Source organism: Bactrocera neohumeralis, chromosome 3, assembly GCF_024586455.1.
Source record: "Bactrocera neohumeralis isolate Rockhampton chromosome 3, APGP_CSIRO_Bneo_wtdbg2-racon-allhic-juicebox.fasta_v2, whole genome shotgun sequence".
NCBI classification, from domain to species: Eukaryota; Metazoa; Arthropoda; class Insecta; order Diptera; family Tephritidae; genus Bactrocera; species Bactrocera neohumeralis.
The window spans coordinates 63846636-63990814 of NC_065920.1; the positions used below are offsets into that span (position 1 = coordinate 63846636).

Genomic DNA, 144179 nt, shown 5'->3' on the forward strand with positions numbered 1-144179 from the left:
TACTGCCCAGCAATCTCAATCACAACCTTCAAAGAAATGTACTATATCTCTATAAAATAAGCTCTGTCAGTCAGAGTTGAAATAACCTCTAAGAAAACTACGGCTACGACACTGTTTGAGCTGAAATATTCAAGTCAACATATATTAGAGATTGGTTAAATGATGTATATTATCACAGAGTATCCGATTGAATGAGTGATCCAAACTTAATGAAAAATAACTAGTTTAAAAGTAGTTGATAGTGTACTATTTACATAACTAGTTTTCATATTGTTTAATTTTTCAATGACATAGTGTCGAGTATGTATTTTGGTAATATAACCTACAAACTAGTGCACAATATATCTAAAATTAACTAGTTTAAAAGTAGTTCATAGTGTACTAGTTACGTAACTAGTTTTTACACTGTTTTATTTTTAAGTGACAAAGTGTGGAGAATGCATTTTCATACTACACTTTAGAAACTAGTCCAAAACTAATCTAAATCGCACTAGTTGTGTTACTAGTTACATTAATTGTAAACCGTTTAAAAGATATTAACAGTTAAAGTTTGATTATTTTTGGGAAAATTTTTTATTTCTTATGAATTTTATAACTCAATGAAAAAAATTATTATTAGGCTGTGTGAATCCAATCTTGTCTGTTTTCACAGCATAACTTTTGGTAATTTACATCAAGCTTTGTTTGTGTTAAGATGACGGCGAAATGGTCTGCATAACGAACAAGGCAACAGTCGTTTACTTTTCCTGCTATACCTAGCATACATAGAGGTCTGTATGCTGAAGGTGTTCCAGGTTCTACTTCCTTTTGCTTATCAGGGTTAGTTGCTGTCTCTTTTATACTTTATATTATATGTATACTAATAAGTGGGGACATTGCTTTACGATTATCTTTATTATTACTACCGGTATCCCATAATTATTGGTAAGCAGCATAAACTCTGAAATTTAAATATTTTTATGAATTTTAAAGTATTGTTTGAAAAGAAAATAATGTCTTATAAAAGTTTTCAGAAACTCGAAGCAAAAAAGGTGACCAAAAGGCCAGAATAGATTTTGTTTAATCTAAAATCAACAGCCAATACTAAAAAAAGAAACAAAAAGAAAATAAATTAAAAGTGTCCTAAAAATGCTCGATGCATAAAAAAATGATGCAGAAGTTTGCGAAAGGCCTAAACAAAGAAGGTGACCTAAAAAAATCAATGTTTTTCTTACTAAAAAATTAAAATACTAAGGCCAACAAAAAATTATTAAAATGCAGCCAAAGCTCAAGTATGCAAAACAAAAGTAAAGCAATCTTAAAATTTTAAAAATTAGAAAGCAAAATATGTGACTAAAAAATAAAAACGATAGTGAGTGTTTTCTTGGAGAAAATTCTGAAATTCGAAAATAATAAACAAAAAGAAAATAAATATAATAAAAGCATTAATAATATAACAAGTTCATACAAAGTATACCGGAAGTCGAAAAAAATGTTTAGAAACGTTGCGCTTATGCCGCAACTAATGAAAAACTAGCACTAGCAAAGCGTAAAGTGGAAAAGTAAGCGGAATTGCGCCAGCAACATAAAGTGAAAGTTAAAAGGAAAAGCTTTGAAAAGTGGTGAAGTGCAATAAAAAGTAGCAAAAAAATTATGTCACAAAGAAAGTGTTAACGGTAAATTACATACTTCAAAAAATATATAAAAAGTAGAAAAATCTCAAAAAGGCTTTTTAAACTTACATTTACACTAAAACCAACGGACCACCTTGGCGTATACGTAATAAAAAAGGCGAGTGCAATTTCGAGGAATGCATAAGTTAGCTGCGGCTGCTTAAGCGGCGGGGGAGCGCAAGCGAATGCTGCTGCTGCCAGATTACGCTTTACAACATGGATGGCGAAAATCGGATTATACTCAATGTGGGTGGCATAAGGTGAGTGGCGTCGCGGAAATACTTACTATTTGCCAGCTTTTGTTGTCGCTTTTATTTTCAGCTACTTTCTTTATGATACTCCCCGTTTGTAAAATAGTGCGCTGACGTTGTTGGCATCATATTTGTGTGTGTGTGTGCGTTATAGCAGCTTTTAGCTGCGTAAGTGTGGGCATTTAAGTGCCGCAAAAGGCGCTGCAAGGGTGATGCCTTCGTTCTGCGTGACTTTGTATACCGCATTATTAGATTTTTTAATGAGCTGTGTAATCACCCTTTTCAATTAGACTTAATGAGAGTTAAGCCATTTTAGTTTCTTTCAACTTACCTGGAAGTCATCTAGCGCCACTTTTGCAGCACTGTTTCGTATGTAGGCGAAATTATGAATGATTTGGTACTGGTTCTGTCATTCTCCGAAAAGAAATTGAGTTGATTCCAGCAATGTCATTCATGTTGTGGTAGTTTGGGCCAACCAAAGGTCTCTTTTTACAAAGAGACTAACGATCATTTGTGGTCTAAATTTTCTAGGGCATATCCAAACATGACTCTATATTGTATCGATGAAAAGTGATGTTGTGATATTTTAAATTTTAATTATGCTCAAATGGACATAAATTCATGGAAGCTGTGATTGTATATTAACTATTCAGAATACTCGGACTGACCAAGAACTACATTTTAACGTACGATTCTAGCATTGACATGATTCATACCCAAAACTTTAATCAAAATATAATGAATTGATAAGTCCATAAGTGATGATGAGATCTTCTGCTATCTATCTGATGCTAACACGACGTTTTTCAATCACTATTTTCTTGGTTTTGTCGATGTTATCGGCATTAACAGCGGTTAATGTGGCCGACTCGCATGAGGCAACTTTTCGATGACTTCAGAGCCTTTAATGAATGTTCAAAAGAATGCTCAAATACTTGTGTTTGTGATAAAATAGTTTCATCAGCTCGAATGCTTTCCGTACCTAAAGACAGTACTGCTGCAGACAAAAGTACTGTCCAAAGTTCATCTGCAAAGTTCATAGTTTTCTGTCTCCAAATTTTGCTGTCGACTTCTAAAAGCATAAAAGATTTTTAAAATCTTCTACCAGAAGAAATATCGTCTTCCCTAAAATTCGGAAATGTTAAAGGTTTGCTGTTCTTGGGTCTGAAATGTTGGAGTTTTGATGTTCTTGGCTCTCCAATGAAGCTGTACATCTTAAAATCCTTTTAAAAGTGGTGATGATGGAACACAAAATCAGTTTATATCAGCTTATTTCCAATTCTCGAGTTCTTTGGGAAGCTAAAAAGGTTTTAAGTCCAATATAGCCTACCTAACATAGGATTAAAGATTTTTCAATATCTAAATTGGTTGAAAAGCTCAGTCAGTTTTGTTATATTCATGACTATAATCCCTAGGACTTAAATAAGTATACCCCACACAAGAAGTTAATTGGAAGTATAGATTACCCACCGTAAAAAGAGTATTTGGACGTTCTTAGTTTGAAGAGTTGTACTTCTCACTTGGCCAGTTCTGAACGTTGCCTCTTATGTTATCCAAAAAGTCCTAAAAATGGATCATCGAATCCTCATAGATTGACGAAGCGTTCTGAGCTCACCACAAAGGCAGGGAATGTCAATCCCAGATAACTCGCTAGGTTCGGTGGAAGTGTATCTACTGAGATACTACTTCACTCTTGGTTTAGAAAAAGCTAGGTAACAGAGATGGAAGTGAATAGATGATTCTGCCTCGCTTTCATCTATACATCTTTGGCAATTGCTAGTCGGGTTATGCAGTCTTTGATTGGCTATTGATCACAGAGTCGGCCAGCTGAAAGCCAATATTGCCGCTATTGGAATGAATGCACACCTTTCTGAAGGAAGTTCCACTTCGAAGCACTACATCGTCTGATATCTTTACACCAGCCACCTTCACTTGAAAGACACTACATTGGCTCACAGTTGATGGAGGAGCTATTAAAATCAAAGGACAACCCAAGAGATGGCTAAAGGGTGGCCGCTTGCGATCGAGAGTCTTTTCGAGCTCTCCTTTCTTAATTATTTCTACTGGCTTAACAAAGAAGTATTTAGACCTGCAATTGGATATACATATTTGTCCAAAGTATGAGTGTTTGGTCTGCTTTGATATACTTCAGGCTTCTAAAAGGGTTATCTTAGAACCAGAAGTATTTTTCTAAATTATATAGTGGTTTTCAAGCAACATACGAACTTTTTTTTACCCAGGAACTCATATATCTTCAACGGTTTAAAAAAAATAAACTTAATATATATTATACAAAATAGACACAATAACATCTGATAAGAGATTTATGCCTGACAAACCCACGCCAAGCTCCTGATACTTGTAGTAAGTGCTATATCTTTCTCTCCCTCTCGCTCTATCTCTACCTCTACCTCTAACTATATCTCTATCTCTATTTTGACCTATATTTATGAACTCTTAAAAATCTATTTACCATAAAAAGTAATAATTTTCCACTTTATAAAGCACAGCGTCCTTATTCAATCTGCTGTGAAACTAGTCTACAATTATTTCATGAGTATATGCCTTACTCTCACGTTATTACTGCCCACATAATTTTTCTGCACATTCATTTGTGAGCCTCTATATGTAGCGATAAACTACAAGTATTTATGTACATTTGTATGATTGAACAACAACAATTGTTCTTCGTTGGTTGCAAAGCAATTGACTGTATTGATGTGGCATCAGCAAAGTGACGCAAAATGCTTTTAAACACACAATTGCTGGCGCTTAATTCACCACCAACCAGCATTGATGGTGATGATTTTTTGTGGCAGGCATTCATAGAGCTATCAATCAATACGAAACGTAACGGTTTGTAGGTAACGGCCTAGTAGGAAATTAAAGAGACTGATAAATTTAAAAATATTCAAGTTGTAGTTATCGGGAAAGGTTAGGCTAGCTTAGATTATAAGAAGGCTCCTAAACGGAATCTCACTGGGACAGCTTATAGCCGATCTTTCATAGTAACTAGAACTTCTATAAAGCTGATCATAAAAACTGTCATAAATCGCGCTTTGAACCGATCAAAAATTTTTTGAGGGGGGTAAAGCCAGTTTCGGTTAAGTTCTGTTTCGTCGAAGGAAAGCCTGTCCAGACGTTTCAGCTTCAAACAGCAAAAGCTGGACAATGAAGAAGAAAATGCATGAATGTTTCCAACTCACCTTCTTGCATACCATTTTGACAGTTTCCGTCGTACTGGCTTTTAAGCCTTACATAAGGCATGTTTATTGGACAATGTGCAGTAAGAACTCCTAAGGTTGCTGTAAGATAAACTTTGCTAAGGAAAAGTAGTTGAGCAGATCTCCAACGTTCTACTCTATCAATGTGGTTTCTGGCTATTCCGCTAGGTTCAGGTCCCTAAATGATTCTGATAATGAAATAGCTTGATGATAATGAGCTGAGACACTCCTTGACTAACTTTGAGTGCACAGTTTGTGGGATCAATGTTAGTATTGCCGCTTTGTTGTCGTAGTGAATGCACACCTACCTAAAAGAAGCTGCACTTCGGAGCAAGAAGGCTTCCTTAATAGCATTCACTTCTGCCTGAAAGACACTACAGTAATCTGGTAGCTTAAAACTAAGATTGTCGGAGATCTTCTTAAAGATGATTCGACCCATCCGTAAAGAAGCTCAATACGTTTCTTCTCCACCTACTTCTCCCCTTTCATTCATAAAAAATCTCACTGTGTCTCTTCTTCAGCGACTTCACCAATTCCAAAATACCATCTTTTTTCCCTTTTAATTCTCTTCGGTAGTTTTAGCCAATCGATGATTTCTTTACTCCCTTTAAGTAGGTCGATAACCAAGACCAAAGCACTGAAAAATATACCCTGCTCTGCGGTGTGTCCTATCCCACTCTGCTGCGACCGTTCTGTCGCAACGAAGACTACAAATGAGATGCTTGAGTCTCAATTCCACCTCAAACTTTTCGAGCGGTTTAACCACCGCATCCGTCCGCACATTGGTCGATGTCGAGAAAGGTGCCTACAGCAAATTCTTTGTGTATAAGAACTCATTGCAGCCATGGCACTACATCGTGCAAAGCAATGTCGACAAACCCTTAACAGCTTACACTTCGAAATTCCGTTCTAAATGTACATACAGATCCGAGTCTCACCAACTCTCTAACATTTTCAACAGAAACGAAGATATGCTAATGAGCCTGAAAGTCTTGGCGCCGACGTGTAAGCGTTTTTCGGACCTCCGTATAAACGCTACCTTAATCAGTCTCCAAGCCTTTGGAACATGGCTTTATCTAAGGTAGTTCACGTAGATGAGGACTAGCCTAGAAGCCGCTTTAAATATTTGTTGAGAACATATTTCGGGGAAGCCATTTTGAGTTCGAGATCCAGTTATTGTAATCTTTATACGACTCGTTAATCGACTCTTTTTGGTACAATATTTTTAAAACTGGTTGAAGATACACTGATAATTGTGTTAGGATGAACTCTTTTAAAAATTTAATCAAACGTTTTTTTTCACTAATCTTCAACTTTTTGGCTTATGATAGTGCTTTCCCTAAGGCGCGTGGTAATGAAGTACTCGCGTGATTTTTTGATAAAGTTTTGAATTTTTTTCTGAAAGACGGATTTGGCTTCAAGGCATTACTGGCCGGAAAACGTTTGAAAAAAATTACATTTACTATGAATTAGCTTTAAACATATTTCAAACAGAAGTGGCTAGAAAGGTCTTGCAAAATTTCTCGCAAGGATTGGAGTAGCATTATATTTGCAATATATTTTGAAAGCTCGAAAGATCATATGAAAGCTTGATATTTGTAATATATTTTGAAAAATTGAAAGCTCGTATGAAAGCTTAATAATTAATGTCCTTATACTAGTAATTTATTTTGAAAGCTCGAAAGCTCATATGAAAGCTTTTTATTTGTAATATATTTTGAAAGCTTCAAAATTAGTGTCTTCAATATTTGTAAAATATTAATGAAAATTTGAAAGCTCATATGGTAATTGATAGTTAATTTTCATTTGCTTTCTTTTGTTGCAACTATTACATTACATTAAAATTGTATATTTTCTTATTTTTTCTCATCACATCTTTTCCACTCTATAATTTTCCTATTGGGCACACAAACCACACGTTTACATCCGGTCGCTATGTAAAAACAGCAAATGTACAAGCGATCATATGGGTACATAACGCTAGCTCAGTGCACAGAACCGCAAAACCGCAGAGCTTTTTACACTGTTTTCATGTTTTCCTTTCAAATATTACAATATATTTGTGTGCTTTTGTTTTACCATTTTGTGTTTCATTACACATTCATGTTTTTTAAACATTTACGCCGGCATTTTTTCCCATTTAGTGGGAATTTTTACCGAGAACACACAACTCACTCCACCTACACCACACACAGGTGCACACACCTGCTATGTAGACACATACGCCACACATAGTTTTACCGTTGCTCACCTTTTAACGGTACCTATGCATTTTATTTTATTTTTTTCACCGTTATCAGCTTACACGTTTCACTGACTTCGAGTGTGTTCTGCAGCATCCCGCACTGCCCTGCCCGTCCGCTTGTGCTCGGTTCCTTTGAGCGCGCTTCCCTACGGTGTGTCGGCTTTACTCACTGCCTGAGCTCACACCTGCTCAAAATAGTATGCATACAACCGGCTTCAACGCTACTATTATCGTTTGTGTTCGCAACATTTTATAACTATTTTATTCATTTTGATTTTATTGTTGTTTTTGGTTTTTAAATTTACAGTTGTATTTTATTTCACTTTGTTTACACACGACAAGCGAAATGACCAACAGTTGCTTTTACTTTTGCTTTGCTTTTAATAATGGTTTTTTCTTGCTGTTATTTTATTTGCTCTTGCTTTCCTCTTCTTTTGTTTAACGGTAAATGTGTGTAATTTCCTTCGGGTGGGAATGTTTATTTTCTGAATTGATTAAAAAATAGCATCACTTGGTTTAATTAAAGTTTCTGGGTGTTGGTCATTTGGCTGAGGCTTGTTTGTGTATAGGGGTTCAGAATTATTAAGTTATCAGGTCGTCTATTTCAAATAATTCGTTATTCATACATAGTATTATGGAAAAATAAGCAAATATTATCAAATTTATTGTTTAGATCTGTGTCCATTTGATTTAAGTCGAGTTCATACTAAAGCTCCAGGTTTTTCATTCAGTTTCATTTTGGTTCTAAATAAAATGATACTAACTTCATTGAGTTTCCTGAAAGCCGTATAGGTGTCTCCACTATATTGTCTTAGCCATAAGAATATTTCATATCGAAAGTTTAAATTCCAAGTATTTTGATTCCATTCGTAAGATACGTTCCAGACATAAGCCTAGACTCAGTTATGTATTAGATGACACCTGAAATCACACATTGTGGTGTTTTCGGCTGTAAAAAAAAAAATCATCGCCCAAATCTGAGTGTTCCGAATAAGTAATTTTACATAAGAAAACTCTTAAATTCCTCTGATCTTTTGAACGACTTCCAGCTTCAGCCTCAAAATAATAAATTTGTTGGTTCCTCTCCTCATATACAACACTTTTTAGTAATTCGTGACTATTTCCAAAAAATTTTTCTGTTGATAGTCACTTCTTCGCTTGAGGCCAGCAAATTTATTTGCCATAGACAGGAACAGCTGGTAATCACTTAGTGGCAGTTTCGGAATTTAAGGTGGACGCATTAGAACCTCTTGAACAAACTTCCAGAATTTCTGCTGAGTCACTATCAAGCCAAAGCTGGACGTATCTGGGCAATTGCTATTTTCAGATGAGCCAATTGTTGGCAGTATAGATCCTAGTTAAGAGTTTGACCGTAGGAGAGTAACACACTGTAGGTAATTTTCAGCCAATTCCACCAAAAATATATTTTTTCTTTCCTGACTTGGCTTGACTACCGCCTGCGTCGACTCACAGAGATTCGACCACGGTCGTCTTCGGATAAAATTGTCGTAACTTACCCACTTTTCAGCAGTAACAACTGCGGAAACGAACCGATTTTTTTGCTATTCAGCAGCGATTCTCAGATGGAAATTGGGTACATGAGGTTGATTTCACCCATATATCAAGTTGCCTTTTATATCCAATCTTAGATAAAGGGTTCCAAAGTTGTTTTGCACAATTTTTAGCTCCAGGGAATTTAAAACAGTGCTTACAGGATGGTTGGACCCGACATCATCTATTACTTCATCGACAATCGGAATGGACTTTGGACATGAAGGACTTTGACATCAATATTACTGGCACGAAACCAAAGAAGCTAACTTACTTTTACGGTATCAGAACTTTATTCACATTATTCCGGTTAGCTGGCACTATATTCTTTAGTGAAAAAACGATATAAATCGATCGATGCCTATTCTTTTCACTAAACAGAAGCAGTATGGACTTCGACATGCATTAAGTTCCGACCTTAAGTACACATTTTGAAATTAATTTCGATGCTGGTGTGACCTGGCGGAAGAATGCCACTTTAGCAGTAGGGTTTAAAAAATGTTGCTACAATAGTTTTGATGGCGTTCAATAAGCCCTTCATGATTATTTCGCTTTGTAGACTTCAAATCCGGTTTATGTATGTAAAGGCGTAAAGTAGGAGTTTTACAGGAGTAATGATGTTGCATTGCCAGAGAAACGTCAGATGACTGTTTCTATAGCATATTTCTAAAGCAAACTCTAGATTTCCAGTAAACTAGTTATAGAGGGGAGTACGGAAAGCTCCAGAGTTTACAAAGCTTATATGGTAGTAGGATTTCAAAGCGAAAATAGCGATCTCGACTTTTATCATGACTTGCGAATAACTTCTTGAGTGAGCACACTATAGGACTATGGGCGAAACGAACTGAAAAGCTCAGTGATAATTTGGGTTCTAAGTGAAGTTTTGTTTAAATTTTTAAGTATTCAACCCAATATAGTAATCTTCAAAGGATAGGTGAACACAGTTGTCTATGAGTATTCCATATGATCCCAATATAAGTATTTTATATCCTGATTTTCCGGAGTTTGGTTTGCAGTTGAAGAGATTATTATGCATTAATGATCTGGGTTTTCAAACAGTTCGTAGAAATAACGCTAGCTGGAAATTGTTATTTAAATTATATTCCAAATAAAATGTAAATAATATTCCAAAAAAAATTATTTTTCTATGCTGGTAGCACTGTCCTTAATTACTATGCCAAAAATTAGCGCGATCTGTCAACCAGTTTGATTTCAACAGCTGCTTAAGTCAGTACAACTCAGTAGTACGTTGCGATTTTTTCAATGGTTAAAATTGAACAAAGTATTTGTCTCCCATTTTGTATTTCTAAATAAATTTCGTATGCGGAATCGTTGCGAATGTTGGAAAAGGCTTAAGGTCATTCGTTTTTATCAAAAACACAAGCCTACGAGTGGTAGAAAGCCCTCAATGACGGTCGAGAGATCGTTGAAAACATGCCTCGTTCTGGACGAACTTCGACCTCTTCAACTGATAAACATATTAAAAAAGTTAAGGATATGGTGTTGGAAAATCGTCAGTCAGGCGTTAGAGTGATGACAAGACATCCACGTCTCTTGCGAGTCCGTTCGAATGATTTTGGTTTATATTTTGGATGTGAAACGCGTTCTTGCTCAACTTGTCGCGACAAAGCTGATTTGTTTTCAAAAAGAGTACCTTAAACAGATCTATTTGAAGATGCTTCATCGTGTGAATTCCGATCTCACATTCATGGAGAGCATTATAATTGCCGAGTATGAGTTTGATATTCAAATAAGTCAACAGCCATTGCAATGGAGGGAAAAACGAGCCGAAACCAAAAAACCACCAAATCAAATCAAGGTGATGCTCATTGTTTTTTCTATATTCGTAGTTTGGTGCATCATGAATTTGTTCCGGAGGAACAAACCATCAATACTGAGTTCTATTTGGCCATATTGAGGTCTTGCGTAAGAACATTCGTACGTCAAAAACGGGGGGAATATATGGAAGAACAGTTCATGCAATGTTTTACACGATGATAAATTACCAAATCCTTTCCTTCAAGCCTTGACTTTTCAAAGTAGGAAACAAAGTCTTGTTGTTGTTGCTTTAGAAATGAAATATATATATATATATATTTAATTTAGCTCCTTTATAGCACTTTTGTTGGCCGTTTCTAATCGATATACTATATTTCTATCACTCAATGTGTTCAGTACCGAAAATTTGATAGTATTTTGATCGCGCTGTTTTATTATGCAAATAAGAGAGCGTCTTATTACACTCAGCTGCCTATTAAGTCCACACATATTATAGAAAATGGATTTAATACACGATTAAAGATATCCTTAAAATAAAATTGAACGACTATAATTAAATATTTATGCAGCTGTCAGTGCAAGCAACTCCACATCCTCCTCCCTCGCATTAGCAATACTTTTTGATTTCTGCGCTCCGTTGCTTTGTGCAATTGCTAGAGAAATCGCAGCAACAATTTAATTGAATGTCCTTGCAACAATAAAATACGATTTTTTTACAACCACTTGGTTATTCTTTCATGATACTTCCATGGCCATAAAGTCACCAACTGCTCGTTTGCCTCATTTCATGCAACATTACAATTTTTTTATGATGGCGACAATACCCCCGATTATATCGGAGGATATGAGGGTGTGCGTGTGTTTTATATGCCATATTGTGGCTCGTATCATTACATATTCGCTGATTCAACGTAATTTAGTCTGTGATTATTATCATTAAAATGTTTGTATGTATGCGTGTGTGTGTGTGTGTGTGCATATTCTTTGTTTGTCTAGTACTTAAGCGGCACGTCTTCTCAAACCAGCGCTAGACAGACGTATCACGCCCGCCTTTGGTGCCATAAGCATATATTGTATTATATGGTAGCATGTATGACTGTGTGTGTGATTGCTTTCCGCGCTCGATAGCGCAATTTAGACAAGTTGATCCGCTCGCAGAGAGAGGAAGTGCGCGAAATGCTATAAGTGATTTTTTTGTTTCATTGAAAGGCGTACAAAGGCAGCTTTGGATTTGATTTTTATGCCAACTGCAATGGCAGCTGCTGTGTAACCCAGCTAGTAAATGATATATGACACGGTGGAGAAGTAGAGAGTTCGCATATGTAATATAATTTTAGAGAAAAGCATAGTCCATTTTTATATTATTGACTTTTAAGGTCCTTAGAGGGTTAAAATATAACCATAAAATACTTTAAAATTCGATTCCAAAGCCTTTATCGACTTCTTTTTCATTTGGTCCTTTCGATATAGACCGCATCTCTCTCTTTCTACCAAGCTTCCAAACACTTTATGGACCTAAGTTCTTATCCACTTGGTCTGTTCGTTGTAGACCACACTTTCATTTTCCTCAACACCCATTTCAACTCCTTTGTTTCAAATGAAACTACTCAGAGCTGGATTCCATTTTAAGTCTTCAGACAGCCTCGAACCTCGAATACTAAAAATATCCGTTTATGTAAGACCCTGCTAGAATATACAGAAATTTTAGGGACTGGTTTCCTTGCCAGCAATTCTGAAGGTTTTTTCTCTAAAATTAAAGAATTCTAATCTCTTATTTATTCTTTATAATCATACCCTTCAATCAAGGTCTAATGATGGGTAAATTTCCATCGAATTAGATCCCAACCGACATAGCTCCAACTCTATAATTTTCGACTTCAAAAGCATTTTCATAATCTGAAATTTCAAAACTCAAGAGTTCAGAATTTCTCTTATTTTAACTTGCTTGTTGTAAAAAATCGATTCGGGTCTTCAAGAGATCACTCGGAAATACTTAATCCTAACGGAACTGCAGTAAATTAGAATCTAAACGTAAGTTTCGATTCGGTTCTTCAGCCTCACCGCGTGGATGCCAATGGAACAGTGCGCCGTAAAGATACCTTTCACTGTGAACCCTGTAAAGAGCTATCAGTTCAATGGATCTTTAACGTTCCACACTGGATTAGAAATCTTTCTTAACCCCACAAGTGCTAGTTGCTGTTCAACGCTTGCTGAGCTCGCATGAAGCCCATAGATCCAGCGCCCGAACGAACGAAGACTGGGGAACCCCTGTACATTCTAATGGAATTTGGTTAAGAGTGCCTTTTCTTAAAAGCTCATCGGCTTTATAATTTCCAACGATTCCGTTGTGGTCAGGCATTCGCTTGATGCTACTGCTAGTGAAGTTGTACACTCTTTGACTAGATTTGAGCGCACTGTCAGTGGGCTCAAGGCCTGTATAGTATTCCCTTTTTTATCAAAAAACTAAAAATCAATTTAATTTCTTTTGCTTTCTGGGTAACTGCCTCGTTCCACTGCTATTTTGTATTGGTTTCGATTTTTTGCATGCACGCTCAGATTTCCTTTCAATTTTTGTCCGTCGTCTGTTAGTGGCATTCGTGGTACTTTGCGTTTCGTTTGTCTGATTTTTACTGCTGTGTCACCCCGGCATTATTTGGCTTTTGTCTACCGCCACTAAATTTGCGCGCATTGTGATTCTTGGAAATATCGCCGGCTTTATGGCTGAGCTAAAGTGGCTAATGAATAGCTTGTTGGCACGAAAAAAGAAAAATTAAAATAGAAATCTGTGTAAATGTGGCATCACTGCCAATGACATGGCTGTTTAAAGGAGCTTTAGGAAGAGAAAAATTGTTGCTTAAATATGTCTATTTTTATTTATGTAAATTGAGTGAGATATTCTTGAAGTTATATTATCTTTAAAGAAGCTAAAAAAATTATCCACGTTTTTGTACTCTCAAAGCCACTAACATAATGTAAGTGATCCAGTCGATGCGTATGGAAGGTCATTCGAAATTCTATGCAGTTTAAAAAGTTCTATTGGCTGACAGAATATATGTTCATCGGTTCAAAAAATTATCTAATTATAAGCGTTGTCCAACAAAGTCTTTGCTGATATTTCATTTCACCCATTTTGCACAAATTGATCACAAATATTCCTTAATGAGCTAAGCCAGTCCACAACCACGCTTTTTTTTTCTAGCTCAAGGAAACATACTGTTTCGACGGGTCAGACCATGGGAGACGGGTGTCAGATTTGTATCGTAAGCTGGGCATGCAAAGGTGGTTAGTATCATGCGGGGACTCGCTACTGCTGGACATATACTACATATATTTGGTATGCCGTGGTCGATTCTAGATAAGTAGAAGTTTAATCCGCTGCAGCATCCAGAACGAAGCTGCGCAAGGGTCACTCTCGATTCTCGTGGCAACTCGAGTTCTTCGCCTGCAATGGGTGGTGGTTTTACTCCTAGTACGCTATTCACTGAGAAGGAGTCGGTGAAGGTGTTTATGGCTCCTCGATTCCATTGCCCGACGTCATTATCGTGCAATCATCAGCGTACGAGGTGATAGAAACTATCTCTGGTGGTTTATGGAGTTTTGAGATATTGACGAACGGAACTACCTGTTTAATTCTTCTCAGTTTAGAGTTTTTACCTTGAAACAGTACGGACGAGTATGAACCCCTTTGATAATTCACAGTCCACCTCTTGAGTCCTGGTGGGAGCGTAGATTTTTCGATGTTCTCAAGTAGCGTTGTGTGGTTGACAAAGGCTTTTAACAAGTCCAAAGCTACGAGGATCATCCTCTCGCAGGGTGGTTTTTGGTTGAGAACATGAACTGTCTGAACGTTTATGACACTAAGTGCTGTGTTGGTGCTTTGCATGGCTTTCAGAAGCCATGCCAGAGACGGCGCTTTTGCTAGATTCAGGTGGTACGTGAAGGTCGGGAGTAGCAAGGCCTCAAGTGTCTTCATACTGGGGAGAGGAGAGTTATCGGACGATAGCACTCCACCTTGTTGGCAGCTTTTTCAATATGGAGTCGACATAATCGCCTAGTAGAATAAGTAATTAGAGTAACCATGGCTCGATTTTGATTCATGTTTACTCTGGATACAGGGTTTATCTGGAAAGTAATAGGACTGATTTTCTTCCGCCGCGACTGTAATTCGGAGCGTGCGCGCACCGACTGGATTCGGTAGAGGGCGTTCCTAGGTAACGAACGAGCGGCTGGTCAGTTGTCTCAGAGCACCTGGCGAGTCAGGACAAACATTTTCGCGTGACGTGTTTCTGTGCAGACGTGACATTGTGACAGAGCACTTGAGCAAGCGCAAGGTGTGCGATTGGTTCAAAATTTTTTCTTAAATCAACTCAGTCCTATTACTCTCCGGACAAACCCTGTATAGTATACGGTGCTCACCGAGGCTGCTATTGGTGCTTTTGAGCAGAGTATAATCCACAACCCATTGTTGAGGTGCCGTTACATCCTGAAAAGTCACTTTTTGATGTGCTCTATGGGCCGAGGGATACATTGGTTCATAGTTCTTTAAAAATAAAGCAGGTCGTAATGTTACAGTCAATGCGGAACGCTGTAGAGCCATTAACAAGATCTTCATCGTGTCTATTTTTGGAATTCTAATAATAAATTTGAAAACAGCACGAAATTGTCAAGTTATTTAACAATAAACCGCATTTCTCTCCCTCACTGTTTAATTATTATTTTTCCCAGTTTAGCAGCCACACCCACCTGTCAAATGCCGGTCCTTGCCACCATTTTATTCGTGCACCCAGCCAAAGACCTGCTTAATCGCTGATAGCGCTGACTTCAGCCTTACATTGTCCGCGCTTTTGTTGACTGCTGGGCTGGCTGGTTGGGTTCGCTGGGCTCGGTGTCACCAACGGCTTTACGCTTCATTAAATTTTTGGCCTTTTAATAAACTGCGCTGCTACTGAGTGCGCGCCTTCAATTTCCGTGTATTCATTACGTTCATTCATTTCCGTTCGCTTTTCATGCGAAATTGTTTGGAAAGCGTGGATGTGACGGCGGGTTCGCGCGACCGGAGGCGGCACCAGTGTTTCGAAAAATGGATGCATGAAAGTGTGTTGCGTTGAGGTAGGTGAGGGGTTGAAAATTTGAAATGATAAACAAAAAGCGAGGCAATATAATGAAATAGCTGGCTGTCAGACTGCTGTGTCCTTTCTAGCAAATTGCAAGCGTTCACCGACATCTTCAGTAGAGCTGATATAAGATGCGTATGGCTGTGTGACACAGTAATACTGCAAATATAACCAGTGAACCATGATGGTATATAGTTTTTGTATAGTATATATTTCGTTAGAAGCTATAAAGGGTCTTTTATGTATGCTCGCTCGGATTGAAATCAGAAAATTCCTAACTGAAAACTTTTAGTATAAATTGTCTATCGTGGATTCAATTTTCCTAAACAAATCTCTCACTTACTCATAAATCACTCCAGCTTTAAAGGTTTTCGATTCAGTCCCCCCAGGTGGAAGCAGAAGAAGAGGAAGACCGCCACTCTGTTAGAGAGATCAGGTGGAGAAGGACCTGACTGCACTTAGTATCTCGAATTGTTGCTAAATAGCGAAAAAAGGAACGACTGGTGCGCTGTTGTTAACTCGGCTATAACCACGTAAGCAGTGTCTACGCCAGGAAGTAGGATGAAGTTTAAGAGAGACCTGTTATCTAATTTGGATACTTTACCTAGCCTTTGAACTTTTAAGATCTGTATAAGGCATCGGAAAATTGCTCATACGAAGATGTGTGTTAAGTTAGATCTCTGACTAGGTCAACAACGCGGATTGGCAATCTCAACAGGAACATAGTATATATTCAGACGATTTCAGGCAGCAACCATATTTACTGCCGCCCTGTTTCTCTTGCTACATGTGTCATCGTTAAAATTGCTCATACGAATCGCTTGTGATGCCAGTAAGTTATGACCTCTGACTAGGTCAACAACGCGGATTGTTTGTCCCAACTCTCCAGGTGCTCGGAGACAACTGACCAGCCGCTCTTTGGTTAGCTTGGAATGCCCTCTACCAAATCCAGTCCAAAGTCGCGGCAGAAGAAAATCAGCCCTATTAATTTCCGCACAAACCCTGTAGCTCCTCTATAGCAAAAAAAGGCAACCGTTGCCTTCCCAGCTCTCTTCTTAATATTTGACATCCATGAAAGCTTTCTATCAAAGTTAAGCACTAGGTATTTCACCTTGTCCAGAGGTTGGAGACTTGAACCACCGAGAAAAGAAAAAGATACGTTAGGGATCTTATACCTCCAAACAAACTAAGTTTAACAGTTGTTAACTTATGTATGGTAAGCACTGCCAAGTCTTCGAGTTTGTCTCTAACATTTTCGCTTACTGGGTAGACAAGTATCATTTTACTGAATGTAGGCCATCTTCGCTTTAAGCACTTGTGGATGCGTACACTTTCAACTTCCGTTTGACGCCGCAGCTGCAGGCATTTCCGTGTCGCGAGGCAAAGTGCCTTAAGCGCTACATTGGGTCCAAACAAATGCCTCCAAACAAACAACATGTCTTTGTGTATGTCTATATGTGTATAAAATCCACCTAGCGCACATGCATGTGGCACACAACACTGCCTGCCAAAGCCAAAACACAGGTTGTATCTGCCTAAGTGGCGCATACACAAATATGTACATATGTATGTATATATGCGTGCATACATACACACATAAATGAGATAAATACATAAATATGTACATATATGCCAGTATATATACACGTATGTAGTTGTAAATAACGTAGGCTCAGCTGCAAAAATGTTACGACCCTAATTTTGAGCCGAAAGCTGTCACGTACAAAAGTGGTCGGCTCCATTAAGTTACAAGTTTGTTGGTTCGGTTAGCCGACACACCCCAAAACCAATTTATGTACTCATATGTTTTTGATTATTCATAGCGAGTAGCGCAATTTATTTCCTTTTTATACATTCACAAGCAGATATTTGTGAGTAGTAAGGTACTTGCGCACATGTTGCTCACCCTGCGGCTAGAGGGAAATGTAAAAATTTATTGGATTATTGAGGTCTTTAACAAAGATTATTAAGCTTTTTATGCCAGAGAAAATAAACACGAAATAGACTCTGACTGACACTGCTTTCCAAATTCTTTTAAATACTAAAAAAGCTCTCTCAAACTCAGAAAACTGAGAGGTTGTTTTAAATTCTGAAGATTGTAGTAGTCGTTCGTATAATTATGCTTTATCATAACTCTCATACATTTGTAGGCTCTTCGGTAGACCGCGGGCTTGGTCTTCCTTGTTGTTTCTTGGTCTTGTTGTTTCTTGTAAATCTTCCGCTGAACCTTTTACTTCGCTTATTTGTCCAACCTGGAGAAAGCAGACCTAACGGCGCGGTTGTTATGGCCAATGATGTCGATGTCAACGGCGTACGCCAGCAGTTGCACACTCTTATAGAAGATTGTACCTCCTCTATTCAGCTCGAGTTATTTTCTCCAGCGGAAGATTGAAGAAGTCGCTTTGTCAGAAACCTCGTTTGGTATTGAATGACTCGGAGAGGTCCTGAGCTTTTGATATTTCTCAACGTCAGCTTACACAGCCGTATTAGTTTTGCGGGAATACCAAATTCAGACATAGCGACATAAAGGCAGCACCTTTTCATGCTGTCAAAAGCAGCCTTCAAAGCGGCGAAGAGTTCGAGGTGGAGTGTGTCTATACTCTTTTCACGGGTCTTTTCTAAGATTTGGCGCATAGTGAATATCTGGTCTGTTGTTGATTTTTGAGGCATAAAGACACACTGACAAGGTCTAATCAGTTTGTTGACGGTGGGCTTTAATCTTTCACACAATACACTCGATAGAACCTTATATGCGATTTTGAGGAGGCTAAACCAACGGTGAAGATTGTGGGACGCAGATTGTAGAACGTATATTGTGGAACGCAGATTGTGAGGGTCTCCATTTTGTGGATTGGACGGAGCATACTTAAATTCCACCTGTCGGACATGCCTTCGTCCAATCAAATTCAACAAAGAAGCCTTTACCTGCTCCTTATCAGTTCTTCCCATTTGAATAGTTCGGCCAGCAAAAAAAGAACAGTCGATTTTCACAAACTATTCCTGCCATGAATTTTTCGACAGTAGAATAATTTATCATTGACAGAAAGAGATAAGAACCACTTGGTTCCAGGTTCGGACTATGAGGTGCATGCATGAGAACCTCCCAATCAAGCTGTTGTAGCTTTTGGCGAGCCGCTATCGATGCGTGTGGCCTGGCGTAGTTCATTGAAACACAATTTCTTTCTTATAAGCTAAGGCTGGCCACTTTTGAGCCATTACTGCCTTCAGACGGTGCAATTATTTACAGTACAGTTTCGTATTAAGAGTTTGGTTATAGAGGAGCACCTCATAGTAGATGACCGCTTGCCAATTTGAGTGATTCTTTTGCTTCAAGGCTTGAATTGAAGCGGGATTGTTCGCATAAACTTCAAGCCTTTACATATCCACACAGAAAAAAATTTAAGGCTGTGATATCACATGATCTTGGTGGCCAATCAAACGGCCCAAACTTCTTATCGAAGTATACTCTCAATAATTCTATTAATTGATGCAATGTTGGGGAAGTGGCGCCGTCCTGTTGAAACCAAATGTCGCCGAGATCACAAGCTTCAACTTCAAGCATCAAATAGTTGGTTATCATTGCGCAATAACGGTCGCCATTGATGGTTATGCTCTCGCACACCACAAAAAACCGTTGGTTTTTTCGGATGAAATGGCAGCTCTTAGATCTCTTCAGCTTGGTCTTCGTCCCAAATGCGGAAATTTTGCATATTTACATACCCATGAAAAATAGGTCTTATTGCTGGCTTGGAACTTTTCTAGAGCCCATAGAGCGAAGTGATGTCGCTTGGGAAGATCCAGCGACACAAGCTGTATTTTGTACGCTTTCATTTTAAAATCTCGACGTAAAATGCGCCAATTCTTTCCTTACGTCAGTCCGAGTTGCTGCGAACTGCGCCGAATCGCCTTGGTTTTCATGTACGCCGTCAGCTACGGCTGCTATATTTTCTTCACTGTGTGCTTGACGTGGTCTATTCGGTCGATTATTATCCGATAATGACTGCCGTATCTCAAGATGATAGACGGTGGTGCTTTATAGTACGATTAGTAGTCCAATTATATTGACCAAAAGTTGATCGAATGCGCGAAACACACTCTTTACAGAATGTGAATTTTCGTAATAAAGTAACAACTTGTTAACATTGTTCAGTTGTAAGTCTTTCCATGATGAAATGTTAAACCATACTGAACAAAAATAACTTGACAGATTGACACGACTTTACTTGGATCACCTGTTATATCTAATATAGTCATGGGACGTAACCCGATTGTACTCAAACAAAGCGAGAGTAATCTGTATTACTACAGCCGTCTAGTGTAAAAATAATTTATTTTTACTTGACCTTTTATTATTGAAATAGCTGCCTTCGTATCATAAATATCACACTCATTACTGGTACATGTCCATACTAAAATATCAAGTTTAGCTTAGACACACACCTATAGCCTCTATACCAATGTTATGCTGTTTTACGGCGAACGGAATGCGTTAGACGAACAATATGTATGGCATATGATCTTAAATTCGAAGTAATTTCTTTTCATTCAATTTCCACCCACATTCTCCATGGTGTCACACGTATTATTTGAAAATAGATTGCACTTAAATTTAACGAGCGTGATACAAAGGAATTTGTATGACGTCAAACAACAATCTGCTCATTACACTTGACATAAAGATGCGCACATGCAATGAGACGAGCAGCTGTAACAGCAACTAAAATGCCAACCAGCGCTCATCGTCCGCCAGCTCCATTTAAGTAGGTGTGTGTTTCGGCGAGTTTATTGACAGCTAAGTCCGAAGGATTCCTTGCGCGTGACCTGCCAGTAGTTGTGGCAAGTTGCAGACATTAAATTGTCAACAGGAATGTAACAAAAAGCAACAACAGTAACGTTATGCTGCTTGAAACGTAACGTGGTGTGAGCAAAAAAATCAATATTCAGTTGTAAAACAAACGAGTTGGGGTTCGTCTTACCCCGTTTATCTCCACCAAACAGAGTCTCGCTTAGACAACCTTTTTAGCGTCACTTGAATGAGCTGGCAAATTAAGTAAAACGGCTAAATGCTCACTACCGAAAATGGGGCGCTACTTAGCGCAACAGTTACGCCGTCGAGTTACCGTCTACCCTACGCTCTGACTCCCTCCAGGGGTGTGCCTGCTGGCAACTGTTTCGCAAAATTAACTGGTAGCTGGTGTTAGAATGACTTTGCTTCGCTGCCGCCGCGCTCTTTGTGCGGCAATATGCCGGGGATCCGACAACACACCGTAATTACAATTAATGACGGTGTTGCTTTGGGGTGTGAAACGCGAACGTGGCGGATTAAATGAGTTGTGGAAAGTTCAATGCGCGCAAAAACAATGAGGAAACAGCTGAGGAAGATGCAGAGGAAGAAGTAGCAGAAGAGGTAGAAAAAAGTTCACAACAAAAACAATACAAAGCGCTAACAACAATAACGTCTATTCCCATAATACATTTTCCGTCAGCCAGTGTTGCCAACTTGTGTGTGTGAACTCAAGAAATGAGCGCGCTTGCATGAAGATTAGCGACTGCCGGTAATTAGTGCGAATTGTAGCAAAACTTTTGCTGGAAGTGTGTGAAGTAAAAGCAGAAAAAGGAAACAATAATTACACGTAAAAAGGGTTAAACAACGCGCGAGTGAAAAAGTAACTTTGCGAAGTGCAAAGAGCACATAAAAGAGTGCGGTTTCGAGAAAAGTGCAAAATATCGCAAAATTTGCTGCACAATAACTTGAATTCAATTCTAATTGGTATGGTTTCTGGTGAAAAGCGCTTCATTAGTGCGCTCATTATTTAAGTTTTGCTTTGTGCGGTGATGTGATTTTTATTTAATTCGACATTTTCGTGCTTTTTATGCGCCATTTTGCGTTGGATACTGGAATGCTAAATGGGCTGGTGTTTGCGGGGCGAGATTTTGCTCAAAGAAAAATGAGAAACTGCCCTTTCGATGACGACCATGGAAGCGCATTAAGGATTACGATTTAAGGCCATGCAACTGGAATGTGCGGTCCCTTAATTGGGAAGCTGCCGCTGTCCAGCTAGTTGATGTCCTCGTTAAAGTGAAGGCTGACATCACCCAGTACAAGAAGTGCGATGGACGGGACAAAGGCTGAGATCAGTAGTCTTTTGGCATTTTACTACAGTGGCCATATAAAGGCGCGCAAATTCGGTGTGGAATTCGTGATGGGAGAGAGCCTCCGTCCTCGGGTCCTAGCGGATGAACATATCGCGGATTTGCGCCCACGCCCCGACGGAAGAGAAGGACGATGTGACTAAAAAGATGTCTGCTATTATCATTTCGCACCAGGTCGGTAAATTCAGCCTCCATGATGAAATAAGCCCATATGAGTTAGGCTGTTCGACTTCGCCGTGCCTGGAATATGGTTATCTGTAGTACTAGATTTCAGCCTAGGAAAATTCATCAAGATACCTGGTTGTCTCCGGATCGAAAAGCTATCAACCAGATCTATGATGTTGTGAAAGATGGAAGACACGTCTCCAGTGTTTTAGATGTGTGTACGCTCCGTGGTCCTAACATTGATTCGGACAACTATTTTCTTGGTACGCATCCTTATCTGTAGAGTAAAAAAACGTCAACAAACCCAAGGAATGTTGGTTCGACGTCGAGAATCTGCAATCATAATAGACAACCGAATGTTTTTCTGCTTGACTTGCACACCTGCTCTTTGAGAGCACTCACCAGCAACTCGGTATAGGGTAACTGTGGGACTGAAATACCAACTACGCCTTCTACGTACAGCTGCAAACGAAATCATTGGTTTTCGGACAAAGCAAAAGAACAGCTGGTGCGATGAGAAGTGTCGTGTCGCAGTAGAAAGAAAACAGACTGCCTACCTTGCGACGTTACAATCGACCACAATACGTGCGGGATGGCTCCCACGTCACTCTTGACAGTCATAACTTCGAAACCGTAGGTAATTTCATCTATCATGGAAGCAGCAACAACACCATCAACAATGTCAGTCTTGAAATCCATCGCAGAATAACTCTTGCCAACAGGTGCTGCTTTGGACTGAGCAGGCAATTGAAAAGTAAAGTCTTCTTACCGTGAAAAAAGACCAAACTCTACAAGTTACTGAACATCTCCGTTCTGCTACATGGTACAGATGCATACGTTAATAAGGAAGAAGAAGAAGACTTCGAACTGTGTTCCAAATTTATGAACTAGAATTTTTATTCATCGAAAAAAAATTGAATTTTAGGAATAATGATAACTTCAGTCCAGCTGATTGAAATGGAGACCAAAGTCTACTAGTCTAAAGTCTACTAGTCTCTATTTCAATCAACTAACGTATGGACTAAATTATGAACCTTTCGGCCAAAAAAAATGCTTTGCGAATTGCTAGTGACTCGCAACAAAATCTGAAGCGGATATTTACTGGTGATGAAAAATTAGTTATTAAAGGCAGCGCCAAGCGATAACGGTCTTTATTGAATCGCATTGTCAACGGTGGTTAAGTCAGGACTGAAGATGAGGAAGGCTTTACTATGTGTTAGAGTGGGATCGGAAATCATATACTACGAGATACTCTAGCAATTGGACCTGTAGTTAGCAATAGGCCAGCATGAAGTTAGTAGCTTTGGCCAATAAGAGAGGGATTGTATTTCATCGTGACAACGCAAGACTACGTATAAAAATACAGCTGCTTGTTCCAATACATCCAATTTATAGTTCGAACCTGATACCGAGTGATTCCTGTATATGGAAAATGCAAACTGTTTTGATTTGTTTGGATATTAATTTCTCTTTTCACTAGGCCTTACATATTCGAGTTTTTCTGACACGATCTTTATACTACAAATATATTTACAGTAGTCGCTTTACGCTGAGTTCAAAGGAAATATCAAAAAGTTCAAATATAAGAAACGTGACCTCTACGATTGTTCCACAAACGCACGAAATTCCACAGCAAACGTCACGTACGTTATTTCAAAACAAAACAAAAAAAAAAATTGGAAAAGCGAGGAAGAGCAATGCGTCAAAATACTTTGTGTTATGTGCTCATGCACACACATAGCTAAAAATACATTCATATTTGCTCACATCCTCAATTCTGAGTAATTTTGTATTCAAACACATGTCGGGTCATTTGAAAGCAAAAAAAGTTGAAAAATTAAAAAAAAAATGTTTACAACAAAAAAATCTTAGCAAACAACAAAGCGCCGTGAGCTGTCGGCTGCAGTAGCCTCAGCAAATATGTGCACTTTTAGTTGCGAAGCACTTCTGCGCTGATTTCAAGAGCGCACTTGTAACTTTTTGTTGTTAATGCATTATGTTTAGTTGCATGTGTGTGTGTGTGTTTGTTTTTGTTGTATGAGTGTAAGTGCAATATGCTTTGCTGAATGCGAGTTGTTCAATGAATAGAAAATAACAACAATAAATACTTTTACAACCGGTAAATGCGTCTGGAACATAAAACTTTGAATATCCCGTTAACCATTTTGGTTCGAGTTGATGGATTCTTACCCTGAGCTCCTCGTTATGGGGGTTTCACAAAAATTTTAAATAAGTTTTTGCTGCCTTGATATGTGTTATGGAGTCATATCCATATAATTTTTCAAAGAATGGCTTTGGATTTACGGGACTTAACATAATTGATTAGATTTGCTATTAATTAAAATTATTTTTTATTTATGCTAAATTTTCGGGATCCCGAAATACATTTTCCAGGACAATAATTTCTTTATTTGCGAAAGAATTAGATAAATTCAGTTGTTCGTTATGTAAATTATTTCTTGTGTACTCAAAGCTTTCGGGATCCCGAAACACAGTTTTACAGTCCCGAAATTTTGTTACTTGTGATTCTTTCTAAGATTTCTAAACAAATTCAGGTGCTTATTAGTAGTTACATTACTTTTATCTCGGGATCGTGAAAATTTACGGTACATTTTCACGATTCCGAAATACAGTTTTCCAGTCACATAATTAAGATATTTACAAAAGAATCAGCGACTTTTTAATAAAACCAATTTTTTTTTTACAAAAGAAATTATTTCTTATGCACCCCAATTTTTCGGGATCCCGAAATACATTTTCCAGTCCCGAAATTTTTGTATTTGTAGCAAAATCGGAGAATTCTAAATAAATTCATATGTTGATTAGTAAATAAATTATTTTCATTTTCTACAGAATTTCGGGATCCCGCACTATAAAATATCGATTCCCGAAAAAACGATATTTGCAAACAACTAGAAGATTAATATTCGGGTTTAAGCTGAGTATATCTCAAATCTGTTCTTCACCTGAATTTATGAATATTTATTAGGCATAGTTGTCTCGGCTATAAGCGGTGCCTACGTCAGTAAAGTAGAAGAGGGTTATCTCGGGATTGCCATAATTTCTTTTACATTTATAAAGCTTGAATTTTGTTCATTGATTAAAATTTAAATGTGACGAAGTACATTCCTTAGCTCTTAAGAAACGGAGAGAGATAAATACATTTTTTTTTTGGTAACTAAAAATTCCGGGATTCCGTTATCGTATTTCCTTCTATCGAAAATAAAATATTTTAACGCTCAAATTTTGTACGATTTTTAACAAAATTTCTTTATTAGTAACTGCATTGTTTTTATGCCCTGAACAATTTCGGGATCCCGCTCAATCAATTTTCAACTCCCGAAATTTCGATATTTGCAAACAACTAGACGTTTACTATTCTGATTCAAGCAAGGATTATTTGAAATTAATTATTTACATAAATTTATTGAAATCTAGAGAATAAGAAATTTATTAGTCATACTTTGGACCTTCGGGATTATCATCATACTTTGCTAAATTTTAAAGAAAAATCGAAGAAGCGAATATGAATTAAAATAAATTATATTGAATTATAGTAAACACCTTAACTGTGCAAATGTTGAAAAAAAAATGTTTGTCAATATAATTTTCGGGATCCCGAACTTAAATCACGAGGTTTCAGTTTTTGCGCTTGAAATAAGAATCCAATGCGAACAAACTTTTTATTTTCAATTTATACCACGCCTAATTGATTTTTCTTAATATTTTATAGAATCCCGAAATTAACTTTCTCAATTCCGAAAATTAAGATAATAATAATAATTAGATAATTTAAAAATAAACTTTTCCACTCCTTAAAACGACTAAAAATATTGATAAACTTTGTTATCGATTCGAAATTTATTTTTGTGAAATCCGGAAAATATAAGAATCCCGAAATTAATTTTACCTATCCCGAAATTTGCATATTATTTTATAAAACACTAAATATTATTATAGGACAACATACTAAATAAATTTTAGTGAATTTATTGATTTTTATTAATATTTTTTTTTAATCCCGAAATTAACTGTTGCAATCCCGTAATTTCTACAGTTTTTTCTAAAACAATTTCCAAATTTTTGCATTACTATAAATAGTTTTCCATCAATTTTAAATAAATTTGAGTAAAATACCGAAAATATTCGGTATCCCGAATTTAACTTTTCCAATCCCGAAATTACAAATTACTTTATAAAACGCTAGAATTGTTATTAAAGTAAGTTATCGACTTGAAATTAATTTGAGTGAAATTCCGAAAATATTGGGTAACCCGAAATAAACTTTTCCAATCCCGAAATTTCTTTCTTTTTTTTAAAACAATTTTCAAATTTTTACATTACAATAAATTGATTTCCATCAATTTCAAATGCATTTTTGTGAAATCCCGAAAATACGCGGAATCCTGAAATTAACTTTCCCAATCCCGAAATTTCTGTAGTATTTTTTAAAATAATTTTGTACTTTTTACACTACAATAAATTGTTTCCCATCAATTTCAAATTAATTTTAGTGGAATACCGAAAATTTTCGAGATCCCGAATTAAACTTTTCCAATCCCGAGATTGTATTTAAAAAAAAAATTACTGAATAATTTTAAAATTTCAGTAAATTTTGGTAATATATTGATTGCATGAAAATAACTATTTAGAATTCTTTAAATCGCGCTGAGTAAAGTTTTACAAAATATGGAAAACTTATTTCACCAGTTCTACCAAACAGCTACTCTGCTTTTATTTACTGGGTGAACAAATACTTATCGACATTTTGCTTGTGCACTGGCATTGCGCTACGCGTTGAGCAGCGTGCGAATGAGCTTAAAGAAAACTGCATTGGCGTGCGCTGCAGCTGCATGTTCTGAGATGTGCGCCTATTTATTTACATGCACCTGTTTATTATACATACATACATACATACATATACGGCTTACTGAAATCACGTGCCATCGCCGCAACGGAACAACCACACCTCCAAAGTTGTTTCAACAGCTGACTGCTGAATGATGTATGAAATGGCGCACAGCTTAGCGCAGCTCAGCTGCTTATTGTTTTTGTTGTTGTTGACGCGGCTCAGCACAAAGTGTGCATACAGCTCAATGCACACGAGTGCACCGGTAGCGATGGGTCGCGCATCGAGATTATATGCAGTGTATTAATGGCGCTATTGGAATGCCTGAGCTAAATAAATAGGTGTACACATATGTTAATGTGTATGTGTTTGTATAAGTGTGTGTAGCAGTAAACATCTTGGTTACTTGTTAAGAATTATTTTTAGCGTTGTAAATTTATGCAAAAGGCATTAAAAATACACCGCTGGCTTTAAATATGTTTTACTAATTTTTATAAATGTGTACATATACATATGTAGTGTGTTCATACTATATATGAGTGAATATACAATACATAAATTAGTGAATAAACTCAAATAATTATACCATAAGCAGGGCTTCCACTGTGTGTCTCTACGCGTTTTTGTGCATAAATTTTCAAGATATTGCTCTGAAATTTAGCACACGTCTGTTTCCCTTCAAGAATTCACTTACTTGTCGGAATCAGCGATATCGGATCACTATAGCATATAGATGCCATACAAACTGACCGATCAAAATGAAGCTCTTGTATGGAAAACTTGTTTATTTGACAAGATATTTACCCAAATTTTGGCAAACATTATTTTCAATTGGAAAGACATAAGTTTCTTATAAATAAATTCAGATCGGACTACTATAGCATATAGCCGCCATACAAACTGACTGCTTAAAATAAAGTTCTTCTATGAGAAACTCTTTCATTTGAGTAGATATTTTCACAATATTTTGCACAGATTAGTCACCAAGTCAACGCTATAATATTCGAATAAATTGTTTCAAATCAGATCACTATAGCATATAGCTGCCATACAAACTGATCGATCAAGATAAAGTTCTTGTATGAAAAACTTGTTTATTTGACAAGCTATTTGACAAAATTTTGGCACATACTATTTTCTGTGGCAACGCTGAAATCTTCGCATAATTTTTTTTCAGATCGGACCACTATAACATATAGCTGTCATACAAACTTACCGTTAAAAGTTAAGTTCTTGTATGAGAAACGTTTTTATTTCATAAGATATCTTTACTTATTTTGGCACAGATTATTTTCTACAGGTAGGCTATAATCTCTGCAAAATTTGTTGAGATCGGTTTCTTATAGCATATAGCCACCATACAAAATGACCGAACAAAATGAAGTTCTTGTAAAGAAAACTTTTTTATTTGACAAAATATCTTCATGAAATTTGGCATGCCTTTTTGTCTAAAGCAATGGTTGAATATCCTATCAAACTTTTAAGATCGGACCACTATAACACATAGCTGCCATACAAACTGTCCGCTAAAAATTAATTTAAAGTTATTTTTACACCCTTTTATGCTATAAGAAACGCAACTGTGCAGGGTATTAGCTGCGCTGCTGTCGAAATTAACATTTTTTCTTGTTTTTGTTGCAATGTTGTTGCTTTTTCGTTGCACAGCTGTCGTTCTGGATTAATTAAATCCATGCATTATGCATTACAACATACTGATACGTATAAACGACACATATGTATATATGTGTATAAATATATATAAACACACACACACAGTGACATACTCATTTACTAAAATGCCAGGTGTTCCATTTATTTATCGCTTTCAATTATTACTTATCAATAATTAAGTGTGCGCATACTTTATTGTGCTGTAATTTACTTGGTTACGTATACGCCATGACCCACCCAACGTGCGCCGCGCCTCTGTGTGCATATCAAAGTGACTCCGGTTGCTGCATAAATCATGGAAAAATCGAAATTTCATGTAGTCTAACCACAAATTCCATCATATTGTGTTGAAAATGTGACAAGCGTAGTTCAAAATTAAATTACTTGTTTGCATATGTGCATATGTATGTATGTGTGCGTCTGTCTGTTTGACCTCATGTGTTTTCGCTGCTCATCTGTGGTTAGCTGATACTGATGCAACGCTTGACTGCATATTGCTATTTTGAACACGATTTGCGTTTAGATTCACAAATATTTCACCGTTATTGTTTGTGTTGTTTTTCTAAAAATTTGCATTTTATGCAGTTTTAGCTGGTTTAAGTTGGGGAAATGCTTTGACATGTTAGTTCTATTGAAGTTCATGTCAGCTGACATTTACCGCTAAGTTGTGTTTGTCGGATATTTGGTTAGCTGAGCTCGTACAAAATGTTTATATACATATGTATGCGATTATTTATAGTATATATGTACGAGTTTTTTAGTTTTAGTAGACAAACTTGAAAATCAATGCTTTAGTTTACTTAAGAGGATATTTGAGAGATTGAAGATGAGGAAATAGAGCCAATGCTCGATAAAGAGTGTACCATGCACAAAAAGATCTCGCAGAATTTTTTGAAGTTCTTTAAGCAGTCTCTTGGTTAGGGCTAACTAAAAATCATGGTTTTAACTCCAGTAGGGCCAGCTATGGTTCAGGCCGAGGACTTTCAATTGACCTGAGATTGACTCAACACATCTTCTTTACTGACGTAGATACCGCTCACGCGGTTCTAGTTAAGTTGAACACAGCGCGACAGTCGTTCTATCTTTTCACTTTTGGTGTCAATTCGAGATATCAAGTGCAGCCAGGTCCTCTCCACCTGATCTTTCTAATGAAGTGGAGGTCTTCCTCTTACTCTGCTTCCACCGACGACTACTGAATCGAAAACGTTCAGAGCTTGAATCTTTTGATCCATTTGGACAACTCACCTAGTCAGCGCATTAGCTGTCTCTCGCCATTGCCAATGCGCAATGGATCATATATCTTCCGCAAATCCTTTTTCTCGAACATTATTAAGGCCGACTCATCAGATGCATGTCATTGTCCATGCATCCGCACTATAAAACAGAACGGGAATGATTAAGTGACTCGTAAAAATTCGTCTTTATTCTTCGAGAAAGGATTTTACTTTTCATATTGCAGTCCAAAGTAGGACCTGTTGGCAAGAGAGCTGGTACGATGAGGACTGTCGTGTTGGAGTGCAAAGGAAGCAGGCCGCCTACCTAGCAATGTTGCGATCGACTGCAACACGATCGGCGTGGGATAGATACCGAGACTTGTGGAGGGAAGTAAGACGCATATGCATGCAAAAGAAAAAGAAGCCGGAACGGGTGAGTATGTAGAGCTTGAGAAGCTGGCCGTCGAGGTAATGCTCGAAAATTCTACGAAAAGATGAGGCGACTAATGGAAGGTTTCAATACTGAAGCATACTGATGTTCACAGCATACGAAAGTTATGGAGGGAACACTGCTTCAGCCTGCTGATCGGCAGCGAAACTGTAACATCTGAAGATGACGAGCTCTTTTCCCCAACCGATGACGATGGAAAAGATGTTCCATTGCCCGACTATGATGAGGTTCGAATAACAATAACCCGCCTGAAGAGCATGACAAAGTACATACATCAGCTTCTTTGCAAGATATGGTCTGATGAAAGCATACACGACGATTGGAATTTAAAAGGGGACTCCTTAATCTACCCCAATTGCTGTGGGATAAACTTCCTTAATATCGCATATAAGCATAGTGTGTGAAACACTGGAGCTCACGGTCAACAAACGGATTGGACCTTATTAGTGTGGCTCTACACCTGAAGAGTCTACAGTAACTCAATACATATAGTATGTCTTATTTATCCCGTTTTTTATATGGTTTCAAATATGTCGATCGTTGAAAATCGCCATCCTTCGTCAAAACCCAGTTCAAAAATATGATTCAGAAGATTTACGCAGTATCCGCCATTTTGTATCTAAAAGTGAATGTAAACATATTATACTATACTCTCAAATACTTGTTTAACAAAACTTGAAGGAATGAAAATGGATTCTTTACACTCAGAAAAATTTTGAAACTCAGACCAGTTTATGAGCATCAGACTAGCTTAACCCCAAAACAAAAGAGTTCATAGAAGAAAATCAAAAAATCTCAGTGAAGCTCTTATTTTCAAGAGCAATCAAAGTAAGGTCTTGATAGAAGCTTGTTTTTGGAAAAGGGGTTGTTTTTTTGTTGTATTTGCCTAAAATATCCCAAAAGTGGATTAGCAGCATGTTAGTACAAGAAACTTACTTATCTGTTAACCCTTGTTATGCACCGAAAAAGTCGCTCAATGTCGAAAAACGTTACTTAGGCTAATTCAAGTATCAAAGCTTCTTTGTTTAAGTCCAATTTTTGGCTACGTTAAGTATCAAAGCTTCCGTGGTTCAAGTTCAGCTGCGATTATTAAATGTAAAATTCTTAAAATCTTCTTATAACGCTGATCATTCAGTAGCTAAAATTAAACTTCCGACTCTATATGTACATATTTCTGACACGAAAAACTCTTCTAATGGTTCGGAAAAAGTAAATAGTAATAATAGTACCTGATATTTGCATGATAGATAGAGAAAGATTTCGACAAAATATCTGTGGTAAATTGAATTTTTGGCCATATTTAGGATATACATATAAAAGGAAAAACTAAAGAGATGCCTGGAAAGCGAACTATATTAACTTGTATGAGTATGTTTCAATATAGCAGCACCTCTTAGTATTTGTTATTTTCAGGGTGGTTTTTAGAGAGTTTTTCGAAAAAGGTCACAGTGACCCAATAGTGCAAGTGTTCGCGATGAGAGTTAAAGATTTGGAAAGACCTGATTTTTAGTACATATAGATCTTATCGGTAATGATTATCAATGCTTTAGAGTTTAAAATTAAGTTGTAGGCTTTGTCAAGTCTTCGACGACGTTTAGTTTAATAGTTGGTTGTTGATTTGTCCTCTTAAAAATCTGTGTTTGTAAGGCCAAACGATGACGAACTATAAAATTTTATCTTACTAATCTTAATCTTACTAAAAACACGTCATCCAGTGAGAAATATTTCATTCTGATTTTATTTTTTTGGTTCAAGCCTTTATATACAATTATTGACTGGAAAAGTTGTTTTGGTAACTCGAATAATCTGTCTATCTATCTCTTATCCCGAGTTCATTTTCCTGCTATCATAAATTAGAGGCACGTCCGTTCTATTGCCGCTAAAAATGCTTCACATCTTAAGTACTTAACCTCACTTTATGGTAGTGCTGTTTTATTTTTATCGGTCACTTAAACTATCTTCACACATACATGTGTACACACACATATACACACATGTTCTAATATATACGGAAACTCTCTAAAATATATATATATATACCTTATAAATCTTCCATGTGTATACCCTATGTGTCATTGCATTGGTGATGCACTTGACAGTATCAGCAGCAGCAGCAGCTTTGGGTCAGTGTAAGCTGCAATGTGGAAAAAAATGCGTTGCAATTTAAGCGGGTTAAGTGGGCGGCAGCGTAGCGGTCAGAGCATTGAAAGATTTATTTGTGTTTGGTGGGAAGCGTTTATCTCTCTTGTCGGAAAAAAGTAAATTTAAGCAGTCAGTGATTTTGGGGAAAAAATTCTGCAATATTTTGGCTTTTGTGTCTGACAGAAAAAAATTAAAGTGAAGTAGTATTGTAATCCTAAGTTATCTTTAAATAAATTTTTATGGAGATTTTTTATGTTTTATGCTTTAGGCTTTCATATACTATTGTGCTTTTAGAGATCAAAGATTTTGAAAAAGTGAGATAATCGCGCTCTAGTGCACACCGCTTACTAATCTGCATGCTGATAATATTTGAATCACTACATCGAATGCTACCCAGGCCATCTTCTCCGTAAAGAAATATTTTGTAATATTTAGTGATAAGTTCCAAGTAATACAAGTACATCAAGAAATATTTTATTCTCAATTTTTCTTTGAAAATTACTTTTAGGCAGTTCTAAAAGAAAAGTGAAAACGAGACCACTACAAGTGTACTCCAAAGTGCTAAAGTTTTAATGAAAATTTAGAGTATGCAATACTGTTCAATTGTAAAATAAACGGAATGATCTTCAATTCCATTCAAAATGATTTTTAGTATCTTTTCTAACAAAAGGCCAAAGTGTCCCGTTCAAGTGTACTCCAGAGGGTTAACATGTAAAAATTAGGTATGGTATCCTTACGTAAATATCCGTATCTATAATCTGTTCAGTTTAATATTTTATTTAATAATATTTTTGACTGAAAAACTTCAAACTACCACACGTTATGTAAAATGTAATAATCAGAGAAAAATATTGTTCGGACTTTGTGGATATTCAATCAGTATACAAGGTGTGTTCCAAAGTAAAAATGACTTTTTGAATCTAGCGCCTCGTGATGGCGTCATCTATATGTCTACTGGTGTTAGAATCTGCTATCTTTACTGATTGTTCAGTGAGAATTTCATGACATTTTATTGATTGTGATGTTATTGCGCTTTAAGTGTCAGTATGTTTGTGTTATCGGTGCGAAAATGAGCTTCGACCAAAGAGCCAACATTAAATTTTGTTTTAAAATTGGTAAAACTTTTACCGAAACGTTTCAATTGATGAAACAAGTTTATGACGATGATTGTCTATCCCGTAGCAGAGTGCACGAGTGGTTTCAACGTTTTCAAAGTGGTCGTGAGAACATACATAAATGACGATCAACATGTGGGTCAATCAAAATCCGTGTTCACCGGAAATTCCATCGAAACTGTGTGTGAATTCATCAAAAATCAATCGAAATCATCATTGAAATTCATGGAAATGGAATTGAACATCTCCAAAACATCGATTTATTGCATTTTGACCGAACATTTGGGCTTACGAAAGGTGTGTGCACGGTTTGTTCAGCACAAATTGACTGACGACCAAAAATTGCTAAGAAACCAACATTCGAAGGACGATTATTTGACCAAAAATCACATTTTAACCATTAACCACTACCCGTATTTACCTGATATGGCACCGTGTGACTTCTTCCTTTTCGGAAAAATGCATTTGCCCATGAAAGGAAAGCGTTATGCAGACGTAGAGGCCATTCAAAAGGCTTGCAACGAGCTAAAACACTCGTTCAACATGCTTTTGGACAATGCACAAAGCTGTATTGAAGCAGAAGGAGACCATTTTGAGTAAAATAAATTGATTTAGCCGAAAAAACCATTTGTTCTGTTTTTTTTTTTAAGTCCTGTTTACTTTGGAACACACCTTGTAGTTTATATAGCATTTTCGGAATTTTGTCAGTTGAAGTTCTTTTCCTCTACTAACTTAAGCATAAAATCAGTTTGAAATATCCACTCTATTTTTTCACAGTTTTGGAAAATATTTGTATACGTATTACAAAACTCCACCTCAAAATCTTTTCTTTTTTGCCAAACAGTTAAGAAAAGTGAAGGCTTAAATTCCATAGCTTATTAAGCACTCTACTCGTACACCGGATCGCTAAGAGAGCAGTGTGTACTGAGAAAGCGAGCTAGATAGAGATAAATTTAAAAGCAACCAATATGTTGTTAAGAAGTAAGAGAGACAGAAATATATAACTAGACTGAAACTAAAAGAAAGAGAGAGAAAGATAAACAGACAGAGTAAGAGAGCGATATAGGAGCAGTTTTCAAAACCAATTTTCACTAATCTTAGGCGATTTAGGTGTATACCAAATGAATTTTCATCAATAGAAAGTGGAGGTATGAGTTTGATCGGATTTATAGTTTAAGCAGGATCGTCGGCAGTCTTAACTAAGATCGAACTTGCATGTCAATATCACCCATTATTGCTAATTAACCACCTCAAAATTGATGCCGCTAAACTAGCTTTGATAAAGAACTGCTCCTACGCGCTCAGTTTATAAAGGTTTCAGGCTTAAAGTAATAATTTAAAGATTCAAGATATCTCGAATAAGAAATCGAAAGAAAAATAAGAAAATTTCGATCAGTAATTTGTTTTGACAGCATATAGTGATTCGGTACCGTCGGTCTCGACAAATGAGCAGATTTTTGGTGAGAAAAGCACGTGTGTAGATCAAAACCTCAAGAACTGAATAACGTATTTGCATATGGACAGACGGACGGAAAGACGGTTAAATACCGCTAAATCGCCGTACTTTATCACACTAATCATTTATAAATAATTTATAGAGACTCATACATTTCCTCCTGTCTCCTACAAACTTTGTGGTACACCATTATAAACTTTGTTCAGGATATAAAAATACCGAAGGGTTATCTCCTAAGCTGCTGAACTGATTTTAATTAAATTTAGCACACTGTGCGCAGTTTGATTCAACTTAAAAGGTCGGATAGTTAGACTTAAGGTCTATTGCGTCCTCCTTTTTGAAACAGCGACTTTCGAAACATGGATTCAAGAGCTTTAATCTTGCGTTTGCAGAATGTCTCTGGTGTGCGGGAGTTATCGGCCCCATGTAAGGCCCATGCTAAATAAGTACTTTGAGCTTGTAACGGCTAGTATAGAATGCAACAAGTAGCCGGAATTTGTTTGTAAGGAGGTTAACTACGTTTTTAAACCTGCTGAGGTTGAAACCACCTAATAGCAACTTGGTCTTGTGCATGCCTTGGAGTTGTTGCTAATACTTCTCCTTGCCTGCTTCTTTCTTTCTGCAGAGCAGCGCCCTGGTGGTATGAGGATCGACAACTACATAGGGTTCCGTCCCACCGTTCTTGTAGAAACTGCAGAGTGGGCAAGCTCGTCAGCGAGCTCGTTCCCGGCTATGCCCTTGTGATAGGTCAGCGTGAATCATTGCAAGTTTGCAGACAAGTATTCGCAGCTTCCATAGTTGAAGTTCTACCAAAGTCTGCGAAGTCTAAGCCGCCGTTCCATATGTAACAATAGGCTTCACGATCAGAGTATACAGCCACCTGATAATCCTTGGCTTGCATCCTAAGAACTTCCCGGCAAGTCCATTGCACACAATGAGTGCTTTTTGGCTTTGGCTATGGTCTGGTCTACATGATGCGTCCACTGAAGAGTGCCTCCATCGTAAGGCTCAGATATTTGACCACAACAATCATCTCCAACTCTCTGGCGCCAAAGGATACATTTCTGAGGCTGGGCAGAGACCTTCATTTTACGAACGAATTGATTTAATTCGATTTCGAGGCGTTGAGGTTCAATCCAACCCCACTGCATCATCCCATTACCAGGCCGAATCCCTTTTATACGATGTCACCGAAAGTATTGTCTAATTTACCCCTAGCTAATGTAACAATGTCATCTGCATATACTTGATATCCTTTGATTTCTAGTAAATCATCCATGACTAGGCTTCATAACAGGGGTGATAGCACTCCACCCAGTAGAGTGCCTATTGTTGTGTTGAGACGAATCCTCTTATCCCCTACTGTGGTTTCAGCTATACTGCTGTTACGCGAGCAACTGTTCTTGATTGGTACAAATTATTCAAAGAAGGTCAAGAACGCGTTGACAACACATCACATCCAGCACGGTCATCAACATCAACTGATGATCAACACGTCAAGAAAATAAAGAAATTGGTGTTTGGTCAGAGATCTCACGGGCATCGTTGGAATATCGGAAGGATCAGTAAAAACCATTTTGAAAGCTCATATGTGAAAAGCATGATAGGTTCCAAAATCACTAAATTTTTTTGAAAAACAGCGTCGCATTAACGTCTGTGAAACAATGCTTTTCGACCAACAGGATATCATGAAATATAATAATACTGGCGATGAGTCTTCGGATCTATGCTTACGACCCGGACACAGACGATCAGTCGACCGAATATCGTGGAAGAGGTGGGCTGAAGCCGAAAAACCCACATCAATTCAGGTCAAAATTCAAGGTCATGTTGACAGTTTTCTTTGATTATCGAGGTTTGATGCGGTTCGAATTATTTCCGACCGACCAAACTGTCAAGTAGGAAGACCCTTTGAGTGTCATGCGTCATTTGCGCGAAGCTATTCGTAAAAAGAGAATGGAATTATGGGCTGCGAACTTTTGGTTTTTGCACCACGATAATGCACCGTCGCATACTGCATCGTTTCTTCCTGAGCTTTTTGCCAAATTTGCAATCAATATCAGGCTGTAACCACCGTATTTGACTGATTTAGTTCCGTGTAACTTCTGGCTGTTTAGCAAACTCAAGCGAACGCTCCGGGGAAACCGCTTTGAGGCAATTGAAGACATTAAATGTGTATCGCTGCGCGCATTGAAGGCTATTCCGGAATTTGACTTTAACAACTATTTCGCGGATTGGAAAAAACGTTGGCATAGGTGTATTGGGATCAAGGCGTATTACTTTGAGTTGGACGACATAGATTTTGAAGAATAAATTAAGAATTTTTAAATTATAAATATAGTCTTACTAAGTTTTGCTCATAGTAGTACATTGATTTACTTATGATTTTGAATATTTCTCAGAATTCAAAATCTTAACTTTTCCGAACTCACTGACTATATCTTGACGCATCATTGTTTGTCACTTCTGGCATACACAACTAATAGCTACTGACCTTTAAGCCTAAAAAGATACTATAAGCTGAAATCCAATATAAGTATACATATTTACATACACTATCAAAAATCAGTTGAGCTGCTGTTTTCGGGAAATAAATTGCTTAAATCAAGTTGATGACTGGTGTGTGTGTGGACATGCATTGATTTCGTAGAAAATGAAACTTTCATCAGCTTTCGAAGATATACAAATGTCCATACATATATAGGGTACATATGTATAGGTACATATAGATATATTTGCATATATATATGCATACTTACATACCTCATTGCCTATCACTGTTCATGCTCTAAATGCATTAGCGCCATATGCCACAAGGACACAGCTGCTAAGTGTCACGACATATCGCTTACTGAAGTCTGCACATGTATGTGAGTATATCTGGAAGTTTATTTATGTGTATGTATGTACGTGTGTATTGCGATAGTCAAACACTTGGCTTTTAATGAAATTATGTGTCAAGGCTTTTTCAAAAGGCAAAAACAAAATAAAATGTCCTTACTGCCAGCCACTGCTGACTGTGACGTTGCAGACCACAAATGTGCTTCTTATATTTATAGTAGTATGGATGTATGAGTGTGTGTGTTGAATTTATATATTTTTTGCCTTATAATGTCATTTCTTGTGCCACTTGAAATTAATTATTCAAAAGCATGCACTACAAGCATTTCTTATGGATATTACTACTGTACTCACAGACTCATTTATATGGTACTGACATATGTATATATATAAATACCTGCACACTTACCTATATACATCCATGCTCATATGTATATAAAATATCCCACTTCACTTTCTCTGTTTGCTTTTCACCTCCGACTTTTTATTTTATATTTTATTTATTTCATTTCTTTTCTTGCTTACAGATATGAAACATATAAGGCGACATTGAAGAAAATACCCGCCACACGCCTCTCTCGTCTCACTGAGGCGCTGGCCAATTATGATCCGGTGCTGAATGAATATTTCTTTGATCGCCATCCGGGTGTATTCACGCAAATACTCAACTACTACAGGTGAGTGGTGTGCTGAAAGTGTATATTTTTTCTTCTTACATACATACATATATAGTATATTAGGGTGAGTCAAAATTTAACTGATATCGTTTTATGGATTAAAATAACAATGAATGAAATACAGAAAATGAATGAAAAAAACTAAACTTCGTTTGATCCAATGCTATAACACCCTATACAAATAGCATACAAGTTTTCATAGATGAACCTTATTTTGATCGGTCAGTTTGTATGACAGCTTTATGCTATAGCAGTTCGATCTGAATAATTTTTTGCGGAGGTTGTACAGTTACCTTACATAATAAGCCATGCCAAATTTGGTGCAAATATGGCATTAAATGAAGAAGTTTTCGCTACACTGGCTTCAGGCCGATAGTTAAGTTTATATGGCAGCTCTATGCTATAGTATTCCGATCTGGATGATTTCAACGGAGCTTGCATCGTTCTATAGGACGTTAATCTGTACCTAATATCGTGCAGAAAACCCGTCAAATAAAAGAGTTTCTATACTAGGGCTAGTTTTCAGTTTGTATGACAGCTGTGCGCTATAGTGGTCCGATATCGAAGATTCGGAGGAATGAACAGTTTCTAAGTAAGAAAAGACATGTGCAAAACTCAGAGAGATATATTCAAAACTGAGGGACTATTTCGTATACATATAAAGAACGAAAATGACTTAATGAAATCAGCCTCGTCACATTAATCCTTTACCTATGCACCCGGTTTTCAAATAGGGATGATATGATTTCTAAGTGTCGTTTTGGCCATTTTTAATATGTCATGACATGTCATTTTTTTCATTGTATTCAGTAATTTTTACAATTTCATCATTGAAAGGTATACGCAAGAACAACGTACACAACCTGGCGAATTTTGAGAAAGGATTTGGGCTTCTATACGTATAACATTTTGTCTTGAAACAACTTTAAAACGATTAGCATTGTTTTAAGAAAATCAGTTTCTTCGCTCACTTTCATGTGAGTGGTGCGTTAAATAAAGAACACTCTCGATTCTGGAACGATAGTTAGGTTAAGTTAGTCTGATAGGCCAATGAGCCACGCATAGACCAGTTTTGGTTCTTTGCGATACCAGAGTTCAGTTACTAGGTCCAAGATAAGTAGTCATCCCTTAGGATGCCTGCGCGAGATGCGAGTTTTAATAGACCCTCTGTGTCGCCATCAGACAGTGACCATTTAGTACTCCGATCATATTCCTGCAGTCGCTTCTATCGAGTGCCAGTAGGAATTTTGTGTACTTCCGATCTACCGCTTTTCACATGACTTTTGCAGTTTTGGTAGCTCCGTCCATCGGGTTTTGATTTTCTTTACCATGCCTCTGTCGAGATCATCGTTTAGAGAATGAGTCGGGTTTTCCAATGTTGATCACGTTTTCGGATATTATCCGTACACCATTCTTGGCAATTTCGTCCACTATTTCATTGTCCTCGATGCCTTTGTGGCCCAGCACTCAGTAGAAGTGGAGTTGCTTGCTTCTGGAAACACTTTGCACTACTGCTCTGCTTCGAAAGACACTTCTGGCCGATATGCGATACGAGGTTATTGCCTTTATTGCTGCTTGGCTTCTACGTAGATGTTGACTTTGGAATTGTCTGCAGGTGAATTAAAGGCCAGCTTCGCGGCTTTTGCTATAGCAAAGCCCATAACTTGAAATATACTCCAGCGGTCCGGCAACTTAAAAGACTGTCTTAAGCCTAATTCTGGACAGTATATTCCCGCACCAACCTTATCGTTCATCTTCGAGGCTTCTGTATTGATGATCTTTACGCCAGCTTTATTTTTCTGTTTATTTGAAACCTTCTTTCTTTGTTGAAAAGTGGGATCATGTAGTCGATGTTTCCCAAATCGCCATTACCAACTGAGCTATGCCCGAAGGTTCTTTATGTAAATGCACCTACAGCCGTGGTCGACCTACCGATTTTGCTGCGTAATTTTTCGCGCCTACCCTTTATTAAGATGGAAATGTCGTCCGCATATGCCAATATTTTAGGGGCTTTGCCGTCAAGTTCCTTAGCAGTTTATTTACTACTAATGTCCACAGAAGCGAAGATAGCAGTCTCTACTGATCCGCCCTTCATTTATGCGTGCTGCGCCTTGGACAAGCTGCTAGAAGGCGCTGCGATCCTTATGTGCGCGTCCAAGATTTTCTCTAGCATTTTAAGAAGGAAGTTAGGCTTTTAGGCCTAAACCCTTTTGAGTAGGTTGGTTTATTTCTACATGCCTTCGGTATGAAACAACCCAGCCTCTCTCCGGTGGCACATATGTAGCTGAAATTCATGCATTCCCTTCAGCCAAGGCACGGATAGACAGAGCAAATTCTGTTGCATTGTTGGAATGATTTCGTCCGTTACTGAAAATAGATATTCCGAGAGTTATTTATATGGAGAACTTTGAGTGCTCACCGAAAATTTTTTAAAATAAGCAAAAACTCCGGAAGCGATATTTTTTCTTTGTATCGAGGTCCATTTTAACCTATGAATTTGAAGGTTGATTTTTTTTCGGCCTATTGTATATAAATACACTTATATATTTCTATATGCTATATATTATTATATGTTAATGTATGTATGTATATATATTTATTTTTAGAGGCATATTCAATCTCATTAGTGCTCCCAAATCATTCTTTGAATTCTTTTAAAATCCCGGATTGTGGCTGAAATGCGGCTTTGAACGCATATCAAACTCTATTGACTTGTCAACCTTTTGGTTTTTGTTGCTTTTGAGCATATATTTCAAGTAATTTTGCAAATTACTCTTCAAAGTATAATTTATTTGCGGTTAATTTTAGGTTTTTGCTCAAGTCTATTCAATTTATGACCGTAACATTTTGTTCATTAGTTGATTGACAGCTGAAGTCTCTGACGTCTGCTACTTCTAGTCTGTTTATATTATATATACATATGCATATGCACATTAATATCAGTATGTATGTATGTGTGCATTTTCTGTCTGGTGATTGTTCTGCTGTCAGCAATAAGTGAAGCTGTGATTAATCTATTAGTTGGACAGGCGGCACTTTAATGGCACGAATAACTTATACACCATACAACGAGTGTGGTTCAATAAATATCTATTTTGAAAAAAAAAAAAAAAATAGCAAGCAACTTATCTTAAAGATTCACATTTAAATCTTATTAATTTTAAATAATTGTTGGTTCCGAGAAAATGAACACTACCTGCTACATGGTAGGGTTATGCTCGAGGATTATGCCTTTTTTGAAACCATCTGTTAATCGTATTTTTACTTTGGTATATTAAAAACACCGTGACAAATCATATATCCCTTGTATCAAAATTTCTATTTCGGCTATGGGGATTCACTTATTTAAAATGTATGCGTCACGCCAATTAATTTTTTTCGCAATATACACAGCCTTTGAATAGATATACATTTTTAGTAACCTCAGGCATTTTTGTGAAATCCCAAGACTTATAATTAACATTTCTATTTTTGGACATTGAGCGGATGTATAAATATATTACATCTATTAATATGCAGAGATGGTCAAAAATATTTGCAAATTTATTTGTACATTCTACAGAAATATTGTTTTCTTGCTGTCGTTGTTGTTGCTGTGCAAAAAATGACAATGTTGCTGTAGACTTTAATCTATGCGCTAGCGAGTGAAGACAATTTGGTAAAGATAGCGGTAAATCGAACTGAAATCAGAGCAAGTGAGCTGAAGATTAACGGTAGTAAAAAATATTTACACATTGCGAATTAGCATTTATTCTTGATTTTGGTTTAAGGAGTTAGTGGGGTAATCTGGCCTGTTTTTATGACATTTTTTTCATAGAAATTTTTATTCTACAATAGAACTTTTTTCACATATCATGAGGTATATCGTGGAGTGTATAAACAAATTTTTCGGAAAATTTTTTGATGACATCTGTCGGAGAAATGGCTGGGTGAATGAGATGCGTTTTTTCACTGGCGGACACGATTTCTCATGTTTGGATCATCTGAAACACAAAAACCCAATTTATTCTCAAAACGTACGTGAATGGTTATCGTCTCTACTAGAATCATGAAAAAATGTTGATAAATGAAAAAGTAATTAACGTTTTTGTTTTTTTAATTTTCCCAATGTTTTTTCACATAAAGTTTGTCATAACATTTTATAATAATATAAATAAATTATAAAAATTACCAATCTAAGGACGATAGTCGGGTGTTTTGTAAACATTTAAAAAAATAAGCAAATCGGTTGAGTAGTTGGGCGGAAACCGGTCGATAATTAATAAGGATAAAAAGATTACCCTACTGACCCCGTCAAGGCAGTAATTCATATCTATTGCATTCGCAATAAACTAAGGTGCTACAAAATTTAGGAATATATAATAAAAAATAAATTAAATGCTAAAGATAAAGGAATTGTCGATAAAACAACTTATTGGGAAAAAGTCAAAAGTGGTGTGTACACTTCGCCGGAGAAATTGTTACAAAAGAAGTTAATATAAACACTTACGAAAAAGTTGTCGACAGTTCTGAAATTAATAAAGCCAGACGCCTCTCATTTGCTTTAGAGTACATACAAAAGCCTACACAGTTTTGGTACAATATATTGTGGACAGATGAAGTTGCATTTCAGGACTCGTTTAGTAAACACTTTATGCATTTACCACTTGAGAAGAAGAAAGATGCAGTTCAGCCGCTAAAACGATTCGGAGGCGGCACGGTGATGTTTCGGGGATATTTGTCTTACGGCTTTGGAGATTTGCTGCTAATTGAGGGCACTTTAAATCAGCCCGGGTATACCATAATTTCAAACGACCATGTCTCTGTATCGAGCAATCGGCTTTTTCCAACCGTCGACTAGATTTGATAACACGACAATGCTCAATGTCATAAAGCATAATTACCTACGAAACTTTTACATGAAACAAAGCAAGTTGTACTTCTATGGCCTCCGCAAAGCCCCGACCTAAACATTGTAGAAAATGTAAGAGGACAATTGATAAAGACCGTAAACGTAATGACACAATCCCATATATCGGAATTTCCCTGACCGATTTCAACCAAAAATCAGCCTACTTTCCATATAGAAAAATTTTAAAGTCAATTTGATTCTTTCACTTTCCGCTATACAAATCAAGAAGCTATTAATATAACTTTTAACTTAACTTAACTTTTAATCTTTAGTGACCAAAAATTATCCAAATCGGACCAAAACGGTTCAAACTCTTAGATACCGAACGTGCAGACCCTAATACCTGTAGTTGACTTTTGACAACATCGGTTAATATGAGAGATATGTAATTGAAATTCAGAATGAATCCTTTTTTGACAATATTAACTCTGTGTATCAAAAATGGGTTGAATCGGGTCATACTTTCCTGATCCCGCATATACTTACCTAATATGAAGATTTTCGCACTTCTGGATGACTTCATACTGGATCTATCTATCTATCTACTCTACACTATGAGTACAATACTCTAGGTACTGAGATATGTCAAAATGTGGTCGATATACATTTTGAGATATCTCAATACCGAGAGTATTGTACCTATAGTGTAGAGTAGATAGATAAAATTGGGCGAAAAATTTACCTACTCCCATATAACTATTACTGGGATTTTCGAACATCCGGCTGACTTTGCTCTATATAATTGGTAATTAATGATATTAGTTAATAGATAAAATTGGATCAATACTACCACAACTCCCATATACTAGGAATCATGATTTTCGTTTTTCTGACAAATCTTATGCCGAATACGTTGGTCACTATATGAGTTATATATAGTATATGTATATATAAAATAACTTTGATTTCGAACCTCTGGTTGACATTTTACATCTTAAGATATTTCCTTGGTATTAATTTCTTTCCACTGTTAAGATCAGAGTTGGATCCAAGGTGGGGAAATGCGCGATATAATAGTTTTGAGAAAAAGTATATCTATTAATTTCTGATAGAACTTGGTCTTATCATGAATTTCATTTTGTACCAACTAGGGGGACTCTATGTGGTTGCCAATTTTCAATTCGATTCAATTCAATATCTTCGAATCACTTTAGAATTAGTGAATTTTGAAAAAAGCACATCATTTATTTAGACAAGTAATAGTGATAAAAAAGACAGGAGCTAGATGTATCGATGATTTCACAAATTTCCTTCTTCCTAGTTATGTATTGCATAATATTAAAAAAAATCTATTATTTATTAGAATCTGCTCATTATGACTGCAGAGCTCAATTCTGATTGTTATTGTTGCCTATTATACCTCGCAAGACTGCTTTTTATCCTTCGGTGTCACGGTTTGAAGAAAATTAAATAAAATTGTATGCTTCCTCTGCGTCAGCAAAGACATTAAGAATACATTTTTACAGAAAATTTACTAGTCGGTATGAATGTATGTATAAATCTACATAAACAACACACACATGTTGTTTGTTGTTAATTTTTTTTTTAAACAAGCTCGCCGAAAAAATTTGTTATCTTAGTTGCCGAAATTTTTGTTTCTGTAGCTCACTAGGTTTAGATCGCGTGATTCGACACATAAGCGGATTGACACTCTAACGTGGGTGGGTGGGAACCATGTAATTATATCTACCCTTCAAATAATCTGAAACCAAATTTTCCATACATTTGTGCCTTTAATTCGACACGACCTCTCACTGGAGACTTAAACTTTTTCTTCCCATCTTATCGGTTTTTTGTAAGCTAGAAATGTATGCATAGCTGTGAGCATATACATATGTATGTATATGTATGTATACTATGTATTTACCTATACCACACTGGAGGTGTTGATGAGCTCTACTTATTTCTATATAATCTTTCCTCGATTTTTCTCACCTCTCTCACTTTCTTTGGTCTCTCGCTTCCCGTCTGCAGGGAAGGCAATTTCCTTTATGGTAATAATAATTTAATTTCATCACGCTTTAGTAAAGCGCATTACCGCTTTTAAAACGCCGCTGCGCTCCCAATCCTTCTTACCTCCTACCATCGTGCTCATCTTAATTCACTTACTCTTATATTACATATAGTATGTGTTTATTCACACACATCTTCCTTTACGATTTTTTGTTTTTGTTGCTTAAAAAAGCTTTGTTCGGTAAATTAGATGGCAAAGCCGCAACCACCTGCTGTGCATCAATGTCTTTATCATGCCTGTCGGGTACACAACGGGAATTACTAATTTTATTTATATCCGCTGTTTGGCATTACAGTCACGCACATATTTACATACTCACATGTGTGTGACTGCGTTGATGATAAAATCATCCGCTTAATATTTTTTAGATATGTGTGAAGTAAAATGATGGAAGCTGCCATTTGGCAACTGGTTACAATTTGCATATTTTTGGACTAGTTACGAAATTATTTCAAAAGTGTATACTGTGACTTTAGTCATTCTCTTTCAACAACTTGGTAAAAATTAACCCGTTCATAACTAGTTACCAGACTAGTTCAAAACAAACTACTTGCTCTAAATCACTTGAGAGAAAGTTGAAGTAATTTTTATTGTTTTATTCTCTTTAAATAACTAGTTCCAAATTAACCAGTTCGTAACTAGTTACCAAAATGGTTCAAAAGCAACTACTTGTACTAAATCACTTCAGAGAGAATGGAAGTAATTTTTATTGATATTTTATGTTGATTTCAAAGCATTTTTGTTCAATATTGTACCTTACGCTTTCGTTTAATTACTGGGTTATCACGTGTCCTTGGCTCGTAGTGAATTAAATTGAGCTGATTTTCGTGCATTGACTTAATTTTGGGATTAAATTTTTTAATATTTGAAATTTAGCTCACTGACGCTTTGATGGTAGTCCGAAGACGTATAATAATCCTGTTTTTAAATAACCATTCTCTTAATGTTCGGGATATACAAGAAATATGTGAAAATTGCCATAATTTATTGTGGATTGAATGAAGTTTGGTCTTAGATGCACAGACAACTTGATTAAAAATCAAGTAATCGGGTCGCCAAGGTGTGTACCCGAATCAAATTTATCTGATAGTGAGATCCGGTCAGATATCTTAGTTCTTAAGATTTCTCTGCGGGAGGTAATTCATAATTCCAAAGGATTTTCTTAGTCTTTAAAACTTCACCGCGGAAGCTAATTCTTAAATCCTATGTATAGAAGGTTTTCTGGTTGCTTTCGAGGCTATAGTTAGCTCGATTGTCTTTCACGTCCACATCGTCTGAGTACGACGAAACAAAATTAGACATCACCGGTCTGCATTATTCAGTATTACTATTGATCACGCCGTCAATGGGATAATGACGACTTCAGTCGATCAAAATTTGGGTAGTGACAATTTTGCGAGATTAAATGGTGTTTGGCTCGCTAAGCAGTTTCCACATGATTGTTATGAGCTCTTTAATTCGTTCTACAAAACCCTGAGAGATTTCAAAATACAATTGAGCGCTATAGACATTCCTAACTCACCTACAATCTCTCACAACTCATCCGTCTAATAGAAAACTACATATCCTGATCTTCGGAGCTTACACAAAGTCATCAACATCTCTTGCCCACATTTATCTATTTTCTTTCCCATCCAATTCACTTTTCACTTTATTTTCAGAACCGGTAAACTACACTATCCCACAGATGTCTGTGGACCACTATTCGAAGAGGAACTAGAATTTTGGGGACTCGATTCGAACCAAGTAGAACCATGCTGTTGGTCCACCTACAGCATACACCGTGACACACAGGTAAAAACATAACCACACCGAAGTAAAAGCCCAAAACAGTAGTTTTAGTCGGACTCCATTTTTCTCTTTTAGAATACTTTAGCCATTTTAGATAAATTAGATATTGAAAATGAAAAACCCTCTGAAGAACAAATTGCACGTCTATTCGGTTTCGAAGAAGCACTCATCAATGGACGACTTAGCTGTTGGCAACGCATTAAGCCGAAGGTGTGGGCGCTCTTTGATGAACCCTCCAGTTCGACGGGTGCTAAAGTAAGAGCGACGATTATTAATACATTATTATTTTTCAAACTTTGCAAAACCGTTACTTTTTTCCGCCAACAGATCGTAGCTAGTATGTCGGTTTTCTTTATATTCGTTTCTGTGATATCGTTCTGCCTGAAGACCCATCCGGGTTTTCGTGTGGACTTTCCCGCCACTCACACCGAACATGGACCAAGTCCGTCGGCTGTACCGCACACGCCAGCCGTGCACATACCGAGTATACCTCATCAGCATAATATGCCACCGGTGCCGCCGAGCGCACACATAGCCACCACAGTGACGGCGGCACCGGGTACACGTAGCGGCGCTGTGGGCAATATGGCACCGCCGATGCACGCGAACAACTACGGTGTGAACGTAACAAGTGCCAGCGGCATCAACTATACGCTGGCGCACACCTTTAAAGTCACAAATTATACAGCGCCGGGTAATGCCAACACCAGTCAGTCCATTGCTACGTTCACGCTAAAGGGCACCGGCGGCGGTCCATCCAATCGCAATCGCCTGAAACGTTCCATACGCAACGTAAAGGATTTGATACAACAGAAATTGCTCGGCGGTGTCGATCATCATGGTCATGGCTGGCATGAGTCGTACGGACAGCCGCACGAGGCTTTCTTCTACGTGGAGTTGGTGTGCAACGTGTGGTTCTTCATCGAGGTGCTCATCAGGCTCATTGTGAGTGTGCCGCTTTTGCTAAAACTAAAGTTTTTACCAACAAATATAATCTTCTAACGCAGGTCTCACCGAATATTTGGCAGTTCATCAAATCGCCGGTCAATATAATTGACTTCACCGCCACGCTTAGCTTCTACACGGACGTCATGCAACGTATGGGCGAGTACACTGGCCTGCTGGAGGCTTTCTCGATAGTACGCATTATGCGTCTCTTCAAGTTGACGCGACATTCGCCTGGTCTTCGCATCCTCATACACACATTCAAGGCCTCAGCGAAAGAGCTGACGTTGCTGGTCTTCTTCTTAGTGCTTGGTATAGTGTTCTTCGCCAGTTTGGCTTACTATGCGGAGAAGTTGCAGGTAAAGTAGCTTTATTTATATTTCCTCCATTTCATTTAATTAAGTTATGTTAGATTGTTGTCTTAATCTTTATCTTGCCTTTCTTTCTTTCTTTTCATTTTAGGACAACCCTGAAAATCAGTTCAAGAGCATACCACTTGGCCTCTGGTGGGCTATAGTCACTATGACCACTGTCGGTTATGGCGATGTGGCGCCAAAAACTTATCCGGGTATGTTTGTAGGCGCGCTTTGTGCTTTAGCTGGCGTATTGACGATAGCACTGCCGGTACCCGTCATCGTTAGCAACTTTTCCATGTTTTACTCGCACACACAGGTAAGTTGGTTGGACTTTGTAGCATAAAGTTGATACATGGAATTGAATATATGAGGTTAGAATGCTCAAATTCATGCTGAGATCATTTGTTAACGATTTTTCGGTGAATATAATATAGGAAAGGATGCTTTTAAGCATAATAGAACATATTTTACCTAAACAAAGTCCCTACACATCTATTTAGGGAAGTCAAAAGAGATATCCACCACACCTGATAGATTTACTAGGTCACGACGAGCTTTCTGGGTATGTACATATAACTAGTTGGATAGACGATGTCCAGATGAGTTCCCCAGGAATCTTGGACGTACTGCTGGTAGCCGGGCGGCCGTACTGGTTTTTAATAGTTTAGATTAGGTAATCAGGCTGGTGTTCGTGAAGTAACGAGCGATCTCTCTTGGACAGCTGGAAACGAAAGTCCGTTGTGTTGCTCAGAAACCCTAAGTGTGGATAAAAAAAAAACCTCCCATATCTGCAAAGTGCCGGGAGGCTACCACAGATTTGTTAAGGCAGCTATTATCAGTTCCAGCTTCACCCTTTCTTAAGCGAAAGTGTCTCAAAGTTTCCTGTTCACCAACCTGCGTGCAGTTTGACTATTGGCTTTCTCAAAAATTTTTAGCCTAATCGCATAAATACCAATAGCAATTAGTCAGAACACCTATCATAGCGGCAGATGAATCTTGATGAGAAAAAGGTGCTGACCAACTATTACTGAGCTCGCACACGTTACACAGTTGCAGTATGGAAAGCTAGGGCCGAGCGAAACAAAAACTTATTCCTAGTCTGACCTGACTTTTCTTGTGATCTCTTCAGTATTTCCGATATGACTCGGCACCCAACCCGTCTAATAATTTAGGACCCTCTTTAACTAACCAAGATTGCTTTGTCAGCGAACTGTCGAAGTGAAGTCACACCACTCCGAATGAAGCTGATCCTCAAAACCGTTAATATTCTGCTACCGTACTTGGACTATGAGTCTCTTTGTTCCCTCTGCTAGCGTCACATTGCAGTATTCTTAGTTATTCTTCTTTATTGGCGTAGACACTGCTTACGAAGTTATAGTCGAGTTGACAACAACGCCAGCCGTTCTACCATTTCACTCGATAGAGAATTGGCTTGTCTGACACCAAATTTAGTCATTGCGGCATAGAGACCGATCATTTACATGCTGCTTTGAAATCGACGAAGAGGTGGTGTGTGTCGATCCTCTTTTCACGGGTCTTTTCTTAGATCTGGCACATGGTGAATAGGTCGTCAGTTGTTGATTTTCTGGCTTAAAGTCACACTCAGTCTCAGGTCCAATCAATACGTTGACGGTGGGCTTTAATCTTTCACACAGTCTCCCATCCGAGGCTGTTTTCTTCTTTCTATTGGGGTTTTATTACGTGGCAGGTTCCAAGCCTAGCACACAACCCTGGTGTGTAATGTTTCGCCTTATCATTTTAGCTCACCTTCAAACGATTTTTTTTTTGGCTACCCATGACTTGAGCCGTATGTAAAAGAAATGTTTTTGGCCACTCCCAAGTAAATAGTGCTCAGAGAACTTTCCTCACTTGCGTGAACTTCTACACATGGCTTCATCCTCCAATGCAGGAATGGATGCTGTCAAAGATTACATCAGCTCTGTTCGTTTGGGCCTCAACCTAATAGCTTCAATCAGGAAAGATAGACAAATCTGATGTTTTGGCAGTAGGAGTACGCGCACTATGGTAATCGGTCGACTCTGGATCAGTAGATTAGTCTTCTATTGGTACGCGGTTATAGCCGATCAGTAGATTGTCTCGATTAAAATTGAGTGGACCTTGCCGTTGCTTGAGAGGATGAGCTTAAAGAAAGTTTCATTCTTGTTTCTTCTGCCTTTGACCGGTAAACTTGGTAAACCAAATTGAATACGAATATATCTACATTATTCAGTATTACTATAGATCACGCCGTCTATGGGGTAATGATGATTTCAGTGGATCAAAATTTGGGTAGAGATTAAATGGTATTTGGCTCGTTAAGTAGTTTCCACTCGATTGTTATGAGCTCTTTAATTCGTTCTACAAAGCCCTGAGAGATTTTAAAATACAATTGACAGCTATAGACATTCCTTAAAGAAAGTTGTATTCTTGTTGCTTCTGCCTTTGACCGGCAACCTTGATAAAACGAACTGAATACGAGTATATTGAATTCGATTTCGAAGTCTGAACAGCACTAACGTCCGTCCCAATATGACTAGAAACTGTCTTCGAAAACGTCAGTTGTCTTTATAACTTGAACATTAAGTTCGCCACGAAGTTTGTACACCCAGAAGGAAAGATAGGACAGCCTATGGAATATTCGTCTATCCCTCTGTATCTCTGAATATGCATGAAGTAGTCCATTAGTTTTTGAGATATCGATCGGAAATTCAACAAACATTATTTTCTCCCGAAAGTGCTGCTCATTTGTCGGAATCGCCGATAATGGCGCATTATAGCATATAGCTGTCATACAAACTGAACGATCGGACTTAAGTGCTTGTATGAAAACCTTCTTTATTTGGCAAGATATCTTTACGAAATTTGGTGTGGGCTTATCGTTAAAGAAGGGCTTCTACTTATGGTGAAATATTTCAGATCGGACAAGTATAGCATATAGCTGTCGTACAAACTGATCAATCAAAATCAAGCGTTTGTATGGAAAACTTTTTCATTTGAGAAGATATCTTCACGAAACTTGGCATAGATTATTATCAGATCACAAGGCTATAGCTGTCGTACAAACTGATCAATCAAAATCAAGCGTCATTTGAGAAGATATCTTCACGAAACTTGGCACAGATTAATATAATCTCACAAATAATTGGTCCCATCAGACCACTATAGTATATAGCTGCCATACAAACTGAAGGATTAAAATCATAGTTACTTTTTAATTAGCTGAATTATAATTATTGGTATTCATATTCATGGTATAACCTCAAACCGTATACCATCTAAAAATCTAAAAATAGAATGAATTTATTAATATTCAAGGCCATAACTTCAAGTAAAGTTACTCGAACCAAAAGTCTTTCGTCAATCCTTCCAAGACTAAAATAATATACCCACTTCTGCTCGTTAAATTCAATTTACAATTTCTTCGAAATTAATAAGTGCACACAGAATATGAAAATATGTAAGCACAGACTATAAACTTTCGCTTCAATTACCAACACACAGCTTTTTAAGCACGCTCATACAAGTACAAAGCAGACAGCGCATATAAAGGGCTATTTATGCAAACATTACCCTTTCATTGATTATGCCTTTGGCTACATGCACACACACATACATATAAACTACTTATAATTCAAAGCTTTTTATTTGTCTTTTACGCTCACTTACTTACTCACTCTCTCCCTCTCTTTCACACGCTTTTACTTTCCAGGCACGTTCGAAACTGCCAAAGAAACGCCGGCGTGTGCTACCCGTCGAGCAGCCGCGTCGCAAACGCGAACAGGGTCCACCGGCACGTGGCCGTGCGAACGCCATTAAACAGACAACTTCACTGCCACATGGCCACCATGGCGGACACGCTGGGCATTTGTTGAGCGCCACCGGCCTGCATCATGGCGTTGCGTCGGCGACGCCGGCAACAGCGACGACGATGTTCAAGGATCCTTTCGGCGGTGCCAAAATCGGTAAATTTAATTAAAATAATATTTTTTTTTTGAGTATCAATTTCGTATTTGCCTTCGGGCCAACCTAACGGCGTTCACACATACGCCTCTTTGTATATGTGTGTATGTTTACTTATGCAGTTTATTCGGTTTATACAGTTAATCAGCGGCCTTTATGTCATGCCAATTTGTTAGCTGTTAAGCTGCCGCGACACGACACGAGCGCGACATTAGTGAGCCGGCAGCTTAAGATTTTCCATTTTCCTGTGTGTCGCTTAGTGTAACGGTGTTTGCGTGTGTGTGTTTAAGGCAGATAATCTTATAAAAACACAAAAGCGCACACATATTTGCATACATGCCAGGTTATACTCAAACATATTAGTGTATGAATATATATACACATACATATGTACTCACACATGCTTATATAAATATATTTTTAGACTTAAACAAAACCACTTCCTTGTCCTCACATACATACTATATATATCTACACATAGAGTTATATATTTACATAACCATATTTCGGTTTATATATTACATAAAAATATTTTTTTACATTAGGGTGTCCGTTTTTACTCCAAGTTGATTTTTGCGCCATATAACTGATCGATCAAAAAATGTGCTTGTATGGAAAACTTTTTTATTTGACAGGATTTCATCACGAAATTTGGCACAGTTTATTTTCCAAGAAAACTATATAATCTCCGAAGAAATTGTATAGATTGGATTACTATAGCATATAGCTGCCATACAAACGGAACAATCTAAATTAAGTTCTTGCTTAGAAAACTTTTTTATTTGATAAAATATCTTCACGAAATTTAGCACAGACAATTTTTTCAAGCAGGCACTGCTCATCCGAATTAGTTTTTCAGATCAGACGACTATAACGTATAGCTCCCATACAAACTGAACAATCAGTGCATAATCCTTGTATGGAAAACTTTCTTATTTGATGAGCTATCTTCATAAAATTTGGCATGCGCTATTTGCTATGGCAGAGTCATAAGTTCCTAAAAAATTTTTCAGATCGAACGACTATAGCATAAAGCTCTTATACAAACTGTATAATCAGTAGGTAATCCTTGTATGGAAAACTTTTTTATTTGATAAAATATCTTCACGAAATTTAGCACAGACAATTTTTTCAAGCAGGCACTGCTCCTCCGAATTAATTTTTCAGATCAGACGACTATAACGTATAGCTCCCATACAAACTGAACAATCGGTGCGTAATCCTTGTATGGAAAACTTTTTTATTTGATAAGCTATCTTCACAAAATTTGGCATGCGTTATTGCCTAAGAAAGACTCACAATGTTCTAACAAATTTTTCAGATCGACGCATTATAGCATATAGCTGCCATACGAAATGAATCAACAAAAGCTAGATTAAAATATTTTTATACACTTTTATGCTATAAGAAATATATTTGTGAAGGGTATTATCGCAGCCGAATTTAAAAACTTTTTGTTTTCAATTTAAACCATGCCTAAATATTTTTTTAGCATATAATTTGTATTTTTTGATATATTGCATTCAGCAAATTGAAACTACTACTTCGAGAAAGTAATATTCTAATACAAAGTTCTTCGCTCTACAAAAAGGTCTTCATTTTTCTTCAAAAAGCCACAACTTTACTAGTTATACGCAGCTAAAGTTATACATCAAATGACAGGAGCATTTATACTAGTGATTTATAGCACACATTATGTGTTGCTCATACGGCATGGTGTACTATTTGAATGTAGTGCATTTGATGCATAACTTTGACAGCGTATAACTTTGAAAGCAATGACTTAATGAAAAAAATCATTAAAAGCTTTTTTTGTAAAGCGAAAGATTTTGCATTCGAATATCAGTTTTTCAAAATTGTTGATTTGTTTTCTTTGGAGATATAAAATTTATCGTAAAATATCAAAAAATCTCATATAAAATGTACGGGAAAAGTAAAAAGTTTTAAACACGGTTTGAGTTGAAAATGAAGCATTTGTTTAAGGTTGATTTTTTTTTTTTTTGGATCAAAAACTGCAACAGAGTCAGTTTTGTAAAAATAAATCATCTTTGAGTTAACTGACACCCTATTATATTTATCAAAAATCTCTTTATTGTCCTTTACTTCCATGTTATACAAACTACACATACATAGTTATATACCTACATAACCACATTTGTGCTGTTATATTACAAACATACATATATACATTTATACAAACCTACATACTCACATTTGTATACTTAAACACGCCGCACGTTTAGCGAAGCCGCTTATGTTTTTATTCTGGCGAATTTTATTTAGATGGTTTACCCAGATTTTCACACGTATTCTTTATATACATACATACATATATACATATATATTGATATTTGTACACGTGTTGTGTGTTTAGCTGTGAATTTTTATCTCTTAATTTTTTGCGGAAAACGCTAAAATTATAGACGTCGTATTAACCTTGTACACACATATAATATACACATACATATGTACGGTGGCTAATAGTTTTTTAAAAGTTGTATTTCGCTTTCTTATATGTGTTTATCGTTATTATTTGTTCCAATCTTCGCAAATTGAGTTAGTTTATTAGTTATAGCTCATTTTAATTGTTGCGTGATCATTAAAGGTCTTTTTTGGACTCTCAAAGCGCTACTTTCTGTTATTTATTTTCTATTTTGTTGAGCTACATCGTCTTTATTGCTCGCTTTACTGGAGCAGGATATTCCATAGAAATCTGATATGCAGGAACACCAAGTTGATGTTCAAAAGCGCCGAAAATAATACGCATGCTTTTTACTCACGCGGCTCGAAAGGACTATAAGACGGTTGTTGGCCTAATGACAGGGTTGACCTAAACGGAACATCACTTGCGTGCCGGATGGGCATAAGTAAGGACAATATATGCAGAAAACGGCAAGAAAGTAGGCATGATAGAGACGCTGGAACTTCTCTTAAGCTTCAGTTCAGCACTATCTTGAACTCGACTTAGATATCTAGGAACTTTGCAGTTTAAAAGGCTAGTTGAAATATCAAAATTAGATAACAAGACACTCTTAAGGTTCGCAAAAAGCGTTACCGACCTCAATGACAAATACTTTAACTCAAATTAAATTGAATCTCCCTTTGACACTGCTAAAGACTAGTAGGTCTATGTATGGCGAGACAGGCGATGTAAGCTAACATAACCTTCCTAGAGATCTTCAGCAAACGTCATAAGATGATGTACAATGAATGAGGGGTCGCCTTGTCCGAAACCTAACCAAGTATAACTATGAGTAGGTTCTGAAAGGTCTGTTCTTACCTTGATGACACTGCGTTTGTTGCTCAGCGTCATTCTGTAAAGGCATATTAATTTGGAGGTATAACAAGCTCAGACAATGCGATATACCGACGACCCTTTTCGAGCTGTGAAAAGCTGTCTTGTAATCGATGAAGAGATGGCAGTTGCCAAGTTCATATTCTCGAGTCTTAATATGCAACAGTAGAACTTTTCAGTCCAAAGCCACAGTGATACCACTCTTTCGGTGCTTGACATACATGACTTCGGCATGGCTTTGGTTTATCATACCAAAATGTTTGATTTTGAACTCTGAGTTCACTTCTCCACAGGCGGGATTTTTCGTCAAAAAACAGATTAAAAAAGTATTGCTTTCATATTTTCTGTTGGTCTTGCGCATCTAAGTACGAAGCTTGATCTTCTGACAGAACTTTCGAGTATCATTCCTGCCTTTACATACTTCGATCACTTCTTGCTTACGGTTTTTTGTGCCCGTTTTTCGCTTCTCTCTTACATCCTGAATTTCCGATATCATTTGCATATGGTTCTCGTATATTCTGAATGCAAGACTCTCTTGAAGGCTGAGTTCTCAGCAGTGGTTTCGCGACACTACTTTATACGCTTTCAACAGTAGCGCACGAGAAGGAAGTGGGAAATGGGGCTCTACTGTATGCAGCGGGGTGGGAGCTTTCAATTCTCACCCGTTCATAGAGCCACAGGCTAGTATTATCCCAGTTTTGCGATGTCAAGCTTTCTCTGGACGCTAGAATGTACATTATTAGCGGTGCTAAGTCTTAATCACACTTTGACTTCATGTCGATATTTAAACTACGAAACATACGCCACACATACACTGATAAGGAGAGAACCACATTGCGTTATGAATATAACGGTGAACAATCTGGTGCTCTACGCTACCATGATTTTCGTCATGGCGAAGTCGACAAGTTTGAGGTCTTTGTAGTGGCCTTGTGGAGACGAAACTGTAGGACCAAACGAACCTTCTTACTCTTTAACAAAGTGAGCGTGACTGGGGTCTTAAGTTTTCTCGAGTTTTTCCTCCGGCGTTCGTGAAAATTGGCATGATGTTGAAATATACTATATTAAGGGGAATAGTACTAGCTAGTATTTTCGTTCACTAGGGTTAGCCGTGAGAATATATGGCTATAGACAAACAGAGATTTCATTACACGCTTAGTAATCACAGCTGTAATTTACAGCGTTGGTAGAGGTCAAAGATCGCCTTCGTTGAGCAACCTTGTCCTGTGCACCTTCGGCAGTGACATCAGTACTACATTTTGGAGTAATAGTTTAATAGAGGCACCTTAGGTTAGGTGAGGATGATCCCTTCGCAAAGTGGAGGATCACACTTAGACTGTTATATATATATATATATTATACGATTCTTTGTGAAAGTAGACGAAAAACTTCTGTCCGTGGATATCAGCTTTAGACAAAATGCCTAGATGCTTTATTTCTATTTTTGCTATTTCATCTAGATGTCTGAAAGTATTAGTCCGACGTTCAGTCTTACAGCATGAATTCCAATCAGGCAGTGTGCAGTTAGAATTCCTTCAACAATTGAATGATAGACCTTGCTGAGAGCTTCCTAGCTCTCTGCCGATTTACCCAGACCAGAAGGACTGCTCCTTATCAATACCTTTTCAAGACCAATTGCTACTTGGTGTGTTCAGAATTCCCGGTGATTGCCTACTTGTGATTACATTCCCGCGGTTTCTCTGTAGTCTTAGATAGCCTTTTACACATGGCTACCTAACTAACCCAGTGGACGCAGCTGGGGCTAGCTTGTGTAGCTAACCTATGTGCTGATTTGTATCCATATGGCTTGAAAAGACACGAAAAAATAATATTTATTATACTTCTAAACAAGTTTTTAGTCACTGTACATATATACATACATTATTTACTCCATACTGATATACCATATAAATGTACTGCCGAAAAAATATCTTGCTGTGTACCTAAAAATACCGTTATACACGCATATTCTTTTTTTGCCTTTGTATATTTTACCATTGTTGTTGTTGCGTATTTATATATATACTATATACATATACATATACAGGTATATAATATATGGTAATTAATTGTGCTCGCCTTGGCCGTGTATTGTTGTATTTTGTAAATTGTATTTGTACTCGTATGCTTGAATCGTGCAGGCAGCATGAATGGCGTTAATGTGATAGGCCTCAACATGCCGGGGCAACAACCAGTGCCTTTGACCGCCGCCACGGCCGGTGCCACCTGCGGTGCTGCGAGGATGCCCTCACCATTGCCAAATCATCCGTCGGGTTCAACGTCGGCAACCGCGCAGACATCGCTAATGCTGACCAGCGGCGGCCCAGCGGTCATAAGCTGTAAGTTTCTGTTTGTGCGACTGTGTGTACATTTCAGTTGTTGTTGTATTTGTTATATCTCTATGTAATATATATATTATTTAGCATTGAGTATGCATGCCTTTTGCTAAGATTTTTTTTATTGTCGCGATAAACTTTCCTTTCTTGAATTGCTAAAATGTTTCTCTTCTTTGCTTTTTCTTTCTTTCAACCCTTTTTAGCCATTTTAAAGCACACCGTATCGATTTAAATTTATTTCTTCTTCTTTTTTTTATTATTTTCTTTCCCACAAGTTGCATGAAAGTGAAATGTGTCTACAATAAGCTTTAGTGCTTTTTTATGTAAATTGCGTAAATGCCTTTTTGATTATTCTCTTTCGAATATTTTGTCAATTAAGGAAGTCTACATGGGCTTTACTGACGTTGGCTGTGTTCGGAGTGTAAAGTTTTTGCATAAATTATACTACTCAACAAAACTGAAGGAAAAAAATTGCGACTGAAGTGCTAAGAGTTTTATAGCGTAATTGAGGTTGAGGTTTGAGAACAAATATTTTCCACCATGGACTGCTATTTTTGTCATTTTAGTAAATGGTGGTGGTTTGACCCCTACACCTCATGACTAAAACACAAAAAATTCTACGAGTTAGAAAATTTTGACGTATCATTTATTTTACCTTCATAGGAAACAGTAACTAACAAAATCCTATCGAATCTCAATTATTCATAATTTCTTTATTTTCCTTCATGAGTATAACATCCTTCGAAAATCGTGGAAATATAAATAAAGCGATAAAGTTCACTCCGTTTAATAAGCATTCAAGCTTATTGTTCCCAATTTCTAACTCACCAGAACCGATGAGTTTGAGATCCCAAGACAGGCAGGTTCAAGAAAACGGAACGGAGCCAAGACCCGTCAACTCGGCAGAATTCCTCCATAATACTTTATGAATGTTTTCTGCCGCTACGACATTAACGGAAGTTTTGTTTGACTCGTTGGAAATACTGAAAAGTCTCTGGCAGATAGACTCAAGTTGATTCCAAATTGTCTTGTTATCCATTTCGAGGTTACCAAAGGTTTCTTGAATTTTTGAACACTACCGACGCAAAACTTATTTCACTTTGTAAACAAAACGAAATACCATCGAAGAGAATCACTTGAAGGAAATATTTTAAAATTTAAACCTATCATCCACCGAAAGATAGTCACGTATTCAAGGCACTAGGCCATTACAAGCACCTTCCTTAGAAATTTACGATAACTTCGAGAATTTATGAGAATTTCAGAGAAGCTGGGAACAAAAATTGCTATCAGTGCTATATACACTTTATATATTGTATGAAAAACTGTTAAAAAAAGATCTTTACAACAGATGATTCTCGGTTGATTTGTCATAGACCAGGTAATATCCTAATCATGAATACATAGCGTTTTCTAAAATTTAAAGTTGTCACGAAACGTTATAAAAACTTATGAAAAGATCACTGTACTCTGTTTCATATTAATACAGGGAGCTCGAGCTTCTACAAGAGGCCATCAAACGAGTCATAACCCTAGAAGGAAATTATACTGAATTTATAATACGGTCTTTAAACTGTACTAAATGTAGAATCAACTGGGATTACCAAATAAGTTTAATCATTAACGACAGAAAAAATCTTTCAAAATTTCGTTTGATCGTCTATCAGCTCACCTTTATCGCAAACTTCAGATCTCTGCTGGAAACTTTTATGTGGATCTTATCCAATTCTTCTATCTCTCATTCTCTACGGTGAGGAACAATGTTATACCATAAATGCGCAGCAGAATCGTTAGCCACTCTGTGCTCATCTGCTAGACTGAAACTCCATAATAATATACCTATGTGCTTTGGTTTTGAGTGATAAATTCAGCTAACATTTTCTTAAACTAAATCGGCGTTTTGGCATGCAATCCCTCATTCAGCTGGCATTTTTTTAAGATTAATAGGCGTTCTGATATTCAGCGGTTTATTTATCTAACATTTCTTTAAAGTGAATTAATGCTTTAATATTCAGCACTTAATTCAGCTGATATTTTCTTAAGCTGAATACGCGCTTTGTTATTCACGAATCACTCAGCTAACTTTTCCTTAATTTTATGTGAATAGACGTTTTGATATTCAACACTTTATTCAGTTGACATTTTCTTAAGCTGAACAGGCATTTTGGTATTCACTGATTAGTTCAGCTAACATTTCCTTTAGCTCAATAGTTGTTTTGGTGCTCAGTAATTAATTTAAAAGTCATTTTCGTAAGCTGAATAGGAGTGTTTATGCGTATAGCCTTATTCAGTTAACTTTTCTTAGTTTTATTTAAATAGACATTTTGATATTCAGCGTCTTATTCAGCCATTTTTCTTAAGCTGAATAGAAGCTTTGCTATGCAGCGATTCATTCAGCTAACTTTAAAATTCATTTTACTTGAATAGGCGTTTTGATATTTAGCAATTTATTCAGCCAATATTTGCTTAAGCTAAATATGTCTTATGAAACAGTAAAGTCTGAAAAGCTTGGTATATATGTATTTAAACTTAATGCCTTATAAAGTAATTGCCGTTATATATGTATAAGGAATAATTTTATTTGAATAGACGTTTTGATTCAGGTAACATTTTCGTAAGCTGAATAAGCGTGTTGATATTCATCGCATAATTCAGCAAACTTTTTCTTAAACTTTATTTGAATAGACGTTTTGATATTCAGCGCCCTATTCAACCAACATTTTCTTAAGCTGATTAGGGAATCAGCTTGATGCATATTTTTTTAGCTCAATAGTCATTTTGATATTCAAGAATTAATTTAGCTGACATTTTGGTAAGCTGAATTTTCGTGTTGTTATTTATTGCTTTATTCAGCTAACTCTTTCTTATTTTAATTTAAATAGAGGTTTTGATATTCAGCGCCTTAATCAGTCAACATTTTTTGAAGCTGAATAGGTGTTTTGGTATTCAGCGACGATTTCTTAAGCTAAATAGCTTATATTAAATAGGCGTTCTGCTATTCAGTGATGTATTTGCTTACGTTTTCTTACGCTAAATAGTTGTTTTGATATTCAGCCAACATTTTTTTAAGCTGAATAGGCTTTTTGGTATTATTATTTTCTTAAGCTGAACAGGTATTTTGGTTTCAGCTAACATTTTCTTAAGCTAAATTGTTTTTTTGGTATTCAGCGGATAATTCAGCTAACATTTTCCTTAGCTGACTATGTGCTTTGACATTCAGTGGTACATTCAGCTAATATTTTCTTGAGCTGAATAGGATTTTTGCTTTTTTTTAAGCTAAATTGTTTTTTTTTTTGGTATTTAGCGGATAATTCAGCTAACATTTTCCTAAGCTGAGTAGGCGCTTTAACATAACATAGGATTTTTGCTATTCAGCGGTTTATTAAGTTCATAAGTGCTAAAATATAAAAGGTTCGAGAAGAGTGCTATGCATATATAATATTTAAGGATGGAAATTGTCTTTATTACAATGGCTTAGTCTCTGCCTGATAATTCGAGCTCTATATATTACTCACCTGAAGCAGTAATATTAGTTTATCATCACCGAAATATACCGACAACCACTTCGGAATTGCGCTTTTCTGAAAAGTTGTTAGATTAGCAATTAATTTATCTACTGCTCATCCGGGTATATTTCTTCTTCTAGCATATTTTTCGGAAGGTCTAAAAAGGTCAAAGCAATTAAAATTTAAAATGCCTTTCCTTTTCTTATATGCTATAAGGATAACCTTCATATACCATCCAATTAAGACCACACTCGTCTACGCAAATTATTTCATATGATGCATGTTTTACCACAACAACTTAAAGTTTTCGAATCTGTCATTTTTGGCAACAGAAATTACTTGCACAACATATTCAACTACTCACATCGCCTTCACTCTAAACTCACATTAACGATCCACAGAGTGGGAGCGCGCGTCAAGAGTGAGAAATGTAACTTTAAGTCAACTTTAAGTTTTCACTACAATTTATTTTAACTTGTATCGCACTTGAGTCGCAAGGCTCCCAAAATGTTGCTACGAATGAGAAAAAGTTATTAGTTTTTGTATTTTTTTTTGCTTTCAGTTTTTCTCTTTGCGAAAATGACAGCAAGTTCTTCATAAATAATTTCTACAGCTGTGCCAAAGCGACATGCAGAATCAATGAGTCGGCAGCTTACTTACACAGTTGCTTACTCGATTGCTTGCTCACTCACTAATTCACAGAGTGAAGGGAAGTAAAATTCACTCACTTAGTCGCTTACTCACTTGTGCAACCGTGCGTCTACTGTGTTGCTCATTTCTCTAGATAAACTACACACACTCTTTTTACTTTGCTTGCACCACTTAGTGCTTGCTTTTTGGTGAAAAGTTTAAAATTTACTTTTGGATAATTACACATCTCAATTTAAAGTTTCAAGCGGACGAAGAAGCACAGAGATTGAGTTCTTACAAAATATATAGATATGCTTATATTTTGATTGCTCTTTGCTTGCTTTGGGTGGTCGTATTTATGCCCGAACCTGATTGCTGCAGCAGAGTATATTTTTTATGTTAACCTACTAACGAACTTTAATATTTACTTCGAGCTTCCGCTAGATTTCACAAAGGTTGATTCAAAGCGAGAGAGACACGAACAAAAATAAGGGGCACATTATCTCAGAGTTGTGTTATTGCAATAGATCCCACCTGATAATTTGCACCGGAGTTCCGTGAATGACTGTCAAAGTTTTTGAAAGAAGCGAAAATCGGCGGACTTAGCTAGAGTTATGAGATTATCGGTGTTGTTGGAGATAAAATTCACTCTTTCAACATATAAGCCAAAACTTGAAAGCTCAGTTGAAACTTCAACTAAAGCATAAATCTCATAAATACTCGGTTGGAACTCTAACAAGAGCTAAGATCTGCGGTTCGGCTGGATCGAGAGCAACGCATTGGCACATGTTTTCACAAACTTGCTCGCATCATTCGATAAAAATACTGCATATTCCACAAAAATATACAAGAAATACGAAAATTGTGGTTGGAATTCGAACAAAGCTTTGCAAAGAGCTTTTGATAATGGTAATGCAGAATCTACATACCTCTTTAAACTCTGGATAGTTTTGAGGACTTTTATAGCTATCCACACTTCCAACATTTGACGAAAATTTCGAAGTTGGCAGGGAATACAGATATTATCTCTCTCAATAACAGCATTCAAATACCGTAAAAGCCAAAAAATATGCAAGAAATACGGAGATTGTGGTTGGAATTCGAACAAAGCTTTTTATAGAGCTTTCAAAAGCTTTTGCAATTGTCCACAACCTAAATTGAAAATGCCGAAAGACTAGTGAACCAGGTAGTTAATGTAAAAACTATCTCCTAAAACTCAAGATGGACCTTTTGAGGACTTTTGCAGCTTTCCAGGCTTCCAATATTTGATGAAAAACCCGAAATAGTCAATGAACTGGGATACAGATATTATCTTTCTCATCAACAGCTATCAAATACTGTAAAAGTCACCAAAATATGCAAGAAATATATACGATGATTGTGGTTGAAACTCGAACAAAGCTTTGCATAGAGCTTTTGCGCCTGTCTAGACTCCCCTCAAACATTGGAAATCCTGAAAAACCAATGAACTGGGCAGGTAATGCCCAACTTCTTGTCCAAACTCTCAATAGAGCTTTAGAGAACTTTTGCAGCTATCCAGGCTTCCATCATTTGATGAAAACCCCGAAATAGTCAATGAACTGAAGCAGGAAATACAGATATTATCTTTCTCAATAATAACATTCAATTCTTTGACATATAAGAAGAAGGGCCTATGCGCGGTTGTAGCTCTGCTGTTGTTATAAAAGCATTCTTTTGAACATTCCTCGAGTGTGCGTCTTTGGCAAATGTTTTCCAATCGACGAGGCATGGTACTTAAGACTAATATTCTCTTCTTTTGTGATACATTTTAACTACTTGTAGAAAGGCCTAACCCGTTGTCATTGGATTAGTAATACAGGGCCGAGAAATCACTTCATAATTAAATCCAAATCTCATAGGTTCTTACAGGATACTGGGTCTCACTTGGGAGTCACGGCGTCCACCGACCACTGATTCGTTCTTCACAAAAAGTATTTTGTACGTTTCTGTCATATTTTTATGCTCCGAAAAGAGTATATTAAGTTTTAAACGAAGTTTGTAAGACACAGAAGGAAACGTCGGATCCCCTATAAAGTATCCGTTCCCATGACAGTCGGGTCTACGTATTCGGAACGGATCCGGATTTTATCAAGGACTGTCAATCGACAGAACTCTGCCGCTTCAACAACAACAGCAACTCTATAAAGTATATGGTATCTAAAAATAGCGCGGGTAGCGATCTGCGTCGATTTAGCCAAGGCTGTCTGTTCGTCTGTATGTGCGAAAATTAGATCCTCTTCTGAGATATCTAGCTGAAATTTCGCATACTTCCTATTCTTCTCAAGGAGCTGCTCATTTGTCGGAATTGATGACATCGGACTACTATAGCATATAGCTGTCATACAAACTGACCGATAAAAAATAAGTTCTTGTATGGGAAACTCTTTTATTTGTCAAGATAACCTCACAAAATTTGACAAGAGTAATTTTCTTCAGCAGTACCATTATCTCCGAAATTATTTTTCAGGTCAGACGACTATAGCGTATAGCTGTCATACAAACTGAAAAATCAGTATAAAGTCCTTGTATGGGAAACTATTTTATTTATCAAAATATCTTCACGAAATTTGGCGCTGATTATTATCCATAAAATATCTACAATTTTCAAAGAATTTGTTCGGATCGAACCATTATAGCATATAGCTGTCATACAAACTGAACGATCGAAATCAACTACTAGTATGAAAGAATTTTTTGTTTCTTAAGATATCTTCATGAAATTCGGTATGGATTGTTTTTCAAATCATCGCTACAATCGCCGAAGAAATTGTTCAGAACGGACTACTATAGCATATAGCTGTCATACAAAATGACCCTTCAAACTCAAGTACTTGTATGAAAACATTTTTATTTGGATAGGTTTCGACAGAAAAGTCGGTTTAGATGATAACCTCAGACATCACTACAATCTCCAAAGAAATTGTTGAGATCGGGCCACTATAACATATAGCTGGCATACAAACTGACCGATCTAAATCAACATAAATATCATCTTTTACCCTTTTAAATTATAAAAAAATGCACCTGTGAAGGGTATTATAGCTTCGGTACAGCCAAACTTAACTATTTTTTCTTGTTTTGCATACGTTTCGGTGCGGTTTCGTAACTACCTTACTCATTTTCGCTGTAATTTATGTTCACTTTTCTTTTTAGCCACTTTTGATTACGCCAACAATCGCCAAAAATGCCGTCATTTTTGGTCAAACTTATTAACTCATTAATGTAAAATTTTGTGAGCTTTCACCGTTGCTCGCAGCACAACAGTGGCGGGGAAGTGGGCGGAATTATGGTTCAGCAGTGGAAGCCAAAGCTTATTGCTGCTTATGAAACGAAATATGGACGACACTAAACGGCAGCTAGCCGCCACATACAATAAGTATATGTGTGTATGTATTTGTGTGCGCGCTCATTTGGACAACACCAAAGCCAGCCGCTGAGCAACAGCAACTATTACGGTAATCTGCGTTAAATGGAAAAACTTTTTCAATTTCAACGCAAAAGTCTCGAAAATGCATTGCAAACCAGAGCAAAATATTTGGGTGCGACGGCACCAGAATATGGCGCGACATTCGTGCGGGTGTGCAGGCTTCGGTAGTTGCTTAAAATTTTATGCATTTCAATTAAACTAAATTTTAAACATTCCGTTTAAGTGATGAAGGGCCTTACGGAGGCAGACGCCAGGCAGCTACTGAAGCGTCGAAAGTGAATTGCTGCAAGTCTGGGGTTGATAACTCCCATATATATATATATATATATACTTTAATGTGGACAGCCGGTTAGTTTCCCCCACACTTTGTCAGCAATTACAGCCATTTTGTAAATATGGTTTCATTTCCTGTTCACATTTTAGTGTTCTCTGTTGACACGCGCAACGTAACTTCAAAATTTTACATTAAATTATAACGTAAATGGCGGAAAATTGCTCAAAAGTGCAGCAGCAGCACATAAAGTATGCACATTTTCAATTGGGGTGTCGCGACGCTGTGGCGCCTGGCGATATGCAACGATATTTAATGGCGAAAATGCAGCGACTAACTGACTAAAAGCACAGGCGCGATTGTTGTTGTTGTTCAGTTCGTTTTTATGGTAGTTGTTGATGTTACAAAATTGTTATTGTCGCGGTTTTCACAACATTTTTGTTGTTGTAAAAAAAATTATTTGTTGTTGTAATTATTATAAAAAAAAAAATAGTTTATAGCAATAATTTTTCCTCTAAAACATTTTGTTGTTGCTATTGAAAAAAAATATTTGTTTGTTGTTGTGAATTTTTTTTGCATAATTTTGTTGTTTTAATTTTTACAAAATTATTTTTTTTACATTTGTTGTTTTTGTTGTTGCCTTCGCAATATTTGGTTGTTTTTGTTTTTGTAATTTTTGCAAAGATTTGTTTGTTGTAAATATTACAAAAAAAAAACAAAACAGTTTACAGCTGTAATTTTTTCGCTACAACATTTTGTTGTTGTTATTAATAAATATTTCTTTGTTGTTGTGAGTTTTTCCTTCATATAATTTTGTTGTTTTAATTATTAAAAAATTATTTTTCCCATTTTTGTTGTTTTAATTTTGCAAAATTTTTTATTTCACATTTGTTGTTTTTATTGTTACCTTTACAATATTTGGTTGTTTTTGTTTTTGTAATTTTTGCAAAGATTTTTTCTTGTGATTTTTAAAAAAAATATTGGTTTACAGCTGTTTTTTGTACAACATTTTGTTGTTGTTATTAATAAATATTTCTTTGTTGTTGTGGGTTTTTCTTTCATATAATTTTGTTGGTTTAATTATTAAAAAAAATATTCTTGTCATTTTTGCTGTTGCATTTAAAATATTGTTGGTTGTTGTTGTGATTTTGCAAATAATTTGTTTGTTCTTGTTTTCCCTGTTCCAACATTTGATTCTTGTGATTTTTACAAAATATAGGGTTGTTGTTGTTTGTAGAACACTTGTTGTTGTTTTTATTGTTGTATTTTTTACAAATAATTTGTTTATTGTTGTTGTTCTTTTAACTTTTGTAACTTTTTTTACTTTTTTAAATTTTGTTGTTGTTGTTTTTAATGAAGATTTCTTGATGATTTTGTTTTTATAAAACGTTTTATTTTTTCTTATTTTACAAAATGTTTGCTGTTTTTGTTTTCCTTTTTTTACAATTTTTTTTGTTGTTTTTGTTGCATTTTTACAAACTTTTTAGTTTTTTTTGTTATTGCTTTTGGAGCACATTTCTTGCCTTTTCTTCAGCATTTACAACAATTCGTGTTGTTTTTGTTGTTGCATTTCCTACTATTATTGTTGTTATTTCTGCATTTTATTATATTTTTGCACTTCCTGTTATTATTGTTGTTGCTTTTTCTGTTATTATAACGGTTTTTTATTGTTATTAATGTTGTTTTTGTTGTTGTAGCCAACTAGCGGCTGCCCTCCATCAGCCCATGCATCGTTCACTTCGGCGAGCAGTTAGTTGAACTGTAAATACGAGTAATTTTTCATGTTGTTGCTTTTATTATTGTACTAATATAGCGCTTTTGGCCTTTCGCTCCTTCCATTACCCTTAAAAATATGTTCGCAGTGAAAAGTGAAACTTGTTTGTCGCCGCTCGCAGCGCAGCTCTTCTGTTGACATTTGCCAATTATTTTCAACACTTCAACGAGGTCCACAGCGTGGTCCACAGCGTGGTACACAGCGAGTCAACACATGGCGTGTCTGTAAGTGAGCTGTGGCACTTGCAGTCTTGTCGCATCGCTCCGAAGTGGGGTCATGCAATGTCGCCGCTGGCAGTTTGCATTCCCCTCAACGAGTTATTTAGATATAAAAACAACAACAATAACCACATCAAAAGTTGTTTTTAGTGCAGTACAGACCATTTGTAGTCTTATAGGGTTTACCTAAGCAATTATTCGGTGATAGTGATGATGTAATGAATTTTGGTTTAAAGAGGTTGTTGTCAGCATTTTTTTTGTAAGAGAGGAGGTAGAAAATACTTTAGGTAGATGCATGTAAATATGTAAAGAGATTTATCGAAAATTGTGGAATATTACGTCCCGACTCAGAACTAAAGTTACACATAATCAGTTAGTTCGATTGAATCGCCTTATAACGTTACTTCCAAGCTTGAGCCTCATGGACAAATAGTCAATGAATAATATTTATTACTCTAGATCACCGCCAAGAGTAATGAACTGATATTTGGTTAGTCTGACCAGCTCAGTTGCCTTCTTTCGATCCAAACCGTAATCATCCAAGTTACTACGATATTCAAAAAAAAAAGTCCGCTTTAAAAGAAGGTTTCCTGCAAGTTTTTGCTATGTTCCCAAAAACACACCTTTAAAAGAAACAGATCACAGGCTCGCACTGTTTACTACTCACTTCCAATGCTTAAAAACCTGTTTGGAAAGAGTTTAGTAATTACTCAAAGGTGGTAAGGAATAACAATTAGAAGACGAAAGTTTCCAAGTCAGTTCAATTGAAAAATGTGAAGTTAATGACTAATGGCTGAGAGACTCACATTCACACGACCCATTAACTGGACGCACTTGGGGCTGAGGAAGCTTAGGTTAAATTAGGTTAGGTTCTGTTAAAAGTTCGAAAGGTCTATCCAGGAACGGTTCCCATATGGACAGCTGAGAACGCCGATCCATTGTGATACCTAAATGAAAAGTGTTTATCGAAAAGAGCCTGTCACAAAATTTCATGAGAAGGCTGTAAAAGTATAAGACTTCCGAGGTTTTTTCTGTCTTTCAATAGCTGCTCAGTTGGTTGTTTTGAGCTCACCTGCCACCTCCAGAAAAAATGTTCTGTCATAGCATGTGTGCAATAATTGGACAATGTATATACAGTAAGAACTTATACCATTGCGACTAGATGAACCTTAGTGTGCTCGAGATGCATAGAAATTAGTTGTACCGATGTCTGCTAAGCAGCGAAATCCCGAGATTCAGCGCTGGAACGCAAAAGGACAACGGAGGATCAAATGATTCTTAATCCGATGTAATCGTGCGAGGGTGTACTCTATCGCGAGCGGAACGGCTTTGCATTTTCCAGAGATTCCGCTATGACCAGAAATACAGATGAGTTCATCACCAGGCTTGAATCCCGATCTATGTGACATCTGGCGAATACGGTGACAGAGCGATAACTATCGTTTCATGGGCAGGCAAAAAGCCAGTCGAAATGAAGCGAGAACTGCGGTGTATTATTGTGGTGAAAAACCTCAATTTTCTTCAAATCCACAAATACGATCGGTTATGACGAATTGCTTCACGTAAATAGTACCTCAAGTAGTGTCACTTATTGACTGTTTGACGCTGTCGAACGAATTAATGGTGAACCGCACGACTTCGTTTTTAGGAAAGATTCAAATGTTGACCGCGGCTTCGTCTCAAATAGACCGTCAGTTGGGTCCAATTTTCAATACCTCGTTCGAGCTTTCGACTGGTAACTGGCGAGTGACACGCATGATGTTTTGCCCCAAGGCCTGAAGCGAAGCAGGATTGTCCGCATAGACTTTAGACTTTACATATTCCCACAGAAAAAGTCTAACGGTGTGATATCACACGATTTTGGTGGCCAATCGACCGGCCCAAAACGTAAAATTATCTGCTCTCCGAAGTGATATATCAATAAATCCATTGATTGATGAGATGTGTGGCAAGTGGCGCCGTCTTGTCGAAACCAAATGTCGCTGGATTACGAGCTGTCCGTTAAAGACCCATTATAAGCTCACTTAGTCAAGAAGCTGCGCTTTTATTAAATCATTCCAACACGAATATCATTTTAATTGCCACGAATCATAAGCACCAACTATTCATTTGTTCACCAATTTGTTTGCCGACTTCTTGCACGCGCTGTCCAACTGCAAACACGTGTCGGGGAAAGTTTTAATTAAATTCCAGCTGACCAACCTTTTCCACGTACTTCCTGCCTTACTACTCTACAAACTTCTACTTTACACGAACTCTCGTCGCCGTGACAAATTACTTTCGTTCAACACAGTGTTCTCACTTCCGACTTGCTTCAAACGTCAACTGGCTTTCGGCGACCAATTCGCAATTCCCACTAACGCATTGTTGCACGGCATTGACCGAAGGTGACTTGCGACTATGCTGACTATGCTGCCCTTCCATATTTAGTTGTGACTCTGCGACACAACACAAGATGTCCGCTAGTCATTTCGTGTTTGACAAATATGACTTCCAACTGTGTGGCGAGCCGGCAGCAACATATTGTTGCTGTCACGTGATTAATGTGCGGTACAAATGATTGCGGCGCCACAATAAAGTAATAGAAATGAGAAAAAGAGAGAAGACAGAGAAGGCAGCGAAGCGTAAAAACACTGGTGAAGTGAAAGTCAAAGTGGAAGTGTATGAAAATTTTCTTCGAAAGGCGGCGGCTGCCGACTCGGTCACTGCCGCATGGGTCCTTGCTGCCCTCATCCCTGTTGATGTCTTAATTAGCTGTTCTGTTTCTTTTCTTCGCTTTGAATTGGCCTTTTCTGCTGCTTTAGCTCGCAATAAAAACACCAACAGCAGACAGTTTTTCTCTCTTTGTCTGCCACCAATTTTGCCGTGGCTCGCGGTCTTTTGCCCGCTCTGTGACTTGTTGACGCCCAACTTCGGCTTATTTGCATTCTTGCCCAGTTTTACTAATTTCCGCAATGTTTGCTTGCTTATTGCACTCGTATTTATACACGCTTTGTTTTTATTCGCATTCTTCTTTGTTTTTCTTTCTCGAACCGCCACTGAATCGTGATTTTTTCGGAGAATTCTCAGCTGCCGTCGACATGGTTTGCCTCATTAACACTGTTTATTTTAGTTGTTTGCATTTGTTTTTGCTTTTTAATTTATTTTTTGTTCTTGTTTTTCTTTATTTTTCCAACAAATTAAGTATGCATGTGCAAATGATTTACAACCAAAGGCGAAATGACTGTGCAAGAAATGCAATTACAGCCGTCTTTTTGTTGGTTAAGCGGTGTTTATTTATTTTACTTATTTTTTTTTTAACTTCGGAAGCGCTGTTGAAGATTGCAGAAAAAAGCAATTAGTTAATTTGACCTGATTCTATTCAACTTGATTTGACTTAACTTGGTACGTCTAGACCTTGCTTGACTTATGCTGTTGGTTCTAAACGAAGTAACTCGAGAAACTAATTTAAAAGGACTTCGGTGGACTTTTTTGTCCTTGTTTTAACCGAATAGGACTTCATCTGACTTTAGCTGGGACAACTTATGCAACTATTTTTTAAACTCGACTCGCCTACTGCGCCCGAGCTGGTTCATATAAACTTCACGCACAGACCTATTCGATTATTATTTTCCTCGGTTGGTACAATTTTTATCTATGAGCTTGTGAAATTTGATACTCATATTTCAGTTAGTTAGTCTGCGCTTGACAACTGTTTGTTTTCGACGTTTGTCTATCGGTTTTTACCGTGTTATCGTTAAAAGTATTTCAGGTGATCTACTTTATTACGAACTTAAGCATTTGAGTGACACAAAACATTCATTGAAGGTCGTGAAATCTTCGAAAACTTGTCTCATGCGAGTCGTCCATCCACCTCTGTTAATGACGATAACACCGAAAAGGTTAAGGCTTGAAAATCATCGTCGTCCAGAGGATCTCAACATCTCATATGAATCGTTTCAACCATTTAGGTATGAAGCTTCTCAAAGACTGACAATTCAGTGGAGATCGTGAAATCATTTAAAACTTGTCTCATATGAGTCGTCCATCGAGCTCTGTTAATGATGTTAACACCGAAAAAGATGAGGCTTGAAAATCGTCGCCGTCTAGATGATCTCAACATCTCGTATGAATCGTTTCAACCATTTAGGTATGAAGTGTGTCAAAGCCTGACTATGCTAGACTAGTAACAAAAGACCTGAATGCGGCGTCACATTCTAGCAAGAATGTGGCTGCCATGAAACGAGAGTAGCATATTTGCCAGACTTGGCACCCTGTAACTTTTTGTGTAAATACATACTGCCCTATCTACATCAAACAGTTCGTAGTTCTATATTTTTCTGTACCCATCGCTCACGCGGACAGCTCCAAATAGATTGCATAGACCATGCGAAGAACAACTCGCACGGGTGCTTCCAAGAGCTTTCTCATCCCGGTTTGTCTTCATCTATGTTTCTGCGTCTTATAATAAGACGGTAATGATAAAAGACTTATAGAGCGTAATTTTTGTCCATCGAGAGATGGATCTGCTTCTCAATCCTTTGTCGATCCCAAAGAAGCAGCTGTTAACAGGAGTTTAGATATTATTATGTTTTAAATTCTATAAAAAAAGGAAGTTAAAGCAACCTCAGTTGTAGGCATGCAGATCTCGTATAGCAGATTTAGAGCTTTATCCGACGGATAATAATCTTAATTTGACTACACAAAAAGCTAAACTTGCTACAATTTCAAATACTTCAAATCTTTAAAAAATACTATATAACCCAGGAGAGTTATAACCAAACCTTCTTAATCAAATCATAACCTTGTTCAATGTGATTAGCAGACTTATCTGAGCTGATAATCCCACACGCTCGTCTTACTAGGGTAATGTCTACCTCCTTACCCCAAATTAGAATTGTATGCCCAAAAGATATGTCAAGTAGAAGATGAATCTATGGAAGAAGTTCTTCTTCAATCGGATGGCAGTAAAGTACTCAGAGACATAATGTTTAGGCATTCTTTGTATATCTTCAGTGTCTACGAAAATAAAGAAGAAGAAGAAGGCTTTTGTAGACTAAAAGTTTCTTCCGAAACATAATTTTTCTGCTAGTACTCTCTATAACTGAACTAAATAGTCAGTATCTTATTTGGATGTTGCAGCTTTTCCACTTGGGAAGCTGAGAAGGTTGATGCTGCCTGCCAACAAGACTTTATTTATTTTTCTCTCTATCCTCTTTTAAAATTGACTGAAAACCTTTGAGAAATCTTTAAAAGATCTCTGAGGAGCTTATTCTCGTCAGAACGTCACTTTAATTCCTTCTGAAAATATACATAGCCTTAGCGACATCCAAATTATCAGAAAATTGAAATAATCACTTGGTGCTTGATGCGAACTATAAGGTGTATGCAGAAGAATCTTCCAACCAAGCCCCTGATGATAACGATATGTGCCGATCGAACACAATTTCTCTTCTGTTGGTGAAAACTTGTTGCTACTGCAGGATTCCTTTCTTCAGGCGGTTCAATTGTCGATAGTACCGAATTACAAGTTTTGTCGTAGGAAGCAACTTACATATAGTAGACGGTTCTCTGCCCTGGTTATTATACGCACCAAATACGTAATCAAACAATCCGCGTATCTTGGCTTTGCCATAGTTTGCCATGGCTTACCGTGACCTTACCGGAACACTTTTCACTTGCCCTTGTCAGACCTGGCCCACTTTTCGTCACCAGAAACCAGCTGCAACGAAAATGATTTGACTTCTTTCAAATCAGCAGTGAATCACATATTGGAATTTGGTTTATGTTCATTTTGCGTTAACTGGAGAGGCAGCCATATATCAATATTCTTTTTGTATCTAGCCTTGCTAATGTAAATGGTTATAAACGGTGTTCCGTGAAATTTTTAGCTACTGGATTGTTGAAACAGCGCTTACATAAAGATCGAACTCAAAGATTTGCACTATTTTATCCATATTTTCTTCAATTGGCTTTAATATTTAAATTATAAAGACTGAATCGACGAAACTGAAACTACATGTGATAAACAGAATACACGTTGTAATCGTTTAGCATGCGTTTTGGCTTTATAGAAGAAATTCTGTAAAAAAAATTTGTATTTTTTATTTCTTGCTGACCATCATTGATGTGCAGTATGAAATCTTATCTTTCAAATACTATACATTGTGGCAACAAAAAACCCTCAGAAATTTTAAATAAAACGCGAAATTTGTAATTTTTCGCCAATATTTATTTTCTCGCCTTCAAAGTAGTTCCCACCATATGTACTACATTTAGCCGACGATTTTTCCAGTACTCGAAACACTTTTCATAAGCCGTTTTTGGAATGACCTTCAGCTCCTTCAGCTAATTTTTTTTTATTTCTTCGATCAACTGAAAACGGATTCCACGAATCGGCAACATTCCTAACGATTCCGAAATTTGGTTACAAATACTAAATTTTACACAAATTCTTTGTTGGATATTTTTTAGGCATTGTAAAAATCGCAACGCACTACCGAGGTGTGCCGACTTAAGCAGTTGCTGTAAACAAACTGGCTGACAGATCGCGCTCATATTTGGCCTGGTAATTAAGGATAGTGCTACCAACTTAACAAACAATATTTTATTGAAATATCATTTACCGGGAGCGGGTTTTTTTATCACAATGTCTATCGCAAGCCGAATGCATATTTAAAACGCGAGAGACATACTATAATTACAGTCATCTATTGGAAAAATAATGAATTTCTGTTAACGTTATATAAAAGTATAAGAGTACAAAAGTTGTGGTCAAGTAATGTAGTAATGTTTTCAACATTAACCTTTATGAACACACCTAAAGTAATTTACTTTTCGAATGATATCAATTTTTCGATAACGGTCAAATATCTTCCATTATTTGTGTCAATAATGAGGAAATTTTTTCATGTAAGATTTTTTTTAATCTTTATATATATAAAAATTACGTGTCACGTTGTTTGTCCGCGCTGGACTCCTAAACTACTGAACCGATTTCAGCAAAATTTAGCACACTGTATACAGTTCGAACCAACTTAGGGGATAGGATAGTAAAGACAATTCATAACTAAAAATAAAACACAGTGAAAGTTCTATTAAACGGACGCTCTATTAAGCGGGCATTTTCATTAATCATGCACATTGGCCGGTCCCATAATTTGTTGACGTTTATTAAGTACAATCTGGACAGAAAGGCTGGCAACCACATATTGAGAAAGCAGCCATAAATTCGTTATTTATTTCAATGAAATTAATTTGCATGAACATATTCAAAATTAAACCTCAACTACAATACCTTGGATTCTTACACCGACAAAAACGTTTTCGCCTTTATTCGTAAATAAAATTTTCACTGTATTGAATAGTTTATTATACAGGGTCCGGCACTCGAAGTGTAACCAACTTTAGTCCGTTCGCGCAGCTATCGCACTGGAATCAGCTGTTTATAAATTTGCTGAATGATAGTTCGGAGTATTGTTCACAAGTGTACAAAAGCGTTTTGCCAAAAGTGAAACAAAAAAAGAAAGTGATCAGCGAAGGTATTCAAACGTAAAAGTGTGATTGCTTTATATTTAGCTGCAAAATCACAGCCAGCAATTGTTCGTGAGCTCAAACATCTTAATGTGAATAAAGTTTTTGTTTATCGCACCATCACTCGTTACAATGATACTGGTAGCATCGCAAAACGCCATGGAGGTGGTCATCAAAAGACTGCAACGTCACGTGAGATGGTTCGGAAAGTAAGGAAGCGACTTGAGCGAAATCCACGAGGAAGAGCCAATAAAATGGCTAAAGAACTGAAAATATCCGACCGCAGCAACCGACGCGTATTGAAAAATGAGCTCAAGGTCAAGCCTTACAAATTCCAAAAGGCCGAGAATCTAATCATCGGTTTTCTGCCAAAAAAATTTTTCCAATTGAGCAATTCGGATAGGCAGCACCCACCACAAATACATACATAATGGTTTGGGCGCTGTCTCCGCAGATGGGCGCTCTCCAATTGTTTTCATCGAGCCTGGCGTCAAAGTAAATGCGACATATTAACGGGAAAGTATTCTGGAGGCTGCTTTGAAGCCGTGGGCTAACAAACATTTCGGTCGCAAACCATGGACGTTTCAACAAGACTCAGCACCGTCTCACAAAGCGCGAGTGAACCAAGAATGGCTGAAAAACAACGTTCCGAACATCATTACGACCAAACAATGGCTCTCGAATTCACCAGATGCGAATCCAATAGATTATTCTCTCTTCTTTTGGAGAGCAAGGTCCGAGGTAAAAAATACAACAGTCTCGAGATGCTGAAGAAAGCCATTGTCCGTGAGTGGGCCAAAATACCGGCAAGTCACATTCGGGCAGCTTGCGATTCGTTTTTTGACCGTCTCAAGGCCATAGTTAAGGCAAAAGATGGTCATATCGAGCAAAAGTGAATTGGTCTTGAATTTATGATTATTTTCAAACATTTTGTACTTTAAAATAAATAAAACTACTTTTCCAAACCGAATTTAGAGGTTTTTTAATGGGTTACACTACGAGTGCCGGACCCTGTATGAATAATAGTATAAAATGTATACCACAGCAACGCGTGGCCAGATGCACTAGTATTTTCATAAAATCTACGTTTTGCTTAAATTTTTATTTCATTTAACGTGGTTATGTGGCAAAATTATCAGTATAATTTCAGAAGAGGTAAGTAGTTACAATTGTAATTAGTTATGCATGTGAATATATGGACATGTTTGCTTATGCTATATACATACATATATATTTACATAAATCTAATACAACTTACATATATATCTTATATATAGATAACCGCAATATATATAAAAAAGTCTTATTTTCGCTATATCTTTTTATTCGTCGCATATAGATACCTTTTGGAAAGCTCATTTCACGCTAACACGTGTTTGATTGATTGTCGTTTCTTTTAAGTCGTTCGTGCGTCGCAAACATGGAGCAAAAGGAAGAGAAAATACGGCATATTTTACAGTACTACTACGATAAAGGCAAAAATGCATCTCAAGTCGCCAATAAAATTTGTGCAGTTTAGGGACCAGATACAGTTTCCATTCCCACCGTACAACGATGGTTTCAACGTTTTCGTTCTGGTGGGGAGGTGGTCGAAGATGCGCCACGCTCCGGAAGGTCTGTCGTCGAAAATTGCGATAAAATTGCTGAATTGGTCGAAAGAGACCGGCATAGTAGCAGCCGTAGCATCGGTCAAGAGCTGGGCATGAGTCATCAAAAATTCATTTCAATTTCAATAAAAAAAAAAAATTCAATAAAAATACCGCAAGACTTTTTTGACAACCCATTATATGTATATATTTATATATCATATATTTAATAAATTTTAAAATATTTTTAGTATCACTATATATATTTTAGCATATTTATACACATAGTATAATATGTAGTTGCTTGAAAAAAATTGCTGCAGTAACTTTTGCATTAAAATCTTTCGACTTCCCCCTTCATTTTATAATATTTGAGGTTAGAAAAACTTTTCTCTAAATTTTCCAATATTTTACTAAAATATTACTACTCACCAATAAGCTACATATATACTTATGTAGAACAGTTAGTATAGTCTCGCCTACTAATTTGCGCTTCATATGTCTTCTCTCTTCTCTTTTCTCAAATCATTAGCGGATTACTTGAGCGTGCCGCAGATACAGAGTTTGCAGCCGCGCGCCGCCACAACGGGACATGACTTTATGCTGCCACTGCAACCTAAGCTGTTAGCGCCATTAGGTAAGTTCACCGACTTGCAACGACTTGCAATTAATATGCCACACACCATTCTTTGCATTTCTTCTTTCTTTTATGTCTACTCTGCCTTACTTTATGCCTTTGTTCTCACCCTCTTGCCTTTAGAATGCAAAGATCATCACGCGCTGCAGTTGGCGCCGCAACATCTGCCTGGCGCCGATGGCATGCATAACGGTGTACAATTACATCACACGCAGGCGCCCTACCACATCACCGGCGCGCATCATTGCCTCAGCAGCAGCGGCGGCGCTGCTGGTGGTGGCGTCGGCAGCACGGACAGCATCAGCGGCAGTCACTCGGGCAGTCGCGCCGCCTTAAATGTGCCGCCCACTATTAGCGTGGCCTCCGCGCAAATGCCGCATGGCGTACGCACACCCAACCTGAGCGCACGCGCTGCACAAATATTGGCTGCGCAACAAATGCGTGAGCAAGCGGCCGCCGCCGCCGCCAGTGCTGGTCACGGCAATGTGCATCATACAAGTGGTTGTAATATAACGATTGCGGTCAATGATGGCGGCGGTGGTGCGTTGCTGGAAATGGAGAACTCCAATGCGTATATGGAACAGCAGCAACAACATCAACAACAACAACAACAACATCAGCAACACCATCAGCAAACACAGTGCTCGCCGCAGTGCACACAAAGTCCACAAAAGCAACAGCAACATCACTACCAACAACAACAGCAGCACACGCAACATCATCACCCACCGCCGAAGGTGACGCTGCTGGACGATGGTTGCAGCAGCGATTGCGCCAATGCGACGGATGAGGGCGAGGACGACTATGAGAGCCGTAATGGCAGTGTTAATGAGTATACAAATGGTGATGATGGCGATGCCGTTGGTGGTGGTGGTGGTGGTAGAGGTGGTAGCGGTGGCCGCTTATACGGCACCGATTTGCGCTGATTGCGGGATGTCGGTTGGAAATTTCCATTTTAAATGGACGGAGCTAAATGTCTGTATGTGTGTATGTATGTAGCAGATAGCCAGTATAACTGTATATTTCGTGTTAATTGTGTATGGTGCGGTCAACGGTTGGAAGCGGATGTAAGATAGACAGTTAATGAGTTTCAACGAGCAGCCATTAAGCGCAAATTTATAAGGCTTCTAGTGATGTAAGTTTTTGTTTTTGTTATTTTCTTTTTTCGTTAAGTTTGTAGTTTATATAGTGTATAGTATTTTAAGATTTTTAATTGACTTAAAGCGTAGCGTAATTTAAATATGAACAGCAGGTGTTGCAAATTAATGTAGATAACTTGAGAGGAAAGTCGGTGTCTAGCAAATTCTTCTATAAGTAACTTGTTGTGGGGAATAAACTTGCAATTTCCGTTTTTCGATTAAGCCACTAACAAACTTAAACAATGTCGTCGCTAAAATCTCTTCTAGGAGTTTCATTTCTTCCAAATCCGAAGGGTTAAAGAATTGTGATGATAAAGTGCCAAGTCCTTGAAGTCGAGTTCTGCCTTTGAGAGCCGACTGTTTTAAGAAAGAACGTTAACTTCGGTATATGCTCCCAAGGGCTTAAAGGACTATCAAGAAGAAAGTGGTGAGTTACTTTCATCTCATCTTTTTCCATAAAGCTTCTGCAGATGGCGTCTGGTAGGATTCCCAGCCTTACAACATGAACACCAATTAAAACCCCCACCCTCGCCTTAGAAAACATTCACAACTAGGGAGAGACTGGCCTTACTGAATGCAAAAAGATAACTGGATCTCTGGCGATCGATCTTGGGTCAAAAGGGATTTGCGAATGGTAGCCCAGCGCTGGCCAAGCTTGCGCGAAGCCCAGCGATCTAGTAGTCAAACACAAGAAGATACGGGAGCACCCATCCGCTCCCATTCAACCGATAGCGGTAAGCGGTTTTAAGGTATCTTTCCTTAGTAGCTCATCAGCTTTACAATTGGTAGCTTATTGGCTGCAACCTCGGCTTGGAAAACGCTGTGATAGTCGGGAAGTCTGAAACTGGAGTTGATAGAGAGCTCTTACAGTAAACCCTTCCAACAATGCTTCTCCCAAGTTATGACCCATCCGTAAAGTAGCTTATTGTCCAAACCAGAACTCCTTCGCCAGTATATGGGCAGAGAAGGAGTCGCAGCTCCATGAATCCAGTGATCCGGTATGAAGTCAGAAGTTTTGAAGATTTCTGAATGTTCTGACACGTGTTAATTTAGGAACCCGAATTCTCAGATTCTGATGGCAACTTCCGCTGCCATACACCTTGCGACGATTACTACGGGCACCATGTGCAAAATGGTGTTAAATGCCATGGTTGAAGTGGGCCTTAGTGCACCACACATGCTGATGAGTGCCACCCGTTGAACGCTCTCTAGTTTCTTTACAAGTATGGTCTTTTCCAAAACCCTCCCCGCCACTACATAAAGATTTCATAGAACATAATGGGCTTGACTGTGGTGTCGTATAGCCAGAGAACCACTTTCGGTGAGAGACCCCACCTTTTGACAATGGCTCCTCTACAACAGTACAAGGCAATCGATGCATGTTTTGCTCTGCTCTTCGATATTCGGCTTCTATGAAAGCTTCCTATCCGGTTTAAGCTTTAGATACTTCGCTATATCCGCCGGTTGCAGACGGATGCCTGCCATTTTTTACGGCACCGGGGCCACCAGGATCTTGTATCTTCTAGTAAATAAAACGATCTCAGTATTATTTGGGTAGCTAGCGAGACCACTTCCACCTGGCCAATTTGTTACGACATCGAGATGCCCTTGCCCTCAACTCGTGCACGGTACTCAAGAATTTTCCTGTGACCATAAGCTCTACATGTTCTACATAGAAGAAGAAGAGAGAGCTCTCTACTTTGTGGAGTTCCCTTACTTACTTTCATGGGTTTTCTTCTGATTCTTCTGATGGACCTGAAGTCCTTGGCCGTAACGTGGCAGCCCCTGCCAGCCTTCGTGATGAACGTGTCTCTGACTCGTAAAGCCCTTAAGGAATACTTATATCATTTTGAAACAAATGCTGAATATCTTTGTACCTAATCAAAAATTATAAAATATCATCTTCTTAAATTTTAAGTAAATATTCCTCATATCAAAAATAAAACTTAAAATAATAATTCAGTTAGTTACTCATTATTATTAATTGCATTTAGTAAGCCCAAAAGCTTTCTTTGGCATTTGTCTTTGACAAATTGTCTAACTATGAAATCCATTAATCAGCGGATATCTCCCATCAGCTCACAATATATGTGTATTAGGGTGAGCCTAAAAAACTAATAACGAGTTTAGTTTAGGTTAAAGTGAACTCCTTCAAAAGCTTTCAATATATCGTCACCTAAAATGTATAAATAACGTAACATCAATAAATTTACAGGCGTAGGTAAAATGATATAATAGAAACTACTAATATCTAAACAAAATTTGAGTTTTGGTTATAAACTGGTTATATATTGGTTATCACACACTCATATTGAAACAAAATTTGAGTTTTGGTTATAAACTGGTTATATATTGGTTACCATATACTCATATTGAAACAAAATTTGAGTTTTGGTTATAAACTGGTTATATATTGGTTACCACGCACTCATATTGAAACAAAATTTGAGTTTTGGTTATAAACTGGTTATATATTGGTTATCACACACTCATATTGAAACAAAATTTGAGTTTTGTTATAAACTGGTTATATATTGGTTACCACGCACTCATATTGAAACAAAATTTGAGTTTTGGTTATAAACTGGTTATATATTGGTTACCATATACTCATATTGAAACAAAATTTGAGTTTTGGTTATAAACTGGTTATATATTGGTTACCACGTACTCATATTGAAACAAAATTTGAGTTTTGGTTATAAACTGGTTATATATTGGTTACCACGTACTCATATTGAAACAAAATTTGAGTTTTGGTTATAAACTGGTTATATATTGGTTACCACACACTCATATTGAAACAAAATTTGAGTTTTGGTTATAAACTGGTTATATATTGGTTACCACGCACTCATATTGAAACAAAATTAGAGTTTTTGTTATAAACTGGTTATATATTGGTTTTTATATATAAAAACGATTTCAATTTTTTTTGAAGATACATTGTTTTGCATTTTAGGTGACGATATGCATCTTCGAATTAAACAAAATCCTCATTGATTTAGGAAATTTTATACCCTACAAGAATGCGTGATAAATTTTATCATAAACGGTTTAAAGTTATTATGTTTAAAAATATACAAGTATATATATCTTTTGATTTGTTATTTATATGGAAAAGTTTGAATACTCACTGACACCTTTCAAAATAAAGCTCAAAATTCTAACTTGAAGTGATATTTTTATACCCCCAACGAGGTAAATTACGTTTACAAAAAAGTTGGTAACAGGTAAAGGTGAACATCGGAGACCTTATGAGGTTTGGCTAGGTTAATCTAGTAGGCCAACGAGCCACGCCACGCGACCCCTTTTGGTCCTTTGGAGTTCATGAGGAGTAGTGATCCTTTAAGATGTCTGCGCTTGACGCGAAATTTAACAGACTTTGCGGCCTCACTATCGATACCTCCTGCAGTTTATCATATCGTGGGGAGCCCAAATGCTAACAGCGTAGTCTTGCCAATACGGGACAACTGAACTAGAGATGCTCCATTGTTTGCATGGTGCCTTGTTTACACATTTTCTGCAGTCTTCTCGATCTGTCAGCCTAATTCTACAAGCGTGTGTGTGTTTCGCCGCCAGATAGTAACCAGTTAGTATTCGGATCATGTTCCTACAGTCTCTGCTATCGAGTGCACATAGGAATTTTGTGTACTTCCGATGTACCGTTTATCGATCTGAAATTTTGGACACAACCTTTTCTCTCCAAGAAGCCGATAATTTGTCGGCGCCAATGATTTTGGATCACTTTAGGATATAGCTGCCATACAACCCGAACGATTTAAATCATATCCTTATATGGAAAACTTTTTTATTTTTCATGATAACTTCACGATATTTGGTACAGATTATTTCACAAGGCAGCGCTATAATCTCCGAATATATTGTTCAGATCGTATGCTATAGCATAGCTGTCATACAAACTGCTTGAACAAAATCGAGGCAAAGATATTTTTATATGCTTTTTACTATAGGAAATGTACCTGTGAAGAGTATTATGGTTTCTGTACAAACGAAGTTAAAGTGTTTTCTCAATGTTTAGATTTTTTTGAATCAATAAATTCAATATTATTTATTTTGGCTGACCCCAATATACATAAATTCCATAACCAAGATTTTTCGCATTCTTCAGCTCTGTCAATGACTTATACGACATGCTTTTAGCATACATTGTACTCATCAACACACATTCACACATACATACGAACTTCGAAAATTCCCCCAAAACAAATTTAGCGGTGCTTACCCACGATTCGTCATACGCAAAATAACAATTTGAGGCTTTATGTGATTAATAGCCGTTAAAACGGCAGCTTTTATTTAACAACTCTTAACGGAAGCATAAACAAAATTTAAATCAACAAACTGTGCCAAGTAAGTGCGGTGAAAGGCAAACACTTGCGGCGCGGAGGCAAATACTCAAGTCATTCGAGTGATCGTCAAGTGGGTAATAAATGTGCGAGTGAGTGAGTCCCCGTGGGATGTAAAAAATACAACAAAAAAAAAAAATAAATAAAATAAAATAAAAATAAATGAGTAAAAAACTAAATTTGACTGAAAAGACATATAAGTAAAAGCCAATAAAATAGAAAAAAGTGGCCACTCTGCCACGCTTCTTGTTGGGAATCACTGCCAGTTGTCGGTGTGTATTTCATGAATGCAACGCAAATAATATTAAACTTGTTGTTACAATGCACAGAGTGCCATTGTAGCAATCGTTATTTACTTTTGCTGTACAACAACACCAGCAACAACAATTGCCCAGAGCCGTTAACCAAACTTTGTCTTTGACACAGACATACACACATACACACACATACCTAAAAAGCAATGTAAATCCACTTGTTCACACACACAGTTGAAATTGGGTGCATAGAGTAAAGCTGGCGCATTCTTCTATCCCTGAGGTGACCAGGTGACGCAATTTTCTAGAAAATTTTAAAAACAAAAAAATATTTATTTTTCGAAATTCGAAAATTCCGTACCGAATTTAGAAAATATTATCTCAAAAATATTTATGTAAAATTGTCAGTAAATTTTTTGCAAAAAAATAACAAAAACGAAAACAAATATTTTTTCAAAATTCCTTTTATGAAAAATTTCCTGTAAATTTCTTGCAAGAAAAACTTAAAAACGAAAAAAAAAATATTTTTTTCAAATTTCCATTTATAAATTTCTTGCACGAGGTGATCATATTAAGCAATGTTTATGAAAATTTTGAAAATCAAAAAAAAAATTAATTTTGTGCTTTTCGTACTGAATTTACTTAAATTTTTACTTTGTTCTATTTTTGGAATACTTGAATATTATTTTTGGTTCAGTTTTATTTATTATATAGCCATCTCATCAATAACACCGATACATGCAACGTGTCAGACTTATCAGAAATGCAAGAGTCGACCTTAATCCGCAAGATCTTTAGGTTTTTCAGACTGAGGAAGTCCTTAAACAAGACCTTACAGAAAATCATATATCAGTAACCATGTCTTAGCAAGCAGTTCCCAGAACAGCCGGTTTTACGATACCAAAATCGACCCAAAGATTTAATCCACCATAGAGTTGTTAATTCGGCAATTTAACCCTGGATCGTGCCTAGATAACCGCTACAGCAACAATGACAATATTAATTCAGTCTTCCTGGAAGATATCAGCTTCTAGAAACTCTGTAAATACTTAATATCATCTGTGGCGGCGAAAATCTCCTCATTCGTCACATATTTCTGCCCGATGAATGACTGTTAAGGCCAAGCCAGGATCTGTTATTTCAACAGTCTAACCCTTTTTGCATCGGTGCTGAATAACAGTTATAACAACAACATATCTTAACAATATTAAGTCAGTCCGACTGAGGAATACTAGCTTCGAGAAACTCCTTCAAATATTAACACCTTACTTTGCTGTTATAAATTTCTCATTATACTCACATATCTACCCAGTGAGTGACTTATTCAAGCTTGAAAACAAAAGGAAGCCACATAGACTCAAATCTGAGGATAAATTGGTGTTTGGGGCTGAATTTCATGGCCTAAATCAAAAATTTTACACAATCCCGTTCAAAAATCGGGTATTAATAACCACATCTGAACAGAATGGAGTCGGTTTGTCTGGAGGCTTCTCCTCCTTAACTGAAGCATATTTTTACTCCTTGACTGACTTCCGGCAACCGATGAGTCGACGTTACGAGTTTTCGAGAGAAAAATTCTGCGAAAGATGTATGGTCCTTTGCGCATTGGCCACGGCGAATATCGCATTCGATGGAACGATGAGCTGTACGAGATATATGACGACATTGACATAGTTCAGCGAATTAAAAGACAGCGGCTACGCTGGCTAGGTCATGTTGTCCGAATGGACGGAAACACTTCAACTCTGAAAGTATTCGACGCAGTACCCGCCGGGGAAGCAGAGGAAGACCTCCACTCCGTTGGAAGGACCAAGTGGAGAAGGACCTGGCTTCGCTTGGAATATCCAATTGTCGCCACATAGCGAAAAGAAGAAACGACTGGCGCGCTGTTGTTAACTCGGCTATAATCGCGTAAGCGGTGTCTACGCCAATTAAGAAGAAGAAGAACTGACTTCTTCAATTTCGGAAACAAAAAAACATCACGTGGATCCAAGGCGAGAGATCAGGGTGGATTGGGTAGACGTTAGCGTAATTTGTACCACTTTCAACGTGGTGACGGCAAAATGTGAGTCGCAAGATAGATAGTTGGTGGAAGATTTCGTTGACGGTGGCATTCTTATCTCCAACTTTGTTTGGTTGTTTTGAAGTAACTGTGATTACAGGGGATCTAAATATACTACTACTTCTACGGAAGGCGGTCCCGAGTTCCTCGTCTTGGCCATCTTTATTTTGTTGTTTGTTTTTTTGTTGTTGTTGCGGTGTATTATTTTTTCCTGACGGTCTGCAATTCAAGCTACTATCTCCGGACGTTGTAGCAGTTGCTCTTTATGAACTCCATTGTTATCTGTGCAAGCAGAGAGGCTATGCGAGGGTTGACACGAGTCATTATCTTCAGAGCCAGGTTTGGGCACGAATCAGGAGCTCGTCTCAACTGAACCTGTGCGGCCAAAAAATATGGCGACGTGCATTGAATTTATTTGAAGACCTGCCAGCGTTTTAACGAGATAGCCAGCAGCTAACCTACTTAGGGTTGGCCGTCCACTATCCGCTAGCTGTGGCCCCGATAGTCGCCTCAGCAAGTTGGCCGCATAAATTCCGTCCAAATTATTTCAGTGATGTTTTCTGCCACTACAAAGCCAGCAACCTTTCCTACTTGTGTATATCCCCCCGGCCATTACTAGACAAGCTAACAAATCATTTTGTATTTCTACGATTTCTGGTCACCCTTTTCGACATGTCAACTTTGCGAGCGGGTAACAGCAAGCAAAGACACCAGGCACTCACAGTGAGCACCACAAATATTGTCATGGCAAATAGAGAAAGTTCTGCTGCAGTTTCATCCATTGTTGTTATTGCTGCTCCTACTACAACATGAGTGGCACATACTGAGCTTCCTACCGCTTTGGTATACATTCGTACGACGGCTGTTGCTTCCGGCGACACGTTGCCTACAGCGTTGCTTTGACTGCCGCTTTTATTTAGACTCGACGCGTTTTACTTCACGACAACCTCTCGGCAAGCGAGCGGCGGCGGCGGTGCTCTTTGGTTGCCATTTTTGCTGTTTCTGATTACCAACTGCTGTTGATTTTGCTTTTGTTGTCATTGTTGAGCGCACTTCAGTTGCCGCCGACGGCTTCCCACGTCGTCCCACCTCCCCGCCAAACCACCAAAAGGTTTGTTGTCAAGTGCGGCCGCCCCTTCTGGTGCAGCGCTCAGAGTTTTGTTGTTGCTTTCGAAAATATATGCCTATTGTTGCTGCTGTTTGAGATTTCGTTGCTGTTGTTGTTGTTTTGTCATGTTGGCAACGCATTGTTGATGTTGACAGGCAAAACAAAAGCTACACACCGCAGCTAAGGTCGCAAGCCTTTGGCACATTACAGCCAACAACAACAATCCAAACATATAAAATCTAAACAACAACAACAAAAGCAAAAACAAATTTACATAATGGCACATAATAACACATCCGCAGCATTTTGTGTACACGCTTTGTTGCGGCGCTGACACGAATGTCGAAAATTCTGCTCAACCTCAAGTCTAAACAGGTGTATATATATTTAGGTGTATAAGTATATATAGATATGTGTATTTATGAAAGCCTGTATTTGGTTTATGCTCAACTATTTTCTAACCTCACAAACAACCTTGCTTCGTTGGTTAGAACTTTGTGTCCTCAGCGCCGGAACCATCGCAACGCACAGGTGTCATTAGTGTTGACAGAAAGTAGCATAATTTGTTGAGGAAGCATGCTTGGTTGCCGCGTAGATACTTTCATACATATGTGGCAACAATTCGGAACGACCTGGAAGCATACAAGGCTTGACAGCCTGCTTGATTGACCCCACTACGTCAGAGATTCGATTGGTGGGATATTGTTCCCTTTTTAAGATCCTTAGTTCAACTTAAAATCTATAGCTGAAAAGCTATCCCTAGACGAACCTACTCCTTTAAGGCTTACTTGAAGCAGTGGACCCTAGGGGAGCACCTAAGGTCTTGAAATACTAGCAAAACAGTAACGGTCAGACTAAAAAAGTTGTATTTTTACTTTTACCTGTCTCTAAGATGATATAAGTACCTCTTTACTCGGAACATTTCCGAATGCACAGCTAACATTACTGTTACCACTAAGTCTGTTGAAATTTGAGTCAATCACAGGCATCCTTGGATGACTGGAATTTTCAGTACCAATTGGCAGTGTGAAATGGACACACTAACCACTTTGATAAGGTTCCAGGCCCATATAAAACCACTGCTTGAGTACCGGCACCCGGATGCAATGCAACTCCACATTCAATTGACAAAGTGTCAGTTCTTCCCGCATTCGGGTTTTAACCACAGCCACCACGATAGTCCCAAAGGGGTCAGTCCGCAGAGGTTGGAGCAAACTCGTAGGTCGTGACTGCTACCGGTCGAGCTTTCATACTGCTCCGGACAGGTGATCAGGCGTTGGAGCCCACACAAGAAGCTAACCCCAATTCTTAGTTAAACGCCTTCGCCGTCTAAATAATTCACACGCAAACGACCCTAACTGTTCAGCATTCCAACTAGTGGGAATCACACCGCTTACATCTAAACATTCATCAGTCCAGCTAATTCCCACACCACTCAGATCTCTAATGTTCGAGTACATCGAGCATTCTACAACTACTTGCACCCAGTCTCTTTCCTCGCCCCACAAAAACAACTCGACCTATCAAATAGGTAAATGTATTTTTGCATCAGGGGCCCCTGCCCCGTAAGCAGAAAACCCAGACTCAGACAAAATCTAAAGTCTGGGTTACCTTGAACTACACCATCTAGTTACGCCAAGTATCAAAACAAGCCCCCCATGGCTCATCAGCCTAATCGACCAACCTAACCCAACCTAGCCTTCAGCCGCTGGATGTATGAAATCAGGAATTTTATCAAATTCACAGAATTGATGAACTTCGGAATACAATGGACAATACGACTTAGCGCTCCTTTTCCAACCATTCAACCAACTCATCAATGCTGTCGAAGATCCTATAAATGAGAGTTCTCGGTTCAGGTGTGTTCCGTTCTCGGTAGTTACCATTTGTTATTAGCCTCTTTACGCTCTTGTTTTCTAGAGACGGGCATACACCGCCAATCAGTTGTTTTCCTTGTCATTTGAAATACAATTCAGTATACTTACCTAATGTGGTCATTAACAGTGAATAAATAATTTGAGGAATGTTGTTGAGTAAATCCGATCGTCGTTGTTTAACCTTGATAATACGAGTATTTGTGCTGAGCTGCGCTTTTGTTCGAATTCTCTACAAATGTGGAATGGAATAAGAATTAAATATAGCCTCCCGTCCGTCCTTTTCGTTTCTTACTAAGATTTTTTACATTTAGTTCGCAGGCTCGGTCATTTGTAGAATCGTGGGCTATATTAGAATTTACTGAATCAAAAATAAAAAGTAAGCAGATGAATCTTCAAGTAGACGGCGAACCCTACTGTAAATTTCAATCGTCGCCCCATAGTTAGTTCAACTGAGTGTACCTGGCCTTAATTTCTTAAGTATCGCAACTTTCCAGTTAACTTACCATTTAGCGCTTCAGACATGTAAATACATATGACTGTTGACTCTTGTTTCATGTTCAATAATGAAGTCGCCCTATAAAAAAGAGAAAATATACTTCGTTACAATCAGCTTCCTTCGTCTTAAGAGGTGTTTTCGAAGAAAAATAACTCGTTGGTAAGTTAGCAGAATATTTCTCGACGGGAGCATTATGTACGCCACTCTTTCAATAAACATACATATAAATGAAAACATGGGTCCTATTGCATTAATATATTTTCCTCCGAAAGTTGAGGGGTCTACTAACTATTAAAAATCACTGATTCTAAGTGAACTTTCTTGGGTTTCGTCGTATCATGTTTGCCAGTCGACACACGCTCGAAGTGGTTAACTTGTTCTAACTAGTATTGCGATGACTTCGTCCTGTTTTCCATCCTCTATAAGAAATCTTTGCCTATAATTTTTCCTTTATAATCAGTCTTGTTGTCATTCTTGCTATTTGAAGAAAATATAAATAAAGACGACACTTTCTTCCTTTTTTTCGCAATAGATGTTTTACCCTGAGTTCGTATCTCAATATTCCCTATGGAAATGATATTTAAAGCCTGAGTCACTTTAAATTCGATTTCTCAACTTTTACCTGTTAACAGAGTTGCATTTGAAGCTCCTGTAAGGAAATTCCAAATATTCACTGACCAATTGGATCTCTGCGTAGCATATGTACATGTAAATGGAAGGTTCATAAATAATGATCAAACCATTGTCAGAGTGAGTAATAGCATTATATTCACCAGGCGCACATGGGATCAAGCATAAAGTTGTTCAGGGAAATGAGCCTTCAAATCCATTGTGTGCAATAATTTGGCAGCTGTCATTGTCACCGATAAAGTCATACATCGACAGCCTCTATTGCTTAACTAGCTGCTTACTTACATATAATATAATAATACATTTTGTATCGAAATTTGTATGTACCAGAGTATATGACCGCAGCTGTCATATGTATAGTACTTCTGTATGTGTCACTACTTTCGTCAGCGACAATCCGTTTATTACGCTAGTGAAAATGATGTATCGTGATGAGCGCAGCGCAACAATGGAGCTTATCGACCCAATTTTTACATCTATATATATACGCTATATGTATATATATATGCATGTACTATATAGATATATGAGTTTATAGTTTGGAGCTATATGTACATATATGTATATATGGTCTTATATGTATATAGTGTGTGAAAAGCGGATCAATTTCTCATATTGAATTGTAATGCGAAAAGAAGCTATCGAACTTTTGCTTGATTGCATCTACTAGGGTGACACAATACTTTTGCGGCTACAGAAAACGGAAGGCTGAATCCATACGAATTCTTCGAAGATAAGTAATCCTCAAAGGAAAGCCTGAGCCTAACTTAAATTAACATAACGTAAACTAACATCCCATAACTTAACAAAATGTAACTTAACTTAAAATATTTTTGTATTTCTTTAATTTTTCATAACTTAACGTAACTTAACTCAACTAAACAAATAAAAAAAAATGTTAATTTCATTTAATTTTTCATAATGTAGATGAACTTAACGTAACTTAGAATAGCGCAACTTAACTTTAATTTAACAAAATTTAACTGAACTTTAAGTAATAGCTTTTTATTTCATTTCATTTTTTATAACTTAACGAAACTTTACTTAACGTAACTTAATTTAAGAAAAAAAACATAAAAAAATTGTTAATTTCATTTGATTTTTCATAATCTAGATTAACATAACGTAACCTACAACAGCAGACACACAACTTAACAGCACTTAACTTAACATATTGTAAGTTAACTTAACCTAACGTAACGTTTTAAAGAAAATTAAAATAACGTAACGTAACTTTACTTTATCGAACTTAACTTTAAATCAAAAACTGTTTATTTTATTCCATTTTTCAAAATAACTTAACATAACTTAACCAAGGTAACGTACCTTAACAAAACTTAACCTAAAGAGATGTTATTTCATCTAATAACATATAACTTAACATTATTAACAAAACTTAATGAAAAAAAAATTGATATATAACTAAAAACTTGTCGTATATTTGCAATATATCTTAACATAAAATAAAAAAATTGTTATATCATATCTTGACGTAACGTTACATAACTTAACTTAAAATCAAAAAAGTTGTTATTTCATTTTATTTTCTTAACTTGCCGTAACGTAACTCACCTTGACTTAAAATAAAAAGGTTGTTATATTATATTTACTTTAACTTAAACTTTACAAAACTTTGATTTGTTTACTACATTTAATTTTTCATGACTTAGTTTAACGTAAAAGAACTTAACCAAACGTAACGTAACGTTATTAACAAAACTTGAAATAGAATAAAAACAATTTTTTTACCAAATATTACTTAAAATAGCATAACTTAACGTAACATTACTTAAATACATTTAAAGAACCTGACTAAAAAACGTAACATAATTTAACATAAAATAAAAAAATTTAATTTTATTTTACTTTATATAACTTATCTTTAACGTAACGTAACGTTACGCAACTTAACTTAACATAACATAAAATAAAAAAGTTATTATTTCATCTTAATTTCTATAACTTAATTTGACGTAACGTAACGTTACATAACTTAACTTAACTTAAAATAAAATGAGGTTCTTATTATTCTATTTACTTACAAAAATACAAAAAATGCAAATTCACAAACTATTTGCCCAACCCACGTAAGCTCATACGGTACTCAGCTGTTTATTTGTTGCTGCCTTTTCGCAGATGTTTTCCACTTCACCGCGCTTATCAATTCATGAGCCAGCAAAAAAACGACGACGCTCACAATAAATCATTTTAATACAAGAAAGTAGTGATTTTTATACACAAACACACACACACGTGTATTGCGAATGTCGAAAGGAAAATTACGAAATTGATTGAGCTGCATTCGCCAAGAGTGCAGTAAAATAATCAGAAAGAGTGGCGGCCGCACACCAGGCACACGCAATTTGTGTGTAAGAGCACAAGCGAAGAGATATGACCAAGTAAAGCACAACTCCTTAGTGTAGGCTTTACGTCAGGCCTCATAAAATTTTAATAACGCAGACTTTTACGAAAAACGGAAATTGCAAAGTTGTTGAAGAAGAGATCAGGGAATAAGGAAGAAATTATAGTTTGCGCTATGGACGAGAGGTAATGGGTAACGCACAACGAGAAGTTGTCTATTTGGGCAAAACCTTGAGCAGTAAACAGCGTAAAAGGTCAGTTATTGATGTTGTGAGAAGATTGGGATTTTATGTAAGACCAGAAAACTTTTCCTAATTGAATAGATTCAACTATGTAAATATTGTACAAAGTTATGAGAGGTCAAAGCGCTAAGAAGCCCACCAAAAGTAAACGATAACTAGCTGAGCAGTTGGCTTTAAGTAGTTACAGCTAAATAGTGCGCGAATGGTGGGTGTGTTGTGGGGGCTTTCAAAGTCCGAAGAAGAGTATAATACCAAAGTAGAAATATTTGCAAAAAATAACTAGTTTTAATATGAAAAAATATAAAATAAAATAAAAACTATTAAAACATGAAATATAAAAACCATTGCTCAAAGTATATCCTAAATGAACTAGTTGTGTAAGTAGTTAAATTCGTATATGTATATAGAAATACTAAATTGAAAACTGGAATGTTTGAATTTAAGAATTTTTAAATGGTATTTTAAGTAATTAGTGTATATATTTTAAACTTGTCATACACACAGAGTTACATACATACATAAAATACGATTTCGTTGGAGTTCTACAAGACCGTGAAGGCCGCAGCTCATTTGGTGTTACCCAAGATCCACCGTGAAAGCGAACCAGCCTTACAAACCCAAAATATGTTTTTAAAATATTTAAGATTTAAGTGGCAACTCTGTAATGGGATTTCTTGCGTGACTTGCCTATTTTTCAATTTAAGAAAATAAATTACATGTAAAACTTTAAATTTTACAAAATTTAAAATACTTTAAAAATCGGTGATTAATTTTGTAAAATTTATGATTCTCCTTATCTTGTAGCCGATATCTACTTGAAGCTCCCAAAAAAGGCTTCTGGAGAAGAGGAAACATTTTCTGCTAAGAACTATCTTAAATCCCAAATTCAAAAAAGACATTACTAAAAGGTGATGAATTTGGAGATTTCCTACTTTTTCAAAGAAAAAACTCAAAAAATTCAAATTTAATGGGGAATGTTAACTATCAATCGAAAGAACATTATTTAGCATTTATTTTTTGAATATCAGCTCTTTCAAATGTTGGCCGCGGCTACGTCTCAGATGGCCCAGCTGTTGAGTCCAATTTTCGATCACTCGATCGAGCATTCCGACTTGTAACTGGCGCATGACACACTTGATGTTTTGTTCCAAGGCTTGAATCGAAGCGAGATTGTCCACACAGGCTTTAGACTTTACATATCTCCACTGGAAAAAGTTTAACGGTGTTATATCACACGATCTTGGCGGCCAATCGACCGGCCCAAAACGTGAATTTATCAGCTCGCCGAAGTATTCGCGCAATAAATCCACTAACTGATGCGAAGGGGGCCGTCGCCCCGGGCGCAACGTCTTGGGGGCGGCAAAACGATCTTTGCTGTTTTTTAATATTCAGAAAAATATCGCCAAATCACGAATTTAATTATCAGGCATCAAATTATTAATTTTTACGGTTATCATCTTTGAATTTGATATCTTTTGGTTATATCTTTCTTAAAATAGTGACAGAACTTAAAGATGCACTTTTCTAGCTTTGTCTAGCGACTTGTCACTCTCACAGTTACCCTATGCCTAATAAATATGTATCAATGATTCCAAAAATGGTATTTACAAACCACACCAAACCGCTTTTTTTTTAGATGAAATTGGCACTATTGAATATCTTCAGATTGGTCTTCGTCCCAAATGCGGCATTTTTTCTGGAGCGAAAGTCAAAGAAAGGTTTTTGAAAAAAGTATCTTTACTGCCTTTAAAGAATTTAAAGTAGTTCAGTTTCTTGAATACTGCATTTGAACTAAAATAAATTATATAAAAGCACTTGTAGGCTCGTACGGAGGTAGGCTTGTAGGAAGTCTGTTTATTTCTTATTCACTCTTTCCCCATAAGATTAGTTTTCAATATCTCTTTATATTCCTTTTTTATCCATTTAATGTCGTTGAGGGGACTGCATAATTAAAAATATATCTAAGTTCAGTCATAGTTTGAAGAGTACTTGAATTTAACCGACTGTTGTTTGTCATTCTCAAGCGGTGATAAGCACTTGATTAACATGATTAGGATTAACTAATTGTTAAGGAAATTCAAATGTTTTTTTTTATTTAGTATGAAGTACAATCAATACAATTAAGTTCTGAATACGACATCATTCAAATGGTCTCTTTGATTTCTTTTTCAGGAACGAATACGATTAACACAATTTACGAATACTTTTCCACTAGATCAAGTGATATGTTATGAATAGCGCGCTCAATAATGACTTCTAAAATTTGAAGAGGGTCTGGTTTATTGCTAAAGACTCCGGCTGTTCATCTGCCATGTTGTTATTGTAACATTCTTTATTTGTTCTATTGCATTCTTGTTATTTTCTGATGTTTTCTTTAGCTACCACAGCCTTTTCCTTTCTTACCGCTTATATCTAACATTGCATCACCTGACACTGTTCGGTAGGTCAAAGCAACTCTGGAAGCTGCAGTGCGGTTCAATGCCGGTTTTCCTTTTTAAGCGTCCATTAACAGCGCTGATTGTCACTGACATTCGTTTCTCTTTTCTGGGCTGGTGATCCCAGTCATTCGTCTGCTCTGTTGAGAGATGATCTTCGCTGCCTTTCCTACGGCATGCAGGATTTGTACCCAGAAGGTTTGTTTGGGGTTCAGTCTTACGCCTAGTTAGTTTACTGTTTTTTGTGTTCTAAGTAAATCCCTTTGCATTTTTACTTTGAGAGGTATATGCTTATTTGCTAGCAGTTGTAGCTCTATTTTTTCCGTAGCGACCTGGAGGTTGTGTGGGTCGAGCCATGCTTGCGCCTGTATCATGATCTGATTAAGCTTTCTTCGCGCTTTTTATATAATCTCTCAATAATGTGTAGCAGATTCAGTGGTTCATCTGTCCCAAAGTAGGGCTTGCATTGTCATTTGAGATCCATTCGAGTCTCCAAAAAATTTACTTCAAGCAAACATTTATTTTAAACTTAAAGCTGTGTAATTTAAAATGTTTCAGAAATCCAAAACGTGCAGCTTTGACGGTGAAACCCGAAAAGCATTCACACACTGACACACACTTAACCACACACTCCCATTAGCACACACCCTCATAGATACTAACACACATAAAAACCTAGAGGAAAAGAGCAATAATTCAAGCAAATATTTGCTCAATCAAGTTAGTTAAATTTTTAGTACGTAAAAAGAAATTGCAAAAACAACAACACCACTTAAGCTAGTTCCACACTCTAGTTTCGGTTAAGAAGAAGTTAGAAATGAAAAATTTTATAAAATAGTTAAATATTTAACAAATTTTATTAAGTGCTAACCACCGCATAGAAAACTGAGTGAACACACCCACCCACACATACATACTCCTGAGTGTGTACGCATGTGTGCTGCGTATGTGTTTGTTATTTACATAGATAGAGAGTAGTTTAAGTAACAGCATGCACTTTATGTGTTTGTGTGTGTATGTGTGGTTGTATGGATGTATGTATATGAGTACATAAGGATTAAGAGCAAAAGCAGGAATAAAAGCATTTGCGGCTAAGCGGTTGAATATGGCAGAGAAGTAAATTGAAAATGACCGTGTGCAGTGTTGGCGAACGACAGACAATGTAAAGGCATGCAGAGTTACATACACAAGTATGCGTGTATGTGTTAATCGAGTGACTTGAAAAAAGAAAAATATGAAAAGATTAAAAGAAAATATTAAAAATGTGAAAAATTTGAAAATTGTAAAATATAAAAATTTTAAAAATACTAAAATTGGGAAATATGTGAAAAGTTACAGAAATTAGCAAAATGTAAAATAATTTAAAAATATTGAAACTAACAAAATGTGTGAAAAATTAAAAATAATAATAACTAAAATATATATTTTAAATTAAAACATTGGAATAATTTTGAAAAATAATTAACAAAAATATTTAAAAAATAATTTTAAAAACTAAAAAAAACATAATTTCAAAAATTATTTAAAATGCATTAAACAACATTGTTAACAAAAAAATTAATTATTTTTAAATTAAAAAAATATAATAATTTCGAAAAAGTTTTAAAATAAAGAAATAAAAATATCCAAAAGTTCCATTTGAAGCATATTAATAAAAATGTTAAAAATATATTAAAAAATATATATTTTCAAAATTTTTTTTACAAAAATATTTGTAAATTAAAAAAAAAAAAACAAATTTAAAAAAACTGAAACAAATTGTGCTAATTTCAAAACTTCAAAAATTATTTTTATCACATATGTATAAAGAAAATTTAAAAAAGAAAATATATTTTTAAAAATTTTGCTTCAAATATATGTATGTGTTATACTTTTTTTATCTTCGAAAACATTGAAAAAATTAAAAAAAAAAATAATTTAAAGAACTAAAAAAATTGTGCTGATTTCGAAAAAATTATATTTAAATATATATGTATATATTTTAATTATTATTATATATAACTTTTAAACTAAAAAATTTGTATAAAAAATTCTGAAATATGTACATATATTAAGAATATTTTATAAAATAAATTCCAAAACTTTGTTTTAAAATTATATGTTATTTTTCTTAATGTTTGAAAAATATTGTGTTAATTTCGAATTTAAAATGAATAAAATAAAATAATTTTAAAATAAACATATAATAATTTTGCAAACTCAATAAAAATTCCAAAAATAAATTTTGAAATATATTAAAAAATGTTTAAAATATATATGTATTTTGTATTATAAATATATTTAAATCTTTTTTTTAATTCCGAACATAATTTTAAAAAATTGTTAGAAAAATAAATGTTAATTTTTTTATTTCGCAAAATATTGGAAAAATAAAAAACGAATCATATGATTTTAAAAACTCAAAAAAATATGTTAGTTTTGAAAATAATTTTTAAATGAAAAATAATAATTTTACAAACTAAATAAAATTCCAAAACTATTTCTGAATTGTTAAAATTTTAAAAATTTAGAACAAAAGATTTAAATATAAAAATAAAATAAATATATTAAAATATATTTTAAAATTTTTGTTTCAAAAATTTATTTTGAATTTTTTTTTTTTTAATTTCGAAAGATATTCATGAAATAAGGATTATGGTAAAAAAATTGAAAACTGAAAAAGTTGTGTTAATTTCGAAAATAATTTTAAAATGAATGAATAATAGTTTTATAAACCAACAAAAAGTAGAAAATACAATATACATTAACAATTTTTTTTTTTAAATTTTGTTTCAAAATTAATAATTAGGATAAACAACTTTTAAAACTGATAAAGTGTACGTTAATTTCGAACAATAAAATGAACAAATAGAGATTTTAAAAACAAAAAAATATTTCAAAGATTATTTTTAAAATGCAAATATTAAAAAATGTTAAAAAATATTTTAAAAAATTAATTTTGAAAAAAAAAAATTATTGAAACATAATAGTTTTTAAACTAAAAAAAACTTAAAATTGTTTTTGGAATATATTAGAAAAATGTTAAAAAATATTTTACAAATTTTAAAAACTTACCAAAATTGTACTAATATTGTAGATAAATTTAAAATGAAAAAAATAATAATAAAATAAACTAAAAAAATTTCAAAAATTAGTTTCGAAACGTTTAAAAAAAATTTTTAAAGTTATAAAAAAAAAGAATTTAAAAAACGTTGTTTCAAAAATATTTGTTATTTTTTTAATTTCGAAAAATATTTAAAAAAATATTAAAATTATGGTAAGAAATAGGCTAGTATAAGAACTAAAACCAGAAATAAGTAATGATTTAAAATTTTGTAAAATTCCACAAAAATTAAAAAAATATATATAAAATCTACATTTTCACAAAAGAAATGACAAATGTAAAGAAAACTACACTCCAGCTGCAATAACAACAGCAAGTCAGCTGCACTAAATTCTAAGTAACAAATTTTACATTTCTTAAAAAAAAATTAAATTAATAAAATAGTAAAAGGCGAGCGCAGTAAAGGAGCCACTCACTTTGTGTGTAAGAAAAGTCAACGCAATAACTGTAATTGAGGTAGAACGTTTTATTGTACAAATATTTTAAGAGCAAAAATGTAAAAAAACAAAAGAAATTACCGTTAAGAGTAGAGTCGGGCATTATGAATCATGCGACAATGCCGATTCTGAGCTGCAAATACACATACATACATATATACTTATATAAAGTATATATGTGTATGCGCGTAGAGGTGAGCGCGCATTTGTTGCAAGTTTGTAGCTGGTTTGCTGCAAGCATAAGATACGGTTATGGTTATGGTTATGGTTATTCATTCCTTCGTTTTTTACTCCGTTCTCGCTCATAAATGCATATTGAAAATTGAATAAAGTTAAGCGAAGAAGTATAAGAAAATAAATTTATGGTCTTTTGTTATTTCTTCGAACATAACGGGAGTGGTATAGCTATAGCTAAGGTACTTAGAGAAGGAGAAGGAATTTTAATAAATTAAGAAGTTTAAAAAAATAAAATTGGCGGATAGAAGTGGATAGAAGGAAAATATGTTAGAGGTGAGTAAGATTTTTTAAAAGTTTAATTTTTCAAATATTTTTAAATCTTCTCATAAGTATGAAACGTGTCCCCAAATAGCAGAAAAAATACTTTTTTTTTAATTCAAAGTGAAACATCTCATCTCTCGATCGCGCGCGACAAATATACGAAAATATTTGGAACCAAACCATCACTTCTGAGGTCAGACTTCTTCTCGGGTCATTTTGAATCTCCAAATCATCCACTTCTGCTTCATATATCTTCAAAGTGGCCTCTAGGAGTTCATCTGGTTCCTACTCGACCTCATGTTCTTTACTCACAGCAGAGCTGTGATTTTGTCTATATTTAGCCAGCCTACACCATCAAAAGTTGACTAAGGCCTGTCCGAGTCTCCATCCATTTTCGCGATGAGCTCGTCTGTCAACTTCAGCCCCATTACCTTCCACTGCTCCTGTGTTATTTGCCGCAGGGGGTCGATCCGGTTAATGGGTGCCATAATTAAGTGCCTTTTGGATATCTCAATTAACTTTGCTGCCTACCACAAAGTTGAAGGTTTCTCCTGGTCTATCTTACAGCATCTTCTTTTCACTTTAGCCGTTTGGCTGGCCCTGTTGTTTTGTTTTCAGCGGATAGCTGTTTTTTGGCCGCAATATACTCTTCAATCGTGTTCGTGAACTTCGGATCCTTGCTGTGCTGTCTCTGCGTTGTAAAGCGGGTTTGACATTTAGCACTGCAACAGCTGTGAACTAACCCTTTATAGCAGAGGTATAGCAGCTGTTGACACAGTAAGCATACTTACTATGCCTGCCGGTTGTAGCAGTGCTTCTCTCACCGACATTTCAGCTGTTATCTCTGACCACTTACATCACCCTCCCCCAGTGTCGTATTCAAAGCAAAGTTACCGGGAAACGAAGAACGGACTTATACCTATGCGTTGACTAGACGCCGCCTGCCCGCATCGCCCAGATCTGGTTTAAAACTAGCAAAGTACCCAAGGACGGTGATAGCAGCGAGGTCCATTGCCAGTCAACACTCTAGTCGAGGAGCAGTTTCGAGCCGCTCAGTCAAAAAAATATAAATAGTTATCTACGTCTTCCTCTGGGTAGCCGAAAAACGTCCGTTTGAAGGCGAGCTAAAGATAGAAGGCGAACCCTCCTCAGGGTTGTGCGCTAGGTTTGAATCCGCCACTTAAAAGCACACAGCCTTCGCTGTGTTGATATCAAAAAATCTGAATAGACCGAAAATTGGCAACATTGCTTTGTATTTCTCGCAAACATTTCGTCCTCTTAGCAATACCTGTCTTAAATACGATTAAGTATGAAATCTAGAAAAAACGGAAAACAAATATATCATTTTATATTTGTCTTTGTCACACATTTCCATTTTTTGTGGTTTCGGTATTTTTTGTGGTTATGTCATTACTTTGCTAGTAGGCGTGTGCGTATGCTTATGCTTAAGTAAGATTAATCAGCTGTCTCACCTGCTGCTGCACATAAATTACGCAGGGGCACACTAACACATACACATATATTTTATTCTCACATTGATATGCTGGTAGACACACATACACACCCATTTACACGTGTGCGAGCCTTCGCACTCATTCCAGTCGTTAAATAAATTCTGTCACGTCTGTTAATGCGCGTAATCTGTTGCTATTTTGCTTGACATTCGTTGACATGTCGACACACATACATATTTTCTGGAAAATTTAAGATTTTTCGCATAAAATTGATAACTTAAGTTATTTGTTGCTTTGAGTAAAGATTCGGATGGAAAAGAGTATGGAGAGTAGGTCAATTTGCATGGCGGCCTTTTATCAGTTTGTAACCAAAGTGCAGAATGATGTTTCCCACCACAGCCGAATTTGAGTTTCGGTTATATCCTTAGAGACTATAACCAGTTAAAGACTATAAACTCGGCAGCGTTCATAAAAATATTTCAGCATTAGTTGCTGCCGCTACAATAACAACCAAAATAACTTTGTGATGTTCCAAAAGCCCTATGATTGGTTGCTGAGGTTGCGACCAACTAACCACAATTTCTTGACTGGCAAATCTAAAAGGTCTGAATGTTAAAGCATGATTCTTCTTTTGATCCAGAATCTTCAAGACACTCGTCAGGTAACTTTCACATCTTTCACATCCTTAAAGTCTTCTAGTGTTTGATTTTATAATTTTTATATTTTTAGAAGCTTGATGACAAAAGTATTCTCATCTTCAAATATTCCTTCTTTCCAAATAGTGAGCGTATTTGACATTTTGTATATACAATACTATTGTTATTTTTCAATACAGGCTAAGTTGCTTGAACTGATTCTACGACCTAAGAATAGTTTTCATGATTAGACCTTTGTGTGGTGACAAGTGAATGCTTAAATGGGTTATCAAAGGAATATATAAATCTAATCTCGGTTAATTTAAAACTTTTAGGCTTAGAAATGTTTGAGTCTGTCGTAGCCTCTTCGATCGATCAATTTCTTTTCTCAGAGACAGCACAGCAAGGATCCGAAGTTCACGAACACGATTGAAGAGTATATTGCGGCCAAAAGACAGCTGTCCGCTGAGTGCAAAACAGCAAGGCCAGCCAAATGGCAAAAATGCAAAGATGACACTGTAAGCTGTTAGAAATCTTCAACCTACTTGGCGGTTCAAAGTTCGCTGAGATAGACAAAAGATACTCAATCATAACACTCTTTGGCCGTATAAACGTATGGCGCTGAAGCTCGGGCTCGGGCAGGCCCACGCCAACTTCTGATGGTGCTGAATGTAGTCAAAATCCCCTTTCTGCTATGAGTAAAGAATGAGATCGAGTAGAAACTAGATGAAATCCTAGAGGACACATTAAACATCCCTGAAGAAAAAGTGGATACTTTTTGAGTTCACGAAAAAACCCAGAATCCAATTGTTTAATTGTTTATAAAGATCAATGAAGTATGATTTCCAGCTGTGAATCAATTTCAAAATTTGTTTTACAAAGGTGGTCCAATAAGCCTGCAACAGAAAAAAATTTGGAAAATGACGATGTATTACTCAACATAGTCTCTTTGAAATTCCATACATTTGAACTAGCATTACACCAACTTCTGTAACCAGTCTACAATATATATTTTCTCTATAAGTCTTCAAGGTAAACTCCATACTCATGCCTCCTCTTTCGACTCGCATTTCTACCCGTAAGTGTCTTCAAATTTTAAAAGAAAAAAATCATACGGCAAGAGCCTGAAGAATTTAGTTGATATAGAAGCAGTTCGTAGTCTTATTTGAACAATTTGGTCTTGGTAATGCCGGAGGTTTGTGGCCGAGCGTTATCATGCTGGACGAGCAAAATAGTGTGGTTTTTTCTGCAATGCTGCATCCAGTAAGCCCAAAAATTCGGCATAGCAAAATCCAAAAATCACTTTGTTCTACTTCAAGTAAGCAATGCGAAGTCTGCCAATACGAGATCGTGAACTTTTCGGTACAATAAAGTCGCCTTTGAAAGAACGAACAAGTTATAACGATTTTCGACAGCCGATTTTCCAAAATCTGCGGACATAGTCAAAACAAAATGAATAATGAGATTCCATTGAAATTTTGTATACACGTTAGTAAATATCTCTTGCGATTGTGGCGGTACCGAATCATAAGGCTCTGTTATTCCCGGTCTGCTTTCGTAGTTATCCTTCGTAATGATATAACCGCGATCCTTTCAATTAAGTACAAATGGATCTCTGGGAAGCAGTAATAGATAGTGTGATGCTGATTTAAAACTTTTGGATTGCGGTGATGGTTGGAATACCACATACGATTCGTCAACTTGGGAACGAAGTAATGGATGACTTCACATAGGAGATGCTGTCATTTAGGGAACAAAGTAACGCATAAGAGGAAGTAGGACGGAGATGCTGCTATATTGAGAAAAAATTAACGGTTTTTAAAGAAGACATAGGATGTAGAAATTCCCATCTTGGGAACAAAGTAATGATAGACTTCCCGTTTAGGAAGAAGAAATAGGAATTACTGAATTGTTGAGCACTAAGTAGCGGTTGGTTTTCCATTTTGCAAGAGGTAGTAAGACGGATGTCTAAACGAGGGCAAATGAAATATCTCCAGTCTTCAAACAAACAGACGTCGCACTCGCAAATTGGCTCCCACATTACAGTTGACTTCGAAGTCGTAGATGATTTCAGATAATTTCGTCTAACTTGGAACCAGTATTAGTAATGTTAGCCTCAAAATCCAACGCAGAATAACTCTTGCCAACAGATACAAGTTCGGACTCAGTAGCCAATTGAGAAGTAAAGTCCTCTCTCAACGAACGAAGACCAAACTCTATAAATCACTCATTATTCCCGTCCTCCTACATGGTACAGAGACATTGACGGTGACCACATCTGATGATTCAACGTTACGAGTTTTCGTGAGAAAAGTTCTGCAAAAGATTTATGGTCCTTTACGCGTTGATCACGGCGAATATCGCATTCGATGGAACGATGAGCTGTAAGAGTTAGGCGACGACATTGACATAGTTCAGAGAAGTAAGAGACAGCGGATACGCTGGCTAAGTCATATTGTCCGTAAGGATGAAAATATTCCAGCTCTGATAGTATTCGACGCAGTACACAGCGGGGGAAGCAGAGGAAGAGAAAGACCTCCGCTCTGTTGAAGAGATCAGGTGGAAAAGGACCTGGCTGCACGTGGTTTCACGAGTTGGCGCCATTGGCTGCTGTTAACTTGGCTATAACTGCGCAACGATGGCTACGCCAGTAAAGAAGAAGAAGGAAGACGGATACATCTAGACGGAGCAAATTAGTCGTGTTTCCTACTGAATTAGGTAATTCTCCTCAACGGATGTTATTGGATTAGTTTTTACTTTTGCTCCAAATGTGAACTAACTTTTTCCGATACCAATAATTTTTACAATCGTCAACTAAGCTCCAAATTACACATTTTTCAATTCGAATGCACATTTTATTGAATTCTTCAACCTGCAATCGAGACATTTTTATTTGCTACCACATTCATTTGCCGCCGTACCATATCCTTGCAATGTATCCGTTTCCGTTCGACAGTTCTTCACCCACGAAGAGTGCAAGCGTAGAAAAAGAGCGATTCCCAAACATAATTTTTCACAATAATATCACTAGACCACCGCAAATAGTCACAGCATACAGCCAGAAATGCCATTAGCACTCCTTCAACCCGAGAGACGCACGCAACGGGTCGTTGTTTAGGGCCTCAGACGCCGTGCGACGACGAAATCAACCAAAATGTGTTCGCACATAAACAAGTCATTTATTTTCCTTTGGCTCGACTTGATAAAATGGCATATTTCCGCTTTGTGATTTTATGTGCAGCGAATGAGTAGTGAGCACAATATGAGCGCAAACCCAATGAGCCAGACGAAGTGAGTGAGTTAAGCCCGGTGGGAGGCATAAAGAGTCATACCAGCTATTATGCGACTGTGCTGAGTGTGTAGTTAGCAGCTGAGGGGCCGTAATGTGGGCTGTGAGGTAGACCGGACGAGTTTTATGGGTCTGCATGTCTCCTCAAATCCACGCACACAATTGTATGGTTTGTATGCGACCCATTGGCTATATACGGTTCTAAGTATTACTTACATGCATGCTCCTGAGCGCTTTGCCGAGCACTTTAATGCGACGAAAAAGTGCCGAAAAGGAAACCGAAATGTATGTTTGGCGGCAGATAAGCAGAAAACTAAGAGGTGTTGCCCGTTGAGAGCGGTAAGGAGTGTGGATATGGCGATTTGAACGCATTTCGAGGCGGTACCGGCTTGAAACCAGTCAATAGTGGTCTGTCTGTGAGTGTGCAGACATGCGTCACATTATTGTTGGCTGCGACAAAAGGCGCAAAAGAGTTTGCTGAAAAATGATGTGTAAAAGTATTCCTAAAAAGAAAAAAAGAAAAACTAAATGGCAACGACGTGTGAAAAAAGTATGTTATGAAACAATGCAAAGTGAGTGCTTGTTGCAAATAAAAACAATAACCGACTCAGTTGCACAAACAAGAAATTGGGTCAAATGTGTGGCGCGCGACCAAGCAGACAGCCGAAGCAGCGGCGGGTCCCTGTGGTGGCGGCGACAGCGGCCCAAACTAGCTGAGACACGGCACAGCATGCAAGAATGTAAGTATTTATATGCATGTGTTGAGGTATACTTGTCTGTCGGTGACGTGCAGAAAAATGATGGCTCAAAAATTTAAAAATGAGGACTTAAAATGTCTTAAAGACTGCGACAGCATTTACTTGGTGGAGATTTGTGGGTGGCTAGTTGAATACATTAAGATTTGAGTCGTTTTTCTGTTATGAAGGACGAGCTGTAAATATTTCTTTAATTGGATATCTAAAGAACTGTCAGTCTGAGTGGTCTCTTTTTCAGCTGATCAGGTAAAAGAGCTTAAATGTCATAGTATTTACCTTGCCTTTATTTAGCAAGCATTAAAGATTGCATACTTCTTCATAAGATTTATTGACTAGTACCTGTAGATTCAACTTTACTTTAATACGATTGTAGCGTCATAGCTGTAAATTCGACGAAGAGTTGGAGCTCTCAAGCATAATAAAAGATTTTGGCTTTCTCTGTTTCTCTTGACTATTCGGTTTGCATTTGGGGACCTTTGCATTTTTTCGTGCAGTTTAAGCCAAGCCAAGATCTTTACGCGAAATTTGCCACAACGACGGCACACATGTGAGAGACTGATTTGATTTGACACTAGTACGGGCACTTCTTTGTCTCACTGCCACGGGAACATTTTGTACTGTGCCTGTGGGTTAAAATTTTTCCACTATACACTCAATTGTTGATCCAACAGAACGATTATGATGACCATAAATAGTTAAAGTCTAAAAGTTGAGGCCACCGACTCCGAATTTAGGTAATAAATTTTAAGAACTGCGACTCGTTGTTGGATTCTATATCTTTCTATGATGAAATTGCAAATCTTAGTAAAGAACAAGAAAAAACGTTAACTTCGGCTGCACCGAAGCTAATATACCCTTCATAGGTGCATTTCTTTTAGTAACTATGTGTTCAGTTTGTATGGTAGCTATATGCTATAGTTAACCGATCTGAACAATTTCTTCGGAGATTACATTGTTGCCTTAGAAAATAATCTATACCAAATTTGGTAAAGATACACTGTCAAATGTGAAAGTTTTCCATATAAAAACTTGATTCCGATCGTTCAGTTTATATGACAGCTATATGTTATAGTGGTTCGATATCGCCCGTTCCGACAAATGAGCAGCTTCTTGAAGAAAAAATGACGTTTGCAAAATTTCAAAACGATATCTTAAAAACTGAGGGACTAGTTCGTATATATACAGACGGACGGACGGACAGACAGACAGACGGACATGATTAAATCGACTCAGCTCAACATACTGATCATTTATATATATACTTTATAGGGTCTCCGACGCTTCTTTCTGGGTGTTACAAACATCGTGACAAACTTAATATACCCTGTTCAGGGTATAAAAATGCGAAAGAGCGTGAAAAAATATGGTGTCGTTTATGTCGCTCTAGTTCGAACTACAGGAGTATTGAATCGTACTACCGAACAGACCGAAAATCCATCAAAAACAAACTAGTATCATTAACTTTGCGTGACAAATGAAGTCCTTCAGAGATTGGACTGTGAAATAAAATGTATTCCGAATGTGTAGGGTTTCAATATCAGTGGTTTGAGGATACCTTCTATATCATTACACTTATTTTCTTTACAGAGCGTTATAATGTTTCATGGTACTTAACAGGTGGCCTTAAGATTTCTAAGATTGGTTTTAACTGAAAAGTAATTTCAGACCATCAGATTATTACAAAGTATTTCCTATAGAAGGTCGAAAAGAGTTCCCAGTTGAAATAATGATATATTTGAGGAATAATCTGAGATAAGATAATACACCTTATATAATTTCCCATTGGATGCCTTAAAAATTTCATTAAAAAGTAAAAGTTTTTGGGATTACAGGACATAGCAATATTTTTGGTAAGTAAAGTAAACGTATTTTTTGTAGAACTATATGAAGAGGAGAAATTATTCTCCCCTCTGTGTCTTAAGCGAACGCAGTACCAGTGCAAGAATCCGAAAAATACAAAACTGCTTTGAATATGGCTTTATTAACTACTTCTAGCGCAATTGTTATCTTACGTCATAGATTAACAACAAATTTTAACGTTTATTTAAGCAAAATATGTGCAACAGTATTATTCAAAGTATTGCTTATAAGAAGCTATAACATTTTTTCCATCTTTTTGGCAAATTTTGGATTCCATACCAAAGGAACTGTCCAGGCTTGATAGCTAAGAATGAATGACGCCAAGTTTTGGCACCCATTTCTGGTACGAATCGTATTCCAGTGAAGGCACTCTACATCAAACGGAACAAGTGGTAGTCAGAAGAGACAAGATCTGGACTATAAAGCAGCTGGGGCGAAATTTCCAAGTAGTTTTTAACCGGACTTGTAACATATGGTTGAAAAAATGATTTCCTCATGTCTAGTCTCAAATTGCGCAAGTTTTTCGACAATCATTCTCTTCAATTTGAAGAGTTGTTGTCTCCATTAATGTTTTTACACGAGTTGGAAAGCTCTTAATATGTTATAGCACGCCTTCTGATTTTGAAATGACTGCTTGAGTAAATCCCGTAGGTTATACGACCTCTAACAGTGTTTGGAACAATCTTCATCAAGTAATGCTACAAAAACTTTTTTAGCCACCCAGGACGTTGTTTGTCCATCAAGCCAAAAACTTCACTTTTTAATCGTGCACCACGTTTTAGTCAGCTTGAGCATGGACTATAGAAGTTACGGCATCTCTTAGCAAACCTCACCAGTATATGTATGTATGTATTACTTTTTTATTATGACAAAATGTTATTTAGTTTGAAGTTAATGTTTTTGTTTCCCTAAATTTTCAAAGAATTTCACAACTATTCGTTTTGTTTTTACTTTCTCACTTGACTCAAAGCGCACTGACCTTTTCCTCAGACACACACACTTCCAATTTAAACAAGCACGCACTTCCGCTGCAAAATCGCTGTAAAAAATGTGCAACTACCGGACAGCCGCTGAAAACTGAAAAAGCTAGAAAATTTGCTTAAACAAATAATTTGAGTGGAAGCTCTTACCGTTACATTTTTCCAGCATCCGCTTTCTGCAACTTATCGCCGGCATTTTCATATTGTTGCAATGCTCGCCAGCACACCAGCAGGCCAGCTGAGTTGGAGGGCGTGTGTGTTGAGGCGTACTTTATGGGCCGTTGCAGGCACAATGTAACCACATCCGCTACACTCGCACATCCGGCACAAGCGAGCACAAACAAACAGCGCTGAAATGCCAGCCAACCAACTGGAGAGCAAACAAATGCACGCGCTTACAGCTGAACGCATCCGGGGCCATGAACGCTGGGCGAAAGCAGCAAAGTAAAGAGCAAACAGTGAGATGCACATATATATAGAGAGATAGTTTCTGATGTGTTGACATGTGTGTGTGCATATGTATGTACTTGCGGATGTATACATTTGTATTCATTAGGGTGCGTCAAAAACTTGCCATTAGAATTCTGGGGTAAATATGATAGAAAAAATATCCCTTAATTTTTTTTTTTTTTAGTTTAAATTTAAAAGGTGTGTTTAGACGCTCAAAGTTTCCCATATAAATAACATGTAATAAATTTGTTTTCGTTAAAAATATCATAACTTTTTAGCCGCAGATTCCACTAGAGCATAAAATTTCCTAAAAATATCCCTCAAAAAAATTTTTTTCAATTCAAAAATAAGTATACTTAGCTTTCAAAATGTTTATTTCAACTATAAATTCGATACCGCTTTTGTTTTTCTGACACACCCTAATATACATACATATATACATATTCACATATCTAGTCACAAAATTTGCTAAAACATATTTCTCGAGGAACTTTTTTTAATTCTAAAATGAGTATATTTCACCCTAACATATATACATACTTGTTCATCTAGTCATAAAATTTCCTAAAAAATATCCCTCAAGGAATTTTTTTATTTCAAAAATTTGTACAGCTATAAATTTGACAACGTATTTGGTTTTACTGGCTCACATTTATATACATATATGTATATATGTACATGTTCACATATCAAGTCAATAAATTTACTAAAAAATATCCCTCAAGAAATTTTTTTAATTCTAAAATGAGTATATTTAGCTTTCAAACGGTCTACAAATGCTCACATTTTTATATGTACATATATACATATGTATATATGTTCACATATCAAATCATAAATTTCCTAAAAATATCCCTCAAGAAATTTTTTAATTTTAAAATGAGTATATTTCACCCTAGAATATATATACTTGTACATACATATCTAGTCATAAAATTTCCTAAAAAATATCCCTCGAGGAAATTTTTTTTTCAATCAAAAATTAGTGTTTTTTAGGTTTCAAAAAGTTTATTTTAACCATAAATTCGATTTCATTTCTGGTTTTACTGGCTCACCCTAACAAATATGCATGTTCACATACCAAGTCTGCGCTAAGTTGTTCCCGTTGCGGTTAAATGAATTCAGAACTTCTTCCGTGTCAATATACGCTTACTTTAGGCACATACATACATATAAATATGGTATATACCATCACATATATACGCATATGTATATAATATACATATGTTTGTATATCTTGATTTCTGACAAATAAACAAAATACAAGACCCTCCACGAGCGCTCCTGAGGAAATGCAGTTTAAATGCCGGAATATTGCGAATTATTGAAAAGCATATTGCAATAACAACAACAAACAATAATATCAAATCAAAATAATATATAAATATATATGTTATGGAAAATAGTAGAAAAGTATTGCTGCGTTTAATAGCATATTTCTCTGATTTTTCCACTGGAAGTATATAATTTAATTTCCTTTGACGTCGCTGGCTTTAGAAACGAACTGAATTGCTAGCTGATTTTCACACGGAATATTAGAATATGTGACACCATTGCACTATTTCTATGGAATTTTGATTAACAAAACATACATGGATGGGACTGGCAAAACTAGTGTTCAAAAAGGGAAAACGACAACAATTACAACGTCAGATTATTAAAAACTTCTGCAGCAGACATTTTTTTGGGACTTTAAGGTAAACTTTTTTCAATATTTCTTAAGCCTCCACAGCTCTATTGAGTTTCTGAAATCGATAAAGAAAAATTTTTGTTACACATACCATTATCAATGCTTTGTGTGTGTTATATAGACTAGTCTCGAGCCATACTATCGGTTTTCTGAAGGTGTTTTGCGTAAAAACCTTTGTTTTTTGTATACTCTAAATTATAAATTATAACTGATTGTATGTGGCTTCCTCAAAAATTTCACTATTTCTTCAAGTTAGCTGCTTTTTGTTCTCAGCTGAAGCAGAGATGCTCCAAAAATAAATCAGTTGGCCTCATTTGGTTCACGACAAGTTTATTATGCCTCAGATGGGCTCGATTACAACAAACATAACTTTTTTTGTGTTGAGAGACCAATATTCATAATGACCACAATGAGTCCTCCCTAGATTTTGATTTATATCCATTAACTCTCATTGTGCGTACCTGTGTGTCATCGATACCTTTTGTATATGTCGTTCAACTTATTCAAGTTTCGGGTAAAAGCATTTTTCCAAGCAATGTATAAAATCTTAACCGAATGCTTAATCAGTGCTTATAGAGTTATGGTTTTTAAATTTCAGTAATGGATTGGTGTATTTTTCTGACCTAACTGGATTATTATTTCGTAAGTATCTATAATTTTAATATGGATTGTTCTAGAATATCTTAAAATATCTGCACCTCCTTCACCTTTCCAAATAAAGAAATTTTGCTCTATCGTCGGAATGAATATCGTAGAGATAACTAGTGAATTATCAAATGATCGCAATTTTTCATCTCAATGACTAAATATTAATATATATTTTATCGACGTGAAATTTCTCTTAAGATGTCAAATACATCTACAGTTCCATTTGTTCCAAGTTACAGAAAAAAAATTTGAATTTACCGTTGAAAAAGACACGAGAAGTATAAACTTAAAAATGCTGGCAGACAGTTTCAATTTGATACATCCGCGCAATAAAATATGTAGTATGACATAAAAAATATAACCTGATATTACTGAATAAACGCCGTCCCAAAAATTTACACTTATTTTTCACTAAAGCTACCATTGGTTGGCAGCATGGAGAATTCATCAAAGGATGACTTTTAAGTTACATATAGTTATGGGTTTCTGTAAGCAACTGGCACTCAATTTGGACATAATATGAGGATGAATTGTTTAAACTTTCCAAGATGTTAGATTTTTCACAAACCGGCTAATTCGTACTTTGCTAGATACTACATAAAAAATTATATATTATAAATAAACAATTTTTGGATGTCGAACTTTCCTTGTGACAATGACATAATGGTCCGTCAGGTCGATGTCAGGTCCTAGGAGCATACACACATCAAGGACGTTGGAGAAATGTTGTTCATCTATCACAACATGGTCGATCTGTTTTCGAACTTTTCGATCCGAAGACAGCCATATAGCTTGATTATATACAGACAACAAGATTTCGAGCCCGTGCGGAATCGATCAGTTTCAACTCTATTGGAGAGGATTTTCCATGGAAGTATAATTAAGTTTCCGACTGTTGTACCAAAGATACCAACCTTGCCCACCCTGGCAGCTCTCATAGGTGCGCTCCAAGCGCTCATAGAAGGTATCTTTGGCCACACCGTCCTTCTCTTCCATTGGAGCGTGAGCGCAAATCAGCGATATGTTGAACAGCTTCGCTTTGATTGAGTCTTTCTCCCAACATAAATCCCACACCGAATTTGCGCTCCTTTAAATGACCGCCGTAATAAATGTCACAAAGCCCTACTCGTTGCTTCCTTGTCCCATTCATCGCATTTCTTGAACGTCAGTAATGTCAGCCTTTACTTTAAAGAGAACATCACCCAGCTGTGCGTCGACAAATTCCCAATTTGGGGAACGAACATTCCAGATGGATGCTCTTAAATCATGATTCTAATCACGCTTGTTGTAATCGTGATCATGGCGGAACCCAACCACACCGCACAACTTCATTAGGCGAAGAGTATAGACTTTCATACACATTTATATAGCGAGATGCTTATTCCAAGACCGTCATTGAAAGTGCAGAAGACGCACAGCGCATAAGGCATAATTACAAAGGGATAGTGTTGCTGGCGACTTTAGCTGTCCGAAACGCCTTCAACAGCGTTGGACATTATTGACGCTTTCGAAAAAACTTTAAGATCTCCGACCACTTCAGAGCTGTAGTTCTTTACCAAACTAGAGAGGGATCACCACAGATAGCGGTCACGTCAGGAGATCCATCCTAGGTTTTTAGTGACCTGTAAGTGGCACATACCGTTACCTTGACGACAGCACTGATGATGCGGAAGACATTTTCAATTCTTTCACCCACAAAAAAAAACAAAAATACTTCCAGAATAACCAAACCAACTATTTACGTGTGCCGGACAGATTCTATGCATTGTTTCGATCACTATCACTCATCACCTCCTTTACTTGCCGTTTTGCCACTAAAGCTATTGAGTCGCTGGATTGTGCTAAAGACGGGAAGGTCGTTAACTATCTAAAATTGTTAGAAAGTGTAGACTCTTATACATATACTTAATACTAATATTGTATATAATGCAATGAGAGTTGCTTTGTGTATGTACACTAATTGTTGCAAAATATTTCACTTCAAAAATTATGACTTTCCTCTTAAAATGTTTAAGCTTCAACTCCCCAGCTGTCTTAAGTACCGCAATTAACACACCTCTTTACACATATAAGTGCCGGCAAGCAGCGGGGGTCGAAGAGCAAAATTGTGTTGATAAGCTAAGAGCTCAGTTATGTAGGCATATTATATTTTGGGGGAGAGATAACAGAGAAGTAAGGTGCACACGCACGCCCACACAAATCATATTTAAAGCTGAGTTCATTATTTGCCTTGTTTGTGTATAAACAGCATTGCTGCTGTGTTATTTTAGTAATTAGAATACAAACATATATATTTACATAATTATATGCTTGAGTAGGTATACCCAGATGTACATACATAAATATATTATACATATGCATGCGTAGATATACATATATTTACATATTTATGACTGTATGAGTTAAATTTGGGCGAAATGAATATATGTAGCACGCATTTGGGCGTAAAATAGCAAATACTATATATTTTAGCAACAACATTTATTTATGTAAATATACATAATTATATGTGAGGCTGCGTGCCCCATTAAATCCTAAAACCTAGACTTTAGTATGTAAGTGTGCGTAAATTTCCCTTGCTAACTTCCTTTTCATAAAAGTAGTCGCCATAGTAGAGGCTTTTATGTGCTGTAGACACTTGTTTGAATACAATTATTAGCATATACATATATATTCTATAATCACGCATTCATAAGTACATATTTACATACACACATCCTGCACACACACACTTAAAAGCACTTATGTAGTCGACATTGTCTAAACTTAAGTCTTTTGACTGCTTATTTAAGTGTGTTTAATAGTTCTAAGTTGTCTAAGTTGTCGTCGCTTGGCACCATATAAAGTAGCACGTAAGGCTATAACATTCGTGCACACACACACAAACACACACCTGCAAGGGCAAGTAAGATTGTATGACGGCAACAGATATGCTTAAATAAAGCATTCATTCACCTTCATGCCTACGCCATAAATCTGTAAGCATATATGCTATATACAAGCATGTATACATATAAGTACAAGAATATACTTAAATATGTGAAAATATACAAGGTTTTCCAATTTGAACAACTTTACGTTTTCGACGTCTTGCGATTATTTAGTTGTTTCAAAGTCTCTCCTATTAATCTAATACAAATTATAACAAATTGGTTGAGAATTACACAACGTCATATACAAGCGAACAAAAATTTGTTATTTTTCTCTTTCTTGTTCTTCAAGGTTAACTCTTTAACTTTTGAAAATCAAAAGTACTGTTTCGATAAAAAATAAGAGACCATATCTTAACTAGTTACCTATTCACTTCAAAGCACACTCATTATTCTCGAAAGCTGGCGTAGAAAGCTTAGACAATCGGTTCCACGGTTCCATTTTATATACACTCAAACTTGATGATAAACTTTTCAACATTTTTTGGTCCGTCTAACTTCTTATTAGCCTAACCAGAACCCTTTGAAAGGGAACACCAAAGATGTCTGTAAATTATTCTCCACAGAATTCGAGCTTTCTATTTTAAGGCGATATATAACGATTTCCTTGTAAGAATCTGGAAGCATATAGCGTAATATAACTTCCAAATCCTAATTTGAAAGCTTCATAATATTTTGGTGTCGGTATGCCGTGTCGCTTTAACACACTCTCATTGTTCTTGAGAGTAAATAGAGAAAGCGGTGACAGTTAAGTTCGCAGTTCCAATTTCTATACTCCAAAATATAATACTTTCTTAAATTTGACGATAATCTTCGTAACACTGGCTTCTTCATTTGAGTACTTACTCGCCCTACGAAAATCCAAAAGTGCTTGAAGGTTTTTGAAGGAGAAACTCAAAAGTTTCTCTATACTTTTTTGCTAATAATTTGAGCAACTACCTCAAAGTATTGCCATATTGGTATCTTTATCTAAATCTGGAGCGATATATGATAATCTACCCCTTGGACGCCACATCAAAAAGTGAAATGTTCCCGATCATCTATTACTGGGATGCCGGATTGATTAAAAATCTACCAAGATATTCTTCGCAAACCTTTTTTTGTCCATCCAAAGTCTTATTAGCCTTACCAGAACGCTAAGCTGCTTCGTAGCATTTGAAGGAGAACTCTGAAGGTTTTTGTTTTCCCAAAATTTTAGTTTTCTACCTAAATACAATAAATTTCCTGTTTGAATACAATTATGTTTTGTTATATAGTAATCTATCTTTTGGAACCCAAAAAATAAAAATGTCTACATACCGGAGTTCGGTGTTTTTCTTTTTCTTTAAAATCTGTTGATATTCTTCGAAACTTATATTCGTGCGTCAATTCTTACTCAGCAAAACTCAAAATTGCTTCGAAATATTTGAAGAAGAAACTCAAAGATTTTTGCAAATGGTTATTGTTTTCTTTTTTTGCCAAGACATTTGAACTTCCTATTTAAGACATTACTGTCTCCATTTTTTCTTTGACAATTCTTAACTGATATATGACAATATGATCTATGGAGTTAAAATCTGAAAGTCAACAATACTATATGTATCTCAGAGCAGCTAATTCAGTATCTCCACAGTATTTTTGATATTCTAAAGTTATATATTTTGGCTTGTTCTGCAGTCGACGTTGTCTATGAGAACTTCTCATGGCATATTGGGTATCAGTAGGTTGGGTCCATCTTATAATAGTTCGATAATGTTTTCGTCGAAATTCTCGAACAACGGTTTCTTCAATGGAAAGCAAGTAAATATAGTACGAATGTTACGCCACATAATTCTAATATTTTCATCGAAGTTGCAAAGGCGTCTCAACAGCTTTCTTACATTAATTTCTTAACCTTCATCCAACAACACTATTTTTACATACGTATAAAACAACTGGGGTGATGCAGCACCCCAATTTTTAAATAAAAAAACATTGTTTAAAGATCTCATTCATGTTTATTTCTTAACAAGTTCCTTCCTTCATTAAGAATCGTTAAAAAATTAATTTTGTTCATATAACGGTTATTATTATTATATATTTGCAATTAAGTGCACGTAAGGCACAGATTTTTCCGGTGTTCGGGACATGTTGGCAAATGGCATTTTTCGCAAACAGCTTTAACTTTTTTGTCCCGATTTCTTGGGCACAGTGCACATCTCGCCTGCTTTTGTGATTTTTGCGGCGGTTCGTCTGCAGAAACTTCCTTTGTGATGCCCAGAATATCCCGAATACTGCTGGCTAGTTCTCTAGGTAAAATTGTTTGCAAACGACGTTCCATATGCGGTCTGGCTAATTGTAACGCCACTTTTTTAAGTACTCACTACGCATCTTTGCTGCTGAAATATTTGGATGATTGGTGTCAAAATACAGAACCATCGAGTTTATACCAGCTTGGTCAATCATGGCATAAAAGTAACGAAGAGGCCAACGTCTTGTACGTCTAGCCGAAGTATATGAATGCATCAATTTGTCGAATGTATCGACACCACCTTTCGTCGCATTATAATCGTGTATTATTTCTGGCTTACTTGTTTCTGGGTTTGTTTAGCAGCTTTGTAGTGCATAGTTGAAAGTAGTATAACTGCCTTATTCTTCTTTGGAGTAAAAGAAACAAGTGTTTTTTCCTGATCGAAAGCAAACTGAGATGTTAGTGGTGGCTTTCTGTTATGAGCCACAAAGAATGGAGGAATTTCCGGTTTGGTTTTACGTAGAGTTCCGATGGTTGTTAGGTTATAATCCTTCAATAACTCATCAGCAAGAGGTATAGATGCAAACCAATTATCATAGGTAACATTGCGGCCGGAACCTTTAATAGTTTGGACTAGCTTCTTCACATAATCTGCTGCTGTTTTTTGCTCTGTTCTCTTGCCAATATAAGGAATCGCATCAAACATATAGTACGTCTTAGCATCGCAAATGGTTACTATTTTTAGTCCATATTTATCGGGCTTTGAAGCAATGTATACCCGAAAAGGACATTTTCCTCGAAAACTCAAAAGTTGTTCGTCAATGGTCAAATAAAATCGTGGGTGGTATGAATTTCGGCAATTAGCTATAAATAATTCCCATATTTGTCTAAAAGCGGCAAAGGGGTCTTCTCCACCTCTTTGAGTCTTGTCATCGAATCGTACGCAGTTCAGTAAAACTTGGAAACGATTTGCACTCAGAATTGATTTGTAAACAGCAGCACTAAATGGTGACCACATATCGTTTGCACTTTTACGATTGTCTTTATTTATAGCAGAAAAGAGCAAAAGGCCTATCAACGCTTTGAATTCTGTACTATCAGTTTTATGAACATATCGTTGATTTTCATATTTTGGAGCACGTCGGTCAATTTCTGATTAGTGTATAACATAATTAAGTCAATTATTTCCTCGTTAAGTAAAGTTGTAAATGCAGCCTTTTCAGTTGCGATGTTTTGAGCAGCTCCCCTCGCCAGTCGTTGAATAGATACACAGATTTTGTTTCTGCGTGGTGGCTTACTCGAAGTTCGTGCAACAGTTGACCAAATATGTCAATTCTTACCTTTTAATAACGCTTTCGTTGGATTTACTGGATCATTATCGTCGTCACTTATGTCATCAACACCAATTTCGTCTTCTTCTTCTGAATGTATGGATAAATTATCCCCTACTTCGGATATCTTGCCATCTTCAGAACAGGACTCACCGTGAAAATCACCATCAACAAGATTTTGCAGTATGTTTCCAATTTCTTCATTTGAAAGCGAAGCCATTTTTAGCTAAAAAAATAATATTTATTAAAGGTCCACAAAAAATTTGAACAATCACAAAGAGCAACATGGGGTGACTGATCTCCCAGCAGAACTTTTTATTGCTATTATTGCAAAGTTACGACTTACCGCGACAAGTGCATGCAAGCGACTGATTGTTTTCACTCTATGTAATTGAGAAATAGATCAAGCGACAGAAACATACAACGAAGGAAACAAGAAATATTTACAGTTATCTACAAAGGCGTCCCGTCACCCCTTTGTCGTTAATGAAGGTTAAATGAAAAATCGGAAAACAATAAATGAATGAAATGATGGTGTTTTTCGATCCGCATGTCCTAGGAAATTTTCAAGCTCTGATATCAAATAAACAACGTTGGTAGCGTCAATCAAGATTGGAAGCTTGATAATTATCCACAATATTTTTTCAGCGAGCTTCCAAATGATTCTTTTTGTTATTAAAAAGAGTTTATCAGCACGTACTCCTCAGATCAAATGATGCCTAAGTTGTGGTTTATACAACTCTCTTAACTACAGATCGACATACTTGAAAAGGGCTGTAGCGACCGACTTCTAAAACTCTCCCATTTTGTTTATGTTTACATATACAAAGCTACTTGCCTGAAGAACTCACTCGCAAACAGATCTCTTTAGTTGAGCACAGTGAGCACATACAATGTAGAGCCTCAGCAGGATGACTCTACCAGCACTTAAAACTAGCTTAGAGTACGAGCTATGCTCCTTGTGAGATTTTCTGAAGTCTCAACCCTATGACAGAAGACAATCGGCATTGTACATGCTTACGAGCAACCAAACTTAGGTCGTCGCTTTAGCTACTATTAATCTAAAGCTGAAAGGTTGAGCTTGAACTCGGCTCTTAGTTAAATATATTATATAAGTTTTAACAGGTTCCTATCGCGTGCAAAAGTGATAAACTCCGCAATATGTTCTGAAAAAATTTCTTCCTAAAAATCGATTACCTGATCGAGGGTATCGAGAGTCCGAAAAAAAGCTGTGATAATATTTCTTGTTAGATCTTTCAAAGCCTTAAGTCTATGAAGGAATAAAAACACCATCTTCTTCTTCTTCTTCTTTATTGACAATACAATAACCATCGCATGAGCTTATTAGCTACCAAACTTAGCTACTAAGCCCAGGTCTTCGCTTCCATACCATTAGAGCTGCAGCCGAAAAGTTGATCTTGAACTCGCTCCATAGCGCTTTGCATAACATTTATCATGTTCAGATCGTGTTGCACAGTGATTAGCTGCCCGATATGTTCCCGAAATAAAGCAAACTCCTCTTAAAACCGTTTAGCCGATCGAGAGTACCCAGCTTTCATAAAAGTTAGCTGTGTTGATAACTTATTTCTTACTCTTTAAATTCAGCTGGCTCTTATTAAAGCCCCTTTATGTGTGTAGACTTACATCTCATCCAACGTCTGTTATAAATTTCGTGCTTACATGCCTTGAACATAAGTATTACGGTACATTGCTTGTAGTTGTGGCGGACAGTGATAAGCATTGCAGTTGATTTATGATTTTGTTGAACTGTTGGCATTTTTCCCGTATATTTAACAGTCTCGCTGTCGGTGAATGTAAGCATTAGGGTGTGCGCTATTTCTCACCTTATCTTCTTTACTTAAACTCCCCTTTAAGTTATATGCAGTCAAATTATACATGAAATGTGTTGAGCATTCTATGTATAAGTGATCATTTGGTGTTGCTCATACGACATGGTGTACTATATGTGTTCTATGAGTACAATACATTTCATGCATAACTTTAAGTGCGTCTAACTTTTCAAGTAATGGTTTTGTGAAAAAATCAACAATACTTTTTTTTAGAGTGGGAAATTTTGTAATTACTTCTTCACAGTTTGTGTTGCTCATACGACATGGTGTACTATAGGAGTACAGTACACTCGATGAATAATTTTAACAGCGTATAACTTTTAAAGGAATGACTCTATGAAAAATCATTTGAACCGTTTTTATAGAGTGGAAAATTTTGCTTTAGAATATCAGCTCTTCAAAGTGTTGAATCTATTTGCTTAAGAGATAATTAATTTATTTGAAAAAATAAAAAAATTAGATCCCAGTTTTTTTACTTTGGATCCATATTTTTTGGTAAAAACTGAAGCTTTATGGGAGGCAGTAAAGAAAACTTTACTTTGGAAATAACGAACACCCTAATGTTTATATATGCATATATGGTTAGTGTTTTATTGTTTTGGGTGGAGTGCGCCAAATAGTCACAAGCTTACATGCGTGCTTGAGTATGAAAATATATTTGGGGTCTAATGCATATTTAGACCTATTTATGTATATTTTTTTATATATATCTCTACATATAGACATATCTGTATGTTTGTTAGCACTTAAGCATTCGCCTACTTCTCAAAGCTCGAAAAGCGCACAAGTCTCCGAGTAAGTGAATATGTAAGCATTTAAGTAGCTGCTTACGCACATAAATTTAAAGAATTATTGCGTAAGTCTTACAAATTATGCAAATATTTATGGCTCGTTGGCCAGTGTCGCTTGAGTTGTCCAAAATTGGGGCGTTTATTCATGCACAACTTAACTAATTTTATTTGAGTGTGCATACACATACATATACGCTGTATATAGAGTAAGTGCGAAGTAAAGTCCACAAACTAGTTCTTAATATTTATTAGATGTAATTTAAATGAGCGCAATGCTTATGAATGAGTAAATAGTTTGAAATTACATATTATGTAGATTAAAGTGGTTTCCGGTAAACATAACTAAAATTCAATTTTATAACGCCACTCTAATAGAAACACCCATAGAAATGTAATCGTTCCAATTGACAAAAAACACTGGGACAGTCGACTTTCAAAAGCTTCTTTTGAGAATAATTTTTCATCAGGCAAATCAATCGCTCATACGACATGGTGTGCTCTCTAGTAATAATTTCTAAAATTCTTAAGACCTCGAACTTTAAGAGAAGGCAGAATCAATCGCCGTAGACAGGAACAGTTAGCAATATCTTGGTACTGAGTTGGATGCATCATAATCCTTCAACCAATCTCTCTGAGCTTCTAGCTACTCATAATCGATTTGCAGACTGGAGTTGTCCTGATGAAACACAATTCAATTCCTATTGACCAAACCATGAGCGACTGCTTAGTATAAACTTTCCAATTATTGACAGAACAGCTCCGAATTAAGAGTTCAGTCAATGTGACTCATATTCATTTCATATTAGATGATTTCCTGCCAATCACACCAAACGCATAGCAAAAACTTTGTTACCATTTTTCTTCATAGCCATCATATATGCCGGTTCGACATTGATCATTTTGGTTTAAAGTTTCCAAAAGTGACCCACTTTTCATTACGAGTAATCATCCGCTCCGGAAATTGAAGGATGTTTTGTATGATTGAGCTTACTTCGTTCACAGCAAACTTGCTCTACAAGTACTTAAATCTAAAATTCGTGCTGTTATATTGGTTCCTTGTAGCTCCGGTATGAACAGACTACGGAAAAGATACGCTGAGTCCCGATATTTTGACAATTTCGTACACTATCTTACTCCTACGACTAAGCGTACTCTCTATTAATAATATTTTAAGTACTTACGGCCTCGGCAAAGACAGAATCCAATTGCCAATTACCTATTCATGTAGAATAAGGGTGCTCAAAATTGGACGATAAAGTCTATAAGTCTATAAAGTAAGGTGAGATTTACGAATGGAAATGATTTATAAATACTATAACCCAAATTAGAGTTTTATTAAAGTTGAAAAATTTGTTAAAGAAGTGAGTATTCTACGCTCAATGAGCATAAGTATAATAAGTATTTACTGATTGGAACTCCATCATGAAGTTTCAGCATTTACTAAAGGGATACCGTAGTGAAAATTGGGCTGGAGACAGCTCCAGAATTCCTTTGTTAGGCATTCTTTTCCGAAAGAATTTTCAAATTAAAATTCCACCATCGAGCCGTTACGTTATGTTAGATGGTTGATCTAGAGAGATCGCACGTGAACTGCTAGTCCTTTAAGAAGCCAAAGAAGAGATGAATTACTGTGTTTGAACTTACAAATCAGCAAAACGCTTAGTAGCCAATACAAATTTGCACAGGCGTTGAATTACCGCTCCCACCAGATTGGTGGAATGTCTGAAGGTATGCACTCCAAAGTTTTTAAGTCTTGACCTCCCAAACACGAGACAATCAAGAAGGAAGTGCTGAGTTGTTTCCACCTCATCTTCTCCCATACAACTTCTGCGAACAGCGTCTGGTAAGATCCCCAGCCTTAGCGCATGGATGCCAACAAGGTAATGGTCTGTTCAAAGCCCCACAACCAGGAACAGGCTAGCCTTACTGAGGGCAAAGACATCACTATATCTCTTGCGATCGATCTTGGGCCAAAAGGCTTTTGCGTCAGCGCATATACCGATGGTGGTCCAGCACTGGCCATGCTACCGTGAAGAACACAAGGGGATACGGGAGCACTGACCCGCTTTTCTTCTACTGAGAGCGATTCTAAGGTGCCGGGTACTATTTTTTGCGATTCCGCTGTGGTCTGGCACCTACACCAGTCTTATCATAAACACACTCGATGCCATTAATAGGTAGGCACTCCTTGACCAACCCTAGGCGCACTGTAAATGTGTTGAAGGTTAATATAATCACCAGCTGTCTGAGTGGATGGTCACTCCTTTTAAAAAGACTGTACTTTGGAATAGTAAATCTACTGCTACCTTAATGGCTGAAATCTCGGCTTTGAAAACACTACAATAGTCACGTAGGCTGGAGCTGGAGCTGATACAGTGCTCCTGACAGTAAACCCCTGCTTCAACTTTATCCCAATCTTTAACCCATCAGAGTTTGGTTTGGCGACTCCATAATCCAAGTGATTCAGTATGGAGTCAAAGTGTTTGAAGATTTTCGAGTGTTAAGACACGTGTTGAAGATTTTCGAGTGTTAAGACACATGTTCAGACCCCAGATTCTTTGAGTCTGATAGCAACTTTGGCAACCAGACACCTTCCGACGCTGTCTACGGGCACAATGTGCAAAATGGCGTTAAGCGCCATGGACCACACATGCTGTTGAACACCGTCCGTTGAACGCTCTCATGTTTCTTTGCAATTGTGGTCTTTTCTAGGGCCCTGTACCACGTAAGGACTCCATAAAACATAATGAGCTTGACTCCTCTACAGCAATATATAGCAATCGAAGCCTTTTACGCTCTCTATTCGATATTCAGGTTTCATGAAAGCTTCAATCAGCCCAAGATATTTTACTGTATCCGTCGGTTCCAGACGATTATCTCCCATTTGCGGCAGCAGTGCCACCGGGATCTTGTATCTTCTCGTTGATGGCGAGACCACTTCCGACTATCCCATTTGTTACGACGCTGAGATACCCTTGCGTCAACACGTACATGGTACTTAGGAACTTTCTTTGATCATAAGTGCTCCATGGTCTCCATTGGCAATCACCTGGCAGCCACGATTCTCAAGTTTTTCAAGCAGGTCGTTAACCACTGGGATCTTTGGAAAAGGATATGGAACTTTACCTTGTGGAGTTCCCCTACTAACATTTCGTTGAGAACATGCGTTTCCCCATTCCATTTCAATCACTCTACCGCACAGAAGACTGAAAATGAGGTGTTTGACGTTTGATTTAAACCCAAGACTGTCCAGAGCTGTCACGATTGCTTCCGGCAGAACATTTTTAAAAGCTCCCACAATATCAGGAAAGGTTACAGCAGATAATTTTTTAATCCTAATGACTTCCGCAGCCATGACACGACAGTAAGCAGAGCGGTATCCACTGATTTGCCTGTACAATAGGCAAGTTGTGCTCCTGATAAATGGTCCGGCGGAATGCGCTTCCTTATATACCGGTCCATAAGACTCTTCAGTGCTTTTAGTAAAAAGGGGGAGTGGCTGATGGGCCTAAAGTTCTCTGTACTCTGTCAGCATGTTCGAGAGACAACATTATTTTACTCTTTTTTGTTTACAGTTTAACAGGTATTAGTTCTGTACACATAGTAAATGGTTGGTTTCAATAACTGCCGTTCTCTTGCTTCAGAGAAGATGTGTCATAACACTCCACACTAACCTTCCAAATCTTCATACGATTTTTAATATGAATGCAAATCTAGTAAGCCACTTCACTCTAAGTCAAATCTGCAAATCTCATGCACTCTGCTGTCAGCTTTCTGCAAATTGCCTCGTTTATAAGGCAAAAGTCACAGCGCAAACAACAATGTGAAGGCTTTATACTACTCCACAGTTACAAATAGTACACTTTCATACGCATATCATAGTGAAATCATATATGCTCATATACTGCTATCTGCCTCTATTTCATGCGTTGCATATTAGCTGTGGCTGCTCTCATTGTTCGCCCAACAGCAGATCCTTATAAGCACTTAGTAATAATTCTTAGAATAGTCACTCCATTGTGGTTATTTATGTGGTCGACGAGCGCTAGTCAAGTGCGACAATTTGCCATGCACACACATACATACATTCATTGTATACAAATATGCGTACATATATAGAAAAGAAGAGGAAGAAGAAGCAGCAATTGTGTCCTAGTGTGCTAAACTATGCTACTCGGCACAATGAAGACGACACTACAACAATAATTAAGCATTAAATCGTAGCACCGAAGTCTTGTTTACAACAGCAATACAAAAGTATATAAGTATGTGTGTCTATTTGTTTGTGTGTGCAGCAGTAAAGACAAGACCAAGCAGAGGCGTAAACAATTTCCACTTGTGTAAGTAGAAAGCTCTAAATTTTAGTTACACACTTAGGCGAACAAAAGTGCGTTTATGTGTGTGAAATGGTAACTTATAGTTTACTGACAATAAGAAAGGAGGATATTTTGTGGCGCAAGAAGTCTTATTGTCTTGAAAACTAGCCGTGGACTGATGAGAATGACACCGAAGGAGCATAGCTAAGTCAGAAGGTTTCCCTAGAAAATACCAGTCGAACTACTTATCTGACACTTATTCCTGCTAAGGAACTTTGTTAGGACAACAATTCTTGTAAGAGGCATATATAAACTATATATACTATACCGTTATATATGTGCGATTTGGGTACTCTAAAAGGTATTTCAAAGGCAAGTTTACTAAACGAACTTTTAATTTTACTATTACTTGACTAAGTCTTACTTGAACAAGTAAGGAAGGGTTAAGTTCGAGTGTCACCGAACATTTCATACGCTCGCATGGTAAAGTGATAATCGAGATTTCATTATCAGTCATTTACATATTTTTCAAATACCGTATTTGTGTAAAGTTTTATTCCGCTATCATCATTGGTTCCTAATGTATATACTCGTATTATACAGAGAAGGCATCAGATGGAATTCAAAATAGCGTTATATTGGAAGAAGGCATGGTTGTGAACCGATTTCACCCATATTTCGTACATGTCATCAGGGTGTTAAGAAAATATTATATACCGAATTTCATTGAAATCGGTTTAGTAGTTCCTGAGATATGGTTTTTGGTCCATAAGTGGGCGATGCCACGCCCATTTTCAATTTTTAAAAAAAGCCTGGGTGCAGCTTCCTTCTACCATTTCTTCCTTAAAATTTAGTGTTTCTGATGTTTTTTGTTAGTCGGTTAACGCACTTTTAGTGATTTTCAACATAACCTTTGTATGGGAGGTGGGCGTGGTTATTATCCGATTTCTTCCATTTTTGAACTGTATATGGAAATGCCTGAAGGAAACGACTCCATAGAGTTTGGTTGACATAGCTGTAGTAGTTTCCGAGATATGTACAAAAAACTTAGTAGGGGGCGGGGCCACGCCCGCTTTTCCAAAGAAATTACGTCCAAATATGCTTCTCTCTAATGCGATCCTTCATGCCAAATTTCACTTTAATATCTTTATTTATGGCTTAGTTGTGACACTTTATAGGTTTTCGGTTTCGCCATTTTGTGGGCGTGGAAGTGGGCCGATTTTGCCTATCTTCGAACTTAACCTTCTTATGGAGCCAAGGAATACGTGTACCAAGTTTCATAATGATATCTAAATTTTTACTCAAGTTACAGCTTGCACGGACGGACGGACGGACAGACAGACATCCGGATTTCAACTCTACTCGTCACCCTGATCACTTTGGTATATATAACCCTATATCTGACTCTTTTAGTTTTAGGACTTACAAACAACCGTTATGTGAACAAAACTATAATACTCTCCTTAGCAACTTTGTTGCGAGAGTATAAAAATAATAGAAAACTTTGAATCCGACAATACTGTAAGGACTGTTTCGTGTTCGAAGTGCGATGAACTCTTAAATCGGAACAGTACTGTCAATAATTGGAATATCTGAAAGCATCGTATAGGCATTGTGTGCTATCCGGACAACGCCAGGCCGCACAATCGATAGTGGCTCGCCAGAAGTTCCGGGAGCTCGGCTGGGAGATTCCTTTGCAAACAGCTTGTAGTTCCGACCTGGTTCCAAGTGGTTACCTTCAGTTCCAATCCCTGGCCAATCATTTTGCTCGTGAAATATTCGTCTCAAGAAAATCTTGTGAAAATCGTCTTTTCCCGATCTTTGTCAATTGGGACGAGGCTTTATATGAGACCGGCATTATGAAATTACTAGACTTTGTATGTGGTGATCTTGTGTTTCAATTACAATGTCCCTCGTCGAATAAAAATCCGTGTCCGTTTCAAACAGCTAGACTCGACAGTATGGAATGGGACAGATATATACATAGGAAAATTGAGGCTTTGCAGTGCGACCTATGGTCACAAAGGTGCAGCGTCCTGAACAATTACAGAACTCTGCTGGGCGCGACTTAGGGGGTGTGATCCCAGTCCACGTAGACGAACCTAGGTCCTTGAGTCTGCTTCTGCAAATTGCTGGGCAATCCAGAATCAGGTGTTCTGGAGTTTGCGTAAGAGACTATCTACCTTCTGGCAAGTGCTTCCTGAGCCTGCAGTGCCTTGTATAGAGCGCGACAAGGAAGCGGAATTTGTCTCGGGAGAGGTTGATTATTTCTCTAAACCTTGCAAGGCTGTACCCTCCCAGAAGTAGTTTGGCTCTCTCCACTCTCGATATATGTGGAGCAGCTTCTTTATAGTGTGGGATCCTACTGCAATACATGTTCCCTATTATCCTTGACGCTACCGAAGAGTGGGCTAGTTCGTCGATTTATATGTCTAGTTCGTCGATGAAAAACAATGCTTACTGCTAAAGTATGCAATACATCTGTTATAAGTTAGTCCTCTTTTGCATTGTAGGCTGTGTAAATTGATGTTTAGCAATACCAAAAGCTCCGTCAGGACCTAGAAGAACTCTGTGAGTCGTTCGAGATACGAGATATGACATAGTTCACCGAATTAAAAGTCAACCGCTATGCTTGTTATATCAAGTCGTCCGAATGGACGAAAGCATTCCCGATCTGAGAGTATTTGACGCAGTACCCGCCGGAGGAAGCAGAAGAAGTAGAAGATCTTTCCACTCCTTTGGAAAGATCAGGTGAAGAAAATCATGGCTACACTTGGAATATCCAATTGGTGCCAAACAGCGAAAAGGAAGAACGAATTGCGCGCTGTTGTAAACTCGGCTATAACACCGTAAACGGTGTCTACGCCAATATAGATGAAGTACTAACCGAGCTAGAGTAAAACCGACACAAAATGCTTTCTGCTAAAAGTTAGTGAAAAGCAACGGAAAGCCATTTTGCGCAAGCTTTATGTTGAAACTAAATCTTTAAGACCTGATCAATAGCCGAGTAGATAAGTCGTTGATCCTGCCAGAGGGTTGTATATTTTCTAATAGTCTTGAATTTACTGCGACTTCATTTTCGGATTTTGATATTTACTTGACAAATTTACTCTAGCCTCTGGTAGGACGGTAAAAATATTCAGTCCTAACCACCTCGTGTTCTTTCAGTCTCCAACAAAAGTTGAGTAAAACATATATGTATGCTGTTACTAGCTCTACCAAGCGAACCGAATATTCGTTATGACGAAATATATATTTTACAAAATTCAAAAAGCGACTACTTAGATATTGAAATGTGAATATTTACCTTAATTGTTTGAAGTAGGCAATTATGGACTAGTTGTGGACCACTCCAAACAGTATAACTTTGATATAATTTGCTTCAAAATTGAAATAATGCAAAGATTTGAAACTAACATAACTAACTCCGATGTAACTAGTTATTAACTAGTCACTACGAATTTCCCCCAACCGCTTGGTTGTGAGTGTTCATTACATGATTGCTCGTTCTAAAATTTTCGCACTTAACCGCACTACTTATGCACACATGCTTATGAAGTTCTTCAAGTGGCTGCTCGCCAGAGCAGCATGTATAAGTGGAGTCAGGAAATTCAAGCCGCAGCAGTGCAAACGCGACGGTAGGCAGCGTTAGCAGTTAGTAAGGCTTACACTTACATATCTGTAGTTGAGTTATAATACACACAGCTGTGCATATATTCTCTCACTTCTGTTATTCTGCCGCATATTTGTAAACACATATATTTTCGCTGTCACTTTAACATTGCCACCATTTTGTGTTTATTAAGCCCTTGCATGCGCTTTCACTTTCCTTACCACACTTTCTTATAGTTATGCTCCATTTTTGTTGTAATTGGTGTTGCATAATTTTCGTGTAACCGCAAAGACTCGTAACAATAATTAATGTTAGCCTTCCTTTCTCCCTTCAGCTGTTGTCGTGGTTGTAATTGTGTTGTCTGAATAGTTATTACATGCATATAAATATATAGTTGTTATTGTATGTGCCTACCCAATTGACTTTTTGACTTAGTGTGCTCTAAATAACGGTATGTATTTGAGAAATCGGTAGGCAGCAGCTGCTGAGAGGGCGAAATTATTTAATTAGTGTTTGTAGTATTTGCTAAAGCGTGATTTTAGGCTTGTTTTTGTTGTAGCGGCAAAAAAATTCCTGAAGTAAAGCATGGTGCCGGGTTGACAGTCCTTGGCCGGATATAAATCCAGGTCCGTTCTGGTTATTTAGACCCGACTTTCGTGGGAACGGTGGTTTTAGACTTTACATAGATTCCAATACTACTACATCGTCGGATTGGTAATCTTAATCCAGCTTAGTGTTCTCATAACATCGCGTTTTTTTAATTTTGGAAGCTCTTTAAGTTCGCACCATAACAATGTAAACTTTCGCTACATTTTATTTGATTTTCAATATGACGGAGCTCCCTACTTCACTTAACAGCTGCTCCTTGGCAATACTTCTGAGCTGTTAAATTTGCATTCTAGTGTATCTAATCGAGCATCTCATCTCAGCCCTGTAAGCTTGCTGAAGCTAAATTCGCTGATCTGTAAAGTACAAGTAGAAATACTTCTCGTCATATTGGATTTTTAAGCCGACACCGCTACCGCTGTTCCCTAGGCCATGAAGAAATCATCAACAAGTTATACAAATATGTATATATAGTAAGGTAATTGATATACATATATTACTGAAGATAAACAATGCAATATTCCGTCTTCTGTCATTATGTTTCCCTCTTCATGCAACTTCTGTTAAAAAAATAAAATTTCTGCTAGTTTAGGTCGATGTTAGAACAACAATTATTCGAATCAACCAATCAGAGCTTTGTAACTTCTCTGAAAATGCATTTCATCTCAGTGAGGTTCTTCCTTTTATCTAACAGAGTTTGAAATCAACAATGTTTAGTTATAATGGATGGAGTTACTTTAAATCACTGATCGGCATGAGAGAAACTGCGAATGTCTGGTTAAGGCGAGAATAAAGACGCCCAGTGAGAACTATGTTACATTTTAAGTTTTATTCACTCTTTCAAGAAATAAGCATTTCCGTGCGTCTTTATTTATTTTATACAATATATTTTACGATGAAAATGAATAGACCTTTTAAACTTTCATACATTGTCCTTAAAAAACCTCAAACACCATGTGTACTTCATAAAATCAAAAATATTCCTAAACAAACATAATTTCCAGAAGAGCCCATTTGCCTTAACAACATGACCATGCGCCACGTAACTTCGTCGCTGTCTCAACAACGCCTGAACGATAAAGCATTTGTGTACGTCTGAATTCAGTAACCACAATTGAGCTATGCAAGGCTGAAGCAAAGCTTTGTACGCTGACTAGAGGATGAACGAAGCTGAGTCGTAAATGGAATGGCCTTTCTCATATCTTTCTTTCTCTCTCTCTCATATATATATGTCAACACTGTTTGAAGCTGCTTGAGCAATTTATAATATGAATAAGCTTGATACCTTGATGTCCTGTTTGTATCAGATGTCTTATGAATGCCTTTATTTCTGTATATGCTCTTTAATTGGAATCTGAAAGTAGCATGCCAAACTTGCCTCTTCATCAATCAAGTCTTTAAAGTTTTCTTTTCTTCCCATACATACGAGTATGAGACTCATAGCTCACATCTTTGAAAATCTAGAAATCTACCGTAACTTTTGCTAAACACCAAAAGCTTGGAAGCCTTAAAATGTATCGCAGTACTCCTCCGCTCCGTCTGTTGAAATGTGCCGAAACCAACAACTTATGATAGCTAGCAATAAAGGTCTGATATTGGAGGTTCTGACAAATGAATTATTATTTCACATTTACATTTATTTCAAAAACTGTACTCTAGGTTGGAAAAAGAAGCGAAATAAATGGGTCTGGTAGTGAATGAGAGCGAAACGAAATATCTTCTGTCATTAAACAGCAGTTGTAAACTTCTCACTCAAGTCTCCCCCACGGAACCATCGGTTAAGTATTACTTCTTAGTAATGACATTTTTTTTTTCAAAATTATTTTATTTATTGGATCTGCTTTTTCTTAAAGCCTAACAATAAGTTATAAAATCTTAAATCTATTTCAAGTCAAGTGATTGAGCTGTTTTGGTGATACGTCGCTCTTTAATACGCAGGCATATCTCTTCTTTTAAGTCGTGTTTGATCGCAGGAATTTACCAAAGCAGTAGCCAAAGGGTTTGGGTGATCTCGGAGTTTAGATATTTTTTTTTTTATTCTGCTATCTTCTATTTCTTTCTTTACTATAGGAATACCAAGATCTTTATGGATATTTTCGTTACGCATGTACCATGGTGAACACGTGATTGTTCTAAGCATTTTTGATTGGAACCTTTGTATTATATTATAGTAATGACATGACATTGAAGTCACCTCTATTGTGCAGACTGACCGACGCCTAATCTGTTGAAAAGTCTCAGTTTTGTCATTATGACAGCAGACACTTCACTAATGGCCTTCCATTTCACAATCGACTGACACATGAGTATCGTTCAGTTATTGATTGTAAAACTACCACCGAGTGTGATTTTTAGTTTTTTCCTTGTATTTAAAAAGTGAGGACAATAAAATAACACGTCAGAGTCTTCTATGTCCTCTATATACGTCGCATAGTTCGGAATAAAGTCATTGTAGAGTCTGTAAAGTTAGCTTCTAAAGCACACATGTCCCCCTGTCGTCTGTCTATCATCGAGTGGATGCGGTTTAATTCGGTGGGTCCAGCGCTCTTTGGATGAGTAATTTCACCGCTAATGCCACATTTTAGTGCTTTGACAGCTGATATAAATACTCGAGTTCAGCTCGCTGAATGTCAATGAGCGGCATACTGGCTAATATTTCAGCAGCGTCGGTTGATATAGTTCAGAAAGCACTTACTACTCGAATTGCAGAAAATCTGCAGAAAATATTGGTGCTGAATACAGTATTACAGAACGCATTACTTTTGCTATGCATCCCCTATTGGCCATCATTCGTTATGGAGCATTATAAATATTGTTTGCTTTACCGGGAAGTATACGCTAGATTTTCCTTAAATTTTAATTTCGAGTCCAATATTACCTCCAGGCACTTGAGCTGCAGCTGTGAAATAATCTTGTACTCTTTTTAATTTTTATATAATTTGATTAATTATATTCGTTCTTCAAGCTTTTTGGTGCTTATGAATGAAACTTCTGTTTTGAGCTCACCCAGTTCCAGACTTACAGAAGTGAAGTGCATTGACGTAGACCATTTAAGCACTCATTGCATTTGTTTCTTAGGTCCACTAATTCTTTTGCCACTGCTACTACCATGAAATCGTCCGTATATGCTATTAGTTTTACGTGTTTTAGTTGCTGTCTTCTTAGCATCCCGTTCTACAAGAGGTTCCATTAGACCTACTACTGAGCCTTGAGGTATGCTATTCAAGATAGCCAAAAACCAAAAGCTACTGGTGTCTTCTTCCATATAAAAAATTAGCCTTCTATTTTTAAAATCGTCCGTTGGCCATTATATGTATGTATATATAAGGTGACCTTTGAATTTAAACTGCGCGCGTAGAAGGATTTGGAGAATTATTTTTTTTTTAGGTTGGTAGTATTGTCAGTCACATTTATGTCAAATTTCATGTCAAAATATTCATTAGTGTTTGAGATACTTGTCGTTTTGTGAGCTGCTAAAAGTGAGTTTTTCGTTTTTTGCGATGTCGAAATTTGTTGAGCAAGGAATTTGCATTCAATTTTGTTTACGGAATCAATTTTCTGCTGCGGATACGTTGAGGATGGTGCAGAAAGCTTTGGTGATGAGGCTATGTCTAAAAAAAATGTTTACAAGTGGTATAGTGAGTTCCAAGCCGGCCGTGAACGTGTCGAAGACGAAGAGCGTCCAGGGCGACCATCAACCTCAACCGACGAAGCTCACGTTCAACAAATCAAAGATTTGGTGTTGAAAAACCGTCGATTAACAATTAGAGACCTTGCTGTTGAAGCTAGCATATCGAAAGGCTCAGCCAATACCATTTTGAAGGATGTTTTGGGCCTCAAGCGCATCAACATTGATTTTTTTGGAAAAAGGCGTCGCGTTGAAGTGTGTGAAACGATGCTATCCGACGACTGGTACCGAAAACATGAGATTTTTTGGATCTACGGCTTACGACCCCGAAAAAATGATCAATCGAGCGAATATCGTGCCAAATGAGAGCCGCGACCAAAAAAATCGCGCCAAAGTCGCTCAAAAATCAAGGTCATGTTGACTGTTTTCTTCGATTATCGTGGTATTGTGCATTATGAATTCCTTCCAACCGGTCAAACAGTCAACAAGGAATATTATTTGAACGTTATGCGTCGTTTGCGTAACGCTATCCGCCTAAAAAGGCCGGAATTGTGGAAAGACAATTCTTGGTTTTCACACCACGATAATGCACCATCCTATACTGCCCCCGTAATTCGTGATCATTTCGCCAAAAACTCAACCCATATCGTTCCGCAGCCACCGTATTCACCTGATCTGGCGCCGTGCGACTTCTGGCTGTTCACCAAGCTCAAAAGACCGCTCCGGGGACACCGTTTTTATACGATAGAGGAGATTTAAGCCGCAGCGAAGACGTAACTGAAGGCCATCCCGGAAAGTGACTACAACCAGTGTTTCGAAGATTGGAAAATCCGTTGGCATAAGTGCATTGCATCGGGAGGGGATTACTTTGAATGGGATGAAATTGATTTGGAAGAATAAATAAAGAATTTTCAAAATTAATACAATGTCACCTTATTTTTTGGGCGTCATTACAAAAGAGAAATTTAAGAAATGGACCCTGAAATGATACCGTTAACTTATCTCCATTTAATATGCGGTTTCTTAACCACTTGTTGATTGGTTCAGTGGTGTTTGAGTTCATTGATCTCATAACTTAATCCGGTATTCTCTCTTCTCTGAATAAATTTCGTTGTGCTTCATATGGAAAATACTTGCATGCCACATTATATTAATTTGCAATATAACCTAATTACCCATTTAACAGTAAATAAATCGTAATGCACATACAAAAACAACCAACTAGATATTCACTCTCGCTACCAATAAAATATGTTACGTATACGGCACGTACAACTACCAATTTGAAACTGTGACTTTTATGTGCTTCGCAATTACCATTTCTGTATAGTTGGGAAAATTAATTAATGTAATAACAAACATAAAACCGATTTCTTTTACATAACTTGTTATAAAACTAAGCACATACACATACAAGTACAAATGTAGTCGTACATACATAGATTTTAATTTAAACTAATAGCAAGTTTAAGTGATTGCTTATAAAATTTTCATCGCCAGTTGAGTTGTAAATTTTTATTATCATTCGTTTATTGCTTTTGACGCCCAAACTTGCTTACTTGCCCCCCTGCATATACACTCCCCTTCGCTAAATTGATAATTTCGTGACTTATCGCGTCCTTCACCTTTTGTGTCTGCCGCGCTTGCTTGCCTGCCATTCTCCAGCGACTTCCTTAGACCGGACCAGCATGTCGTAGCATGCTTTATGTGAACTTATGATGGATTCACTTTGCAGTTTGTTTACATAACGGAAACTGAGTAATAAATTTAATGTACTCATCACGCATACAACTTGCTCAGCGAAATGCGTTCATCATTATTGGGAGGCGACCTTTAGTGCGTGTCTAGTATATAAGCGTATAAACATGTATGGATGTATACTCATACATATATGTATTTGTGTACGTGCTTACGAGTATTGTGTATAAATTAGCAGCGTGGCAAGCCTTGACTGAGAGGGTACTGAGTTTATGACCGCCCTTTGGCCGAAAGGAGAAGCAGAAGGCAATTGGAAATTTATGTTTATGCAGGAGGGATTATAAAAACATCGTGTAAATATGCAGCTGTTTGTTCTATATCACAATATTTGGGTGTTGCATATGTCAAAGAAGTTGGGAAGAACACAGAGATAAGTTCAGACATAGCGGCTTAGACGCAGCTTCTTTTCGTGCTGTTGAAAGCGGCTTTAAGATCGACGAAGAGGTGGTTTTTGTCGATCTTCTTTTCACTGAACTTTTCCAAGATTTGTCGCATGGTGAAAATTTCGTCAATTGTAGATCTTCAAGGTTTAAAGTCACACTTATAAGATCCAATTAGTTTGATGACGGTAGGCTTTAATCTTTAACACGATATGCTCGATAGAACCTTATACGCGATGTTGAGGAGGCTTATCGCACGGGTTAAGCAGAGCAGACTTAGGTTCTAATCGTCGAACATGCTTTCATCCGACCATATCTTGCAAATAAGGTGATACGTTCTCTTTTTTTTCCGCTGCCGTATTTGAATAGCTCGGCCGGCAATTCATCGGCTCCCGCTGCTTTGTCGGACCGAACCTCATTGTAGTCGGGCAATGGAACATACATTCAATTTTCTGCGATTGGGGAATATTGTTTGCCATTTTCATATCTTACACTTTCACTGCCGTTCAGAAGGCCTGAGAAGTGTTGCCCCCAAACCCAGATAGTATAGTAGAACACCCCTTTGGGTTCTTTTGGAATGCTCCGGTCTTGAAACCTTCCGATAGTCGCTGCAACTTTTTATAGTATTTTCGAGCATTTTCCCTGGCAACCAGCTTATCAAACTTTTCGTACTCAGGCAATTCGTCATCTTTATTTTTTTGTAAATTATCACATTGACGATATCCTTCCTCAATCCTAATAATATCGAAAATAAAAATTGAAGAAAAGGCCAAAATATTCGTCTTCACATCTAAAAAAAACATTGTATTCATAAAGAGGGGAAAATGTATTGCTTTCTTTCTCTGTGAGAACTCCATGATCGTGGTGAAAAGTCATCCAACCTAGCCGGTTGGTTTCCTGATTTCCTGAAAGAAAACTGTCCGACAAATTGTTGCTTACCACTCAGAATTTAATTTATGGGCTTTAATGTTTATAACGGGTGATCCAAGTAGAGGTAATTTTTTCAAAAGCCTTTTTTTGACAGATCATCCACGAGTCGTGTTAAGCTCTCATGTTATTTTTGTTTAGTATTGCTTTAATCAGCCAAAGACTCAGTTTAGAAATCGGTCAACTTCATTACGAAAATTCACGTTCTGTAAAAAATGCGTTTCGGGCGCTTCGCTCACCTTATGGTGAACATAATCGGCCTACTGCGCGTACTACTCGCAACAACATCACCCATCTTGTGACCCAGCATTCATTACTGCACAATATACGACCGAAAAGACTATGTCCAGCACTCAGTGAAGAAAATATAACAGCCGTGGCTGAGAGTGTACACGAAGACCGTGGAGAGCCGATTTGACACCATTCGCAGCTACTCAAACTAACGTATGAATCGACATGCCACATTTTAGGTGAAGATCTTAAATTAAAAACGTACAAAATAGAGTTTGTGCAAGAACTGAAGCCGCTCGACCTTCAAAATTGACATCACTTCGCTCTATGGGCCCATGAAAAGTTTCAATAAGATCCAACGTTTCCGAGCCAAATTTTGTTTAGCGATGTGGCCCGCTTCTGGCCCAATGTGTATGTAAACAAGCAAAATTGTCGTATTTGGGATGAAAATCGACGAAGAAATTCAAGAGCTGCCATTTCATTCAGAAAGAACAACGATACGGTGTGGTTTGTGGATCGATGGAATCATCGGCCCATATTTTATCAAAAATAATGCCGGTGAGAACGTATACGTCAATGGCGACCATTATCGCGCCAAGATAACTGACTATTTGATGCCTGAAATTGAAGCTCGCGATCTTGTCGACATTTGGTTTCAATAAGACGTCGCCACTGCCCACACATTGCATTAATCAATGGATTTATTAAGAGGACCCTTTGATGAGTACATAACTTCACGTTTTGGGCCGGCCGATTGGCCACCAAGATCCTGTGATATCATACCGTTAGACTTTGTCTTGTGGGTATATGTAAGGTTTAAGTCTATGCTGACAGTGCCGCTTCGATTCAGGCCTTGGTCTTGTCATCCACCAATTACTATTTGAAATGCTCGAACGAGTCATCGAAAATTTGGTTCAATGGATGGATTCTATGAGACATAGATGCGGCCAAACTTTGAAAGCGATAATCTTGACAAAAAAATGGCCAAGAATTTTATTAAGAATGATAATAAACATTCCCCATTAAATTTGAATTTTCTATGTTTTTTGTTTAAATATTATTATCTTTATTAAATACCTCAAAATTTTGTACCATTTATTCTCAGTGCTAGAAAGGTTCACAGTAATTTAACGTTTTTAGTAGTCTACCTTCACCTTTCTTATGTTTACTAAACCATATAGCAAACTAAATATGCACGCCTCACAATGAATGGTTATGTATAGACTTTGGAAACCGAAGATGCTGAGAAGTCCTTCACACATTTTTCTTAAGACAGCATAAGGTTTCCCACTGTTTATTCTAAAAACCTGGATTGGTAAAAGATCAATTAATGAAATATGCAAATTAATTGCTACTCGCCTCAAAATATTATGATTAAGTATGTGATAATAAGTTTCTAACAACCGAGAGAAAGAGAGACCCCGTGACGAACTGAGCCGGTTTAGTCATGCCCGTCCGTGTATATATAAGCCAACTAGTCTCCAAGTTTTCGAGATCTCTATCTGATATTAAGCACATATCCTTTTCCGCCCAAAGAGCTGCTAATTTGTCGTAATCGCCGCTATGCTAGAGTTAAGTTGTAGCTGCCATACAATGCAATGGATCGAAACGAAGTCGATGTATGGAAATTTTTTTTTGATTTACATAGATAGTGAATCGCAGTATTAAGCATCGATGCTGGAATTGAAAGGGAGCAAAACTGAATGATGCAGCAAGACACATCTTCTTCTTCTTAATTGGGAAATACCGATTATAGCCGATTAACAACAGAGCCAGTCGTTGTCAGGAAATATATTAGATGCGCCAATATGTGATAATCGTTTGCGAAGAAGTTCCTAACTCCGGAGAGAAAGGTCCTTCCAGACCCCGTGATGAACTAAGTCGGTTTAGCTCATGCCCGTTCGGGTATATAATGGGAATACTTTCAAAAAAGCTGGAGTTTTATTCAATTTTTTTTTATTGAAATTGAAATGAATTTTTGATGCTCAGCCGGTCTTTTAATTCGCTGAACAATGTCAATATCGCCGTCTATCTCGACAGCTCATCGTTCCATCGAATGCGATATTCGGACCGTGGCCCACGCGTCAAATCTTTCACAGAACTTTTCTCGTTGTGCGAAAATTCGCAAAACGTCAAATTTTATTGTTGTCATCGTTTTGGCCTCTACCGTAGTAGCAGGACGGGAATTATGAGCGAATTTTAGAGTTTATTTTTTGTTAATGTCGAGCGATAACTCACGAACGACATAAAAAACGAGAAAGCAAACTAACGGCGCGGGTGTTGAGGCCGATGATATCAATATCATCGGCAAAAAGCCAGCAGCATGACACGATAGAAGATGGTACCCTCTCTCTTTAGTTCTGCAGCTCGAACTATTTTCTCCAGAAGCAGGTTTGAAGAAGTCGCACGATAGGGCCTTGTCCGAACCTCGTTTGGTATCGAACGGCTCGGAGAGGTCCTTCCCGATCCTGACGGAGCTTTTGGTGTTACTCAACGTCAGTTTACACAGCCGTTTAGTTTTGCGGGGATACAATGCAACATCGCGATCAAAAGGTCGAAGTACTTTTTTTGATGTCATAAGCAGTTTGAATCGACGAAGAGATGTGGTGTGTGTCGATTCTGAATGATGCAGCAAGACACATAGAATATTTAATATTTATAGCACTTTCTATCTCGATCCACTATATGCCCAGCCTTAGCCTAAGCAACGCTGTCAACCATCCAAGAGCGCTAACTAAATTCGCCGGCAAACACAATTATATCGATGCAACATTGTTGCGCAGTAAAAACAACAAATGTCAACCGACGGCAGGGTATGTTCAGTGTGCAGGCAGGCAGGCAGGCTTTGGTATGTGAATAGAATATGTGACGAGTGCATAAATGTCAACATTAATTATATTACATGCTGCAGCAACAATATTGAAGCGGCAATGGCAGCAGCTGGAGCACAGGAAGTACGCTAACTTACGGTCTAGTTTAGACTATGGTCACACACATACATGTAAATGTGGCAACATAAACATATGAATAATATACTCACGCTGTGTATTGCTGTATTTCCCATAAAAGCCGTTATGTTTCAAACATTGTTGGCAACGCTCACAAAATTTAATATTCATGAGCCACAAGCAAATCAACACCACAAATAAGTCAATTAAAATACAAATAAACAGCAACCCCCACATACTTGCATGCTTGTGGTTGCGAGTGAAATTTTGCACTCTTTTATTGCCACATTAGCATGAATAAACAGTAAATTTGCACTGGCAATTAGAAAGTCGACAAACAATGCCATAGAAATTCAATAACAGCGAAACACATTTTGGTCGAGCAAAAGCGTGTGTTTACGACGGAAATTAATTTAATTCAGAAACCGACACATTGTTGTTGTAAAACCAAATCAGCAACAAATCAGATAAATTTCACAGCGAAACTGTCAAACACCTCATTAAAGTGGAGATAGTTACTGAAAGAAACAACATTTCATTATGCCACATTCAACAGCTAGAAAAAGAGTTGCCAACAGCTGCTAATTTTGACCGAAGGTATGTGATGTTCGGTAAGACTTATACCTGATTTTCCAGAGTGGTTATCTCCGATACTAAATAAGTTCACTACCAGTGTGTTCCCTAATTCGATCTAAGTACGTTATATGGCGTTAGAAATACAAGATTTCATACTAAAAACACTTTTCAGATAGACAGTTTTATAGTTGCTTGACTTAATATACAGGGTCCTCGAAGTGTAACCAATTAAGAAAGCCATAAATTCGGTTTGGAAAATTATTTTTATTTATTTTAAAGTACGAAATGTACGAATATAATCATAAATTCAGGACCAATACACTTTTGTTCGATATGAGCACCTTTTGCCTTAACTATGGCCTTGAGACGGTTAAAAAAACGAATCGCAAGCTGCCCGAATGTGACTCGCCGGTATTTTGGCCCACTTACGGACAATGGCTTTCTTCAGCATCTCGAGACTGGTGTATTTTTTACTTCGTACCTTGCTCTCCAAAATAGCCCAGAGAGAATAATCCATTGGATTCGCATCTGGTGAATTCTAGAGCCATTGTGTGGTCGTAATGAAGTTCGGAACGTTGTTTTTCAGCCATTCTTGGTTCACTCGCGCTTTGTGAGACGGTGCTGAGTCTTGTTGAAACGTCCATAGTTTGCGACCGAAATGTTTGTTTGCCCACGGCTTCAAAGCAGCCTCCAGAACACTTTCCCGATAATATGTCGCATTTACTTTGACGCCAGGCTCGATGAAAGCAATTGGAGAGCGCCCATCTGCGGTGACAGCGGCCCAAACCACCGATGACTTAGATTCTCGGTCTGAAGTTGGTTACACTTCGAGTACACTTCGGACCCTGTAATTTGAGGAGAAAAAATACTCCCTATTATACAGCTTTCCTTCGATAAAGATGAAAACGCAAGCCTGGGGCTGAAAATGAGAAAACTGCTTGAAGTCCTAATATTGTAACCGCGAAACATGTTCAGTTTCGGCTTCGTCGATTACGTTCCTGTATTTCGGAGGACAAAAGTACACCACGCCCTGAAAGACCAATAGTCGAAAATTTGGATAAAATAATGAACATCGTCGATTTCAACCATTATACAATTTGATTGCCCAGGAGCTAAGTATTGCACAAAAAACTGTTTGGAACCACTTAAATAAGGCTTGACTAAAAACAAGCTCGATGGATGAGTGCCACACGAACTAAATCAAAAAACCAAAATCCATGCATCAATTTACCAACTGCCAATCGCTTCTGAACCGCAATAATGACGACCCATTTCCGCAGCGGCTGATTACTGGTAACAAAAAGTGAATTACTTATGAAAACATCAATTAAATGGTCAAATCTCTGAGCGCTGGCGCAAATGGCAGCCAAACCAGAATTGACGGTCGGAGAGGTTTTGCTATGTATTTGGTGGCATTGGCAAGGAATCATCCACTAAAAGCCGCTGCCCTAATCTTTAATTTCTATTTTACTCAAATATATACTGTCAGCAAATGGATGGCCTGAAAGAAACAATAACTCAGAAGCGGCCAACTTCGGCTTACAGCAGAGGAATTGTGTTCCATCAAGCCAACGCTAGGCCACACACATCGATAATGGCTCGTTAGAAGGTTCGTGAGTTTGGTTGAGAAGTTCTATTGCATCCATCTTATAGTCCACACCTGATACAATGTTCTTACGACATGCTCAGCTCTATGGTTAATGATTGTGCTGATGGATAATTCATCTCAAAGAAAGCGTGTGAAAATCGATTATCCCGTCTTCTTCAATAGGAACGAAGGAGAGTGGTATTATGAAATTATCTTCAGAATGGCTACAAGTTATCTCAAAACACTGTGCAGGATTTACGTAAATAAGTTACTTTTAACTATTTCCAATAAAACCTTCGATTTATTGCAAAAATAATGTTTTTTTTGTTGTTAGGATTTATTTATATTTACTTGCTATTAATATGGTTATAATAAGTTCCATAATACATAAGGTTTCAGTTTGATGGATGCTGAGTCGGGTCACAAAAACTAAGCCAATAGATTTTCAAATCTTCTCTCAGTCATAAATAACTTTCTTCCACTCAAACTTTATGGCCCATACACATATGAACAATATATAAACAGAATTCCTCCTGAATCGGTATAGAGTTTGTGTCTTTTACATACCTAGTATTATCGTATTGTAGAAGCATGGAACTTCCATGTAAGTCTCTTTTTTGGACTTCGGTAGACAATTGTCTTTTTACATCTTTATTGGGAGTCCTCTATATTTCATTCATCATCAATACTTTTTAATTCGTGTAAATGATTTTTGAGAAGACATGTTTCTCTTGTAACAACTTCCCCTAAAAAGCTCACAAAGCAGACTCCTCAAAGCGCGACCTAGATCACGATATCAACTAACTATATTATTTCATCGAAGAAATGGTAAACTTCCTTTAATTTAGTTATAACGGAGACTAGTACGATTTTTTTGCTCATCTCAAAATTGCAGTCTTATTTCTTACTTATTATCCTAATCAATGTTGAAACATAAACATTGAATAAACATATTTTACTATAAATTTTGTCGCCTTCAAAGTAATCTCCACCAGATGTAAAACATTTATGCCAACGATTTTTCTAGCCCACGAAACACTTTTCTATTTTGGTATGGTCTTCAGCTCCTTCAGCGAATTTTGTTTTATCTTTTCGATCGACTGAAAACGGGTTTCGCGGAGCGGCAACTTCAGTTTTGAGAGCAAGAAAAAATAACACGTAGCCAAATACGGTGGATGACCGATGGTATTCATTGCGTTTATGGCTTTAGATACGGTGACAATCGTGGCTCGATGCGATGGTGCATTATCATCGTGTAAAATCCATGAATTGTTCTTTCACAATTCGCTGGATATTTTCGACCCAAACGCCTCAATACGACCACAGAGAACTACCTATTCACTCTCTGTCCCTCCGTAACAAATTAATGATGCACCAAACCATAAATATCGAGCAAAACAATGAGCAACACTTTGATTTTTGAGCGGCTTTGGCGTGGTTTTCTTGGTGCCGGTTCGTTTTTACCCTCCATTTCGATGATTGCCGACTTGTTTGACTATGTCTCATCGGCAGTTATTATGCTCTCCATGAATGTGGGATCGGGATTCGCACGATCAGGCATGTTCAAAGAGACTTGTTTGCGGTACTTTCTTTTTGAAGAAAATTTAGTTTTATCGGGATGGGTCAAGCAAACGCGCATTTCATATCCAAAATATCCATCAAACTCATTCGAACGGAATCACGCGAGATGTCGAGCTCCCTTGCTTTCTCTCTAACACTTGCCTGGCGACTTTCAGTCAACATATCCTCCACTTTTTTTTTTACAAAATTTGAGACAAATCCTTTGTTCGAGTTGTTTCATTCTCGCCCTTCAATTGGCGTCCAGCAAGATTCTTAGCCTCATAAAAAAAGGTTATTTTATTTCAGTAGAAAAAAGCTGCCAGCGCTTCTATAATTTTTACTCAACTAATTTAATTAAAGTCAAAAAAAAAGCTGAACTAGTATATTAAGGAAACATTTTATCATAAAAAGTAACTTATAATAATTGGAATAGAGTTAATAACTACAATTAATGACGGCCACAAAAACTCCTTTAACTACAAATCGTCTAAAATGTCTAAAATGTGTTCGTATACCACAAATGAGATTGCCTAGGCCACAGTAATGCGCTAGCCACAACCCAACCGCCAGTTAAAAAGGAAAACATTATAAAATATTAACGAACGCCACTTTGCCAACCGAAGTCGATGGGCTTTTTACCTTTAACTAACCGCCATTATACATTTTGTACTGGTATAATAATCTCGTTAATTTAAAAGCTTTCCACTTGCCGTTCAGCCCATCTTAACGCATCAACGTTTACTCTTTGTCCGGGCAGAGTTTCGTGTTTCCTATTTACGGTGGTGGGCGTATAATTAGGAGCATGAATGGGTAAAATATTGCTTGGCATTGATCCGACTAAAAATCTGTTATTTTATGAAGGAACTTCTGAAGACCTTCACATAGTCAATAACCGACTTATATAGATATAGTTTTAGGAGACCATCGAAAAGAAGTTCAATAAATACTATGTAAACCTACTTATCTCAAAGAGGTGAAATTTCTATCTCAACTTCTTCTGTTCCTTATTTGCTTAGCCTAAGTCTATATACTTATATTAACTGAACTCTGATAGCTCCTATCACATATACTATATGATTTGGTTATCTTCTCGGCACTTCTTCTTGAGGTACACAATTTCTACACTTCCGATATCACTTTCAGTTAAAACATATGCGGAGATAACTCTGGAAACATTTCTATTTATTCTTCTTCTTCTTAATTGGCGTTGACACCGCTTACGCGATTATAGCCGAGTTAACAACAGCAGGCTTGTTGTTCCTTATCATTGGGGGTGTTTTTTTTACATGGCGGGTCCCAAACCCAGCGCACAACCCTATGCAGGGATGTTTCGCCTTCTCACATTAGCTCGCCTTCGAACGGATGTTCTTAGGCTACCCAGAGGATACTTGGTCAAAGACGGGAAGTTGTGAGCTGCTTGAACCATGTGTAAAAGAATCGTTTCTGGCCACTCCCAAGTGAATGCCGATCAGAGATCTTTCCTCACTTGCGTGAACTTCTACTCATGACTCCATCCTTCTATTTATTAATATTATTAAAATAAGACTTATATCATTTCTACTGGGTGCCAGACCACTAGGGAATCGAGGGCAATGAGTGGTGTACGGCTAACATCCAAAACTGAGATCAACAATGGGAAACCCATGCATTGAATAAGATAACTGGATGCAAAACTGCAAAAGTCATATGTAAAACATCAAAAAATTCTTATTGGCACTCAATAGAAGAGACTGTAGGGACATGAGGCGAATACTAACTGGTCACTGTCTGGTGGCGACAGACGCCCACAGGATGGGCCTAACAGATCAAAAAGGCTGCAGGAAATGTCTAGAGCAGGACACTAGGGAAATAATGGAGCATTTCTTAAGCATTTGTTCCGCATTGACAAGACTATGTTGTAAGCTTCGGGGGCCCCACGGTATGATACACTGGAGGAGGTATCGATAGTGAGGAAACAGAGTCTGTTAAAATTCACGTCAATCTGAGGCATCCTAAAGAACCTAGCAACTGAACTCTATCTATTGGGGTCCTGACCTATTTTTTTCTTCGATTAGCACCTTAACTATAAGCTGAATTAAAAAACTCTTTGGTATCGATATTACTCAGCTTGACAGATACTTAAGCGAAACAAAAGAAGGTATGACAAAGACAAATACCTCGTCTATCGTCGACCATTTTTTTAAATTGATAGTAAAGAGAATATTCCTCTTTATCTTACCTTCTTTTGTTAAAGAAATAGAACATTGATCATAAACTGCTACACTGTTCCGAAACCACCTAACCAACAAAGGAAATTTACTTTTCGTCTTTAATAATTCTATCATCTCTTGGCTACCAAAATTGCGACGGAAGTGCGACATTAACATCGATTTTTACCCTCTGGACTTACGTTCTATATAATATCATCAGACTTTAATAAAATATACAAAGTTTAAAAATAAGCG

At 37.0% G+C, this 144179-nt stretch overlaps 1 protein-coding gene across 1 annotated transcript; it reads left to right on the forward strand.

The window, feature by feature from the left end:
- Positions 1-1022: 1022 nt before the first annotated feature.
- Positions 1023-80091, forward strand: LOC126753975 (uncharacterized). The gene is made up of 11 exons (XM_050465769.1): positions 1023-1912; positions 38401-38550; positions 47117-47249; positions 47322-47501; positions 47574-48191; positions 48254-48550; positions 48654-48863; positions 52257-52509; positions 57944-58141; positions 77616-77720; positions 77844-80091. Exons 1-11 carry the CDS (start codon positions 1869-1871, stop codon positions 78644-78646), a joined length of 2991 nt encoding a protein of 996 aa, XP_050321726.1. The 5' UTR covers positions 1023-1868; the 3' UTR covers positions 78647-80091.
- Positions 80092-144179: the final 64088 nt, after the last annotated feature.

Excerpts from the sequence above, each read along its gene's own strand:
- LOC126753975 (XM_050465769.1), top strand. The coding sequence starts at position 1,869 with ATGGATGGCGAAAATCGGATTATACTCAATGTGGGTGGCATAAG. Across the intron at positions 58,142-77,615 it reads CGGCCCAGCGGTCATAAGCT|CGGATTACTTGAGCGTGCCG; the intron begins GTAAGTTTCTGT and ends TCAAATCATTAG. Across the intron at positions 77,721-77,843 it reads TAAGCTGTTAGCGCCATTAG|AATGCAAAGATCATCACGCG; the intron begins GTAAGTTCACCG and ends TCTTGCCTTTAG.